This window comes from Aotus nancymaae, unplaced genomic scaffold (assembly GCF_030222135.1).
Source record: "Aotus nancymaae isolate 86718 unplaced genomic scaffold, 86718_ANA_hifiasm-v0.15.2.pri h1tg000019l, whole genome shotgun sequence".
Classification (NCBI taxonomy): domain Eukaryota; kingdom Metazoa; phylum Chordata; class Mammalia; order Primates; family Aotidae; genus Aotus; species Aotus nancymaae.
In genome coordinates, this window is record NW_026988431.1 from 61,099,775 (window position 1) to 61,243,953 (window position 144,179).

The 144,179-nt window shown below is 43.5% G+C and overlaps 1 protein-coding gene across 1 annotated transcript; it reads right to left on the reverse strand.

Moving 5' to 3' along the window:
• Window positions 1–1,534: 1,534 nt before the first annotated feature.
• On the reverse strand, window positions 1,535–116,501 carry SLC7A14 (solute carrier family 7 member 14). Its single transcript, XM_012476629.2, has 8 exons — window positions 116,325–116,501; window positions 58,706–59,161; window positions 41,818–42,054; window positions 39,735–39,952; window positions 27,415–27,561; window positions 24,602–24,810; window positions 21,666–22,543; window positions 1,535–8,963 (listed from the first exon to the last, which is right to left on the reverse strand). Exons 2-8 carry the CDS (start codon window positions 59,007–59,009, stop codon window positions 8,641–8,643), a joined length of 2,316 nt encoding a protein of 771 aa, XP_012332052.2. The 5' UTR covers window positions 59,010–59,161; window positions 116,325–116,501; the 3' UTR covers window positions 1,535–8,640.
• Between the last annotated feature and the right edge of the window lie 27,678 nt (window positions 116,502–144,179).

A 144,179-nucleotide genomic window follows, 5' to 3' on the forward strand; every position in this document is an offset into this window, starting at 1 on the left:
ATGTGGTATTTGTTTTCCTGTTCATGTGTTAATTTATTTAAGATTACGGCCTCCAGCTGTATCCATATTGCCACAAAGGACATGATTTCATTCTTTTTCATGGCTGCATAGTATTCCATGGTATATCTGTACCACAGTTTCTTTATCCAGTCTACCACTGATGGGCACCTGGGTTGATTCCATGTCTGTGCTATTGTGAATAGTGCAGTGATGGGCATACAAGTTCATGTGTTCTTTTGGTAGAAGGTAGAATGATAATTTTCTTTTGGGTATATACCCAGTAATGGGATTGCTGGGTTGAATAGTAGCTCTGTTTTTTTTTTTTTGTTTTTTTTTTGAGATGGAGTCTCGCTCTCTTGCTCAGGCTGGAGTGTAGTGATGTGATCTTGCCTCAATGAAACCTCCACTTCCCAGGCTCAAGTGACTCTCCTGCCTCAGCCTCCCAAGTAACTGGGATTATAGGCGTGCACCACCATGCCCGGCTAATTTTTGTATTTTTAAAGATGGAGTTTCACCACGTTGGCAAGGCTGGTCTCAAACTCCTGACCTCAAGTGATTCACCCTCCTCAGCTTCCCAAAGTGTTGGGATTACTGGTGTGAGCCATGGTGCCTGGCCATGAAACTGCCGTAGTGTTTATATAATACATTATTATATAAAACATATTTAAGGCTTGTTTTTCTTCCCCTACTATCCAGGCAGGTGGAGCTTTGCAAGGGAGATCATTGAGTTACAGGAAATAAAGATATGACAGTTTCTTTGCACCTCATGTGATATGGAAAACGTGTGACCCTGATACACTCTTTTTCTCCAGGTGTTCCACCTATACCATCAACAAGTAAGATAAATTAAGCCACCATCAATGCTATGGTCATTTGGTTTGGGACTGTAGGCAGGTACTGTTCTTCTAATTTGTCTTTAAAATAAATGAAGGGCAATGAGTGGAATATTCTGTATTAGATGTAAGATGGTGCAGAAGGTGTGGGGGCTGTGGCTTGAGTAGGAGTATACCAGGAGTGGGTAATTTTTTTTTTTTTTTGAGGCAAAGTCTCGCTCTGTCGCCCAGGCTGGAGTGCAGTGGTGCGATCTTGGCTCGCTACAACCTCTGCCTCCTGGGTTCAAGCTATTCTCCTGACTCAGCCTCCTGAGTAGCTGGGACTACAGGTGCCCGCCACCACACTCAGCTAATGTTTGTATTTTTAGTAGATACGGGGTTTCACCATGTTGGCCAGGCTGGTCTCGAACTCCTGACCTTGTGATCTGCCTGCCCTGGCCTCCCAGGATGCTGGAATTACAGGAGTGAGCCACCACAGCCGGCCAGGAGTTGGGTAATTAATGAGGAAGTATAGTGAGGAGGGCCCCAGACAGAGCCCTGTGCCCTTGTTAGAAGAACACGGTGAGAGACAGTCCACTTCAGGTTCTCCTGAGAGCTCACTAAAGTGGGACTTTTATGTTCTTCTCATGGAAAGAAAGTAAATTTAAAGCGGTAGGATGGCACTGACTTTCTTCAAATTTAAATTTTATTAGTCGATTAGCTGTGGTTTTAAAAATTTTTTATTCTGAAAATGAAATTTCCACAATAATGCAATTCAAAATGAGCTCATTTATCCGGCTTTTCTACAAAGGACAATTGAAACGCTTAAGGCAAAAGTCACTTATTCGTCTCCATTTAAGAGTGGGAAAAAAGTAACAGACGTCAGGTGCTGGTTAAGGTTAACAAAATATGGGAAGCCTCCTTTTTCTTTTCTTTCTTCTTCTTTTTGGTAGTCTCTTGTGTAAAAGCTTTACATCACTATGGATATTTTATAGTAAGACACTTTTGTTTCTGACTTTCTTTATAAACCCATTTTTAAATTTAAAGGCACACAATAAAGCTTTATGCATTTATTAAAATATACACATTTTGTTAAGTTTAGAATTTTCCCTTAGTATCTTGATATATCAATATATTGTCAACACCACACATTTGAAAATAAAACACATTTCATAATACAGCTGCATATTATTTCTTTCTTCATGATACACTACATTGTACAGCGCATCAATGGGAACTAAAAACCACAAAACGAACAAACTTTAACAAATACAGCAATTTCATACCAAAAAAAAAAAAGCAGAGAACGACACTAGAAATTACCATCTGCAAATGCAAGTTGTACTTCTCAAGGACCAAACAAAAAAGAAACAAGTTAGTAAAATTTACAAGCTGTATTTCTAACTTTGGATATGAATTAAACAGTAACGTTTCTTTTCCACAGTGAGAAAAGCTGGAATGTGAGTCCTGGCATCAGATGGTGTGACTACATGGAATGAGCACTGTAGCTGCTCTCTAAAAGCCTGCGGCCCCTTCTCTCAGCCCAGACAGTTGAGGTATTTATGCACCATCGTAACCTTAACAGTATCTTTGCTTTGGAAAGTGGGGGTTTATGATTTCCAGTGTAAATCCTCGCCTTTGGGAGTGTGAATGAGACAAGTGTATCAGCAACTGCCAAGACCAGTCAATAGATGTGCGTGGAACATTCTCTTCATCCCCAAGTCAGAATGAACACAGTCCTTCAAAGTCAGCACCGCAGGCGAAATTCACATGGCTCACAATTCCCTTGAGCCAGTGTTACCGATGTCGGTGTCAAGAAAACTTAACAGAAAAAAACATAAATAAATAAAGCACAGAGTGAGTCCCTACCATAAATATCCAGGCTGCCCCATTTCCTAGTTCTAATAAGCGTGTACCAACATCTACTAAATGTCCCAAAGAGTAAGAAGTTAGAACTACCTGCTGTCAGAAGCCCTTAAGCCCAACGCTGTCTGTGAAAGTCCTGTAGGGATTTTGTAACTCCCTGTGTGCAGAACACAGTTTAATGATTTGTACACTGTTTTGGTTGACGCTGCAGAACACAATTTCACCTTTGATGGGCTACAAAACTTCCATCATCCCTTGAGGGATCTAAGTCCCCCAAAGAAGAACATTCCATTTTCTTAGAGAAGTAATTTTGGCAAAAGGCGACTGTCTAGGTGTTTCAGAACGATGCATGCATTACTCGAGCAGAGCAAGAGGAAAGCATTTCAAAAAGGAAGTTGCTCCTAAGGATAAAAAAATAAAAAATTAAAACAGCCTTTCTTCTAAAAGTCTTAGAGAAAATAAAAGTAGGACATAGGACCAACAATTATGTACACGAAAGGGGCTTTTTGCGACCCATCCCCATTCCCAGTGAGAAATACAAAGTAAAGTCCTTGGTGAAACTTCAGCTTTCTGGTTCCTGCTTGTGGTGGGGCCTGAGGTTTGCTCACTGTTTAATTTCAAATATTTTTTTATGGCCAGGTCACCACTGGTTACTTGCTGGTGCCTCTCTTTCAGGATCTCCAAAGGTCTTTGCAGACAAATGGGTCCTCAGTTACACAGGGACAGGGGAACAAAGGCTCTGAAAACTTTGGATAGAAACATCTTCCTTGACAAGTCTCGTTCCAAATGGCATGAAAATGGAGCGCTGCCGCACAGCCCTCGTGGGGACCTCTGGGTGTGTTTCCTTTGCTCTCCCCCACAGGAAGTTGGGGCCACCTCTGCATTGCTCAGTGACCTGACGTTTAAACCCCAAGAGTGAACCCTGCCTGCTGCAGAGACTCCATAAGTGGACCCTGCTCTGGCCTCAGACACATTTCGTGATTTCTGACTTTTCCACACAATAAGACGTTCTAATCTGAGATTTATAATTAGGTAAACCTGTGGCTGGCCCTCTGCGGACTTTCCTCTGACATCTTGGGCCCCTGGTAAAACCTAGTGCGAAAGGGGACCCCAATTTTCTCCAGTTTTCTATGTGGATTTTCAAACTGGTATAGCTTCCGTTTAATTTGCAGACAAGCAGTGGTTCCTTGTAAGGCAGACTTCCAACAAATGTTGGATTTGCCTTCTGACAAAAGAAAGAATGTCAGGTTTACCAGCCCTTTTCAGCAGAACAGAGGAGAGAGATTTCTTTGAAGGAGTTTCTGTTTTGTCTTCCAATAATTACTAGTTTTATATTCTGGCTGACCTATAGCTTCTGAAGAAGGATAGATTGTTAAATTAAACAACTCCCTTCCACCCACCATTTATTTAAACAGATTTATCATGACCGTTATGTAGGCATTTGATTAGCTACTAGTTTGTTACTAATAAGTAGAACTGGCACACGCCTGTAATCCCAGCTACTCGAGAGGCTGAGGCAGGAGAATCTCCTGAACCTGGGAAGTGGAGGTTGCAGTGACCCAAGATCGTGCCACTGCACTCCAGCCTGGGCAACAGAGTGAGACTCTGTCTCAAATAAAAAAGCAGCCTTGCGCTCAAGCTCAGTAAAGCCTGGAGCTGAGGTCTTACTGTCTATATTAGATAGATTTGAAACGTTCTTAGGTTTGGTTGTTGAAATCTATTGTTGAAAACTTTAAAGTGGCTGTAAATTGTGTTGCCTGTCCACATATTAAACAACTATATTTCTCATAGGTTAATGATGAATGCATACCCAGGACTCAAAGTACAGATATTTTTCCCTTTGATTTGTTAAATCAACTTGGAGTGTAAATGTGGTTTCTTAGCTCCTTGCATAGACGAGGAAGCCATGTCTCAGCTTTCTTAAAGTTCAGCCTTCCGGATTCACACCTTCATCAGTTCCCCAATTATTTCCCACCCAAGGAGAGCCAGCCAGCTCAGTGTGACATTCAAGTCTGTCTGTGCGTGAGCCCTCACCTGCCTTCCCAGCGTTATTTCTTATGATCGCACGTGTAAGTCATGCATAAATCATGTACTCAGGCAAACTAGCTCCTTGCTTTCCCTTGATGGAGGAACAGCACAGATTCTTAGAGGACAGCAAGCTAGTAGAGGTCTACTCCTGCTGATCCTCTGCTTGGCGTGCTTCTCTCATTGCTACTTGGTAAAATTCTGCCCATTTCACAAGTCCCAACACAAGTGTGACATTCTTTATGGCCTTTCCAGAAGAAGGACTTCTTTGTATTTAAACCCTCACTGCACATTACAACTCCCTCATCTCACCTGACACTTTCACTATTGTTCTTTATTTATATATCCCATTTTCCCCATTTTATTTTTCCTTTTAAGAGACAGGGTATTCTTCTGTTACCCAGGCTGGAGTACAGTGGCGTGATCATAGCTCACTGCAGCCTTGAACTCCTGGGCTCAAGTGATCCTCCTGCCTCAGTCTGTCAAGTGTCTGGGATCACAGGCACATGCCACCAGACCTAGCTCTATTTCTCCTATTTCTTAAGAGCTGGATTTTTTATCTGACTTATTATGGGATCAGTATCTGCCACAGTACATAATAGGCACTCCACAAATAATTGTTGAATAAATATTTCATTTTCCTCCAATTCATTCATTCTTTTAATCATCAGATAGTTCTTGAATACCCACGATCTGCCAGACACATGTAGCTAGCAAAATCTGGGTTTGAAGCTTATCTGTGGATTTTAATGATCTGTGCTGTTTCAAGCCTCTGCCCGCGTGGGGAAAAATTTGTTCTTATCGTGCAGAAGTACATCTTCTTGTCATTACCATAAATTCTATTATTTTTCACGGTGCCCCTCATTGGCAAATTTAGTAAAGCATATCAGAGCTCTGCATTTATGCACTAAATACACATCTAGTTTTGTGTTATCATTTCTGTTTCTATTTGCCCTGAGTTCCTCACTTAATTTTTGTTTTGTAATATATACATTATAATAGCTGCCTCAAATCCTTTTGAAATGAAGCAGAGTACCAATAAACAAGTAGAATAAAATCTGAAAAAATCAAGTAATTGGCTCCAAACCACAAATCCACCCATTGAAATCTCACTCGGAGAGCTTTTTCTATACAGAATTCAGTAAAATGGATTCCATTCAAGGAACGAGGTTTCTAAGATAATTACAAGGTGATCTTACTTTTAATGTAGTCCCACAAATACATCGTTAAGAAACCTGTTAGGAAAATAGTAATACTGTTATTCTAGTGATTGATGGTGTTTGAAAACTGCATTGTGAAATCTGGGGCGGTTTCGCAGAGGCTGGTAAACCTGTGGACACACATGTCTATGTGCCTGAAAAAACCTTTTCTATTATAGTGATTTCTTTTTTTAAACTAAGGTTGTAGGGAGGTGACCTATCAACGTGAGAAAAATAAAGAGAGCTAAGCTTAAAATATACAAATATACTATTTGGGAAGACTGGCTTCTGAAATGAGAGTGGTTCATAGAATCTGCACAAGATCAATACCAACGGTGTTAACCAAAGCATCGTTTCCATTCCCATCCTATAGAAACTGCATACGTCTGCCACCACGTTACTGTTACTTTAATACTTAAACCTCACTAGTAAAAGGAAGCTCTTTCACCTGTGCTAAGATCTTGCTAGTTTGCACTCCTATTTCTCTATTCTCATATTTGATGAGAATAGAGACCTCATCTATCTGTGTATCAAGCTTAACAGATTGTATCTAAACCAAGCAGATTAGCCAGTTCAAAACTTTGTTTTCAAAAGATGACCGATAATTAGTTGATAATTAATCCCCAATGATGTATTTCAAGACTGGGCACTGTCTTTATGGTTAACTCCAGGGAAGAGAAAACACAGCATTGTCAAGCATGACATTAAAATGACAAAATGACCTCAGGAAACCAGAGTTCTAAGCAATTACTACAGAAGAATAAAAAATATCTAGAAAATTGCAGTTATTTTAGTTTAATGGTATACATTGGCTATGATTATGATATGTAATTTATGTAAAGCATATTTTTAAAAAATTAGTTTTAATTGATCTTTATATGTATGTTAAAACCTAGTGCATCAGTCTGGAGACTTGTCAAATTTGTTGTTTTATCTGCATTTACCAGGCTCCAGTGCTGTTCACCCATGGACTGTAGTCCCCAAGGGCAGATGTCATGCTTCTGTTCATTCCCGTCACTTAGCATTTGGTATATTCTCAACCAGTGTTAGTTGAATGAAAAAATGGACTTTTATCTCCTTGCCATAATCCTAAAGCATGCCAAGATGGCATAAGCCTCAGCCTTTAAGAAAGAATAGATTTGAATGTTAGCGAATTATGTTCTGGAAAACTTTTGGCATACTGATACATCCAGGAGAGAAAGGGCAAGGGATTTCTTCTTTTGTCCCTCTTCCAGGAAATTCTCACTAAGATTTTATTAATAGCTTGATTAATTTTAATATAGCTTGGTTAATTTTAGAATAGCTTGATTTGAATTGTGCCTTCACATACATTTGTACACATCTCAGTGCAGCCATGGAATCCTTGTAATCCACAAGTAGAATTTATATTATAGCCCATGTGGTTTTTTTCTTTGCAAATTCTCTCATCTATTCTGTTTCTGAGAAAATTCTTTTAATAACCCCTTTTATGACCCAAATTTACATCTTACCAGGTAGGTATTTCTCTGGGTTTAAGTGAAACTAATCTGGGGAATAACAGGAAAAAAAATACACCTCTGAAAGTGAGCTACCCCCAAGGAACAAGGTTCAGAAGTGAAATGTGATCTCATGGAATGCAACTACCTAAGTCGCTGTACGTCAACATGTTTTGTTTCCAGAGTAGCACTCACCAATCAAATGATTGCATATCTCAAAAAACTGCAGAATTTATAATTTAAGAAGTATGAAAGTGAATTTGCAATGTGATCTCAGTGGCTGGGTCACTTCTCCTTGTGAAGATTTTTATCTGATTATGAAACAAACAACCTACTTCTTCACGGCATATTAGTGCCATGAAATCATGCTCCATCTTTGCCCTCTTTCATCATATCACCAGGAGCTGGAATCTGGTACAAGAGAAGCCATGACAGAGAGTTAATTTCTGCCAATGCCCTTCTGGCCTTCCCTGCAAGAGATGGTTATTTAATTTTCTTCTGGGCATTTAAGTAGAGCTTTGATGGTGCTTCTTACCACATTACTGGGTCTGCATGACTCCTTTATGGTGAATCTGAAACCTTTGGGAAAATGGTCTCAGAGTCCCTGACCTTTGCTGGATCCTAAAATTATAGTTTGGAAGCTGTGAGAATGTTGTTGAATAAAAAAAAAAGCACATGTCTTCTCCATGAATTGATTTTGGGTGAGATTGCAGGATAAAACGTTGCCTGCTCAGGAAGTGCCGATGTCCACCTACCCACCCTGACCTCGGGGAGCGGCGCGCAGGCTGACATGCCAAGAACAGAGCTTTGTCCCCCTGTCTCGGGTGACTGAAATTCTGCCTTGTGCCCGCAGCCTTTGCTTGGGCATATCTCAAGGAGGAGCTGCAGCCTCAGTGGGGTCCAAGAAGTTTGCTCCTTGCTTCTTGGGATCTCAATAAGAAGCAAAAAGATTCAACCAGCAAAGCAAAGGCGTAGGAAACATTTGCTACCACGAGCTCTGATGGTTGCACCTAAGATGAAATTTCATGTAGCCTCTTGTTTAGCAATTTTCTTTTTAACAAGCGTCCAGCTAGGGGCCCAGGTTAAGCCCTTCGACAGAACCACCCTGAAGAGCGAAAGTGGCAAATGACAGGCTATGACTAGGGGTGGAATTTGGGGAAGGTGGATTCGTGAAATGAGAGCCAACAAAGTTTCACCTTCTAGCCCACAGGTTAAGTTACTGAAAATCAGTCATCACCATTTCTACCCGCTTGTGCGTGGCTCCTACTCTGGAGAGTAATCTAACTCATCATTTGCAATCAGGACCTCTGAGTTCTGTTTGTGTTTGCTTTTGCTCTTCGCTTTGCTACTTGTCCGGCCGTTTGCCTTCGCATCTGACATCTGTTGGTAATAGAAGCCTTTGTCTTCCGCGGGCCCGCCCCAGTCCTCCTGGCTCTCGCCCTCTGTGGCGTAGGAGAAGCCCTCCTCCACCGAGAAGGGGTCGTCCACGTCGTAGCGCTGGTAAGTGCTTTGGTGCAGGGCCTCTTCTCGGGCGCTGATTTCCAGGGTGCTGTTCCAGATGCCGTATCCAAAATAAATGAGCAGACCTGTGGGGCGGGGGGTTAGGGTACAGGTGAATAAGCAGTTGCTCTGGGATCCTGGAACTACCAGAGAGATCACCTTCAATATGAAATCAAAGCTGGGGGTTGGGGGGGGTAATGTATTTTCTTTGGTTTGCGTGGTGTTTTGAAAAGACTTGAATTAGATGCCATTTAAAAATTGGGAGATCCTGTGTTAAGTAACCCATATTTACAGATTTTCCTAAAAAGTCAAAAGGTCTAACACTGCATCCACATTTCTACGTGTGACTTTTGGCTGGTGGTGAGAACCAGCTGCCTCTTCAGACAGGATACAGGCTCTCTAGGCCACCTCAGTCCCCACCTCCCCTGCTGACATCCAGCTCATTACACTCATGTAGCTGTCAGCTAGGAATTTGCATTTTCTACCCTGGGTTAAATATTTATGGATCAGTAACAGTATATTCCCAACCTTCTCGTAAGATTTTATTATTCCCTGCCTCCACTTAGGGACTCCGTCTCTTGTTTCACTTAGCAGCATGTGTATATTATCCTGTGATTTACCTTGCCGATTTATACTCACCAAAGGCGTAACATATCACGGCCACTCCAAGCTGCCCGCTTTCTTCTGCGTGCTTTCAGGGTGTCTAGTGCATGCCACTGTTGTGGCCCTTAGAACATCTGTTGTGTGATTATCTGCACAGGGTCGTTTCTATTTTATAGACTCTGCAGAAAATTGGTACTTAATGTTTGTGGAATGAATAACTGAGAACTCCTGATGGGCAGGAAATGTCCAGTGCAACCTCTGTGTTGATGTCATTCCAACCAAAGAAAAGAAACTCGCCTCCCTCGCTACCATGTAGCATTAAGATGAGCTAATGTTTCATTTCTGTGATCAAAAAATACATAAAAGTCATTTATGAGTCTCTGTTTTCTTTCTTTCTTTTTTTTTTTTTTTTGAGACAGGGTCTCACTCTGTTGTCCAGGCTGGAGTGCAGTGGTGTGATCTTGGCTTATTGCAACTTCTGCCTCCTGGGCTCAAGCCCAGGCAGATTCTCCTGCCTTAGCCTCTCGAGTAGCTGTGACCACAGGCGCATGCCACCACACCCAGTTAATTTTTGTATTTTTGTAGAGATGAGGTTTCACCATGTTCCCCAGGCTGGTCTCAAGCTCTTGGACTCAAGTGATCTGCCCGCTTCCACCTCCCAATGTACTGGGATTACAGGCATGAGCTACCACGCCTGGCCTGAGTCCCATTTTCTATCTTGAATAGACTGTGAGGGCTCAGAGCCTGGAAGTCTGAGAACCATAACCGTGGAGTCCATAGAACATGATAAGTAAGAGTTTGGGCTCTGGGTTCAAATCCTTCCTTCATCAGTATTAGCTGTGTAACCCTGGTCCCCATTACTTAGCCTCTCTGTTCCTTAGCAGTCTCTGTAAAACCACGAGAGCCATAGCAACCCTCTTACCATGGGAGTGCTTGAGGATGAAACGAGGTAACTGGTGGTTCTCAGCCCTGGCTGGCTGCACTTGAAAGTCACCTGGGGCGTTTTTTGAACCACTCTGATACCCAAGCCCCATCCCGGAGATTCCAATGTAATTAGTCGTCAGTGTAACCCAAGCATAGGTATGTTTTTAAAGCTCCACAGGCGATTCCAATGATCAGCGTATCCCTGAGATGATGCACTGCGGCTGATGCCTGTGTTCCACTGCCCACTCAGGCCATACGATGCCATACGATGCATACTGGGGTCCACACAGTATGCAGCCTCCTTCCTGGGCCCTCACATCCTCCTCTGAGTAGCGCCAGTCCTTTGACTTAAACCCTGCAGGCACCTGCTGGCTGCTTTGCTTAGAACCACAAATCAAGCCTGCTTTGCTGCTGTGGTGCTTGGGAAATCTTGCTCTCTTTTGAATTTGAAGTGTGTCTTTTTAAGCTTGGATTTCTTCTTCTTTGTCTCAAATGACTTTGTCCCCACCCCTTCACACACTCCCCAGTAAAATCAACTTTTCAGGAGCCAAAGTAAGCAGAGATTTATAGTCCTAATTGGTAATAAATCCTGGAGTTAATTGTTTGCAGATGTAGCTATTAGTTCTCAAACAGTCGTTTCATCTTTTTAAACCATGAGTATTTACTCTTTCTTGTCTGCAGGTGCAGCGTGGCCATGGGGGATCGTTATTATCCTTGTGTAGAACAGGGCATCACATTAAGGACTCTTCTAACAGTGCTAGTGTGCACGTTCTTGGAGAATGTGTCTGTCTGAAGCATGTTTGGGATCTGAGAATGCATTTCAGGTGACCAAGCAGGACCTGAGCCAAGCACACCTCCTTTTGCACAACTTTGCTTTTTTGCCATCTTTTCTTCTAGACATACAGGCAGATGCTAAATATTGCCTCCTGCTCTTGCTTGGTATCTATTATCAATTCTTTCCTTTCCGATGCCCTTCTCTGACTTTACTTGTAGATGAGTCATTTCCCAACTGAACTGAATACCATCTTTTTCTTCCCTTTGCTCCGACCTCTCCTCTGCCACGACACAGGTCATTGCTCGGTCGCTGGTTCTACATCACTCATCACTGGTTTGTTGATTCCAGCAGACCTGTCCCTGCACCCACAGGTATTTGTGTGTCAGGGAATTCTCTAAAAGCTTTGAACCATAGAAATTTAGAGCTGAAAAAGACTCTATACATCACCCACCTATACATTCTAAAACCTTCCGTTTACAGAAGAAGAAACAGAAGCTGGGAAGGAATAAGTGACTTGCTGGATCTGAGAAGGAGCGGAACCAGCTTTTTATATGAAGGGAGAGAAGCCTCTTGCACGTCTGGTCCTTCACAGCTCCCTTCCCCTCCCCCAGGCTGGTTTGTAGATGATGCTTACTGCAGTAAATATGTGGTAAGAGGCCGGGCGCGGTGGCTCACGCCTGTAATCCCAGCACTTTCGGAGGCCGAGGCGGGTGGATCACGAGGTCAAGAGATCGAGACCATCCTGGTCAACAAGGTGAAACCCCGTCTCTACTAAAAAAATACAAAAATTAGCTGGGCGTGGTGGCGCACGCCTGTAATCCCAGCTACTCGGGAGGCTGAGGCAGGAGAATCGCTTGAACCCGGGAGGCAGAGGTTGCAGTGAGCCGAAATCGTGCCATTGTACTCCAGCCTGGGTAGCAAGAGCGAAACTCTGTCTCAAAAAAAAAAAATGTGGTAAGAGGTTAGATTTACATTTATTCTTTGAGAGTGGCCAGGCCTGGAAGGAACACGTGTGTGTGTCTGTGTGCACACGCGTGTGCCCGCTCACACACATTGACTGTGGTTACTTTTTACTTCGTGAAGGAAACCCGTGGAAACTTGCCACATACATATTTATGGGTGTTTTCATGTTTGCCCTGAGCCCCCTGCAGTTTCAAAGGTGTGTCACTCTGTCTTCAAAAACGCATTTCAAATATGAGTACTGTGAAACAAGAGGTGACTGTGTGCGGGCAGCCGGATAGAATAAATAGTAGACACAAAGCCATTCCTCTACGACTTCGCAATCTGTGTGTGTATATTTCTCGCTGGCCCTTGAGTCAATTCAGGAAAAGTGGTGTGAGGCTGAGAAGGATTGGAGAAAAGGGAAAATGGAGGGGGACAAAGAAACACAGGGGGACAGAGGAGGAGAGGGAGGGAGAGAGAGAAGAGAAGAGAAGCGTACTGCCATCTGTCGCACATAAACGAGGGCTTTGTGTCGGAGGGGTAAACAGAGCCGCCCCACGCCTCCTGTGTGGAAGCAAGAAGCAGGGTGTTTTGTTTCTGCTCCTTTTTTCTCAGTTGGCTGAGAGAATGAAGCATGAGGCAGTTTCTGAACAATCTGTGGGGTTTCTGGGAATCCGGAATCATGTAACCTTCACGAAACCCCTCCGTGTGCTGGGTTAGGGTGAGGATACATCATTGATGTTGTACCTTTCTCTCAAGGAGCTCAAAACGCTACACAAACGGTATCTTGTTTTGTTTAGACTCCCTTTAACCTGTCTGGAAGGGGTGTGTGTGTGTGTGTGTGTGTGATTATGTGCACTGCACACTCCATAGACAGGATGACAAGACAGAAAACATAAAGGCAGTCCACAGTCACACAGTGAGCAGCAGCCTGTGAATCCCCCCAGGTCTCCCCATGCCCTAACCCAGACGATTCTCTCTCTCTTACATCTCCCGTCTACCAGGAATCCCATGCACTCATCACCAGCTCCCTCACCTTCCCTCCCCTGGCCCCTTCTCTACAGACTGTTTTGGAACAAATCCCTTTTATCATAGGTTTCATTTGTAAATATTTGAGTATGTATCTCTAAAAACAGTATCATCACACCTAAAATTAATAATAATTTCTTAATTTTATCTGATATCCAGCAGTATTAAAGTTTATCTAAGTCATTACATGTGTCGGGAAAACGCTTCACCTTATGAGGCTCCACACGTATGCCCATGAGGCCGCCATTGCTGGAAGTAGTTGCTGGGAATGGCATCATATTCTTTTGTAAACTCTTACAGATGGCAATCTCATATTTTTTGAGAGTGGATTTGATTTTGCCATAAGCCAGAAGTCATTTGAAACCAAGCCTCAAGAATAAGATGGCAAATTCATAAACAATACTATTTATTCTACTTGGATATTTAATTCTGCTTTTCCTTAAAAGCAGATAACTTAGAGCCATTGCTCTGTAGTTATATATCTTACGTCGGTGAGGAACTAAAGCAGGCGTGATGGTAAACATCAGAAGGCCTCAGCTTTTGTGCTGCAGCAGGGTCCTGGCAGCTCCTCTGCGGGGCTGGAATTATTATTTTTTTAGTTGATGGGTCATGGTGAGGGTGCCTGGCGTGGGTAGGAAAGTGACTAGTTAGCAATGTTTCAATATTCTGGCTGGGCACGGTGGCTCACACCTGTAATCCCAGGACTTTGGGAGGCCGAGGCAGGTAGATCACCTGAGGTCAGGAGTTTGAGACCATCCTGGCCAACATGGCGAAATCCCGTTTCTACTAAAAAAAAACAAAAATTAGCCAGTAGTGGCAGCAGGCACCTGTGATCCCAGCTACCCAGGAGGCTGAGACAGAATTGCTTGAACCCAGGAGGCAGAGGTTGTAGTGAGCTGATATCACGCCATTGCACTCCAGCCTGGGTGACAGTAAGACTCCGTCTCTAAAAAAAAAAAAAAAAAAGTGTTCCAATATTTTAACAACAGACACGGTTGGATTGGGGCACGTGAGTTGCATGCCTGCCCTGGTCAAAGAAATGGTGGTTAGTCCTGTGAAAGTCGGTTTGCAGTGAAGGGAAATATTCAAAGGGAGGCTTTGGCTTCTTTGCCAGACAGAAGTTCCCCTGTGGAAAACGTGCCCATGAGAAGCTCAGGCTAGACAAGATGAAGAATCATGCCTTTAGCAATGGAATGGGCTTTCTCTATGATACTAAACACTTTGTGGTTGTAACGTACTTTATTTTTTTAAAAAAGCACTTTCTCATCCATCATCCCAGGGAAGTTAAGAACTGTGTGATATGTCAGTGATTGAAATAGCCCTGGGACTCATACCTCTTAACTCTAACCTGAGGGCTATTCCTGTCCCACTCAGGTGCCTCCAGGGGAGGGTTGGAAATGCTAAGCCTTTGGGAGGCTGAGGTGGGCAGATCACAAGGTCAGGAGTTTGAGACGAGCCTGATCAACATGGAGAAACCCCATCTCTACTGAAAATACAAAAATTAGCTGGGTGTGGTGGCACACGCCTGTAAGCCCAGCTACTCAGTAGGCTTGAACCCAGGAGTCGGAGGATGCAGTGAGCTGGGATTGCATCCCTGCGTTCACTCTAGCCTGGGCGAAAGAGCAAGACTCCATCTCAAAAAAAAAAAAAAAAAAAAAAAGAAATGCTAAACTTGCCTTCAGGTACTAGGGTGCCTTCGCATCAGCAGCTGACATACCTGCTCACCCACCTGTGCTTATCCATCCTGTGCAAATTAAGCAAATGACCCCAAACCTACAAGTAAGAGGGCTGTGAAAGGGGGGTCTTGATCACACAGGAGAGATCCTAGAACAAAAACTCAACTCTGAAGAGACTGGGTAACGCAGACAATAACAGCATATTTCCGACTCTAAGGGCACACACTTAGGTGGCAGACCAGGTCCCTGATCTCCTGAGTCCTGGGAACGCCCTGTCCTCTCCATGTGGCTCCACGCTCAGGGCCAAGGGAGGGGGCCACCTGACCTCAGGCTGGGTGGAGCTGCCTCTTCCTAGGGTGCACGTTCCAGCAGGAAGCCCTGCCTGCTGCAGATAGCTGAGGCACTTTGTTATGCCCAGAGGGCTTTTTATTTTCACTACTCTGGGGTCAACTTTCCAAAACAGACATTTGCCAATGCAGAAAGGGAGATTGGATGGTATTGAGAAGGTATCCTTCCCACCCACCTCAATCCCCACCAACTCCCACTGCTGCTGATTATTTTTAAAAATACCACCACGAGCCTGTTGACTATAACAGCAGGGCTTGTTTAATATGGTGTGGCCAGGAAGAGCGGGCTCAGGATGCAGTTGTGCGGAGATTCTCTCCGTGATCCTGCAGCTGATCTAACGGGAAGTCATGTACTTTATGTCTCAGTTTCCCATCTGCAAAATGGAGCTGGGGACACTTATTTTATTTGAGGTATATAACAGCCATGAGAAGTAATGCAATCTTGTTAAAGAATATGAAAAAAACCTAGTAGTCTGAGCCAGCAATTCTATTTCTAACTCAGCAGAAACCCGAGAGGTATGTGTCCATGTGTCCACCAAAACGTGTACGAGAATGTTCAGCCAGGCACGGAGGTTCACACCTGTAATCCCAACACTTTGGGAGGCTGAGGCAGGCAGATCATGAGGTTGGGAGTTCGAGACAAGCCTGAGTAATATGGTGAAACCTCATCTTTACTAAAAATACAAAAATTAGCCTGGTGTGGTGACGCCCGCTTGTAATCCCAGCTACTTAGGAGACCGAGGCAGGAGAATCACTTGAACCCAGGAGGTGGAGGTTGCAGTGAGCTGAGATCGCACCACTGCACTCCAGCCTGGGTGACAGAACAAGACTCTCAGAAAAAAAAAAAAAAAGTTCAGAGCAGCTCTGTTTGTAATAGCCTTAAACTAGAAACAACCCAAATGTCCCTGGACACTAGAACCAATAAACTGTGGTATATTAACACAGTGGGAGACTAGACAGCAACAAGAATGAACAAACTAAAACTACAAGCAACAGCGGGCATGGATCTCACAAACATAACGCTGAGGGAAAGAAGGCAAGCATGCCCCCTGTTGTGGCTTGAATTCTGTTCCAGGTAAGCTGCCCATGCCAGCTCCAGTGCCCTGCACCTCTGCAGCTGCCCTTTCCCTCTTCATTGGGTTCACAGGAGGGCCAGGGTCTCAGTTGCCACTGGTTGCGGAGCCCTGGGAGTGCTCTGCCCCCTCTGTGTCCCGCAGGGGACCTCTGCCAGCAGACAGCTTCACGGTTGCATGAGCCCCCTCCACACTCTGCCTCCACACTCCCTCCTTGGAATCCCAGCAGCCCTGATGCCATCCTCATCCTAGCCTTCAGGATTATTCTTGCTCATCTGAGCATGATTTTGACGTTGGAAGAGCCAGTTGTTTTTTCCTCTGCCTCCAAGGAGAATTTCAAGCTTATTTATGGGACACGTCATCAAGAATTTAGTTATCAGGTCCCAACTCATTGCTTTTTCCTTCCCTCCTTTTCTGTTTATCACATGGCTGCTTTGGGTCAATTTCCAGTTGGATTTCAGATATTTGCTCAGGTATAGGCCATAGGGTGTGTCTTCTCTTTGGAACATTTCTGTTTTGAGATAGGATTCATGAGGTCCACTGTCTGTATCACAAGTCCTGTCCTCTAAATCCGTACACCAGAATTTGTTTTCCTCAGAGACTGAAAAAATTCCTGCATGACAACAGGGCGACTCCCACGGTCAGGGCAAGCTACTCTAACAGGCGATTACTTTATAATAAAAACCCACAGGGAACAGCAGGCCTGAGAGATGCCTTGGAAAATACCAGCATGCAGGATTCTCACTGAGCACCTGCTAGTTCCAGGTTCCCTGAGACTCTGCCCAACCCCTTGAGAGCTTTCTGCACAAAACTGCAGCAGCTAAAAGGAAAGTGAAGGCTGCTCTGTGCTCACTTTTTTGGGTTTAATACACATGTGCCGTTTCTATTCCGTTTCTTGACTGAAGGAAAAGAAACATGTGCTGGATAATCTTGCTGGGGCTTGTGCCTCATTTTACTCTCTGAGTTGTGCTCTTCTGAAGGTCAAAAGCTTAGCAAAACATTGTTACAAAAATGCTGTAATTAAGATTCATTTAGAAAAGCTTGGATAAGATGATTATCAAGTTATGACTCAGCCTAATCATGTAAATCTTCAGTTTCATAAGAAGCTCTATTTAAAAATACCTCTACTGTTCTCCCAGGAAAGTTACGCTATGTATAGAGAGATTAAGAAAAATCTGATTTCTTGGAGGCTTAGAAGTTCAGAGGTGAGATATTTGGGTTATAAGACCATTAAGGATTTTATAGCCAATTCGGAGTTGTGGGTTGGATATAGTTTATATATGCAAAAATTGTTTTTGCAAAACAAGTCTTTGTAATTTAAATTATCTGCCCTGACTGATAATTTCTCTCCTCTTCTCCCCTAGAGCAGTGACAAGCATTTGAGTCAGCTGGAGGACTTGTTAAACCCTAAGCTGCTCTCAGAGATTCTGATTCAGTAGACCTGGGATGGAGTCCCTTTTTCCTTTTTTTTTTTTTGAGATGGAGTCTTGCTCTGTTGCCCAGGCTGGAGTGCAGTGGCACGATCTTGGCTTACTGTAACCTCCACCTCCCAGGTTCAAGAGATTCTCCTGCATCGGCCTCCTGAGTAGCTGGGATTACAGGCGCCCGCCACCGTGCCTGGCTAACTTTTGTACTTTTAGTAGAGATAGGGTTTCACCATGTTGGCCAGGCTGGTCTCGAACTCTTGACCTCAGTTGATCCAATCTGCCTTGGTCTTGCAAAGTGCTGGGATTACAGGTGTGAGCCACCATGCTCAGCCTCCAAATTACATTTCTAACTAGTTCCCCGATGACATTAGTGCTGCTGGTCTGGGGTTACAGTTTGAGGACCGTTGATCTAGATCATTGTCAACTTGGCTGCCTGTTACAATTACCTAGGGAACTTAAAAAATTCCTCAACACTTGGCCACCAGACCAATTGAATCAGAAAATCTCTGTTGAGGGAGTCTGGGCTTAGAATGTTTCAGAAGCAACCCAGGGTGATACTGATGTGTAGCTGGAGTCGAGAATCTTTGTTCTGGGTGAAACTAAGTTAAATAGCTGCCTTCAAAAATCATGATCCTAAAGCAGTTAGCAGCAGGTGCCCACAAATGCCAGCAGTCCTTCCCAAATGTGATTTGCAGGCTGTATATTGGAATCACTGGGTGCTTGCTGAACTGCAGACACCTCTGCCCTCTGGCTAGTCAGGCCCACTCTGCAGGGTGGCATTCTTCTGAGTCAGTGAGTAGCAGTTTCTGGAGGGAGTTTGTGCTATCAGCAAGATTACAAAAGACGCTCAGGGAGTTTTTCTCTGCCTGATAGCTGGAAGGGCAGTCTGAGTCACTGAAGGCTCACATCGTGCTTTGGCATGTGATAGCCAGTCTGTCCACACTTGTGGACAATGAATCGTTTTAGATTTTTAAAAGAAAGGCATTAAATATGTGTTTTGCTTTTCCCAACATTTTCTCATTTAAGTCCCAAAGAGTAACCAGGTCAAGGCTGACAGAATTATCTGGATTTTTACAGATGAGTAAACTGAGGCCCAAAGAAGTTAAGTAAATTTCCCAAAGTCACAAGACAAAAGAGGGTGGAGCTGTGATTTGAAGTTGCTGCTGTTTGACTCCAAAGGTGAGGGCGCCTCCCACCTGACTGTTTTTGCAAAATGCCTCTGGTGCTTCAGGAACCATAAATATTCTGCAGAACTGGCGATAGGGTTTTCAACGCAAAATGAAAACACTGGGGCCTCTTGTTCAGACATTATTAAGAATTCAAGAGGGCAGCAGCAGAGCATTAAACCAAGCATGGGACCCTGTGCACAGCCGTGTGCCCATGAAGCCAGTCCTGATGTTGTGTGTTGAGCTCTACCGAATGTTCCAATGAAATGAGTCTGCTCAGAGGCACCGTGGTGGAGGGTGGGAGCCCCACATTCGAGCATGGGTACACCAAATTCTAGTAATAGCTCTTTGAATAACTTCCTGTTGACTCTGAGCATGTGATTTAACTTCTTGGAGGTTCAGTTTAGTCGTCCATAAAATAGAGAGAGGGAGAAGCAGGAGGGAGGTGGACAATAGCAGTGTTTCTCCAGCTCCAGCTACTTATAGACCGCATTTTTAGTATGTAACCATTTAGGCTATAACCATGGCCTCTGGCTCCACACTCCCTGAGTTCTAATCTTGGCTCTTCTATATTCTAGCTATGTGACCACTGGCAAGTGCCTCAGTTTCCTCATCTGCAAAATAGAGACTGTTGTGAGGATTAAATAAGTCAAATAAGCAAAGGCCACAGAATAATGGCTGATATGTGATAAGTTTGCCTAAGTGCTGATTATTACTATTTCTATGAATCATACGGTACCTGTACTATAGAACTAACGTTTTTTTTCTTTAATATGACTCACATTTTAAATGAAAAACATCATCTATAGTCTCTTTGCAAGTATTTGTGAAATCACCAGATTTCATATGTATGTGTGGTTTTCCTAACACAGGTGAAAATGTGTAATAACTATACAATATTTTTAAAAGCTCATTCATATGCTTTCTAATACCAGCTGAGAATATTACCGATGGAATGGGCACCACACTGTGGGTAGCATTGTGCTAGACACTGGAGGCCCTTTTCAGCTCCAACGGTCTATGGATAAATAAGTCTGTGTGTATTTGTGTCTGTCTTCATTAATTTGACAAATATATGACTAAAATAACCCACTTCCATCACTTCTATCCAGAGTCGAGTCTGCACTGGCTAGCTACATGTTCCAGTAGAAAAATGTTTAGAGATAAGAGATTTTATTAAACATTTTTTTTAAATTAAAAATTAAAACACAATTTTTTTTCGAAATTGAGTCTCACTCTGTCTCCCAGGCTGGAGTGTGGTGGTGTGCCCTCAGCTCACTGCAACCTCCACCTCCTGGGTTCAAGCGATTCTCCTGTCTCAGCCTCCCGAGTAGCTGAGATTACAGGCAAGCGCCACCATTCCTGGCTAATTTTTGTATTTTTAGTAGACATAATGTTTTGCCATGTTGGCCAGGCCAGTCTAGAACTCCTAAACTCAGGTGATTGCTTGCCAGGCACTGTGGCTCACGCCTGTAATCCCAGCACTTTGGGAAGCAAAGGCAGGCAGATCATTTGAGGCCAGAAGTTCAAGACCAGTCTGGCCAACATGGTGAAACCCCATCTCTACTAAAAATACAAAAATTAGCTGGGCGTGGTGTTGCTTGCCTGTAGACCCAACTACTCGGGAGGCTGAGGCAGGAGAATTGCTTGAACCCAGGAGGCAGAAGTTGCAGTGAGCCATGATCAAGCCATTGCACCCCAGCCTGGGTGACAGAGCAAGACTCCATCTTGGAAAATAAATGAATGAATGAGTCTCTTTGGCCTTGCTCGGGCTAAATGACTCATGCGTGTTTGTCTTGCCTCTCCTTTAGGCAGGGGTTAATCTTCTGTTCCCCAAAGCTTCTAAGTATCCTCTTTAGAGACCCTAGGGTTACCAAGTTGTACAGGGGACATACAAATAGTGACTAAGGAACTTTAAAATGAGTCTTCCCTTAAACTTCTCAAGTTATTACTACCATCAATCCCTCGCCACCTCATGGACATCAGAGATTGTCCTAGATGATAAACATGTACTACAAATACAACAGAAATGGATCACAAAGTAAAATTAGAAATCTTAGAAAAGGTACGGGACTTCTTGAAGTCCATGAAAGTGAGTTTAGAGAACAATTTGAATTCACACCCAAAATTGTGGACGATTGAGGACCTAGGAGAGTCATATTGGTTACTGACAGCAGGAGAGAGAAAATCAGTAAGGATGGTGGCATGATGGCTACTTCCCAGTGAGTGATCAGGATGTCAGAGGATGAAGAAAGAAAGGACCTTGGGAGAAATGAAAACCTTTTGAATCTTTTACAAAAGTCAGTATGAAGTGAGCGATGTTAAATGATGCCAAAAAATCCACACTTAATTCACATGTTGTTCATTTAAAAATTAGAGCATAACTGCTATTTCAGTTTAATTTTGAGAAATCTAAGATAATTTTTCGTATTTTTTATTTTACAATTCTTAGTTTCTACGATAAAAATTCCGACCAAATGTCCCCACCCCAATTAAACTGTGGTATTTTTGTCCCCTTAAAAATGTGGATTCATTTTAAGTGGACTTTTTCTGGCATTAATTATCCTAATATAGAAAGAATTTTTGGTAATTTAGTAAAGTGAGGGATTAATCACCATCATTTTTCCAGAACCAATGACCAAGACCATTACAGGCAGAAAGGGAACAACTGGCTTTATTGACTCTCATGCAGAACACAAGGGTCCATAGAACCAGCCAGATTTCTCTAGGGATGGAGTTGCTTAGTCCAGCTAGGAGGTAATTTTCGGATACGCATGCCTAGGACCTTCAAAGGGACCTCTCAAGGCTCCAGAGGAAGTTGCTTACCCACAAAGCACCAGACCGCAAACCGGATCCACGTGATGGTGGAGAGCTTCAGCATGAGATAGATGTTCACCAGCATGGCAAAGGCAGGCACAAAGGGCAGGCAAGGAGCCATGTAGGGCAGCTTCTTGGGGTTCTCTGGCTGCTGCAGGATCACAAACACCAGGGTGCTGATCAGCAGCACCATCAGAACAACCAGAAGGATGGCCCACCAGCTCTGCCCTGAGATGTAGTCAGAGCCAAAGATGATGAAGGAGCAGAAGATGAACATGAGGATGAAGAGCAGGAGCACGCAGATGGTCACCGTGTGTCCCGTCGCTGCCGTGGGCCGGTCCATTTTGCCTGGAAGGCCCAGCCGGATTCTTGTGGTGTAATAATGAGGCCCGATCAGCTTCTTTAACTTGATGAGATAAATGTTTTCAGACTCATCAGCTTCTATGCCTGTGGTCATGTCCACGGTGCCGTAATTGGGGTGGCTGACGTTGTAGGTTGACTTGTCTGATTTCCCTATGAGCATCTCATTGTCTCCCAGGGATGGTAAATTCTTGGCCCCACATGTGTTGGTGGCTGGGCCAGAAAACTCATCCCCTTCACTCACAGGAGAACAAGCGTCCTTCTCACAGTCAGCCAGAATGCCCTCCTTCTTCTTGGTGTGCTCTTCAGACAAGAACTTGACAAAACCGTCGATGTCACTCTCGGGTTGGTATCGAAGGAGCAAGACACAGACAGAGACCAAGGTGTAGGCCAGGAGCGTGCCGATGGACATCATTTCTATCAGGTCCCTCAAGCTGACCAACAGCGCGAGCAGCGCTGCCAGGAAGCCCGACACGATGCAGGCTACCACCGGCGTCTCTGTGTAGGAGCTGACGTGAGCCAGGAACCTGCAGGGGCCGTGTGAGCAGAGGGTTAATGGTGGGCTACAGTGACCGATTCCAGGGAGCTGAACTGTCAACAGGCCGGCGGGATCAAGTCCTCCTGGTCTTGCTCCCCTCATTTACTTCTGCATTCGCTTCTTTAAATTCAGCTGCTATTCCCACCCCAGGATTTGGAATATAATTAAAAGAGAATTCACTTTAATTCTTTGATTTTTTTTTTTTTTTGGTGAGATGGAGTCTCACTCTGTTGCCCAGGCTGGAGTGCAGTGGCGTAATCTCAGCTCACTGCAACCTCTGTCTCCCGGGTTCAAGCGATTCTCCTGCCTCAGCTTCCTGAGTAGCTCGGATTACGGGCACACCACCACGCCTAGCTAATTATCGCATTTTTAGTAGAGACAGAGTTTCACCATGCTGGCCAGGCTGGTCTCAAACTCCTGACCTCATGATCGGCCCACCTCAGCCTCCCAAAGTGCTGGGATTACAGGAGTGAGCCACCACGCCCGGCCTAATTCTTTGATTTCAAGGCAAACTTCTTTAGTAAAGTCCTAATCATTATGTAATGGGAACGGTTGATTGAACCTAGGAGGTCTGTCTTTCAGCGATCTAGGTTGAAGCCCAAGCTCCGTGTGAAAAAGTGATGGTTGGAGGAAGTCATGCACGTGCCTGGGGGCCCTCCTGACCTGTCAACTAGCATTTTAGCATCCTAATGGAGCTTGTAAGAAATATATATATTCTCAGGTTTCACCCAAGACCTTTTATACCGGAATCATAGCGGGGTGAGGCCTAGCAAATTGCTTTAAAAGACCTCCAGAGGATTCTTATTTATGCCAAAGCCTGAGACACCACCTATAACGAAAGTTCATGGGTTTAGTTGGCACAATAGCATAGTAATTGAGGAATTGTGCTCACAGGTACCGGCTTAAGTCCAGCTAGTTGCTGCTGAAGAGGAGAACAATAAGAGAGGCTGAATGGCACATGCAGCAGGCTCCCTTTCCCCTCCTCTCTCCTCCTGGTCCCATATTTTTACGATTCACACGACCCGTAATGTGCTTGAAGCCTAAGTATCTTTCCTCTTAGTTTCTTTGACAGCAGAAAAATCTTTTGGATGTGTGAAGCTGCCACACCTCCATCACCCTAGGCCCTTCTTGATCTCTTTAGCAGCCTAAACACATCAGCTCTGACCTGGTGATGGCTTCAGAGGGTATGCAGAGACAGAGTCCCTGAACCAGCCCCCTCTGCACACCTGAGAGCTCCTTGGCCTCCACAGGTCACTCCTTCTCAGCAGGCCCCTCAGGCTGGAAACAGAGAGGAGGCCACATCCCTTTTTTACCATGGGCAGATAGGCCACTTCATGGCCAATGTAGGGGCAAGAACTGCCAATATAATGGTGCGGTTAAAAGTCTGGTTTTTGGAGTCGGATGTTCTGGGATCAAATCGTGACCTGCGGCTCGGTAGCTGAGGGATTTGTGGCACTTTTCTTTTTAACCGCTCTGAGTCCTAGTAGACTTCTTCGTCTGCAAAGTGGAGTTACTGTGAGGACTAAGTGGGATACTGTATACACAGCACCCAGGATACACAAATGTTCAGTTAATGGCAGCTGGTGTTGCTGCCTTTGTTAGGATTCGTTCAGAGGGTCTGAGGTACTCTTTGTTGGTTTTTTTCGATTTCAGAGGGGTTGTGGAGGGAGGGGCAGTTACCAGGTCTCAATGTGAGGGCAGGCCTAAGACATCCCTGGGAGGGGTTCTTCCTGCTGGAGGTCACCCAGTACAGCAGTTTGGCACCCATCATCTTCACAAATCTTCACACAATGTCAACAGGAGGGAGGAGGGAAGTAGGGGGCACTCATCAGCTTGCGCTGGATTAAGGGACCCCAGAGTTAAACTAAGGGGCTGCTTCAGGGCCTGAGCTCTGTCCACTCAGACTTTTCTCCAGGATATATGACAAGGTCCACAGTGCAGGTGAAAGGCACTGACATCAAAATTACAGTCAGGCTGACAGTGTGCAGACATTCTCCCTGGATAGACGTGGCAGAGCAGGACAAATTTCAGGGAGCGTAGCCCTTACCTGAAAAGGAGCCCATCACCAGCCATGGCATAAATGACCCTCGGCATCGGGAAGAGGGAGCCCAGCAAGCTGACTGTCAGTCCTGCAACCGACCCGATGGCCACTACGAATTTTGCAGCATAGAACCCATGAGCCACAAACATCTCCATGAGCGGGGATTCCGTGTCAATGGCATAATATGGCACCATCAGAGTTAAGATCATGCTCACCTGTTAAAACAAAAGAAGACAGGGCTGGAGGTACAGGGGAAGAACAGCATGGATGGAGGCCCCATGGGAGAGGAAAGAGCCCCGCCCTGGAGGCAGAGGCTAGCGTGGCAGTTTGGATCCTCCACTTGCTGGCACGTGCCTTTACTGTAGACCAGTCATCTGGCTTCTAGGCCTTTCTCAGTATCTTCTCCCCACATGTGAATTTAGTGGACTGGGCCAGAAACTCTCTGTCTCTCTGGTCCTTTGATATCTAAGGAGTAAGTCTGCAGGTATTTCAGCCCCATGAAAGCAGAGCTATCTATGCTGACAGTTCAGTGGAGAGCAGGTATTTCCAGAAGGAAGGAGCTGCAGCCAGGACCGGGCAGGGACCAGGGGCACCCTGTCCGCCGGGGCCAGGCTCTCATTTCTCTTATGCTTTCTGGTACTACAGGGTCTTATCTGTGCTCCCTTTCACTGTGAAACACCAGAGATAAAACCTCCAAAGGTGAGCGCTTAAGAGGTCTATGGCCTATTAATGTTGGAACCCAGAGGAGAACTCATGTTTCTATTTCCTTTCTCTAGCTTAGTCCTAGGAGCCAGGCAGGTCAACAAACAAATCACAGCATCAGGACAGAGTCGAGTCCTACTGACTGTATGGCTGTTGGACAATGGTGGCTTTGCTTAATCAGGAGTTATTACTGTGTGTGCTGCAAGGGTCCACCCCTAGGGAGGAGGGAGACACGAGGGAGAAGCAGAAGGGGAAAGAGAGAGCAGAGTGTCTTTGCTGTCCCCTCTATCCCACCGCCCCTCCCTCAACACTCTGCCTATGGGTGGAGAGGACAAAGCCACTGGCACGCGTGTGCCTGGAGGAGTGATAAGCTCTTGACTGGAGGCTCCCAGGATCTGCTCCCTTCACATATTATTGATCTGCCTAACACCCCTGCCTTCAGAACTGGCCATATGCAATGGAGCCACAAGTCATTTGGCCAGATATGGGGCTCCCCCAGGCCTATGAAGGCCACATTGGCATCAAGAAAGGAATTCAAAGCCTGAAGGAAAGAGGGTGGTCACATGTAGGCCATTTCTTTGCCTACTCCTCTGGAGCCAAGATCTTCCAGCAGAGCCAAGGGTCACCGGGGAGGACATGATGTCCCATCACTGCCCAGCAACCTCGTTCTTCTCATGGTGGTGAAGGGGCTGCCTGCTGACCAGTACAAGACCAAACAGCTCCTAGGGAGTGTTGAAGGCCTGTGCAATATGAAAGAGAATGTTTCCCAGTAACATAACCACTTGCAATGTCCCCTTTGGGGATGGGACAGGGTGGGCTGGAGGAGAGTGGGATTGAGGCTCCTAAGTTAGATCAGGATGGGTAAGAAGTTGGTGGATGCATAGAAGTACTCTGTGGTCGATTCTAAGGGAGGCACTGTGATGACTGACTTTACTGTGTGTGTTGTAAGGGCCCCAGCCTGGGAGGAAGGGCAGGAATGAAGGAGGAGTAGAAAGGGAAACAGAGTGTCCTTGCTGTATCTTCCACCCCGTGACGACCTCTTCGACATTCTGCCCACAGGGATCATCAGGGTCTGGACAGGGTGAAGGCACTTGCATGTGTGTGTATAGGGGAGGTGATCATTGAGGCAGCCATAGAACCTCTGGGTAGTCAACTGAATGTCTGTAAACCACGCCCAAGTTTGCTCTGTGTTTTCCTCTGGCTTCTAGAACGATCTTGTTTCGTAGCTTGCCTTAATGATCAATAGATGTGGCTTTCTTAGCTAGTGGCTAAAGATGTCTTTCTGGGAAAGAGAAACAGCAGGGCCGATCAGCGCTGCTGGCTCTTTCCTGATTGTGGTGACCCAAGTGAGGGGCCCCTCAGGACCTGAGAATGTTTGTGGAACCACACGCTCATTGGCCTGGGAGCTGATTCTCTCCTTCTCCATTGCCAGGAGCAGGAGGGGGGTGTTGGATGCAGCTGGGCTATTTCTGTGATAGAAATTCTGGGGTGGGACCTGAGAAAGCAAATTGGAAGTGTGAGGAGTGTCTCGGGGTGTGATCCTGAAGAAGTCAAGGCTGAACTCTTTGTTCTGGGCTTCCCCTAGGTCGGGAAGCCCAAAGGGGAGTTTGAGCTGGTGTGAAAAGCGGCAGCAACAGCCGGAGAGAAATGGCACTTTCCTCCCCAGATTTGAGGGGAGAGAGTCTGTGGAGGACAGTGTGTTCTCTCTCCGCTTTGCTGCCGGGAAGCTCCCAGAAGACAGAAGAGCATTGACGAATGTGCACAGAGGCCCACAATGCCTTTGCTCGCACACCCACCCGTTACTGCCAGCCTATGACCTGAGCTCCTTGGACGGCAGCCCATTCCCTGCACACCAGCCCCTGGGGTGGCAGCAGACACGAAGAGCTTGTGCGGATGGAGGGGTGGGAGTGAAGGCCAAGGCTGAAGTGAAGGTCTGGGGCTTCTCCTCTTCTTCAGTCTGGAGTCCTGATTTTTTTCTTGTCATGGGGAGTGGGGAATGGGGCTATGGCAGCAAAAGACACCAAGAAGACACAGGAAAGGACTCCTTCCTGACAGAGAAGGGAGCTCGGTGCCAGGGTCACATGGTGAGGAGGGTCACACAAGCATTTGGTACTTACAGACACATAGGCTGTCAGGCAGATGACCAGGGAGGCGGTGATGGCGTAAGGGATGGACGTGTTGGGGTTCTTGGCTTCCTCTCCAGTGGTGGCGATGATGTCAAAGCCAATGAAGGCGTAGAAGCACGTTGCTGCTCCTTGCAGTACCTGTGTGGACCATGGCATCTGTCAGACTCAGAAGGTCAGGGCAGCACCAGGGCCTTAAATGTGGAACCTACAATTGCCCAGTGCCCTGGAGACAGGACTGAGTGGCTGATGGAGCAACACGGTGGAACTCGTGCTAAACGCACAAGTTCTGATCTCCTCTGCTTTCTAGCTGTGTAGCTGTGGGCAGTTCTTTTATGATGTGTAGATAGAGATGAGAATTATGCCCAAATCAAAACAGAGTTATTCAACACATTCAAGTCCTTTGTGGAAACGAGGTTATAAGTGAATCGATATATTGGCTATCTTTACGTCTTAGGGAACTCACCTTTCTGTACCTTGTTTTCATCCAGTGTTTTCAACCTTTTGCAATCATAGGCTCTTAGACTACTTTTCGGGAATGTTTGGAAAGGTGGGCAGATACTTTTGACGTCATTGAGACATGGGTGGGTGCTTCTGGCACTTAATATAGGGGATTCAGATACTTCTGCATAAGGAAGAATTATCCTACCCAAACTGCCGTTAGTACCCCGATAGATCAGCTCCGTGATAACTTCCAGATCTGAAATGATGTGAAAGATTTTCAGATCTTCAGATATTCTGTTGTCTTCAGTGGGGAGACAGAGTGAAGACGGTTTATTTTTTGCTCCTTTGGGGCTTGAATGACTTAGTTGGGCACGAGGCAGGAGGTCAGAGTAAAGCTGGGGGGTGGTTTCCAGTTACACCTGCTGACAGCTTGTCTGCCAGGAGCCCACGTGGCTGCAGGAGTGTTTGGGGATTTATTATCTATGTCAAGATGTCAGTGAAAATCTTCCATTGAAGAGTGGCTACTTTCTTTGAAAGAATCTATTGAAGTTTAAGTAGCAGTTTAAGTAGTTTCCCGCCGTGGTATTTTTCATTGTTAGATTTAAGTAAAAAAGTGCCTCTTTGAATGCTTAGGGACGTCCTTTTAGAAGGACGTGTGTATGGGGTGTGTATGGGGTGAGGGTAAAAAATGCAAGCCCTGGCCAGGGGTCCAGGAAGTGAGACCCATCATAGACGGGACCATTTTATTTTTCTTTTCTCCACATTCAGTTTATAAATGATGAAAATCAAATTGTGCCAAGCTGTCCAAATCAACTTGTCCAAAATTTTCACTCTTACTTTCCCCCAGTGACTTCTCAATAAGACAAAATATGAAATACTAGAACCTGTAAGGTACATCACAAAATCAAAGATCTTCTTAAACCTCCAGAAGCAAACTTTGCTCATCTGTAAAATGAGCTGGTGTTCCTACAGTTTCTCTCAGGATTCTAATGTTCCAACCCTCTGTTCTGGGGGTTCTTATCCTGTTCAGGGCATCTGTGAATTTTGCTGGGAAAGAATTACATATGTTTTTTCACTACCTTCTAGTTGAATTAGCATTTCTTTCAGTTATGAATGTAGGTGACAAACTAACAATACCTGTGCCTGTGTCACTAATAGCAATCAGATATTTTCATTTCATATGAGAGTTGTTACAGAGACCTTGAAATATCACTTATGCTTATTACTACTTTAATATGATAGTTGTTAGACATATATATTAACATATAAATCCCTAATAGAGAAGCATATTGTTACTAGATTACAATTTAAAAATATTTATTTCTACATTTCAATATAATTGATTTCCTTTGAATTCCTATGTAATTAGGTTATTCATTTAAAAACACAATTCTCATAAGGGATCCATAGTTTTCATCAGACATCCAAGTGGTCCATGGCACAAGAAAATTTAAGAACTCCTGGTCTGTTCTAATATGTCAGGTAGAAAGAACTTTTCAAACATAAGCGGTTTCATCTCTAGATGGCTACTTTCCAGAAGAGAAGAGAGCTCCTGCTTTCCCTACAGCAAATTTTTTGTACAAGGTATAGAAAATGTCTTTGGCCTCCAGACAAGGAGAAAAAATAGATCTCACTTCATCATACATGGATGTTCAAGGCTTGGGAATGTGCTTGTTTTCACTTATCTAGGAAATATTACTGGTCTTCAAGGATGAACGAATGCTAGACTGCAGGCTCACTAAGTAGTCCTGATCAAGAAAAGCCTCACTTTAAGACAGGTCCTGCCCTTTTGACAAAGGTGCCAAAAACATACACTGGGGAAAAGACAGTCTGTTCAGTAAATGGTGCTGGGAAAACTGGATATCCATATGCAGGGGAGTGAAACTAGACCTGTATCTCTCACTACATATAAAAATCAAACCAAAATGTATTGAAGACTTCAATCTAAGTCTCAAACTATGAAACTACTAAAAGAAAACATTGAGGAAAATCTTCAAGACATTGGTCTGGGCAGGGCCGGGCGCAGTGGCTCAAGCCTGTAATCCCAGCACTTTGGGAGGCCGAGGCGGGTGGATCACAAGGTCAAGAGATCGAGACCATCCTGGTCAACATGGTGAAACCCCGTCTCTACTAAAGATACAAAAAATTAGCTGGGCATGGTGGCGCGTGTCTGTAATCCCAGCTAGTCAGGAGGCTGAGGCAGGAGAATTGCCTGAACCCAGGAGGCGGAGGTTGCGATGAGCCGAGATCGCGCCATTGCACTCCAGCCTGGGTAACAAGAGCGAAACTCCGTCTCAAAAAAAAAAAAAAAAAAAAAAAAAAGACATTGGTCTGGGCAAATATTTCTTGAGCAATACCCCATAAGCATAGGCAACCCAGTGAAAACAGAGTTATTTTACACATTCAAGTCCTTTGTGGAAACAAATGGGGTTATAAGTGAATTGATGTGCTGGCTATCTCTATGACTCAGGGAACTCATTTACCTTTTGGCATTTTGTTTTCGTCCAATGTTTTCAACCGCAATCAGAGGCTGTAAGACTACCCCTAGGGGATGTTTGGAAAGATGTTTGGAAAATCTGCAAAACACTGGTCTGGGCAAAAATTTCTTGAGCAATACCCCACAAGCACAGGCAACCAAAGCAAAAATGGTCACATGGGATCACATTAAGTTAAAAAGCTTCTGCACGGCCAAGGATACAATTAACAAAGTGAAGAGATGATCCACAGAATAGGAGAAAATATTTGTAAACTACCCATCTGACAAGGGATTAATAATCAGAATATACAAGGGGCTCAAACAACTTTCTAGGAAAAAATCTAATAATCTGATCTAAAGTTGGGAAAAGGATTTGAATAGACATTTTTCGAAAGAAGACATACAGATGGCAAACAGTCATATGAAAAGATGCTCAATATCACTGATGATCAGGTAGATGAAAATCAAAACTACAATCAGATATTATCTCCTCTCACTTAAAACGGTTTATATTCAAAAGACAGGCAATAATGATGCTGGAAAGGATGTGGAGAAAAGGGAACCTTTGTACACTGTTCTTGGGAATGAAAATCAGTACAACCTCTATGGAGAACCGTTTAGAGGTTCCTCAAAAAACTAAAAATAGAGCTACCATACGATCCAGCAATCCCACTGCTGGGTATATACCCAAAAGAAAGGAAATCAGTATATTGAAGAGATAGCTGCACTCCTATGTTTGTTGCAGCGCTGTTTACAATAGCTAAGATTTGGAAGCAACCTAGGTGTCCATCAACAGATGAACGATAAAAAAAAATGGGACATATACACAATTGAGTATGGAAAGACAAACATTGCATGTCCTCACTTATTTGTGGGATCTAAAAATAAAAACAAGTGAACTCATGGACACGGAGGCTGGGAAGGATAGTTGGGAGCTGGTGAGGGGAGGTGAGGACGGTTAATGGGTACAAAAAACGTGGAAGGAATGAGTAAGACCTACTATTAGATAACACAACGAGGTGACAATAATAATTGCACGTTTTAAAATAAAGAGTGTAATTGGATTATGTGTAACTCAAAGGATAAGTGCTTGAGGGGATGACACCCCATTCTCCATGATGTGCCTCTTTCCCAGTGCATGCCTGTATCAAAACATCTCATGTATCCCATAAATATATACCTACTAAGTACCCACAAAAATAAAAAGCAAACAGACAGGAAACAGGTCCTGCTTTGTCTTCCTTTAACATCTATTCTCCCTTCTACACACACAGACGCATATCTATATACACACAATCATGCATACACACACACACAGGCATACACACATACACATGCAAACACATATACACACTTACACATGCACACATACACTCCTCTTGTAAATCATTTAGTGACCTGGCACAACAACCAATTTGGGCAAAGCAATCTTAGAAGAAGGTGAGAGATTTGTGAACCATGCCGTGCAAGGAAGAACCGGGGACCTGGGGATGTTTAACTTGAAGAGCAGAAGACACCTTCAAAAATGTGAAGTGCCAGCAGTTGGAGTAGATGCGACGTGCACTGCAGGCTCAGCGGAAACCCTAGAGCCACGCACATGGGTGCGATTGGCTTGGTTTGGAGCATCGACTTTGCAGACTGTCAGGCCTAGGTTGACCCTGCCACATGCTAGCTTGGTGACCTAGAATAAGCTCTTAACCTCTTGGAGCCGAAGTTTCATTCTTACGTACGTGGAGCTAATAATGGCACTTAGCTCATAGTGTTGTTACAAGGATAAAATGAGATAATATAGTAAACTGCAGTCCTAGAATACGGTAGGTACTCAAAAAATATTAGCTCTTACCACCAATATTATTATTACAGTTCTAAGTTTTCCTAGAGCAGCTGACACCCAAGGGGACAAACTCTTCCTCTTTCTTCTTCTCTCCTCCTTCTACTCTCTCCCCGTCCTCCTTTTAGAACTTGACTTGTGTATACTACGTGCTACCATGTGCCAGGCACTGTGCTTGGCGATGGGGACACAGTATGAGCATGAAGTACCCGCCTTGATTTTACGGAGACTGAGCCTAGACTGCAAGATCCCAAATGCAAACTTGACTATGGTGACAAACTGAACAAGATTAATAAGCATCTGTATTATTCACAAAACACAAATGCTACTTTCCTCTAAATGAACGAAAGAAGGGATGGCAGTTACTGCTAATGATTAGCTATCAGAAGGTTGACTATGATCAAGTGGGGAAGAGAGGAAGTACACTTGCAAAGAGGTTGTCTCTTAGCCAGGATTTGCATGTGTAGAACTAGAAAGTCTGTACAGTTGAAGAAAGACTGGATGGATCAAAGGCAGGGCGTGTGGAGGTTCTCCCACATTAGGCAGTTAAGAGAAGTTATTAATCACTCAGACGATTCAAACAAAATAATTTCAGCGCGGGACCATAGGCAGTATTTAGGCAGGGTTAAGAGAGCTGAACGGGGATGTTGAGGCATCAGAGACTAGCGACAGTAAGAAGTTGTCATCCGAGGCCTGAGAGTAGGGGGTGGAATGGTGTCCTGGAGTCTGGTGGGAGCGGGAGGCATGGGGCAGAGATTCCTAGAAGGAGCTGCCTTTGTGGAGGCACAGCCTGTGTGGTGCAAGGCTGGGAGGCAGCAAGGAAGAAGTGCTCTGGCCTTGCTTTCTTCTCACCTTCTGATCTGATAATGTTTTCCATTGGCTAAATTCGACAGGAAGCAACCAGCAAGAAGCAACGTGGAGCAGAAAACAGGGCCTGAAGGGTGGAGAATAGGCCTGGGGAGTGGAGGCAAATCGAGGAAAAAGACCAGCAGACCTACCAAGGTCAAACCGAGCTTGGCCTAACAAGACATAGATGAAATAAACAGGTTATTGAAGATCATAAAATTAGCAAAAAGGGTCATCTTTTCATTTGAATTAGTTTGAATGAGCTTTTCTTCCCTGCAAGCAAATGGTCCCTGATTGGTAAATACAAAGACTCATGAAATGAAACTGTGTCTGGGTGTCTCTACCCAAATAACCACTGAAACTGTTTTCTACATCATCCTGTCCAGATCTCAGATCTGACCACTGGTGTTTATAATTAGGATAGACTTCCATGCATAAAAGCATGTGTGCGTATGGTACCTAGGGGTGAGCATCTGTGTATAAAATTGGTGGGTGAAATGCGTGAATGTGTGTTTGTGTGTATGTGTATTTGTGGGTTTATTGGTATGTTATCCTCTTCGCTTTAATATTTTGCAAAATTAAAAAATAGTATTAAAAAAAATTAGCTGGGTGTGGTTGTGTGCACCTGTAGTTCCAGTTACTTGGGCGGCTGAGGTGGGAAGATTGCTTGAGCCTGGGAGGTTGAGGCTACAGTGAGCTGTGATCGTGCCACTGCACTCCAGCTTGGGTGACAGAGTGAGGCTCTGTCTCAGAAAAAAAATACTGACCTTTTAATTTGATGATATAGCTGAGATTGCCATTCGAAGTAAACCTGGTGTAAAAACTCAGCCAGCTGATCCAGAACAGAGTTCATCCTGCTAGAGTGGCGTTGTGGTGAAGCCGCATGTGCCTTTGTTGCTGGAGGGCTTCTGCTTAATTAGTTGTCAAAAGCAATGCCATTAGTGGCCTGCTACTCAGTGTATGGGGTCCCTAAAAACTGGCCCCCTGCGCTTTGCTGATATTTGAGAGGCATTCAGACGAGGCAGCCTTCACACATTCTGCCTCGGCCAGTCTGCCGGATGCCTGGGAGATAATTAGGCACCTTTATATTATTCACTCTCTAGGCAACAAGACAAAATTCCATCTTTTCATAGCATTTTCTACCACCCTCATGCCCCAGCTCTATTAGCAGCCTGTCCTCAGTGACAGTGGGATGTGCTAATAGGTTCCTACAAATGGATTCAGATGTGGAGAACATGAAAAACAACTTTTCCTTTGTTTGGAGGCTGTCAGAATTCCCCACAAATGATTGCTATGGACCATTTTCCTGAGAGCTATTTGTGCTGGTAGAGTGTCTTATTTACTTAAAGAAAAACCGTAAGATAGTATCAAGAACAAATAACATGAAGGGAACACACATCCAACAATGTTCAAAGGCTGAAGAATTGCAGATGGAAGCAGGGGTTCAGCTGAAGGCCAGAGTTACTTGATATAGGGAAAAATGTTTGTTGTTCTTAAACTCTCAAGACCAAAGAAGCATTTGACCCAGAACGTGTAAGTGAGTAAACCATTCCTTAAGCTATTTTCTTTGGAAGGAAGTGTTTGGAGCAGGGGAAAGAGCAGGTTTATGAGTGGTCCATGGTTAGAGAATGGATTGTTCATTAACTCTTTCAAAGTCCTTGAGAACCGTGTGGAATGTCATGTAATGCTATTCTTATAAATCATCTCCCGCGCAATGGTTTCCCCCATTCCATCCTACCTAAAGCAATTGAAGAATAAAGTGGGTTGGACCTCTGCACTAGTCCCCTAGTCAGGGGTAGAGGTAAGGGCTTTTCTAAGGAGTGGAGAAGTTCATGTGTCTGTCAACCAGGCAACACACTTTTGTAGACAATTGGCAGGTAACAGAGTGAGGAATGTGTGTATTACCTTGATATATGACATGCTCATGAGACAGTGTCAGACCTTAAAAAAAATAGGATCTAAATTCAAAGTGACTTTGCTGGACTTTGGAAAAGTGACCTGAAACTGAAGTTGAGAAATAACAAGTCCAGGTCCATTCCCCAGGAAGGAAATATACTACGTAGAAATCCAAGGCCAGGCAGAGGGCAGAGAGGATGAATCAGCACCATCTTCACATTGGGCTGTTCTTTGTTCTCAGATGATACTTTTAGGCACATTCACTAGGATATACATCATCCCTGAGTTTCCTTTAGGGATAATGGAATTGCAGCAAAACATTCAAAATCCCAGCCAAACTTTTTTCTTGGCCAATGACAAAACTACTCAAGGTAGCAGGCTTGGGCTGAAATGAGGACAGTGAACAGAAGTGCAAAAAAAAGTTAACCAGCTCCATGGCCCCAAACCCAGGAGGCAGTGGGGTAAATAAGTACTTTGGCCCATCCGGGACTGGGATCCAGTTTCAGCTCTATTACTTACCATCTAAATCTGTGACTTTAACTTTTCTAAGCTTCAGTTATTTGCATGTAAAAGTGAAAATCTCTGTACTTATTTTGTAGGGCTGCTGTGAAGATTAAACGTGTACATAAAAGAGTTTGTCACAAAGGAAATGTTGAATGTTAGGAAAAGCATCCTTCATTTCCTTCTTATGCCTGACTTCTGATCTCTTAGGAAAGTTAGTGAGAACCCAGGATATATAAGTGGGGTACCCCAAGGTTGCCTTGACTACCTTCTTCCTTGATGAGGCAGGCTCCTAACTGAAGAAGGCTGTAGTGCCCCTGAGAAGGAAAGGGAGAGCATCAGAAGGATAAAGGATGCTAAAATGTGCTTCCATCTCCTTCAGAATGGATAAAGAACATTTATATACAGGATATTAACTCCTTCCAGTCTTTAAGTGGGGCCTAAACTAGAGTGTATGCCATTTGGGTGAGCTAATAGGAGGATTTTGAAAATTAAATATCGACCAAGTAATTAAGAAGAGTTTTAGAATTGCATTGACAGGATGTCTTCATAAACAATGTGTATTCAGCCTGGGTCAGTTGAAGATAAGAAAAGAGACGACTATCTCTTAATGTTCCTCCAAGATTCTGTGACTTCATGAAAATTTAAAGGAAATATAACATGTGAGATTTATTACCTTACCACTTACTAAAGAAGGCTCAGAGAGAATGATCATAATACACAAGGTACTCTACTGGTAGAAAGGGCTTTGGAGTCACACAGATCTGGGTAGGAACCTCAGCCCTGGAGTTGACTAGCTAACTGAGGTAAGGTCAGATTCCCAGCCTCCATGAGGATTCTCCACTTTTAAGTTAGGGATAACAGCACCTGCTTTAGAGTGAGATGCTATTCGTGGAATTCAATGACTGGCACCCAACAGGTAGTCAGTAAATACTAGCTCCTTCCTCGTGTAGTTTTTTGAGACAGAGTCTCCCTCTATTGCCCAGGCTGGAGTGCAGTGGTGCAATCGTGGCTCACTGCAATCTCCACCTCCTGGGTTCAAGTGATTCTCCTGCCTCAGCCTCCCAAGTAGTTGGGACTACAGGTGCACGCCATCACGCCCAGCTAGTTTTTTGTATTTTTAGTCGAGATGAGGTTTCACCATATTGGCCAGGCTGGTCTTGAACTCCTGACCAGGTGCTCTGTCCACCTCAGCCTCCCAAGGTGCTGGGATTACAGATGTGAGTCACCACACCTGGCCCCTGGTGTAGTTTTAACTATTGCCAACCATAACAAGCTGCACATAAAAACATCCAAGATTTTGCTGTTTTTTGCAAACATGTGTTGCAATTAATTTTGCCACTTAATAGATGGGAAAAACTGAAAGCACAGAAATTAATTGATGGCCAAAGTCTTACAGTAAGTCCCTGACCTAATAATTTCTTATATTGTGAAGAAAATGGTGAGAACATTTTCCTGCCACAATGAAAATACAGCTGAGGACTAAGCAGCAGCTTCTCTGCTTCTTCTGGAATCTCCGGCCGGTTCGGCCTTCCTGCCTCCACTCCCGCCTCCACCGCGTTCATCGGGGTGACCCACCTCCGGCCCCTGGGCCTTCAGCAGCCGCCCGCACACCAGCGGGCCCAGTGCCCGCACCGGTTCCTCCAGCTTCTCCCAGTGGGAAGCAGCAGTTTCCGGGGCGGCCTTCGTCACGGGGCCCAGCTTCACGGGAGGCGTCGCCGCCGTCACGGTCGACCAGAGCCCGCTGGGCCCCCGAACCTGGAGGTGGACCCAGCACCCGGGCGCGTGCACCCAGGACGGGGAGCCGATCACAGCACACGGGTCCTGGAGCAGCAGAGCAGGATGTCCTGGACGGCGGAGGCCAAGCGGAGCCCCCCGCAGCAGGCGGCTCAGAGCCACGCGGGACGTGCTCCGGGGCTGCATCCACGCCCGTCGGCGGCAGCCGGAGACTCGGGGCAGGAGAAGCTGGAGGCGGAGCTCGGCAGGCGCCGGAGGAACGAGCACGAGGATGGGACCCGGAAGCCGCAGACCCGGAGCACGACGCTGTCCTCGTCACGCAGGGTGCGGACGGAGCCGGAGTCCCGCCCGGGGCCGTCGGGCCGGGTCAGCGCCCTCAGGCAGCCGCACGACGCGGGCACCCGGGGGCCGCGGGCCCGGAGCTCAGGCGGTGCCGCCCGGGGACGCGGGGCTCGTGGCCGAGGTGAAGGCGCGGGGCGAGGAGCCGCGGGCGCAGCCAGGAGGCCCGGGGGGGACCCGCGCGCACGACGCCCGAGATCCGCGGGACGGACGCAACGTCCCCGGAGGCCGCCGTGGCAGACGCCGAGCGGCGCGGGGAGCCGGCCGGTAAGGACGCCGACGCCGAGCCGCCCCGGGCCGACAGGAAGCCGCCGGAGGGCGAGGAGGGCCGCCGGGTCCGGGACGCGGAGCGCGAGGAGCCGCACGGAGCCAGCAGCCGCCATGCGGGCGGCCCGAGCGCGGCCCACGGGGCCTCGGCTGCGGCCTGGGCTCCGGCTCCTTCGGTCGCGCCAGCTCCACCGGGGCCGCGGTTGTGCAGAAGTTCGAGGCCCGCGATGGGAGCCCGGTGTCCGGGCCTCTGACGTCCCGCCCGAGGGCACAGCTGCGGCCGCCCCGGAGCCCGGGAGGGAGGGAGGCCGCCGTGCGGGGAGCACAGGGAGCCGGAGACCCGCTGAGGCCCCCGGCGCGGGGGACTTTCCTGCTTGGGGACCCCCTTGCCCATACCTCCAGCTGCAAAACAATTCGATTGCTTTTTTGTTTTCTGTCCAAAATAAAACCTCAGCTCTGAAAAAAAACAAAACAAAAACAAACCAAAAAAAACAATAGAATTACAGGAAAACATTCCTTCTTTTCACTCTTGTGATTTACTGTTTCTCTTATAGGAAAGGAACAGTTTGTATCTTAAGATAATAAAGATTTGGGGATCCGGATTGGGGCCAACGGTGTTTCTTTGTCTCTTCTTTTGGGTTTAAGCAGTTTCGGTATTTATTCATTTCAAAGACGAGGAATGAACTTTGTAGTTCTGTTCAGTTCTTACAGATAAGCAGAAGACTAGGAATCTTGGCTTAAACTGCCTCTTTGCTTATTTCTCTGCATTGAACGGCATAGCATGGTTCAGAACAAACAGAAGCGGTTTTGAGTGTTCTCCAAGAAACATTTCTGATCCCTGGACATGTTGGAGAAAAACCAGTCTAAGCAAATGCTACAAAAGCAAAGTGGGTGGAATTCTGCGCTTGCTTTCTGCCGTCAGTCCCAGGCAGACTTACCTCCCTCCACCTTAGGTTGTTCATCTGTTCAATGAATGGCTAGGACCAGGCAACCTCTAAGGTCGCTGACAGCTCAAAATTCTCTGATTTATGTTCTACCGTGAAAAAAAAGATGGGCTAGTGAATAAGTAAACCCACAACATACGTATTTTTAGTCATCCTAGAGAAAGAACCAGGTACAACTGAGACCCACTTGTCAGTATAAAGAATTTGCCGCTCTGACCTTCCTACTTTTCTCTAGCATAAACCACACTAGCCAGATCATGGAATGAGATCTGAAAATGTCCTTTTGGTCCGGCCCACCCTCTGGCTAACCCCTAGACCACACCAGGTAGCCCCGTCTGTCATGAACTATGCCTTTGGAATGGGATTTATATAGCACAGCCCTCCATGAGTCTCCTCCTAGAGTCAAATGCTTGCATTGGAATTAAAAACTCTTATTTTCCTAGTGTCATCCCCAGGCAAAACTCATCCCTTCCGCACTGTCCCCTTTCCCCGGCCTCCTTTACTGCATTGTCTATTTTGTTCATGTTGCTCTCTCTTAGGAGATTGTAGAGATGATTCTGTAGAACTGAGCTGTTCTTGTACAGACTTTGGAGTCAGGCAGCCCTGGCTGACTGGGTTCTTCCACTGACACCGTGTGTTCAACAGTGAGCCATTTGAACTCTCTGAATGGCAGTATTATTTGTCTTTAAGACCAGAATGTAAATATCTTCCTCACAAGATTATCAGGATAATTAAATGAGATCGTACATGCAAAGCTATTAGCACAATTTTAGGCCATTGCAGGTGGCCGAAACATTGAATCTATTATTGTTATTTGTATAAAATAGGATCTTAAAAAATGCTGGTGAAACAAAAAAATAAGAACCACTTCTTCAGGATATTCCAACTAAATTCAGATCAAAAGGTGGTAAAGAGGGTGCTATGGTAATTATGGGACAGAACAGCATTTTCTTGAAAATATGTCTTAGGCGGGCTGCAGGGTAGAAGGCAGAGTGTATATGACAGGCACACCAGGTATTTGGAACAAACTTACCCCTGACCAGCCGTGGGGCAAGAACTGGCCCTCCGCCCAGTATTTTCCATTGATGAAGAAGAGGCCTGCGATCATGATGAACACCCACACTGCCAGGTTCAGCACGTTGAGGACGTTGTTGAAGCCTATGGAATTCTTCACCCCGAGAGCAACAATGATGGTCACGATGACCGCGATCAACAGAGCCAGAAGGTCTGGGTATGATTCTTCACCTTTCCCTAGAGAGGAAAGACGTGATTTGACATTGTCTAGGGGAAAGAAAGGGCCGGGCAAACTCCTGGTCCTACCCCAGTGCATCCGCACTCAGCTTTAAGAAGGGCAGTAAGTCTGTAAAAGGAAGTGTGTGTGTGTGTGTGTGTGCACGCACCTACACATCCACAAGCAGGTACAAGTGTCTATTTGCAAATGAGCAGTATTTGGTAGACAGGTAAAATGACCTGATATCCTGGACCAAAACTTGGGCTATGTGGTGTGACAATTACAACAGCACCTATGGAACCATGGCACAGAGTATTTGAAGTAGGAACCGTCCTGGGATATTTGGGATGTAGATTTAGGTCTAACATGTTATTTGAAAATTGTTTTTATCTTCATTATGGTTAATTTTACAGTCTGTAAAATTTCCATCTCATTCCCAAACCTTTTGTTTATCAGCAAATTTAAGAATGTGTGTCTTTGAATACGAGGGCAAGAGGGGTTTTCTGTTCTTTTGTGTATATGTGGTTGTAGAGAAAAAAATAACCAGGCCCTGCCTGCTTGGTTTTGCCCAATGGCCAGCAGTGGAGTCCTGCCCTCTATAGACTGGAAAAGGCACTGCCTCAGCTGTCAGGAGTCCTGAATTTCAGCTGCACATTTTCCCGTAGCCAGATGTGTGGCCTTGGGCAAGGTTGCCTCATCTCTCTGGACCTCACTTGTAAAGCAAAGGACATGAATGACCTGATTTTGGAGGACTCTTTTAGACCTAAGATTCTATGCAGTCAGGACACCGACCAGGTTTGTTCTTTCTGTTTTTATCTTGTCATGGTACCTGGTGCTCAGCATTTTCGTCAGTTCTTCTGAGATAGGAACATTGAAGTCAGATGACTTGACACAGCCACAGAATCATCCTCTGAAGCAAGACTCCAGAGCTTCCTCAACTATTGTTTAGCTTTCATTAAATGTGAGTTTTTCAGGCAAGATGGAGAGTGGCCAGGCACGGTGGCTCACGCCTGTAATCTCAGCACTTTAGGAGGTCGAGGTGGGCAGATCACAAGGTCAGGGGTTCAAGACCCGCTTGATCAACACGGTGAAACCCCTTCTCTACTAAAAATACAGAAATTAGCTGGGTATGGTGGTGCACACCTGTAATCTCGGCCACTCAGGAGTCTGAGGCAGGAGAATCGTTTGAACCTGGGAGGTGGAGGTTGCAGTGAGCCAAGAGCTCTGTCTCAAAAAAAAAAAAAAAAGATGGAAACTGGGTGGCAAATGATGGGTAGAGCCTGAGGTCTCATGGTATTTGTTATGTGAGCTTCTGATGGTTTAGCATTCGCTGTTATATTACCCCTTCCTGACCTCTTCTAGGCTGGAATCCATTTTGTTCCTTAATTTTCTTTTTTTCATTTGAAATTTGGAAAAAATCTGATGAAACCACTGGAGAAATTGCTTAAAATTCTTTTTTTCCTGCATTGCTTTTATTTGTATATGGCTATTGATGTGGATGTATGGTTTGTATTCTTCGACATATGATATTACATTAAAACATAATCTATGTTATTACAAGTTTTCCTAATCATCCTTTTAACTGCTAGCTCTATAATATTGGTCTGCAATTTGTTTAGTCCTTTGCCCCATTTTAGAATACTTAGGCTGTCTCTAACTTTTAGTTATTGTAAAGGAGGCTGTGATGAGCATCTTTTTGTATAATGCTTCTATGGACATTAGAATTATTTTTTAAGGATGGATAGAGTCATAGAATTACTTTGCAAAAAAAGAGAGATGTATTCAAGGCTTTTGATACATCTTGTCAAATTGCTTTCTGAAAGGGGAACTCATCTGTGGCTTGGTGAGTTCGCATGTTGAGGGTAGGAGGATGTGGCAGTCTCACCCAGGCCGTTGAGTGTTCCCACGCTGTCTGCCATCCAGTGGCTGATGGTGTGGTTGGCCAGTGAGTCAAACATGCTGCTCAGAGCACTGGCTCCCGCCGCAGTGCCAATCAGGTACTCCAGGATCAGGTTCCAGCCAATGAAAAATGCCACAAATTCCCCGACAGTGACATAGCTGTAGGTGTAGGCAGATCCTGTGGTCTTGGGGACTCGAACTCCAAACTCTGCATAGCAGACCCCTGCAAGGGACAAACATACACAGATGGTGGACATCAGGAGATGAGGTGACATCCTGTGGCTAACAATCTCGGGTAGAACATATTAAGACTCTCTAGGATCTCAGAACAAATACACAAAGTTTTACGTACATGAATAGATTGAAAGCCAACTCCGATCTCTTCCAACCTCACTTCTGAAAAATGTGAACCTGAATGCCTAGCAAGGCAATCAGAACCAATTCTACTGAACTGTTGGAAACTAATCTTTATTTAGAAAAAAGTCCACTTGTGTGTGTCTCTGTCACGTTCCTTAGGTGTCAGATAGCCTGCGTGAACCTGGGCCCAATTCATCATGATCCCCAACCTTGATGGCACGGGGGTTATATTACGCACAGACTTCTTCTCTTTTGGTTTTTACATGTTATAGAAGGTGCTTCTCATTTGAGAGTGATACTTTGAGCAATCTGTGAAAACGCTGTACTATATCTAGGAGATAGATAAAAGCTGCAAATACAAGTAAATTACTAATTACTAACAAGGAAATTTAGCACATGCACAAAAGATAATTTAATAAACACTTTTAGAGACCTGTCATGTGCATGGCAGGGTGCGAAGCACTGAAGATAAAAACACAAATGGCATATGCCCCTGCCCTCAAGGAGAGAGAGGCTCTCAGTGCCCATTGTAGGCTTGGGCACTGTGTAAGCTTGACAAGGTAAACATGTGTAACAGTGGGAGTAGAGATGTGAGGCACGTACTCAGAGGGTTTTGAGGCACATGTAGGGATTAACTGGATGAGGAAGGTGGAACATGAGGCAAAGACTTGGCAGAGAGAGACCGTATAAAGTGTTTGGGTGGAGGGGGAGTGTGCAACGAGGTATTAGAAGGTGACGAGGGTAGCCAAGTAAGCGGAGCCATGTGTTTTCCAAAGTGGGTTTGGGGCCCACTTCCGCCAGAATCATCTATTGAATCTTAATTTGAGGAGATAGGAGCCAGGATGCTGCATTTTAACCAGCTCCCCCGGTAATGCATGTGGTCACTTGTATCTGAAATGCACTGGAATATTGCCTCATTCTTTAACGTAATTAGAGAATAAATTAGAAAGAGGTTGAAAACACACCAAACTTCTGGGAGTTGGGAGAGTTTCCTATTTTGTGCTGGGAATTCTGGGTGTGGGCCAGTGGGTGGGGCAACAAGGTGGAGGACCGTCGGAGGACAGCGGGAGGAGACACACCGGGGGTGGGACGTGGGGGGTGCAGGAGGGCGCTCAGCGTCAACTTTACCTTCAGTCCCAATTTTGTTAAGGGTCAACCCTGAGGTTCTCTCATCACAAACCAGGGAACAATAGTTCACTCTTTTGTGAATAAAGAGAGCAGGTTTCTTCTCCTTTGGAAGGGGGTGAAATGAATGCAAAGAAGCAAAAACAGAGATGTCAAAGCAATGGCACAGCAAAGGATTCCATGAAATGGACCGTCTCTCCTTCCCCTCGGCTGCTTCAGTTGTCAGGATGTCTGCAGGGAAGAAGCACTGGACCAGTTATGCTGGGCTCCTGTTTCTATTCCATCCCTATAGATTCAGCGTCCTTGTTTCTAAAATAAAAGTATTATACCAAAGGCTCTATTAATGATCTCCTAACTCTGACACTCTAGGATTCCATCTGTTACATTGAAGTTTGTAAATTTTTTGCTGCAAAGTCTACTGAGCACAACTTAGCTTTTCTTTTACATCAGTTACTCTATCGTCTGGTATTATGGAGATGCTCTCAGGGAGAGTGAAGCTGTTTGTCTCTACATTAAATGGCCCTGGCTGTTATTTATTTTGAGTTCCTGTATCAGTCCTCCTCCCCACTTTGTAAATACAGCTTTTCATCTCTTTCCTTGAGGTCAGTTGTTACTTCTTGTTGCTGTCCCAGTGCTTACCTGGAGCGGTCAGACCACCTCTTTTCTAAATTGCCGCTTCCAACACCTGCCATTTAAATTGTTAGAGTGAGTCTAAAATTAAGAGGAAATGGTCTTTGAAGAAAGGCCTGAGAGCTCTTCCACAGGGAAAGCATAGAGTGTGCATTAAACACAAGAACCTGATGATATTCTCTCGGGTGCCGTGTGTTTTCAGGGTCCTCGGGAGTTGAGTTTGCACAAACAGATTTGGTTGCTCTTTTAGTGCTGTGTGAGGAGGGAAGTGAGGAGGCAACTCACTTCTCTGCTTTGGTATCAGGTCCACAGCATTATCCAATCATTCCTCTATTCCGTGAGCTTATTCTCATCACCCAACTTACCACCTGATCTTGCACAAGATTTATAAGTAAAATCTTTTTCAAATGATGCTTTTGAAGCAGGCATCGATTTGATTGCAAATTTAATTTGCAGAGATAATATTTTGGAGTTTGTGCAATCAAATATTCTCTCCATAACATTCTATCGGACAAATTAAATTTTGAAATACCCATTTCGACACCAGAATACACTTGCCAAGGGTAATTAGCAAATGGCCAAGTCTTCGTTAGGTCTTGTGAAAGGACTAGTCCATTGCTGTCTGAATCAGAGAAAAAGGCCCTGGCTGCACATTGTATAAGGAGCATTTGGAATCTTAGCCATTTCCCAAGGCCCCGCTGGGGTACTGATGGATATAGTTTGTGGAGAACAGTGGGAAAAATCAATCAGCCACTAACCATATTAGACAATTTCTGGTCCAAGAAATCATTGTTTTGGACACACTGTAAAATATCTTAAAATATTTTTAAATTTTTCTGATTTGTTTGTATGGAAAAATTCAGACTTATGGTGGGCACTAGAGAGCATCTAGCCTGGCATTTAAGCTTATTGGTGAGAATTGAATGTTTACAGCCTGAAATGTCCTGAGAAAAATGTTCTCATTCATTCAACTATTTTGAAATATCTGGTATGTAAGAGAAACAGATTCAAGAGTATTTTTCTAATTTCAATAAGAAATTAAAAGCATGGAAAGGGAATTTTTTTTTTTTTTTTTAAGACAGAGTCTCACTCTGCTGCCCAGGCTGGAGTGCAGTAGTGTGATCTCAGCTCACTGCAACCTCCGCCTCCTGGGTTCAAACCATTCTCCTGCCTCAGCCACCTAAGTAGCTGGGATTACAGGCATGCGCCGCCATGACTGGCTAATTTATGTATTTTTAGTAGAGATGGGATTTCACCATTTGGCCAGGCTGGTCTCGAACTCCTGACCTCAAGTGATCCGCCCGCCTCGGCCTCCCAAAGTGCTGGGATTACAGCGTGAAGCACTGTGCCCGGGGAAACATTGGTTTTTATCCTAGATTATCTAGGGTCCTAGAGTAGTGGGTGTCCAGGGGCAAGTTAGTTACCCCACTGTGGATGTAATGAGGTGGCCAACTAGATGCACTTGAGGGTCCCTCCGGATGCATTATTCTTTGGTTTCACAGCTAAAGCCAACTCTTAGTCATCTAGTTAGTGGGGGAAGCCCTGAAGAAAGTACCATATGAACCAATGGTTCTTCACAGAAGTGGCATTGACTCCTGGGGGAATTTTGGAAATGTGTGGGAGTGTCTGTGGTCCTCACAATGATGTGGGCACTTGTGGCGTTAAGTGGACAGGCGCCTGGGCGATCCGTCATTGTGCAATGTGACTGACTCACAGATTGAAGCTCTGTCTCGTATCACATGTGATTGCTCCTTCTTCATTGCTGAAGGGGCAAGTGGGCTCGAACTGCCTTTTTCTCTCCTCCTCACATTTTTATGTGGGTGGCTTCAGATTATCATCGAAGGCCACCTTGGAAGGAAAAAGTTGCCACAAAAGGGAAAGGCAGAGGCCCATGTTTTCTGGCATCTACCCCTGCTAGGCTCATTGTACGTGGTTCCACATTTGATGCTCAGACAACCTGTGGGAATGCTGACGCCAGCATCAGCAGCCCCTTTTCGTTTTAGGAGAGGGAGTGAGGTGTCATAGAGTTCACACAGCCTCTGGAGAGAGACCCAGAGTGGTTATGACAATGAAGTAAGATGTTGCCCACAGATCACTTTGCCCAGTGCCTGGCACACAGTAGGTGCTTAATAAAGGACAAATAAAATTATTGCTAGCTATGGTCTGGAGCAGGTCGCCCAATTCACTGACCCGGTTTCCCTACCTGGAAAATGGTGCTGGTGATACCTACTATGCAGGTCGTTCTGGGTCATCAGAGGACACGTGTCACAGTTCTTGACATATGGTAGGCCCTCCTTCAGGGGAGCTCGGGCTATTATTCATTGGTGAGGAAAAGGAATCCCAGAGAGCTTTACATAGCAGTAGCCTGTGGAATATTTACACAGGAGCCTTTGCCTCAGAGTGGGATAAAAGAGGTTGGAAGCAAGTATCGTTGGCTGATGGTTTTAGAGTCTCAGAGTTTGTAGGAAGATTAGAAATCATGTTGATTCTAGACCAAGCCCTAGGTGTGCTCAACCCACTTCTAAAACACAACCTGGAGGGAACACAGGGAGGGGAGGAATGGGGCCGGAGACTCCGGATTTAGGAGGCTTGCGGGAGAGAATCTTTCGGTGATGGGGATTTGGTTACAGCGCCTACTTCTAGTTCTCCCCCATCCTGTGATACAAACTTCTAACGCTTTCACCTCCTTCCTTCTCCACGCCCCTTTTCTACTCCCCCACCCCTCAGAACTCTAGGCGGATTTGGCTTTCTGTAGGGTACACGTATACAATTTGCATTTTATGGCGTGAGTGTTGCCACCTGCTGGCCGATGAGGATGGAAGGCTGGCACGCACTGGGTGAACTGGCCACGGTGTCTTCTGTGCACAGCTGACAAAGATGGGGGTTACTGTTCTTCCTAAGAGTCTCACCTACATCATCCTGATAGATTGTTTCCAGCTAAGTAGCCCCTACTGAATGCAACAGCAATGGTGAGTTTCGAGCTAGATTTTGAACAAGAGAACTCCAATGAAGGGAACAGTGACTTTCTTGGGTGCACTGGGGGGCTTCTTGAAAGAGGCTTTCCCGCCAAGGAAAACAGCAAATGTTCTTGGCTGAGCTTATAGCATTCTGCCACGTAAGCACTCTCCTAATTAAAATAGTCTTAGAAGTGTTTTCAAAGGAGCGGGTGTTTGTATCTATGCTTCATATATAAGAGAAATTCATTATACTGGTTTTTTTTTTTAAAGTCTAAGAAATTATAAGCTAGGGCATTTATAAACAACTTTCAAGAGAAATAAATATAGTCAAGGACTATTATGGAATTTATTCCAAGTAGGAAATGTCTAAAGAGTTAGTAAGATCTACAGATATATTTGAGCAAATATGTGTATATGCATATATATGTAAATGTATACATTATATATATGTTTTCAATTACTTTGCAAGGGACTTTTTAGGGCCAGATCTATGAGAGTGACCAGTGGTGAGGAACAGTATATAAAATGTTTGTGGTGCATGTCAGCAAAAGATTGCTTTTCACACACGTGCTCATGACCCTTAATGAAACACAGCGCAGGTTGTGTCCAGGGCAAACGCACTCCGTGGGTTGTTAAATAAAGGATCCATTCTCTTGCTTGCTGTTTATTCTTCTCCACGCGAACGCCACCCTTTGCATTGTGCTGTTTGCCTTCACTACACCCCAGAAATTGCCATCTCGAACCCACAAGCTGTCGACAGAATGGCCTTTTATCAGTGCCCCTGCAGCCCATGATGCAAACACTCATTCCCTTTCTGCTCCCTTGTGTGAGCATCTGTTCTTCCTTTGATCTCACTTTCTTCTGCGCACTCCTTTTCTTTCTCCATCGTTGCTTCTTATTTATCCACCTTCATCTGTGTGTAGTCACTTAACAAAGTTCTCCCTTCAGTTCTTTTCTCTCTTTGCACCCCTTTGCTTTGGTGATCTCACTGCTTGCCAGGGCAAGTGCTAGGAGCTCTTTGGTTCCCTGGGGTGGCCATGGCTCCTTGTCACCAGCCTCTGTGAACTAGCAACATGAGGAGTGGGCCAGAGTGTTCAAAGTAGATGGCCCGGGACATGCAAAGCTCCTGAACTGCTGTGGTCAGCCAGTTAGACTCCACTTAGAAAGTCTGCCTGCGCAGACTCTGAGGGCAAGGGCTGGTGCTTGGCATCACTCCTCTGCATGAGTTTCCATCAACATTCCTGTCTCAGGCGTTTATCCCATGACTGTCGGCAGGTGCCATGCCTCACTTATCTCTACATCTCTAGCATCTACTTCAGTGCACGGAGTTGAGGCTGCTTAAATATACTTCTTCAGAAAAAGTGCTTTGTCATGATACTGTATTTTCCTTTATAGCACTTGTCACTGTTTGTAATTATTATGCATGGTTATTTACTTGTTGTTTTGAGGCACAGCCTTGTTAGAGGAGGCTGTTCCTGTAGAGAAGAGGATTCCTCTTGGGCACACACCTTCAGAGTCAAAAGCGTGCTGTTTGCGCAGGTTCATCTGGAGGACAGTGAGTAGGAGGCAAGTCTATCAGTCTTTTTGCTAGAGGTGGACAGAGGAGCTTCAGCGTTGGAACCAGGACTACTCATTTGCATTAAGAACCTAGCCTTGTTAGGTTGAAAACTGGCCTATAGTCTCGGTAGTGGTGGTAATAACACAAATATTACTGAGCATTTACTATGTGTGTGGGCATATTAAGCACTTTACATATAAAATCTTAATCTTCACACGATGGTTATGATGCAGAAACAATTATAATTTCCATTTGCAGATGATGAATCCAAGATCTCAACAGGTTATCAGGACTCCTCAACCTTTACCACATCACATAACCCCCTTAGAAAATGACACGTGGTCCGGGTGTGGTTGCTCACGTCTGTAACACCAGCACGTGGGGAGGCCAAGGTGGGTGGATCACCTGAGATCAGGAGTTCTAGACCAGCCTGGCCAACATGGCGAAACCCTGTCTCTACTAAAAATATAAAAAGTAGGGTATGGTGGCGGGTGCCTGTAATCCCAGCTACCTGGGAGGCTGAGGCAGGAGTGAGGAACCCGGGAGGCTGGAATCGCTGAACCTGGGAGGCAGAGGCTACAGTGAGCCGAGATCATGCTATTGCACTCCAGCCTGGGCAACAAAAGCAAAACTCTGTCTGAAAAAACAAAAGATATTTATATGTATACAGAAAGGAGGTAATGCATAAAAGGGCGAGACTGCTCACTAGTCTGGGGCCTGTGCCATTTGCCGGGTGTCCTAAGGCTGAAGGATCCATATCTCGGCACATGGCACACCTCTAACTTTCAGCAACCTGTTTGGGAAGCTCTAGGGTTAAGTGTATTTCCCGACTCACGCGAGGAGAAAATGGCAAAGCAGGACTTGAACTGAGGCAGTTCAGCTACAGAAACCAATTGCACCTGGCTCCCAGATGCTAGTTGGGATGGGGATGTGGGGGGAGTTGAGACAATAGGCCCTTCTTTACGAATCTTTCCCCTCCCTGGATTCTTTTTCATGCAAACACATGTGACAGAGAATCCAATTCAAACTCTTCATTTTTCAGAGGAGGAAACCAAGACCTAGATTGGGACGTGTGAATGACTTGCCTGAGGGCTCTGAACTGCTCAGGCTGAGAGATGGAATTAGACCTCAGGTGTCCGGACTTCTGACCGGCATCCCTCAGAATTATCTCATGTGTGTCTTGTTTCTTCATATTGACGTGAAGCCCTTTGTTTCAGAGTTCTTTCCCACGTTCTGCAGCATCTCCTGCTGTGCTGGGGCCAGAGAAGGAGGTCAGTCCCTCCCACAACCATGCTAGGTGCTTGTGGTGTGCGCCATCCATGCTACTCGGTGCTGCAGAAGATGTGAAAGAAGCCCAGGGTTTCCTGGCTTTGCTGGAGGAAACTCATGATCACCATCAGCAGTTTGAGAAGCTTGCAAATTTCTATTAAAACGTGCTCACCTTCTCTGAATTGGTAACTGACATCCTTCCTACAGTGCTGTCAATCAATCCCTATATAGAAGAGCCACATGAACTTTACAATACCTTTCTCCTCACTGCTGACAGGTGACAGAAAGATGCTGAGCTTACAAATCATTCTCATGACCTGGTTTAGAGAAATTTTGGTCTAGAAAAGTGCTCTGCTAATCAGTAGGGTAAGGTACAGGGTCTTTTGAAACCCCAGTAAAAGTGAGGGTTCCTTGATTCATTTGATTCTCTTTGGTGAGTTTTTAAATTTAGGGGTGGGCCGGGCACGGTGGCTCACATTTGTAATCCCAGCACTTTGGGAGGCTGAGACAGAGGGATAACTTGAGGCCAGGAGTTTGAGACCAGAGTGAGTAATATTGCAACACCTGTCTCTACAAAAAAAAAAAAGGAAAGAGAGAGAGAAAGAAGGACAGAAAGAAAGAGAAAGAAAATTAGCTGGGTGTGGTGATGAACACCTATAGTCTCAGCTACTGAGGAGGCTGAGGTGGGAGCATTGCTTGAGCCCAGGAGTTTGAGGCTGCAGTGAGCCATGATCGTGCCACCGCACCCCAGCTTGGAGAACATAGTGAAACCCTATCTCAAACATAAATAAATAAATAATACATTTAGAAGTTTGTGTCTGTATGAAGCAGTTTTGGGGGCCATGGTCTCTAGAATCAGGCTGAATCATATTTAGACCCAGCCTTTGCCACTGATCACCTTGTGGCTCTGGACAAGTCACCTAACCTCTCTGAGCCTCAGTTTTGTCATCTGCAAAATGAGTATAATAATGGCATTTATTTTGTAGGGATTGTTGGGATTGTGCAAATGGTTTTCAGTGAGTGTGAGGCACAGCAAAATTCCTCAAGTTTAGTTTTATGATGAGTCATAAAATGGGGACATTAATATCCATGTGGTAGGAAGATTGAGAGGATTAAATGAGATAATGTATGCACAGTGCCTGGTGCGCAGTATTTGCCTAATAACAATGAAACTTATAGTAATAATAATATGCACTAACATTTATCATGTGCTTGCTAAGTTATATCTTAGAGACTTCATAAGCATCAGGAGTAGCTGCATCGTCATTCTGATTTTGACATGGCTGTGTATTTGGACATTTGCGAGAACTACTCTTCCAGAGGTTTGAGGACTAGCATGCATTTGTTCAGATTTGCATTTCCTTCCCGTCCTCTCAATATTCTGCCTCTTCCACTCCCCGTTGTGGTTAAGAGCAGTTTCCAGAGGTGTTTTGGGGGAACAAACACATGTGAGTTGTGGAATGAATGACTAATCCTAGATCACGGAGGAGTTGCAAAAGACCAGCCCTCCTGTTTCACCTCTCAAGGCTGTCTTCAATTTGAGGAGGGAAAATTGTTTATTGTTCTGAAAGATGATACAAGGGAATTTGTCAGACTATCTGTATAGACTGAGTTTTTAAAGAAATCTCTCTTTGGTCGTGAGAACCAAACCCAAGGTGAACACTGAAATGGGGATGCTACGTTTGGGCTGTGCGAGAAGCAGCCCAGGAGGAGGTTGGGCATCTGCTCAACAGGGCTCTGCTCTCTTACCTTCTCCCCAGGGATTCCATCACCATGAGATTGCCTGATGATGGATCACAAGGTGCCAAAGATCAAATGAGGATGGCAGGAAATACAAATTACAGACCCTAACGCCAAATCATAAACTAAGGGTGTTGAGAAAAACACTGCTCAGTGTGATGACCCTTCATTGCCTTTTAGACCCAATCAGTGGGAACTGATCACAATTTATTAATTCACATCTAATGAGAAAGATTTTCTGGCTTCAAAGATCTCAGAGACAGCCTGCCGAAATGGCAGAGCATGAGCTTTGGCACGGCACTAAACGGTTGTGGGATGCTCAGGAAGTTCCTTTAGCCTCTGGCTCTGGCTCCTCATCTGCAGAGCAGAACTAAAGTCATCCCTCCCTCCGCAGGATTGGTAAGGATGGAAAGGAGGTGCTACACGCAAAGACAGGTTTTAGCCCCCTCGTGATGTTCTGTGGTGGTCTTTTGGCTAGCGTTTTCTGTTTCTACTTTCACTTTCTGTCACCAGAACTGTTGTAAAATCTATTATTTTAATGACATTGTTTCAATAGTTTATTATTTGTCTTTCCTTGGCTAGAAGGAGCCTTTCTTGCTCTCCCTCCTCGTCCTTCATCTACTCATGCCCAAATTCTCTTCCTCCTAAGCTTCCTTTTGACCTTTCAGGGATTAGGGCTTCATTTCTCCTGCAAGTTTTATACAATATGCCCATGACAGCTTCCCCACCTCTACCTTCTTTCCACTGTATTACTAAAGCAAATATCTGGTCATGTCACTGAACTTCTCAGTGTCTCCAGAATGATACCCGACCTTCCCGGCACGGCCCCCCATCCCTCCTCTGAGAATTTTCTTTAGTGAATTATCTCGGTGGATTATTTTGGTTGGAGAAAAATATTCTTTGGAGAATGGTGAGGATGAACTTGGAAGGTGATGAAGAAATAACTGCTTGGTAAGATATGGACAGAGTTTTAGGGCTTGACGACGAGCAGGTAGAAGGTGAGCTTACGGGAGAAGGGCTGCCTATCCATGGGGCTAAAAGCTGGTGTCAAGAACAGAGGATTGTTGGATGTTTTCTAAAGGCAGAGAGAACCGGAGTGTCTTCTATTCAAGTGCGAGCTTGCTGTTTGCCGGCATTGACTGTACTAAATCTCCCATCGCTGGTCCAAACTTTCCACAAAGCCTATGGCACACACAGTCTTGCGTTACTGATGCTTTGGGGAGGTGAGTTGAATAATGATGATAAAGAAAGGGGACAGCAGGTAGGAGGTAAAACGCAAAGTGGACACGGAGACTCTGTAGAAGCAGAGACTTGGAGCCAGAAGAGTGAAGAGAAAATAAGCGTCACAGCTCCCTACATTTACTGACGGGGGCTTTAGATTTTCTCACTGTAAATTGGGAATCAGAACCAGTCTTATTTAAATATTGCAGAACAAATTGACCTCAGCAAACTGGAAGGCTTCAGGGTTTCGCATCCATTATAGATTTGGCAGTGACAGCCAGTTTTTCTTTTCTTTCTTATCAACAGAATTCTGTAATTCTGGGGTTGGCAATATACCCAGTTAGAAGACTATACTTGTCAGCCTCACCGGCTGTGGCCAGATGTCCAAGTTTTGGCCAGTGTCAATGGGAGAAATGGGGAAGGACTTACCAGACAGATTCCTAAAAAGAGGACAGAAAGAGGCTGGGTGCGGCGGCTCACGTCTATAATTCCAACAGTTTGGGAGGCCGAGGTAGGCAGATCACCTGAAGTCAAGAGTTTGAGACCAGCCTGGGCAACATGGCAGAACCCCGTCTCTACTAAAAATACAAAAATTAGCCAGGCATGGTGGCGTGCACCTGTAATCCCAGCTACTTATGAGGCTGAGGCAGGAGAATCGCTTGAACGATTGCAGTGAGCCAAGATCGTGCCACTGCACTCCAGCCTCGGCAACAGAGCGAGACTGTGTCTCATAAACAAAACAGACAAACAGAGGACAGACAGGTAACGAATCACCTGCCTCAACTTCCCATTTCTCTTCCTGCCTCCGGGAACTCAGCCATACTGACTGGAGCTTCAGAAACCATCTTGGGTCTTGAGTCGCCTTGCAATGGAAGACAAATGTCTGACTGGTACAGCAGAAAAATAAAAGGGCCTGTGTCTCCATGTCTGAGAGGCCACAACAGCAGCCTCTCTCCAGGTTTCTCGTACACAGGACAGAAATGAAATTATCTCTTATTTTGGTGTTCTGTTGTCTGCAATTGAATCTAATGTAATCTGCTAATACAGTAGCAGAGAAGCAGAATAATTACCTAGTGAGCTCTGGAGTCAGACTGCTTCTATCCATTCCTTATGCTGTCACCTCTTAAGCAGGAGCCTTAAGGAAATTACCAAACCTTTCAGAATCCTGTGTTTTCTGGTCTGTAATATGCAGTAAAATAATGTGTTGCACTTAGAACTCTTTGGGTACAAAGTGGATATAAATGGTAGTTGCCACTAAGACTATTACATTGTTACAAATATTATTGCCATAGTTACTTATCAGCTTTGGCATTCGTCTCCATCAACAAGCAATGGGACCCAATAGCAATGGGTCCTTTAGAAATAGATGACAGGCAATTTCTTGCCTATTTTTGGTACTGCCCCAGGTCTGGTACATGTGGGGAACCCAACACATTTCTACTGAACCTTATCTAATTAGATTTTTGCCAAACATTTCTTATGAGTAGGTGACAAAAATTCTACGTATTGTGTACCAGGGAAAGGACTGTTGCTGAATCTTTACCAAAAACATTTGAGAAATGAGCTTGAAGGGTTACTATAGAAAGTGTACAAGCTTAGGAGTCATTCAGAGCTATATTCTGTTGGAGGAACAATTTCAATAATGTTGAAAGAGAACTGGACGTAAGTTTAGAAAAAAAGTTAAAGCTGCCTCTCTTCCACTACTCAAGTTCCTAATTCCCTCTTGGGGCTTCGAATGGCCAGATGTCACTGGCATGATGGCTTTGCTTTGTTTCATCCACAGCCAACTACATTAGAGACCTCTGTAAACCATCCTGCCTCCACCCTTCGGTCTCTTCAAAAAGCTGTAGGTGGGAACCGCTAAGAACAAAACCCATTTCCTCCATCTAGTTTGTGCGATCTGCAATACACAAAGGGGTTCTAGGGTTGGCGTAGCTGTGGGTCTGGTCGTGGCTACTGAGCTACTGAAGAGTAGATAAGACCTTTCGGACAAAGCGCAAGCTGCTTCCTCTGATAAGTTTTCTTCCACCTGTGACAGGGCAGTGGGCAATTATAACGTTGGGGCGGGAGTAGGGGGAGGAGCTTGACAAGTTGCTATAACCTCCCAGCTTGACAAATTGGAAAGAAAATAGATGGCTCTCTGAGTCAGATTTGTTTCATGTTATCAGCTGGTTTGCATAGCATGGAGAATGCTGCTACAAGGCCAAAAGACTCTTTTAAAATTGTGCTGTCCAAATAGTTTCTATTATGTTGATGCAAAAGTAATTAGAATTAGAATTCCCTGGGGAACTTTAAAAAATTCCAATCCCTGGGCCAACTGAATTAGAAACTCTGGAGGTGGTGCCTGGGCATCAGTACTTTTAAAAAGAAATAAACAGAATTTGAAAGACAAGCCACAAACTGGAGAAAGTATTTGCAAAAATATATAACGAATATCGGACTTCCTCCAGAATATATAAAGAATGCTTAAAAGTTAATAATAAGAAAATAAAAAAACCTGATTAAAAAATGGGCAAAAGGGCCGGGCGTGGTAGCTTTTATGCCTGTAATCCCAGCACTTTGGGAGACCGAGGTACGCGGATCACGAGGTCAGGAGTTCGGAACGAGCCCAGCCAATATGGCAAAACCCTGTCTCTATGAAAAATACAAAAATTAGCTGGGCATGGTAGCACATGCCTGTAGTCCCAGCTACTTGGGAGGCTGAGGCAGAAGAATTGCTTGAACCCAGGAGGTGGAGGTTGCAGTGAGCCGAGATCACGCTGCTGCACTCCAGCCTGGGTGACAGAGTGAGACTCCATGTCAAAAAAAAAAAAAAAAGAAGGGCAAAAGATTTAATTACTTTACCAAGGACAGCACATGGATGACAAACCAACAGAAAGATGTCCAACGTCGTTAGTAATTAGCGTAATGCAAGTTAAAACCACATTGAAATATTGCTATACACCTTTTAAAATGGCAAACAAACAAAACAACCACAAAAAACAACACTTGACAATTCTGAGTGCTGGCAAGGAACTTTCACGTACACCTGTGCGAGTCAAAAATGATACAGCTACTTTGGAAAAACGCTCGACTGTTTATTGTAAAGCTGAGCATTCACAGACCATACAAACTGACAACTTCACGCCTGAGTATTTACCTGAGAAACCACAACTTGTCTTTATGTGAAAACCTACCTGTAGATATTTACAGTGAGTTTCTTTATACTGGTGACAGACTGGAAACAATCCAGTCGTCCGATTCTACCACTTTTCATGAGTCTTGTGTCTTCACTTCCCTTCGTATTCAGCCTAGATTATGTGAGTCCTTTGAAAATACCCTTAACCCCATTACTTTTTTCTCCCTCTGCTTGGAAAAAGTTAAATCTAAGTTGATCCCAATTTTCTTTTTACCTCATTCTTGCAACTAAGCAGCAATTATTGCTGACGATAAACGCACAGTTGTGGAGACTGGACTCACCCTCAGGTGAGCCAGGTTTTAATTAAGACCAGAAGGAGAAAAGGACCATGTATGAGAAAGGGTGAAGCTAGAGGGGAGTTGCGTTACTGTGGTATGGAGAGGCAGGGGGAAGCTTCGCCAAAGGTGGGGCGATGTGGGGATGATATGAAAGTCAGAAGGCGCTGAAGGGGCACTGCCTTTAGTTTAGTGACCAACAATCATATAGGGAGAGGCCTGCTTGAATAAACTGCTACAAACATGTGAACATTGGCACAAGTCATAATATTTTGGTCCTGGCCCAGGCTAGGGACTCTAGGAGGATTCTAAATGGCCTCAGTGGTTAGATGAGTCAGTCTTAAAGTATAGAGAAGTGTTACGGATGGGCCATATGTGGAGAGGGGGAGTCCTGTTTTGGGGAGGGGTAGGGTTTTTTCTTCTTGTGCTTGGTGCTGTGCTGAAGGCCTCAGTTCCTGGGCAGGACCAGGGTCTTTAGTGGAGGTGGGCTAGTGATGTGGTGGTCTGAACAACAGTAAAAACAACAAACACATAGTCCCACCATAGCTGATTCCACGTTAACAACATGACATCACTGAATGTAAAGCTGGAAACAGGTATGCACAATCAGTGCTCTCGGCAGCTGGTGTGAGCTGCTCCAGCATAAGACAGTCTGGGCCAGTCTCAGGCTCTCCATGTGAGCAGTGGAAAAGTCTAGATTATACCTCGCCCCTGAGCACTGTGGTGGGGGTGGAGGACAGGCTCTGGTTTCCGGATGTAATGTATCCTGTGAAGAATAAGACTCAGGTACTTCATTCACAAAAATCACTTTGGTCTGGGAGACTGGGTCAAAATAGGATGAGATCTTGAGAAAACTGTGTAGTCTTCATTAACCTCGGGCGTCGGCCCTGTGCCTTCTGTGGAACCCTCTGGTTATATGGCTGCATTTTGTTCTACTATTAACATTCTGTTCCACATAACACGTTTAGATCTAGGAACTCACGGTGAGTCAATTTCTTTGACAAAAAAGTTTGGAGATAATTTCTATCACATTAAATGAATTGCAAGTATTCCTGAAGTTCATCCATGTGGAGAATTTATTTTCATCTATAAGACAGAAACCCCCCTATTCTGAAGAAACCTCAACTGTTAGGATGTTCCTGCTTGTAAGAGGGTGACTTAAGGAGAAGGGAATAAATGGTAAAATAACAGGAAAGAGCAGGCATGACAGCAGGTTGATAAACAGCTTATTTTCCTCGTCAGAGTAAAGAGACATTAAATACAATCCTCACTTTCTGATTGTGTGTTTGTAGTCTGTCTTTGTGTGTACATGAAGACTATTTATATGTACGATATTAATGTAGTGCTTTTCTTATCATGGCACGCGTTGGTACACAGAATTCCCAATATAAGTTAGAATTCCTACTTCTCCTGAAATGTTCAAAGAGACCAAGGCATTCCCTGTCAGTACATGGGTGGCCCACATGATCTGCCACCCTCAAACCCAGAAAAGCCTCTTGCTTTTGGAATGCAATCATCAGGAAGCAGGAGGTTTTCCTTTCTCAAGTTGTCCATCAGCCTGCTCCAGAATTCTGGGAAGACACTGGAGATTGCAGCTGAAGGGAAGGGGAAGGAAGAGGAAAGGCAACAGGAGAGCCCTTTTTACAACGTATTGGATGTGAGTCCTGGCACCTTATTTTAAAAAATGAGTTTTATGAGTCTTTCTCAAGGGGAGACAAGGAGCTGCGAGTGGGCCTGTCTCTGCGGAATATAAATCTGTGGAGGTGTTTGTGGCAGATGGCGCATCGTGATTCTCACAAGGGCTTTAAATCTCCTGGCTCGCTCCCTTCTCCTTGGGGGACACGAGGCCAGTTTGAGGTTTATCAGATCCCAATCATGTCAGATTTATTGACTTGTCATTTTGCTGTCCTGCCTATTTTTATTATTTATATCTTAGCTGCATCCTTCCCCTCTTCCCCAAGAGGATTGACCTATCTTCTGGTGAAAAGGAGAGTTAAAATAAAAACAGAGCCATTAGAACATGATGGGGAATGAGAAGCTGGGAGACGTATGAGAACAGAAATAATTCTCTGTATTGAAAAAATAGGCCAGGTGTAGTGGCTCACACCTGTAATCTCAGCACTTTGGGAGGCCGAGGTGGGCGGATCATGAGGTCAGGAGTTCAAGACCAGCCTGGCCAACATGGTGAAACCCCATCTCTATTAAAAATCCAAAATTTAGCCAACTGTGGTGGCAGGTGCCTATAATTCCAGCTACTTGGGAGGCTGAGGCAGAAGAACTGCTTGAATCCAGGAAACAGAGGTTGCAGTGAGCCGAGACTGTGCCACTGCACTCCAGCCTGGGTGACAGAGCAAGACTCCATCTCCAAAAATAAAGAAATAAAGAAAAAGAAAGCTACTATAATTCAGTCAAAGCCTGGTCCTGACCTCCCTGGCAGTTAAGGCAAAGAAGAGCATGATGATCCACTTTCCATCTCACCACTAAATACTCGGAGAAGGGGGAGGAGCAGTGACCAGGCTGGTGAGCACACTTTCCACAGTACTTCCTTGCACGGAGACACTTACCTGATAATATGGATGCCACGGCTGCAATGATGAAGGACACAATGACACCAGGTCCCGCCATCTCCTTGGCCACCAGGCCAGAGACTACATACATGCCAGTGCCCACACAGCTGCCGACACCGAGAGAGATGAGGTCCACTGTGGTGAGCACCTGGGCTAGCTTGGTTCCATGTGCTGTGGTGGTCCCAGTTCCCTCTAGCATGGACTCCACTGGTTTGGTGCGTAGGATTCTGGAGTGCATTGCATACCAGGCAGCCCCCCACTGCACCCGCCGGGGGTCCAGCGAGGCAAGGAAGCCACTCATCTTGAGCGATAGGGGTTGCAGTGAAGGTCAGCTGATGAAGGGGGGCTACAAAGCCTTAGTGGATGGTTCTGGAACTCATCTAGTGAACAGGGATCTCCCTTTTAGGAAAGGTCCAGAGGGACCCAATGCAGCCTTCTCCTGGGCATGAATGTCTGCAGGAAAAACACAAGAAAGCAGAAGATAAGACCGAGTGAGAAACAAACCTGGACTTGGAGGAATGCTTGGAGGTTAGCGTCCTGAACTGGTAGAGTCAGGAGGTTATAGCGTCCTGAACTGGTAGAGTCGGGAGGTTAGCGTCCTGAACTGGTAGAGTCGGGAGGTTATAGCGTCCTGAACTGGTAGAGTCGGGAGGTTAGCGTCCTGAACTGGTAGAGTCGGTATGCCTGTGTGCTCATAACACGGAAGGGTTTCGTGGCTCCTTGCTCTTCTCTCCAGCCCTCAAGGACAGTTGGCACGTGCGCCGTGTTGCGCAGTCATCCTGATGAGGATGGTCTGAGTTAGGGCTCTACCACTTACTGCTCTGCGGTCTTGGGTGAGCCAAGCCTGTGTTTCAGTCTCAACTGTCCAATGGAACAATGAAGTCTCGTTCCTAGTGTCTATGTGAAAATTAGATGAGTGACATCCATCAGGAGTTTAAGACCGTGCCTGGCACATGGAAAGTGCTCATCCAGCTCAACTCTGACTTCCTCTTGATCGTGCCAATACTTGGTCTATGATTCTTGGGCATATTATGAGGGGACATGATATCTACATTTTTTTTTTTCTTGAGACAGAGTTTTGCTCTTGTTGCCCAGGCTGGAGTGCAATGGTGCTATCTTGGCTCATCACAACCTCTGCCTCCCGGGTTCAAGCGATTCTCCTGCCTCAGCCTCCCAAGTAGCTGGGATTACAGGCATGCACCACCACGCCTGGCTAACTTTGTATTTTTAATAGAGACGGGGTTTCTCCATGTTGGTCAGGCTAGTCTTGAACTCCCGACCTCAGGTGATCTGCCTGCCTCAGCCTCCCAAGGTGCTGGGATTACAGGCGTGAGCAACTGTGCCCGGGCTGATATCTACATTTTTTTACATAAGGATGTAAAATTAGATCCATGAGTCTCAAGAGGGGCCATGCCACCTCCTGGGTTATTTTGGCACTTGGCTCTCAAATGAAATAAAAAATGTTTTGGGATTTTTTTTTTACTCTCAAACATTGGAGTGGCAGGAAGTACTCCTGGCATCTGGGGGGCTCTGAGGTGTGAAATGTGTAGAACTTTCAGATGTTTTGCTTGACATTCCTGTAGCTGAAAATGCTGGCGATGATGATCTGAGCCTGGAACCTCACTCTCTTTTACGTATAAACTCATAGGATATTTTGGATTGTCTTAATATTCAAGTAAATTGAATTTTCCAGGAATACAACTGTAGAATAAATCAAAGGAAGATGATAATGTCTTTAATTTGGAACTTAAGAGGAGTTGTTCACCCTTTTGGAAAACCAAGGCCCCATGGGAATCCACTCATGGTATTGCGTTTCTCATGCCACACTCTGGAACAGCCTGCCACCTGGAACTGGCACATTTGTGGTGATTTTTCACATAGTGCAAGCATCTGACATCTGCATTTGGATATGCCTGGGTATTTACACAGTGAAATACATTGTATATAGATAGATTATCAATAATTTCACTTCAGGATACTAAAAGGAGGTGTGACAAAATATTTATTATAAAAAGGGGTGTTGGGTGTTGAGAACTACAGTGTTAGGTAATTTCTAAAGTTTAGTAAATTAGAAAATGCAATTATATGAAGCTACTTTCTTTGGAAGCTAGAAGCTGGAGAAAATTTATAAAAATTGTATAAGATGTATAAAACTCATAAATGTATAGAATTTTTGAAGTATAGCCAGACATGGATTCCCAATACCGTACTGACAAGCTGAGGACATTTGCATAATCAGTAGGTACCTGCCTACCTAATTTACTCATATTATTAATGAATACTAAGCACTTAATGTAGCACTTGTCTGCTTCTAAAGGCTTTTCAAACACTAATTAGAAGAATCAGGTGAAATGTGGCTGTTTGGTTCACAGGGTTGGGTGACAGCCTTTCTGGTTTAATTTTTTCCTGGCTTTGATGGTATTGCTTCATGCTGTGTTTTTATTCTTGACAACACCTTAGATATCACTACAGTTGGATAACATGCCAGAGATGTTTAACAGGCTAGAGTGTCTGCATTGCTCCCTTCCACATCCCCTTCCTCCTCTCCTCTTTCTTCTTCTAAAGATTTTCACATTTGTAAGAAAATATACCGTATGTTTACCAGGAAGGTGGCTAGCTAGAACAACTGCTTTGGTTAAAGCCTTGTGGGGAAATGAATCCACGTATCTATTTACTTCCACTCAGTCAGCATATAAGGAGCACCTGTTATGTGCCAAACATGGTTTGAGGCTTATAGATACCGAGACATGGTCCCTGCTCTCACGGAGCTTGCAGCGTCGGATAAGAGATAACGGATGTTTTTGTTTTTCCCTGAACAGCTTGGCTTTTTAAATTTTTCTTATTACAGAAACATAGCATATCGATTGCCGAAAAGTCAGACGATATAAACAACAAAAAACCACGAGTAAATAAAATATTATCCAGCTAGCTACAACCTTCTAATTTTTCAGACCCCTTTTTATGTAACTACACGCCTATTTGAATGGACATATATATGTGTGTGTGTGTTTTGTAAATGTTATTATACCATTTATTCTGACTTGAAACTTCCTTGTTTTGCTTAACAATACGTAAGAATGTTTTCCCACATCAATAGTTACGGAAGCGTCATTTTTAGTAGCTGAATAGTAGCTTCGCTGTTGTACCTTCAGTGTCCTTATTCAGAAAATTGGCCTGTGGCTTTAGCTTTAATTCATCCATTGAAGAAACGATACAAAGCATCTTCTCTGTGTCAGCCCAGCCTTATGCAGCAGTTCCTGCGGTAAATGAGACAGTCAAGGTCCTGCTCTAACGGAGCTGACGTTTGGTGAGGAGGCAGGAGGCAATAGACAGGTTCACAAATAAAACCAGTCCGTTTCAGAGAGGGATAAAGGCTGTGTTATGGGCTGAATCATGTCCCCCCAAATTAGAATGTTGGAGTCCTGGCTGCCACACCTCAGAATGTGACCTTGTATGGAAATAATGCAATTACAGGTGTAATTAGTTGTGGGGAGGTCCCTTAGTCCATACAACTGGTGTCCTTGTTGAAAGGGGGAAATTTGTGCACAAAAGTCACAGTCACACACACGGGGAGAGCCGAGATAAAGCGATGCCTCCGTAAGTGAAGCGATGCCTCAGATTGCCACGAAACCCCCAGAAGCTCGATACGAGGCAGAAGCCAACCCTGCCGACGCCTTGAGCGTGGATTTCTAGACTCCAGAATGGTGAGACAATACATTTCCATTGCTTTAGCCACCTAGTCTGTGGTATTAGGTTGGTGCAAAAGTAATGGCCGTAAACCAGAAATTGTAAACACTGCAATTACTTTTGCACCGACATAGTACTTTGTTATGACATCCCTAGCAAACTGGTACAGGCTTAGAGGAAACAAAATGGGGTGATGAAGGGGTGAGAAGGTCTCTGTGGACATGACATTGGTTCCTGAGTGGTGCAAAGGAGCCAGTTGTACCAGGTGTCAGGGAAGGGCTCCTCACGTCACGGTTCAAAGGGGTAGAGTGGGTGTTGCATCTGCTGGGATCTAAGTGAGACTGATATGGGGTAAGGGGGAGGATTTGAGTGTCCTGTCGACTAATTTAATCCTCACAACATATCTGTCTTTACGGATGAGGCAAAGGAGGCCAGGAGAGGGGCAGTCACTTGCCCAAAGTCACCAGAGCCAGAGCTGGGCCAGGGGCTCTGTGGGGCTCTCTTGCTTGAGCTGCACAGAGGTCAGACTGCCACGGGTCTGGTCAGCCAAGATAAAGGGTGTGATTTTGATATTCAGCGCAGTGAGAAGCCCCTGGAGGGCTTTATTCAGGTGAGCGATAGGAGAGGACTCACATTTCTCAGAGCTCATTGTAACTGCGGCAGAGTCTTGGGCCCAGGACCCTTTAAGACAACTTGGGATGGATGTGAAAAGGCGAGGGCTGTGGACCTGCCGCAGGGTGAGGCCGACAGGTAAGCGGAGATCTACCAGCCAGTGGGACTCTGCAGCCGGGGCAGTGCCGACGCACAGGACACTGTGTACAGGAAGGGGACAACGGTCAGCCGGCCAGAGGAGAGCCTCCCAAACCCTGTGCTGTTGGAATCAAGGATAGTGGCCCCGTGGCAGGTTGTGGCTGTGGTAAATGCAGGTGGGCTTCGTGCCAGCTGTGGTGAATGGGTTTCCTGTATTGAGACCCCTTGGTGGTGGTATGTTGGCCTCACATTGGAATTCCCCGAGGATCTTTCAGAACTGCTGGGGCCCGTGCCCCACCCCAGAAATTCAACGGTAATTTATCTGAAGTGTGGCCTATCTATAGGCCTATCACAATGACAAGTGCTCCATGTGGAAAACCAGGTATTGCCGTTTTCCACAGGAGGCCACTTGCCTGGCAGGTACTTCCTGTTTCCTTCCCCGGGCAGGTCGTGGGGCCTCTGAACTGCTCTCCTGGGCGGGCATTGACTGTGGATGCGGCACTCTCTATCTGCACGTATCCCCGGGATACTTGTCCTGTGCGGCCTTCATCAGAAACTCACAAGGACACCGAGAAACAAACCAGCCTTGTTACGAAGGTGATGGCTTCTATTTGCACTTTATATTCCTGGTAATCAGAAACTGTACTGAAAATAAGGCTGAGGGTGGCAAGCACCCCCTCCCGGCCTATTCCCCTCACACAATTCCCGAGCGCTTGCTTTATTGATGCCAACGGGGAGTTGGGGGCATTTCCTTTGTTGGCAGGAAATTTACTGGAGAGAACAAAACGTACAAAAGAAAACATGCTTCTAGGTGACTATTGACAATATCCACATTCAGTGCCCCCAGATTATGTTAATCAAAGATAGTTTCGGAAGCTCGTTGCTGTTGTCTTTCCAAGACGAACAATCAATGTGTGTTGTGCTTTCTCTAGCACTTTAATTCAGGTCTCAAAATACTTCACAGCTATAACTAAGGAAGGCTTATTACAGGGCCTCCGGGAGAAGAGAGTCATCACTGGGGTGCTTGCTGGCAGGCTTGAGGGTTCAGTGGACCCCAAGGATAATGATGGGAACAGCGGGTTTGTTTCAGGATGCAAATAATTACAGTTTTGTAGTTCGCCGAATGAGTAGGATTATCAAATCAGGTTAGAGCCTGCCTTTGGAGGTGAGGAGAGGAAGGAAACGAGTTCTCACGAAACAGTAGAGAGTCAAAAAATCGTTCCTGCCTGATTTTGCAAGCACGCTAAGGGACTACAAAGCTCCCCTCGTGACACGCCCGACGAGTAGCTGTCCAGCTTTTCCTGGAGCATCTGGGCGGCAGGGAACATCGGCTGATAGAGGCAGCCCTTTCACAAGGTGGGACAGTTAGGATTGCTACAAAATTTTTAAAATTGATGTCCTCAGGAAAATTGAGGCTGTAGTTACAGTAAACGTTGCCTGGTTTTCTGAGCCCCATCTGGCGACTGTGGGATCTGAGGACCCTGCTGAGGTCTCTGCCCACTCCTGTATCTGGGTCTTGGCCAACGCTCTCACCACCTCCCTGCTTTTCTTCCTCTGGGCTGAGCTCCTGGGTCCGGATTAAGGACACAACTCAGGAGTCAGGTTCCCTGCATTCAAATGCTGGCTCTGCCTTTACTAAGTGACCTTGGGCAAAGCCTCACTATGCATCAGTTTTGCCATCTATAAAATGGGATCACAGTGGGACGTAGCTCACAGGGTTGTGGTGAAGAGTGGAGCTTTTAGTACTGTGCCTGGCATACAGTGCATGCCGTGGGAGTGTTAGCTTGGGATCACCCTGCTATGGCCCCGACCAGGGGTGTCTGTGTGCGTGTGTGTGCGTGTGTGTGTGTGTGTGGTTTTGTTCCCTACTGCTGACACCCTTCCCGCCACCTCCGCCTCCTTAGGCAGCTCTCAGAGGGCCCTTGATTTGATGCCAAGTCCTTAATCAGGACGTTTTTCTGTTGACCCTCCCCTGTGTTTCTCCTGGCTGCAGACTGTACACCCTGGTACTTCCACTCCAAGGGATTCTTGTTTACCTTTCTCAAACTTGTAGAGAATGACTTTCCTCTTCCCTGCTTTCCTTTATCTAAAGGGGCCCCGCAGCAGATTTTCTTAGGCCTTTGGATGCTATACCTTCTCTCATTCTTCTATGCCTTTGACTTTTTCCGCAAGATGCACGCATAGCTTTGGGATGGCTAGAACGTGGTAGGTTCACCTACAGTTACCACCCTATCCCCTTCTGACTTTTATGCCCGTGGCTTACTCTGGCTCACTCAGCTAGCATAAGCGTTGATGGTGGATCCTCTCCTGAAGACCTGGCTTCTGTTGCTCTTCTACTCCTTCCAGGCTCACCGGATATGGCTCTGTGTTTGCACCGCAACTGGGGATGTGCTTGCACGTCCGCCTCTGTGACTTTATACTACGTGGCCAGGTGCAGGCCAGATGCGTCTTAATCTCGGGGTCTGCTCAGCCCACACAGAACACCCTAGTAAACTGAACTCAGATGTATGTCCCAGTAACTCTCTTCTGCTGTCTGCTGTTTTGCTCTCTGTATCTATACAGATTAGAATTAATCTGCTTATAGGATAAGTCTTCGAGTTTTTGACAGCAACTAGCATATATCTTGAAGTCTTATCTTTCCTAGACTAAACATCTTCAATTTCTTCTGTGACCAACAGTGCCTCACATGTTATAGCTTCTAAATCAATCTCATTTTGATTTGTACTGCTTGAATAGGCTGCAGCTTATCATGGTTGACATTTTTGAACCCTGACAGAGTGGTAAGGGAGATGTTTTTGATCCATCTGGCCGTGTGTGTGTGTGTGTGTGTGTGCGCGCGCGCGCGCACGTGTGCATAAACATGTTACTCTTAAATCATGCAATTCTGGTGCCTGACAAATTCACTCAGATGCATGGTTGGCTTTAAAACCAGGGTTCCTGATTTTCAGATTGCTGTTTTTTTCAGTTGTATCTTTGCTAAGTGTTTGATCAAACCCACTTCAAATATTTTTTGATCACCTACCACATTATTTAACAATGTGCTAGCCTGTTCATATTGTATGTGGAGTCCCAGACACAGCCAACTTTGTTTAACTTGGAATGTCTTTAAAGGGGAGTGAGAATCTACACCGACCACATATTTCAGCTATGCAAATGAGGTTGCATCAATTAAGCTTCCTTTTCAAAACTTGTTGGTTTTTTTTTTGTTTCTAAAAAGTTACTGAGTATATTAATCAGCTTTTGCTGTAGTAACAAACACTTCAAATTTTATTTTAATTAATTAATTAATTAATTAATTAATTTTGAGATGGAGTTTCACTCTTCTTGCTCAGGCTGGAGTACAATGGCTCAATCTTGGCTCACTGCAACCACCACCTCCCGGGTTCAAGCGATTCTCCTGCCTCAGCCTCCCAAGTCCGAGCTGGGATTACAGACATGTGCTACCATGCCTGGCTAATTTTGTATTTTTAGTAGAGATGGGGTTTCTCCATGTTGATCAGGCTGGTCTCGAACTCCCGACCTCAGGTGATCCACCCATCTCAGCCTCCCAAAGTGCTGGTATTATAGGCATGAGCCACCATGCACAGCCCCCCAAATTTTAATATATTACAATGGTGATGTTTGTCTCTTGCTGTGGCTCTACTCCAGACAGTAGATCAGCTTCAGATCTTTTCCCCAATCCGGACTGGGGTCTACTTCACACACCTGCTTATGCCAGGATTCAGGCTGAAGGAGCAATCCCTGTCTGATGCATGCTGCTCTTTCATGGCACAGGCCAGGAACAAGGAACTGGTGGAAATGTGAAATGTCTCTACTGCTTTTGCTGGGAACTGGCAGTTCCATTGACTTTCCATTGACAAATGTAAGCCATATGACCAAGCGCAAAGTTAGTGGGGTGAGAAGTGTCCTCCTCCCAAAGAAGGCAGGTGAGTCACACGGCACAGGGTGAAGCTGTGCACCTTCCATAGAAAGGAGGGTGTAAATGGTTTGATGACATAGCACTGATCCCTTACTATGTACTAGGCAAAGCAACTATATTTTTCTTCTGAGGCTGTTTTCTCTGAAATGGGCAGATATCTGCACATCTGAGCTATAAACTTAAAGAGTCTGATGTGTTCATTCCTGCACTTCCACAATTAATTCTTGAAGGTATAAATAATGATTGCCTGTAAATAAACAGGTAGCTGCCAACGCCAAGCAGAGCAAAATAAAGAGAAACTCATTTAATTTTGTTTGTTTGAAATAATTGTTTTTTTTTTAAACCTTATGAAAATACTCAATCTTTACCTGGTCTGGGGCAATATTTCTACCTACAAAAGGTTCCCACTCTGCTCCCCTGTTTGTCAATGCTCCAGGGTTGCAAATACTATCTGTGTATATATTTGTGGGAAACTGTGGTGAAGACACTCTCAAGGGCATCTACTCGGAGAAGCTTGTTCAGAAATCAGTTACTCAGTGTCGAGATACCACGTTTCTCCTTCAATCCCCACATCACCTTCTCCTCTCCTTTCCCATGGACCTCAGGTCTGGGGCCTCCGGTCTCTGCTTGGGGCCAGGCATCCTTGCATGTATGGCCACAGTCTGACGTCACCTTCCACCTTTCTCCCATGGATCAGGGTCTCCCAGGTCAGAGTCTCAGGTCTCTGATTGGTGTTATGTGTTATTCATTGTATATATGATAATATTAACAAAACCAGAGTCCAAAAACTCTTCATTAATCAGATATTGCTGGGAAACCTCTCTGTTAGAAGGGACAAATAATACCAAAACCCAGTTAATCCCTCTACGCCACCATAAAATATTTTAAAATTTGTATTAATCATTGAAAAAGTATTTAATGAGTTCCTAGTGTGTGCTTAGTTCAGTGGTAGCTGTTATGGCCATACAAGCGATGACACGGAGTATCAGGAATTCTGGCACGAGGCAGCTTCAGGGAGTGCGAGTGCCCTCTGCTTCTCCTTCCGGAGCCACCCAGCAGCCCACTGGCTGTGTCCTGGGGAGCTGACAGACTCCCTCCCTCTGGTTGGATTGGTCAGTGGGAGGCACCAGCAGGGGATCAGGAGGATGGAAGAGAGGCAGCCCAGGTGTTTATCCCTAGCTGCCCCTTGCCAGGTCACTGTGGGTTGGCTGTGGCTCCCGCCAGGTGGCCCTCTCTACCTAGCCCTATCTCTGGTTCTGATAACCCGTTTTCTCCCCTGTCATTTCAGGCAGAGGGTGGTACTCATGTTTGTAGCCCTTGGAACTGCGTTTTGCCTCATGATTTCTCTACCCACTGCCCTCATCTTCCCCAAATATATTAGTAGTTCTTTTCATTAACTTTCCTCAAAACACCAGACTTGAGTGTGCCACGTGCTTCCTGCTGGGCTCCTGACTGATACATGGGTATATTCCACGGCTGTGAGAGATTCTGGAAGTCAACCATACCCCCTGTGTCTACAGAGATACTGGGCGTGAAGTCAGAACACTGAGGTCTGGACTTTGACTCTGCTGTGTGACCTTGGGTATGTATCTTAAAATCCCTGAGCAGCAGTTTTATTATCTGAAATACAGGAGAAATAATAGTTACCTTGTAAAGCTGTCATGAGGATTTAATGAGATGATGCTTGTGGATGCAGTCTGGAAACCACAAAGCAACCTATAAGTACAGGCATCGAAAATGTGACCAATGCCCCAGATATCGCTAAGACACCGTAAGAGACTTGGTAATTAGCAGAAGGAGATCAAAAGCTGTTTGCAGTGCTTTGCTTACCAAAGAAGGAGAGTGAACCATTAAAATTTAGAAAACCTTTGAATGGAAGACTGACGTAACAGTTTTTTTTCTGGTTCACATTTGGTTAGCCAGAAAAGTTAATTAGTTAGAACATAATTCCCAAGCCTTCCAGTTACTTGGGGGTTAACTGCACACAAAAGTTACTGGGAAGTATGATGAGCCCACAGGCCCTTTCTAAATACATGCAGATTTTCAAAATTAACACTGTGAAAAGTGAGAGCACGCTATCATACCATGAGCGTAGTGTGAATACTCCTCATGAATCAGGAGACCCGAGGCTTTGTCCCCGTCCTGCAGGACAAGGTATGGGTGAGACCTGAGTGAGCCACAGCTTTCCAAGGTTTTTATTTTGTCATTTAGAAAATGATGATAAGGACTTTCTAAGTGATACTATAGGTTGCAAAGTGTACTCATGAGAGATGTGTAAGGTGGCTTTTTGCACAAAAATTCTGGTTTCCTCACCCCAAATGTGATTGTGGAGGCCATTCTGAAATAATAAAATCATAAAATATTTGTATTTGAGATCATCCAGCCTAGTACCTTCATGCCATGTGTAATCTGAGCCCTTAGAAGACAATCTGCACCCACTCTGGCTGGATGCCCATCTCAGCCTGTCCTTACACCCAGGACAGAACACTAACTGGACCCCTAAGATACTGAAGGGAAAGGAGGCTTTCCTGAAGACTTTTTGACAAAATAGAGAAATGCTATCAGATATCTCACAGAACTCCTTCCTGTATTAGGTTTCTCTGGCTGCTGTAACAAACAGCTACAAATTTAGTGGCCAAAAACAACAGATTTGATATTTTATAGCTCTGAGTTCTGCAGGGCTGTGTGCCTTCTGGAAGTCCCAGAGGACAATCTATTTCCTTGCCTTTTCCAGCTTCTAGAATTTAGAGGTCACCTGCATTCCTTGACTTGTGGTCCTTTTCTTCTTTAAAACCAGAAGCAAAGTATCTTCTGTCCTCTCTGACCCCCTCCTTCCCTCTTATAAAGATCCTTGTAATGGTATCAGGTCTACTCTCTAATCCAGGATAATCTCCTCATCTCAAGATCCGTAACTTAATCACCTCTGCAGAGTCCCCTTCGTCATAGTCACAAATTCTGAAGATTAGAACATGGACATCTCTGGGGAACATCATTCCATCTTCTAAGAGCCAGTGTTATCTTAGACATGTGTCTCTTCGTATTTCTGTACTCTATGGCAAACTGCCATCTCTCTTTTCCTGAAAACACTCAGCTGAGCGTTTATATGCTTTTGCAAAAATTCTGTCCCTAATTAAACAAAAACTTAACCCAAACTCCATGTACTACTGTCTGTCAAGAATGTTCACGGTAGAGTCATTCACCCAGCAGCTTTCAGAGGAGCAGCTTCAGAGCCTGAGCCCTGAAGCGGCTTATCCAAGTCCATACCCGAGTGATGCAGGTCTCCTGGCTTCCAAGCCAGTGCTTCCCCTACTGCTCCACTGAACAAGATGAATGGAGCAGCCTATATTTTCTGCATATAATGTTATCCCAGGCTGGGGATAATCTCCAGAAGAGAATTAGGCGTTTGCCTAGTTGGCTATACGGTTGTGGTCCTTCTAAACGTATTTTTTCCTTGCAGGATCTGAGGGAAGAAAGATGACCTAATCTTGAAAGTCTTCCTAGTGTTGTGGCCTCAATGGGCATTTCCTCAGCCTGACCTGGCGAAGCCCAGTTCTAGCAGGCGTCTCCTAAATGAATTTGTTCACATTAGTATTAATGTGTTGGCTTCCCCAGGCTTGTGCGGGAAAATCTTTAACTGAACGCATCCCTGCAGCTGCTCACTCTGGACATGCTAAATAGCGTTGTCCATATAGAGACATATATAGAGAGAAGTCAATTACTGCAATTCGGATAGCTGACTTTGTGCCCCTGGGTTTGGAGCTCATATTTGAAATGACTTTTGTTTTCTCTGTTCTCTGTATCTTAACCCACAGCCAGGCTTCTCTTGCACTTTAGGTTTTGCTCTTGTGGGGGCTGGCCACCGTTTCTTTGAGATTTATTTCATTGCACCCGAAGAAAATTTCTATTATTGAAAGAATCTGCTATTTAAGTCAGATAATTCCAGCTAGACCCTTGTAAATGTCGAGAACTGCCTTTTCATGTGATACAACAATAAATGGACAAGTAGAACTTCACTTTCATCGATACGGGTTTTTATAAATGCTCCGCGGATTTTCAGTTTTCAGCAAAGCCTGACTCCAGCACACCCAGCCTCGCTCTGCTCTTGGCTTTACTGTTCTCAGTGAATTTCTATAAATATGGGGCACCTAGTTAACGCCTGCACTGTGTGTGCAAAACGCAGAGGTAAAAAGAAGAAAAAGATCGCTCCTGCCCTCCAGGAGCTCTCAGGCTGGCCTGGGAGATGGACAGTGCAACGTGAGGCAAGCAGGTCTCCCCACTGACTATACCGATTCCCACGTCTGAGCTTCTCTTCCTGTTTCCCTCGCCTTTTTCTCTGAAGCTATCCACACTTCCGTGTTCCTTTGGGACTCAGCTATACTCCATCTGTCATTAAATGTGTGTTAATCACGTGAGCCTCCTCCTCTCTGATTTCCCGTAGGACCCTCAACTCAACATGTATTCATCAATTGCCTTGTGCAGCTTGTGAAACACTTGAGAGCTAGGATCTCTTCTTAAAGCCCTCCAGTGATTTTGTATTGCAAAGGAAATGAAATCCAAGGTCGTTACCATGTCCTCCAGGGCCCTACACAATCTGGTATCTATTTCATCTCCAAGTTCATCTCCTACCTCCTCCTCCTTGGTTCTGCCACCGCTGACTTCCTTCCTTTCTTGAAGTACATCAGGCTCTCTGTTGTCACAGGGACTTTGCTTTTGTTTCCTCTGTCTGAAATCTCTTCCCCAGGTCTTTGCATGACTTGCTCTTCATGCTTCCAGTCTCAGCTGAAATGTCATCTCTGCAGGGAGAGGTCCTGCCGGACCACTTGAGCTAAAAGTGGCCCTGGTTTCTCTGTGGTCTCTTGTACTCTTTCCCTCATTATCTGTCTATGTATCTATCTGTGCATCTATCTATGTATCTATCTATTTGTGTATCTATCAGTCATCTATCTATCATCTGTCTACCCATCTACCCATCTATCATCATCTATTATCTCTGTTTATCGTCTACATATCCATTTATCCACTTATTTACTTATTCATCTAGGTTTGAGTAACTTATTTTGATTTGACATTTATTTGTTTATTTTTACGTCTGTCTCTTCCCTGTGGACTGCAGACTCCTTGAAGGTAGGAATTTTGTCTGTCTCATTCTTTGCTGAATCCCCAGTGACTAGAGCAGGTACTTGTGCACAGTAGGTAGTCGACAAATATTTGTAGAATAAATGGTTCCTCTACAATACTTAGAAGAGTCTTGGGCACAAGTGTTTCTTTTTAAAAAGATACCATTTACAATAGTAGTTGGTAATAATTCCTGCTATCTCGAGACATCTATTTAAATGTAAGATGACTTTATTAACTACTCTGTGCATAAAATTACAGAACACAAAACCTTGGACATCATCTGGTCCAAGTCCCAGATTTTGCAAATGGGAAAACTCTCCTTTCATTGCATGTCTCTACAAATTTTTTTGGAAAACTATATTATCTAAAAATAATTATATCTAATTATAGATAAATTATCTCTATTTAAAAACGCTTTTATACTCATTAAGTTAAGGGAAACACAAATTTAAAATCTACAGTAGCATTTAGTATTTCCCCCTTATCTGCAGGGGCTAAATTCCAAGACCCTCAGCAGATGCTTGAAACTGTGTATAGTACTGAATCTTATATATACTGTTTTCTCCTATATGTACGTACCTATGGTAAAGTTTAATTAATAGATTAGGCACAGTAAGAGATTAACAACAATAATAATAAAATAGAATAACTATAACAACATTCCAGCATCACTACTACTGTGCTTTGGAGCAAGTATTAAGTGAAATGAGGGTGACTTGAACACAAGCCCTGTGATACAATGTACAGTCGATCTGATAACTGAGATGGCCACAAGGGACTGAGGGGAACCCTGGACAAAGGAACGATTCATGTCCTGGGTGGGACAGAGTGGGACGGTGTGAGATTTCATCATGCTACTCAGAACAGCATGCAATTTAAAACTTCTGAGTTGTTTGTTTCTGGAATTTTCCATTTCATATTTTTGGACCTCAGATGACTATGCGTAACTGAAACCATGGGAAGCACAATTGTGAATAAGGGGGGCTACCATAAAAAACGATGAGTTCGTCGCGTCCTTTGTAGGGACATGGATGAACCTGGAAACCATCATTCTCAGCAAACTGACACAAGAACAGAAAATCAAGCACCGCATGTTCTCACTCACAGGCGGGTGTTGAACAACGAGAACACATGGACACAGGGAGGGGAGCATCACACACTGGGGTCTGTTGGGGGGAACTAGGAGAGGGACAGCGGGGGGTGGGGAGTTGGGGAGGGATAACATGGGGAGAAATGCCAGATATAGGTGATGGGGAGGAAGGCAGCAAATCACATTGCTATGCATGTACCTATGCAACAATCCTGCATGTTCTTCACATGTACCCCCAAACCTAAAATGCAATAAAATATTAAAAAAATATTAAAATTTAGTTAGACTTAGAGCTATACTTATTGATGTAGAGGGTTCATGTAGCTCCTTGGAGATGTCAGTCTTTTACCCAATCAGAGCAGTGAAAACCTCATAAATCACAGAGGAGGCAACATAAAAGTTATGTTTTTAATTTTTAGTTTGCTGCTTCTTCTTTGTTTTTTGATCTGGAAGGAAAATAATTGAGACCTTTGACAGTCTGGGAAAGTAAAACGTTTTTAGTAAAATAGAGATTTGCATTGCCCAGGAGTGCACTGTCCGTTTCTAGCTTCTGGTGTCTCCTCTGAGGATGGGGCTGCACAGTCCCTCAGGGCACATTTTGGATCCGTGGTCCAGAGAATTCTTCTCCGGAGGCAGGTTCCTTTCCTATCATTATGTCTTTCCGTTAGGAAATCTGAAAGCTAGGAGAACAGTTTTCAATGCTAACAGCCCTTGCTCACAAAAGAATGCCAGATGTCGTTTGGTGACTTTTTAAATGAATTTCCAGCCTGCAAACTATTCAACTGATTAGTGCTTGCTTCTAAACTATTGAGTTAAAATTTTTCCAGACTGCAAGCTCTTAAGTTTGAATGTATTCCTCATAGAGCAAGGTAAGGAACAATTGTTTATGCAAATAAAATATTCAATAATATGTACAAATATATCAATTATCACTAATATTCAAAGAAATGCCAAGAAAAGGAGATATTTTCACTTATTGACATGGGAAGGTTAAAAAATAAAAATAATCATTGCTAATGAGACATCAAAGAAATGATACATCCACACTGTGATAGTGGGACTATGAACTGATATAAATGTTTTTTGAAAGTAGCTACATCATGAGGAAATAATCAGGTGCAGAAAAAGATTGATTTCAAAGGCATTAATTGCAATATTATTTACGGTGGTAAAAAAGTTGGAGATAACCTACATTTCTCAATATGGTGCCACAGTTAAATGAATTATGAGGCATTCAAAGAATAAAATATTAAGCAACTGTTAAAATATTGTTTAAGAAGAATACTTATTGGCCAAATGCAGTGGCTCACGCCTGTAATCCCAGCACTTCGGGAGGCCAAGGTTGGAGGATCACTTGAGGCCAGGAGTTCAAGACCAGCCTGGGCAACACAGTCAGACCCCATCTCTACCAAAAGAAAAAAGCAATAAGGTGGCATGGTGGCTACTTAGAAGACTAAGGCACGAGGGTGGCTTGAGCCCAGGAGTTTGGAGCTGCAGTGAGCTGTGATTTACACCACTGGACTTCAGCCTGGGTGATAGAGCAAGACCCTGTCTCTGAAAAAGTAACATGTAATGACATTAGAAATCACTCAGGATAAATGAAAACAACAACAGCAATAAAGGATATGGTTTAATTTCATTCTCTTTGAAGGCAGTACGGTAAGATGTTAACAGTGGAGACTCTGAGTGGTGGGATTAGGGAGGGTATCTATTACGTTGGTGCATCAGGTTCTGCAATTTTTTCAAATTGACAGTATGAGTCAACATCAAGCTATTCTGATTTTTCTTCTTTTAAAATTGCAAAAAACCACAATTACTCCTGCATCAACCTAATATTTTTATCTTCTCTGTGGTCAGGATGTATTCCTTTAAAATCAGAAAAGAATTATGTAACTAAAAAACAAAAGGAAACACAGACGCTCCCAGAATAACATGCATGCTCCTGTTCCTGACCATGCAGAAATAGCTTCGGTTTTTGTGGTTACATTTCCACGCATCTCCATTATGGCAAACTGTTTTAGGGTCTGTACCCTCCACTGAATTAACATTACTATTAGCTTTCTTTTCACTTTGGAAACACAATTTTCAGGCCTAGTGAAAGCTCCTACTTGGTTGCAGAACTACCTTTAAAACAGCAGAATCAAATCACCAGGAGCCAAGAGGCAAGATTCTCCCAGTTGCTACACAAAGCTCAAGCCAACATCCTTACTTGAAAGATGGAAGCAAAGACCTCAGTTCCGTAACATCGGTTTCTAATAGCTTGGTTTTCTTTCTCTTCTCGTCGACTCTCCTAGAGGCAACTAATTCTGTTAATTTCATGGACTCTCCTAAGAATCCTAATTAGCCTCAACAGGTCCATCTCTTAAAACTAACAAGTAAAAGCATCCACCAGCACCAGGCCACACTATTTTAAATTTAAATTTAATTTTAATTAACTTGAATTTAAATAGTCACATGTGGCCAGTGGCTATTATACCGTATAGCTACTCCCCCCTGGACTGTGTCCACTCTCTCACAGCTTGTCAGCCGTTGGCCTTCCCCATTCTGCCCTTGCCACCACAACTTGCCCTTGCAGGAACATGTCCCTTGCCACCACAACTCCTTTTGCTGAGGTCATCAACAGCTTCCATTTTGCTAAATCCAATGAACACGTTTCAAGCCTTCATCTCTCTCACTTGGCCAATCACAAGCACTCAGCAGCATTGTTCAAGTCCTCCTTCTCAAAGAGATTTGAATTTCATCTCACAGTAGCGAAAGCCGTGGGTTGTGTGTGCATGTCCACATGCAAGGTTGTCTGTGGCCTCGTACCATTCTTTTAGGAGTAAGCTATTCTGATTTTTTCTTCGATTTTAAAAGACCTTCAGGAGGACATCTCCTTCTGAAGATTTCTAATTCTGCTACATTTTCAGTCCTTAATATGGTGTCTATTACTAGATGAAATCACAGAGTGATATTTAGATGTGAGTATACAGAGGACAGCGTGAGTCAACATCAAGAAACCATTTTGCCATGATGCCTGGAATGTCTTTGCTCAAAGAGTGATCTAGAAGCGGAAAAGAGGCTATCAAAATGGCCTTTAGTTCGATCTGAAAAAGAAATGGGAAACGCTGCTTGACAAACCTGAACAAGAATAAAAATATTCCTCAATGTAGGGGTTAGATGCTTTACAAACTTTCAGGTCTATCTGGACTGTTGGGTCATCGTTGTTCTTTGAGTCACGTGTGGGGTGGACCTGTCTGAGACAGTTCCTCTCTCTCAGATCTGAAGCTCAGGTTGATGACATAAAATCCCTGCACCAAGCCAGGCTGCTGGACCTGCTGCCATTCTTTTTTGCCTCCTCCGGAAGAGAGGGCCAAGATGCTTGGTGTCTCGAATCAGCCCAAGGAGAGCCCATTTTACTGTGCTCTGCGTTGAAGAGATCCATGAGGTCATGGCCCCTCTCTCTTTAAGAAGCATAGTCCCGGCTGGGTGTGGTGGCTCACGGCCGTAATCTCAGCACCTGAGGAGGCCGAGGCAGATCACCTGAGATTGGGAGTTCAAGACCAGCCTGACCAACATGGAGAAACCCCATCTCTACTAAAAATACACAATTAGCAAGGCGTGGTGGCGAATGCCTGTAATCCCAGCTACTCGGGAGGCTGAGGCAGGAGAATTGCTTGAACCTGGGAGGCAGAGGTTGCAGTGAGCCGAGATTGTGCCATTGCACTCCAGCCTGGGCAACAAGAAGAAAACTGCTCTTGTTGTAAACTGCATTTTCTATTTTGACGTCTGAAGAGTATTTTAATAAATAAGCCTCCACATTAGAGCCTAGTACTGAGCATGCTTAATTTGTGTTGTGTGTCATAGGCAAGCGTTGGCAAATCCCCCTGCATGTGGATCTAGCCAGAGTCCCCATTCTATTAATTTAGTGAGAAATCTTCAAATAAAAAGAGTGAACTCCTCTTGGGACACATTACAGGACTGAAGCAGCCTCCTTAGTACTCTGAACTCTGGGTATCTTTCTGTTGTACGCAGAAAGGGGGTAAAATAGACACACAGGCACACATACACACAAGAGAAGAGCCTCTTCTGGGAGGCTAAAAACTGAGAGATTAAATGGCTATATGTCTGAAATGCAAATCATAGTGCTTAAAAAAGTCTAGATAATCCTCACCTAAATAACAGTGTCACTTACATATGCTTACTATGTACCTGCCATAATTTTAACCGATTTATATGCAGTTCTTGACGTACGATAGGGTACCTGATAAACCCATTATAAGTTTAAAATAACCCAAGTTGAAAACATGTGACTGGGAGCTGTGGTTCACAGCCACTTCCCAGCATTGAGGGAGGAGTGTGGTTTCTACTGAATGTGTATCATGTCTGTGTCATTAAGTAGAGCCATCGTAAGCTAGGGCTGTCTGTATAGTCTAACAACAGCCCTGTGAGAGGTGCCATTTTTAACCACTCCCAAGGTGAAGATGAGGAAATTGAGGCCCAGAACAGTTAAGACATTTGTCAAAAGTGACTCCATTCCGAGCAGCTCTGGAGACTGGCCTGCTGGGCAGCAGTGCCCAGCAGACTTTCTGTGACGATGAAAATATGTTCTGTGCTGTTTAATACAGTGGCCACTAGCTACATGTGGCTACTGAATACTTCAAATGTGTCTAGTGCAACTGAAGAACTGAATTTTAAATTTAAATTTAATTTTAATTAATTTGAATTTAAATAGTCACATGTGGCTAGTGGCTATTACACTGTACAGCATAGCTGCAGAGTCTGCACTTAACAGTTTTAGAAGCAACACCTGAAAGGGGTGGTATCCTTAACAGAAGACGACATCGGCTTGTCAGGCTAGCTGGGGAATTTATCCAAGGCTCCGAAACTAGCACTGGAAGAGCCAGGATGCCAGCTTCTGTGGCCACATGCTCTGGTCACCAGCAGTGAACGCCTCCCCCAACCCCTCTGCAATCTACTCTTGGCTCTTCATCTTTTTCCAAATAGGATCTGAAAGCCTATCTTTCCTCCTTCACCCTTATCCAGAGTCTTTTTCCCTTCCTCTATTATTAATGTAGCAACAGTAGAACAGTGCTTGGTGATGAACATCGTGCTACGTGTGTGGGTGATGTGGGATGTCCCTGTAGAGTTGAATTGGCCAAACTGGAACAGCTTAAGTTGGTATCAAGTGTGTACTCATTCTTAACTTCCCTAAGGGCTTATCCCAAACCACTCTTTGCTGTCTCTTTCTTCCTGATTATTCTTCCCTCCACCATACCCCAGTTCTCCCATCAGTGGTAGCAAAATACATGCCATATAAACAAAACTGCCTTTGGCTAAAAGTCCTAAAGTTGTAGTCACCTCAATCTTTGCTATTTAATTTGTGAATCTTCTTCTCCTGCCAAGAAAACTTTTCAATTAGGTTCATATTAGCTGATATTATTATTAAAGAAAAGATATATAATTATTTACGGTTTGGGAGACTGTCACTTTTTCCTAAGCAAGGTTTTGAATAAGTCAACTTTACGTTAACTCATAAGAAGCTGAGCACAGTGCATTGTGGCCAGCAGCCTCTGACAACTGTTAACATTTCATGGGGTTGCCTCCGTCTGCCATCCTTTAATGACTTAGGACTTATCTGAGCAGGAAACCCTACTTTAGCCACTGGACATGAACAGAGAAAAACACAACTGTATTTAACCAAAAGCCAAATTGAAATACTGGTCCACCAGGCTGAAAGCACCCAGGCAACCGTTTTTGGCATTAGAAGAGAAGAAATTCTGTTACTTTGTCAGCTAGTAAGCTGCCCATCTAATTACAAACGGCGATCGCGTCTCAGCTGGAGATGAAGACTCACCCAGTTCGCAGATGGAAGCAGACAGAATCTAATGTTACCTGGTGGAGAGGAGGACACCAGGAGTTCCAGTGACCTGGAAAGTAGCAGTCTGTTGGAAAGCAGCTTGAGAAATGACCGAGGGGACATTTTTAGGACGGTGAAGATATGCAGAAAAGGGCATTTTTGTTGGGATCTCCTTGATGCTTCCAATTCCCTGAGACACACCCTGGACTTGGTGGGTCTCAAATGGTGATTGGCCTATGACAGTACAGCCAACCTGCTGGTACTTAAAGAATCCAGAACTTTGACATTGTGTTTCAATTTCCACTGACTTGTTTAGGGGAAACAAGTTCACACGGTGATATGAACAGAGAAGGAGAAAGAGATAAGAGGAAATTTTATAATTTCTCAAGATATGAAACCTAGCATTGTGCTTTTATATGGAAATTCTTCCTGCTCCCAAATAATCAGACCTCCAAGCTGCCTCCTGGAGTAACCCCAACGGCAACCCATGCTGGTTCTCTGTGCTCTGACTTTCAGAGCAATTGAGGGGAGGCCCTTCATGCTGATGAACAGCTTGGCTTAGAAGGTGATTTGATCAGTCTTTCATGCCTCCAGTGGCACCCTGGACAACGTCACGTGCAGGTAGATGAGGGACAGGTGTCCTTGGTCTGTCAGGCCAGTCTCCGAGGGTTCACAGCCTTGATACACATTAGAATCACACAGGGAGCTCTTAGAAATAATGATGCCCAGCCACATTTCCAAGAGATTTATATTGCATTGGTCTGATGGGAACCCGGCATCAGAGACGTCAGAAGCCTTCTTAGGTGATTCTAATGTGCAGCCAGGGCTGGGTCTACCTGGATGGAGGCGTAAGATTGTCAAGACGCCATCCCCCTTCTCCTCTTTCTCTTCCTTTTTCTCCTTCTCTTCACTGTGTCCCACAGATTCTATGAGCCAAATAGAGTAGTTTCCACTTTCTGAAGTGGAGGGTTTTGTTTTCTTTTATGAACATGAAAATATTTTTTATCTCCTATAAGCAAAAAAATACCAATTGTAAATACAGTTGACCCTTGAACAACACTGGGGTCTAGGGGCGCCGACCCCTGCACAGCCTAAAATCTGCACATAATTTAGGACCCCCCAAAAACTTATCTACTGACAGCCCACTGTCGACCAGAAGCCTTGCCGGTACCACAAATGGTCAACACATATTTTGCATATGTGTTATATTCTGTATTCTTACAATAAAATAAGATAGAGAAAATATAATTATGAGGAAAATAATAAGAAGTAGAAAATATATATTCTATTCGGTGGAAGTGGATCATCATAAACATCTTCATCTTCACACTCCTCATGTTGAGTAGGCTGAGGAGGAGGAGGAAGCGGAGGGGTCAGTCTTACTCTTTCAGGGGTGGCAAAGGTGTAAGAGGTGAAGGAGGTGGAAGAAACATTTATCACAAAACTGAGATATTTTTATGACCTTTATGAAACCTAATGAATCAGTGATATGTCATATCCAAGACAGTATATGTCATTGCTGTCATCTTGAAGAGCTGCAGGATTGTTCATTTTATGTACAACAATGGTTTAATTGCCTTTTAATGGAAATTGAAGCTATTTTCAATTTTTTCTCGTAAGCAATGCTACCGTGGACATATATTTTGCAGACATGTCTGTGTAATTCCTTAGGCTAATCTCCTTGGCGGGGAGTTGCCAAGTTAGTGGGCATGCATGTTTTATGTTCTGGTGCCCTTTGCCAGGCTGCCCTCTCCAAAGACTGTGCCAGTTTCCCTGCTCTTCATTAGAATATGTCTTTGCCCATTTCCATATGAAGAAGGATTAATTTTTCATCAGTCTTAGTAATCTCTGGATTTGGCGGTTTCCACAAAATAAAAATGTACGTTTGTGCGATCTGATTTAAACTATGTTTACCAAGTGCCTTATATGTGCTGGGAGCTAAGGATACCAGAACAGATATGCCAGACCTCTTCCTTCAAGGTTCTGTCAATTCTACCCAGTGCTTCTAGGTATTTTAACAGACATCAAAAAAAAAAAAAGTCACTGGAAGTGGAGCCTGCGGCTTAAATAAATAAATAAATAAAACCCACCTGGGAATATTGTGAAAATGCAGTTTCTGCCTCCTTAGGTCAAGAATGGGGCCTGAGATTCTACTAAGAAGCTTCCAGAAGATGCCTCTACCTGTGCTGCAGTTGGTTTGCATCTAGCAGTAAGGGTCTGCCCCACCTCTGGGTCTTCACAGTAGCTGTTTCTTCTGTTCTGTTCTTCACCACTCTTTGCCTAGCTCAGTTGTTCCCATGCCTGGCTACACACGAGAATCACCTGGAAACTTAACGAAATAAAAGCACAGACACAGCTCCTCAGGCTTTTTCATGATGCTTCTGAGTCCACATCTCTGGGAGTGGGATTCAAGAATCAGCATGTTAAAGAAAATCATTAGGCCATATTTTTGCAATTCCTGTGAGGCTGCTCTGACTAACCCCTCAGGTCTCATTCTGAGCATCACTTCTGATCTGTGAATGACTTTAGACCCTATCTCACCACTGTAAACTATTATTATAGCACTCTGCCCTTTTCCTTTGGAGCATGTTATATAATAAATTAATCAATTGTGTCATTATTCATTAGAGTCTGTGTCTCTTGGTCTCTGAGTTCCATGAAGGTAGAGCTGTGTCTGTCGTGGGCACTGTAGTGTCCCTGATACCAAGTCAGGGCCTGATGGTAAGTAGGTGGCACTCGGGACATATAAATGAATAAGTGAATAGACATAAAACACTATAAATATTTTCACATTTGATTATCATGAGTCTGTAAGGCAGGAAATTTAGGCATTAATATCCTCCTCTTACAGATGCAAAAAGAGAAGTTTGGGAAAAAAAGTGACTGGTTCAATGATAACACAGGATGAATCCAGACTGGGACACCAGCCTTTGTTTTTTTTTTTTTTTTTGTGATGGAGTCTTGCTCTGTCACCAGATTGGAGTGCAATGGCATGATCTTGGTTCACTGCAACTTCCGCCTTCTGGGTTCAAGTGATTTCCCTGCCTCAGCCTCCTGTGTAGCTGGGACTACAGGCACGTGACACCACACCCGGCCATTTTTTGTATTTTAGTAGAGACTGGGTTTCACCTTGTTGGTCATCTGCTCGCCTCGGCCTCCCAAAGTGCTGGCATTACATGTGTGAGCCCCCACACCAGGCCGACACCAGCCTTCTGATTGGTGGACCAATTCCCTCTCTGCAATCCAGGCTGCTTGCTCCTCTATATCTCTTACATCAGCCCAAGCTGAGGAAGTTTGTTTAAATGTCCCCAGTGTGACACTTACAACCTCAGAAATTAAAAATGCTAACAGTCAGCCCTACCCGATGCCCTGGGGAGAGACACTTCGCTTGCACAGTGACACGAAGATTGCACCCTTTGAGAATAAACAACCGTTCTCCCAGGTCACCTCCACATTTTAATTTTTTAACCTAAGCGGGGGAGAAAATGTACCTAGATCGATCAGCTAAAAATCACCTCTCAAACCACTGGGAGTCTCTCATGGGGAGACTGAATGACAGCGAAGACGGAAAGCGATTTAAACTCTACAAGAAAATCTTCATAATTCCAGGGGCAGACGTCTGATGGGCGAAGGCTTTAGTCTAGGGAAACGCCAAAAGCTGTGACTGCTGTGGCTTTACCTGCTTGTAATTTTGTGCGTAGAGGGGAAAAGAGGAAGACCCTGAGATATAATTAAATGACGGTTGTGACTGGATGTGTGTGTGTAATGAAGGACTGACCTGAAAATAGGTCAGTGGTCCTCGGTTCTATTAGCCTTAATGCCACCTTTTAATACCACACATTGCATTACAAGTGTGATGGGGCATTCTGCCCATTTCTATGCTGAAATTAAGTTCATAGATAACATAACCAACCCACAAACGTTATTCAAGAAAAACCAATATCGTGCACTCACTATAATATGAAGAAGAACTAGAAGGTAATTAATTTATAGGAAAAAATGCTCTTTAAGCTGTAAATGCTCAAAAGCAATATAATGAAATACTCAAACTTGCATCTGTGCAGAGTCACTGTGATCTCAATAGCCATAAACCATAAAGTGTGAGTGTTGGTTATTCAAATACTACTTGACAGGGTTTGTGGTGAAGTGGTTTTGTGAAACGGTAAACAACTCTCGCAAACTTCCAAATACCATCTTTCCTTGATTTTTTTTTTTTTTTTTTTGGAGACAGAGTTTCTCTCTTGACACCCAGGCTGGAGTGCAATGGTGTGATCTTGGCTCACTGCCACCCCTGCCTCCTGGATTCAAGTGATTCTCCTGCCTCAGCCTCCTGAGTAACTGGGATTACAGGCACCCACCACCATGCCTGGCTAATTTTTGTATTTTTAGTAGAGATGGGGTTCCACCATGTTGGCCAGGCTGGTCTCGAACTCCCAACCTCAGGTGATGCACCCGCCTCGGCCTCCCAAAGTGCTGGGATTACAGGCGTGAGCCACCGCGCCTGACCATCTTTCCTTGATTTGTATAGTGGTTGCCTTTCTGAAAAATTCAGCACATATAATTTTTAAAAGTGAAGTACAATCCACATACTATAAAATTAATCATGTTAAAGTGTATATTTTGGTGTAGTATAGTATAGTATAGTATATTAACAGAATTGTGAAACTATCACACTGATTTAATTTCTGAACATTTAAATTACCCCCCAAAAAATCCCATACCCATGAGCAGCTGCTCCCTGTCGCTCCTCCCCCAACTCCCGGCGAGCATTAATCTACTTTCCTTTTTTTCGTTTTCTTTTTTTTCCCAGAATTAGAAAACCTGACATCCTCATTAATCTACTTTCTTTATGGATTTGCCTATTGTGGACATTTCACATAAAAGCAGTAGTACAATATGTGGCTTTTTGTATCTGGCTTCTCTCACCAATTACAATGTTGTCAAAGTCATGCACGTTGCATCACACATCAGAACTTCATTTCTGTTTCATGACTGAATAATATTCCATTATATGGCTACACCATATTTTCTTCACTCATTCATAGTATTCAACTGATACCATTTGGATTGTTTCCACTTTTTGGATATTATGAGTAATGTTGCTGTGAGCCTTTGTGCACAGATTTTTGTGTGGATGCTCATTTCAAGTCTCTTGGATACATGCTGGGAGTGGAATTGCTGGGTCATATGGCACCTCGGTGTTTAACACTTTCAGGAACTGCCAGACCGTGTTTCAAGACAGCCGCACCACTTCGCATTCCCACCAGCGATGTATGGAGATTCCAATTTCACTGCATCTTCCTCAATATGTGTTATGGTTCATGTTTTCATAATTACAGATCTGTGTATACCTTTGGAGAAATATCTATTCGAATTCTTTGCCCATTAAAAATGGGTTCTTTTTGAGTCATAAGTGTTTTTTTTTTTTAAACATATTCTGGATTCTAAATCCTTCTCAGATATATGCTTTGCAATATAAACCATTCTGTGCTTTTTCTTTTCACTTTCTTGAAGGTTTTACTTGAAATGCAAAAGTTTTTGGTTTCAAAGTAATCTACTTTATCTATTTTTCCTTTTATTGTTTATGCTTTTGATGTCGCATCTAAAAAACTTATTGCCTAATTCAAAATTACAAAGACTTTCGGCTATATTTTCTTCTAGAAATTTTGTTGTTTTAGCGCTTACATTTTTGTCTTTAATCCATTCTGAGTTAATTCTGGAATAAGTTCTGAGGTAAGGGTCCAACTTAATTCTCTTGCCTGTGTGTATCCAGTACACTTAGCACCATTGTGGAAAATATTAATCTTTTCCCATTGAATTGTCTTGACACCAAGAAAAATAAGAGTCTAGAAATATACTCTTACATTAATAAATTTAATAAAATTTAAAATACAATACAATTCAGAGTCCAGAAATACGCCCATACATTTATGGGCATCAAAATCAGTTGCCCAAAAACGTAAGGATGTATTTCTAGACTCTTAATTTTATTCCATTGATTTATATATCAATCTTTATAGCATATATAAAATTTATACATAGTACTTTATGTTTACATGCAAAGTGGAGTTATATTCTGGGCGGCTGAGATAATTATGAACCGGTTTTTGACCTGTATGACTGTCTGGTGGTATATTTGAAAGTCACGCGAGACGAGGGAATTCTTCCGCACGTGTGACTGTGTTGCCCATTGCAGTACATCTAGCATTATTAGCCTCTGACAGACAACTGAATGCCACTGTGTCCCCCAACCGTTTGGACAGTCAGGACATCTCATACATTTCCAGAACACTGCTCAGGAGGCAACACCACCCCCATTGAAAGCCTCTTTTCTAATGTTACCTTTTGCCTATTTTCTTCTCTGCCTTTTCTAGCCCATGTCCCACATGGTTAAAATAGGAATCTGTCCAGGTTATTCCTTGCTTGAAAGCTTTCAATGACTTTTTATGGTCTGGAATATGAAGTTCAAACTTCTCAACATGACTTATCAGCTTGATCACCTTCCAAATCCTTTTCGTGCATGCCACATAGCCTATGGCTGTGAGACCACTGACCTCCACGTGCACTGCCCCCTTCCAGGTGTACCCACAGCTCTTTGAAAATCACATCCATCCTTTGGAGCTAGTGCATCAGCTCCTATGAGAGCCTTGCTGTTCCTTTCTTCAGCTAGTGGTGCCTTGAGCTCCTCAAAGCGTCTTTTGGAGAGTTTCATTCTGGCATTTATTATTCTGAAATGCAAGAGCTGGATTCTCTTTCTGCCACTGGCTGAAAGTGCCCTGTCTTGTTCATCTTGGCATCCCTGGCTCTACCTCAGTCCCAAGCACAGTGCCTAGCATATCACTAAGGTCAGTAAATTTTGGTTGAAAGATTGAATCTTTATTGCCATATGTTCTTACACCTTAGGAAATGAATTGTTCTAGTTCTTTTAAGACATTGATTAGCCTTGAAGCTCATAAAGATGTATTAACATTTGTTTATATGCTACATATGTCCTTATCTGAGATGATAGGCAATCTGTATGTGTAATTTTAGGGAGTAAGGGAAGCTCCAAGTTCAAAACAGTAACATTGTCATTATCATTGCAAAAAATAGAAAACCTGCCAAATAGTAGGAATTCTTTAATCGGGCAAAGCTTTTATGTCTATAAGGAAAGAGGCAGTTTAAAACTCAAATACCCCATGTGAGATATTCAAGGATGGTGGAAATGTCCAGTGGAGGATGAGCTGAGGCACGAACAGATGAAGAAGCCCTAGGATCTAAACGGAGCCATAGTGCAGAGGCCTCTAAAATGAGAACAGGTGGAAGAACAGGTTTGTCTGAGTTGCAGCTGCTATGTTTAAGTGACTTGCTTGCCAACATTGGCACTGGACTCAACCATAAACACCAATGCTCCCGTTGCAGCTCTGGTGCCGCAGCCACTGTTAAAAAACTTTTTTTTTTTTTGCATGGTTTGACATTTTAAAATTACCTTTTTTCTCTTTCCAAAATTTAATACACATTAATTGGAAGAGTCTTAAGAAACATGGCTAAATAGAAAGAAGCAATGCCCATTACCATGAATTCCACTGCCTACAGATGGCACTGTGAATATTTCAATGTACATGTTTCTAGTAGCTTTGTTTCTGTCCATATTTTTAAGCCCTCCTTGGTGTGACTCTGATAGTCAGTTGTTAGGGAAAACTGCCAATTGTAGAGCGAAAAAAGAAAAAAAATGGGCAAGAGCGAGAAGAAGAGGAAAACAATCGATGTTGAGGCATTTGCCAGCTCTGCTTTTCTGTCCGGGAACCGTGCTGCGCATGGCTAGGAGTGATTAGAGTATTGATTCTATTACATCTTCCACTGCACAGCCATGATGTCCGTAATGCAATTCAGAATGCCCGGAATGAAATTTGCCATGAGTCAGATGGCAGCTCCTGGCTTGTTAAGCTAAGGAGAAATAGTTCTTGTAGAAGGTTTATTAATTCACATTTTCTCCTCCATGCCTATGTTTCATTTATTCAGTACAAAGTCGCAGGGGCCATGTTGAAATTGCACACTGTAACTGATGTTCAGCATTTCCTTTTCCCAGCTGGGTGGCTTCTCCTTCATCTCCACAAACAGCCAGCACTAGGCCTTTGCGACGTCTCTGACACAGTCCCTTTCTCTCTTCCCACAGCATTCACCTGCTTCAGCCTTCATGAGACAGCTTCCCTGACCTCTGCTTTCAGTCCCTTCCTCCCATTCTCTGCCCCGTGGCAGATGTTCCCCCTCATTAGCCCAACTGTGGTTGTTATGTCTTTGCTCAGGAGCCTTCAACAATGCCCTGATGCAAAAAGAATGAAGCTTATGTCCTTAGGTTGTTTGCCCTCATCCGTGTTTCCTTACTTACAGTCCCTTACTTGAAGATGGCTCCGGTGGAAAGTAATCTACGAAGAGTTTGCCAAGCAGTTGTAGAAAAATATTGCTTGTTTAGCTAATTATGAAAGTTATACATGCTTTTTGTGAATAATTTGGAAAATACAGGGAGTGTGAAGAAGAAAATAATAATCACCCATATCCCACTGCTTAGAATTGGCCACTGTTAACATTCTGGTTGAAATAGTCTGAAATTATGCTCAAACGGTATATACAATATTGTAGCCTGCTGTTCTCACTTACTATATTAATAACATTTGCTCAGATGGTTAAAGTATTCTCATAAAATATGATTTGAATGGTTGTTCAACGTTCCACTATATCCAGTCATGCATTACTTAATGATGGGGCTACGCTCTGAGAAATACTTCCATAGACAATGTCATCATTGCGCCAACATCATAGAGTGTACTCACACAAACCCAGATGGTACAGCCTCCTATACATCTAGGCTAGCTACAAACCTGTAGAGCACGCGATGGTACTGAATACTGGAAGCAATGGGAACAGAGTGGTAAGTATGTGTGTATCTAAATGTAGAAAACTTATAGTAAAAATAGAGTATTATAATCTTATGGAACCATGGTTGTATATGTAGTTTGTTGACTCCAATGTCATTATACAGCACATGACCATAGTGACATAATTGATGTAATTATCCATGTTGGTATTTTTAAACATTTATGGTTTTTTTGTTTTTTGTTTTGAGACAGTCTCGCTCTGTTGCCCAGGCTGGAGTGCAATGGCACACTCTCGGCTCACCGCAACCTTCGTCTCCCGGGTTCAAGAGATTCTCCTGCCTCAGCCTCCTGAGTAGCTGGGATTACAGGCGCACTGTACCATGCCCGGCTAATTTTTGTATTTTTAGTAGACACGGGGTTTCACCATGTTGGTCAGGCTGGTCTTGAACTCCTGACCTCAGGTGATCTGTCCACCTTGGCCTCCCAAAGTGCTGGGATTACAGATGTGAGCCACTGTGCCTGGCCTAGTCATTTATGTTTCTATCAGATTTTTACTATTATAAATAATACTACAGTAAATTTGTTTGCATATAAATCTGACATCTTTGATGTTTGCTTAGAAGAGATTCCTAGAAGATGGTGGCTTACAACTCTTCTGCTCATTACTTTAATAATTGGCATAGTTTCTTTATCTCCCCTACTAAATGTGCAGACTGTCACAAAGTTCCACCCATAGTGGGTGCACACAAATGTTGACTGTGCTAAAAGATAGTTTACCTTCCTGGGCCTCAGTTTCTTCTTTTGAAAATGAAGGTGCTGAATTATATCACCTGTTTGCAATGAGATGCTGTGATTTTTGTACTTTCAGACCTTAGCTAACATGTATCTAAGGTATGATACTCATAAATAGTTGGAATCACAGCCCATTCCTTATATGGCAAACTTGTTTTCTGTGGGGCTTAGAATGGTCTGCAACTTGGATAAGGACCGCGGTCTCACTGCCTGGAGGCAATATGGCAAAGTGGGAAGTCTTTGGCTTTAGCTTTGACTTTAATTTCCTCTGTGCAAACTTGGGCAAGTACCTTCGCCTTTCTAAATTTCAGATCTTTTGTAAATACCATTCATCATGTCTACTTGCAGGTTTAGTGGGAAGGCTAAATGGGATGATATACGTAGGGGTCCTTGTGATAGCAGCGTTTTCAATGGTCACAGCTATTATTGTAAGGTACATTCAGTAAATCAGGCCTCATGTGCTCTGGATGACAACAAAAAAGTTGGATATTCAGGGTTATTCTTTAAAGAGGGCACTAATACTGTTTTTCAACATCAGCACAGAGAACGCTGAGTTGCTGTAAAAGCCTGTTTTCTGCATGTGTATTTTGTTAGCAGAATCTTGACGCAGGGCCTATTTAGGCATTCCTCAGAAAATCCAGAGGAACAAGGTATTGATTTTCGCCTACCATAGACAGACATACACACACTGAAGAAAGCCACTTCATTGGTGTTTTCAGGTGAATTATTTCGAGATCTGCATTATTCTCACTGACACACGGCCTACTAGGCTCTCCGCCACTCTCATCACAACCTTTGTCACAAAAGTAATAATAAATGGATGAATGGAAGTCTCATCGAAAAAGTGGTGCTCTGCTGGGTGTGGTGGTTCACGCCTGTAATCCCAGCACTTCGGGAGGCCGAGGTGGGCGGATCATGATGTCAGGAGATGGAGACCATCCTGGCTAATATGGTGAAATCCCGTCTCTACTAAAAATACAAAAAATTAGCCGGGCATGGTGGCGTGCGTCTGTAGTCCCAGCTAGATGGGAGGCTGAGACAGCGGAATTGCTTGAACCAATGGAGGCTGCCCTGAGCCAAGACTGTGCCCTTGCATTTCAGCCTAGGCAACAGAGTGAAACTCTGTCTCAGAAAAAAAAAAAAGTGGTGCTCATGAGGCCTTTTTGATCCCTCAACGAATTCCTTTCTCTTGCGCGCATTTCTCAGTCCTAATCAGTCAGAGGGCATCTTTTCCGTGGCTGCCAAGTGGGTCAGGAAGCACAGTTCTCCTACTGAGTGGATTCCGTGGTAGCTCCCTGACTTATTCCTTTATTTTGAGCAGAGCTAGCTGAGGTTTTATTTTGGACCAAAAAAAAAAAAAAAAAAAAAAAAAGCAATCGAATTGTTTTGCAGCTGGACGTATGGGCAAGGGGGTCCCCAAGCAGCAAAGTCCCCCGCGCCGGGGGCCTCAGCGGGTCTCCGGCTCCCTGTGCTCCCCGCACGGCGGCCTCCCTCCCTCCCGGGCTCCGGGGCGGCCGCAGCTGTGCCCTCGGGCGGGACGTCAGAGGCCCGGACACCGGGCTCCCATCGCGGGCCTCGAACTTCTGCACAACCGCGGCCCCGGTGGAGCTGGCGCGGCCGAAGGAGCCGGAGCCCAGGCCGCAGCCGAGGCCCCGTGGGCCGCGCTCGGGCCGCCCGCATGGCGGCTGCTGGCTCCGTGCGGCTCCTCGCGCTCCGCGTCCCGGACCCGGCGGCCCTCCTCGCCCTCCGGCGGCTTCCTGTCGGCCCGGGGCGGCTCGGCGTCGGCGTCCTTACCGGCCGGCTCCCCGCGCCGCTCGGCGTCTGCCACGGCGGCCTCCGGGGACGTTGCGTCCGTCCCGCGGACCTCGGGCGTCGTGCGCGCGGGTCCCCCCCGGGCCTCCCGGCTGCGCCCGCGGCTCCTCGCCCCGCGCCTTCACCTCGGCCACGAGCCCCGCGTCCCCGGGCGGCACCGCCTGAGCTCCGGGCCCGCGGCCCCCGGGTGCCCGCGTCGTGCGGCTGCCTGAGGGCGCTGACCCGGCTCCAGGGAGCGCTGCTCCGAGCCTCGGTATTCTCAGTTTAGAAAACGAAAGGGCGGGGCGGAGGGCGTTAAGTACTCGAACTCTCTTCCGGGTGTGCGACTCTCAAGTTCGAAACCCCACTGTACCTCTGACGTGCTGTGCTCTGTGCACCGGGGTATCTGGGAGAATTGCCTGTTTTATTTTCAGATCACGCGGTGGATGTGACTAGCTCGGTAATAAGACTGTGCGGCTGAAGTTCAAATAGGAAACGCACCTACTTCGTATGAAAAATGTCAAATGACAGAATGAAACACGGTGTTTTTCCTACAGCGTCATTCCGAATGGAGGATTACAAGCTGCATTTGATTTCAATGACTGGGCTCTTTTGCTGGCTATAAATGTGAGGTTATGGTATAAAAATGGCTTAAGCTTCTGCTGACCCCTGAGCAGAAGAGGTGGTTGTTCCTTCTTGTTCTAATAGGGCTTAGTCCTGGTATCAGTAGTGTTTTTGCGTGTGGGCCTGCTTAACCGAAGAATGTAAACTGTTTATTTTCATGCCGGTAACTGCCTGGCCAAGTGACTGTGGTGGGAGGTTTATGTAGGAATCCAACTGCATGAAAACCCACTTCACAAAACCCACCAATACCAGACAGGGCTTTCCAAACTTGTTCCCCACAAAATTATTGCTTAATATGTTCCTGTCAATTGCTAGTATTAAACTGATAGAGGACAAGTTAAACAGCACACTTGTGGTTTCAAAAGGTCGTGTCAACTTTTAGATTTTTTTTCAGGGAACAAAATATAAAACGTAATATTTTCTGTTTCAGAGAGGTGAATTGTTATTAAGTTAAAACTGATTTATTAAGTGATTGCCTTCTAAATATTAGAAAAGATATTTCTCTGTCAGAAGAGCTAATTGATTTCAGAAATATAATGCTACCTGCTTTCCCTAAAGATTTTGTTACTATCAAAGTAATAATTGACTATCATTATAGTGGAAATTTATTAAGTGGGAGAAAGATCTATAATATCACTTTAACACATCTACTATTATATTAGTTTTAAAATATTTTTATGTAAGAGATGATGTAACAGTCACAATGTGATTTTTTGTTTCTTTTTCTCTAGCAAACTTATTTTCACCCTTGAACACTCATTAATTTGTCTTATTCAAGAAAGAGATACTGATTAATCCATGTTCTAATTAAATGCCTTAGTTTTTCTTTTAAAGTTACTAATTCTGATACTTGGATTAAAAAATAACCCAGGCTGGGCGAGGTGGCTCACACCTGTAATCCCAGCACTTTGGGAGGCCAAGGCGGGTGGATCACGAAGTCAGGAGTTTGAGACCGGCCTGGCCAACGTGGTGAAACCCCGTCTCTACTGATAACACAAAAAATAAGCCAGGAGTGGTGGTGCGCACCTAAAGTCCCAGCTACCTGGGAGGCTGAGGCAGGAGAATCGCTTGAACCCGGGAGGCGGAGGTTGCAGTGAGCTGAGATTGCACCACTGCACTCCAGCCTGGGCGACAGAGCGAGACTCCGTTTGTACAAAAAACAAACCAAAACAAAAAACCCAATAGATTCAACTGACATGATACAGTTTATTGGTCACTCTCTTCCTTTCCCTCGTTTTTATCTTTCACTCTCTCTTGAATTTGCGAAGTTACACTGAAGTTGGCTTCAGTACGCGGGACCCCAGTCTCACACAATGAAACTGGGGTCCCGTATACCTGTATTTGGTTATGTAGTTAGCAACCAAATAAAACCACTCTCTGTCCAGCGGGTTTTTGCAGGTGAGGAGGACTGGCTCAGGCTTTGCCACCTCTCTAGCCTGGTTGTCTTTACCAAATGTTTTTGGAAGGACACAGTGTTATAGAATAAAGAAAATCCCATAGCTCTTTTATTTTTGGGAAATGTTTTTCATCAATAATTTTATAAGAAATGAGTGACTTAAAGCATAATCCCAATTAAATTCCCTTTTGAAGCAGACCTTACATTAGGTATCAGGGTGGAGAGAAACAGCACAGGAGGTCTATTGCTCAAGTAATTCTATCATTTTAAATTTAAGTTTCTGAAAACCTGTTTTCATCAGAAAGAAAAATTTCATTTCTCAAGTTTAGAATTCTGTCAGGAGAGTGGTAAGTCTGTTAGTTGTAAATCTCCTTGACACCATTAATAAACTGAACTTAAAAGGTAGAGGGAGGAGAGAAAGAAAGAAAAGCCAGAGACCTAGAGAATAATATTCAAAGCAGATAATCAACAAAAGATTAGTATAAATAATATGTATTTTAAAATTCCTACAGATGTATTAAAAAAGCAAACAATATGGCAGAAAATGGGCAATAGGTAGGAACAAGCAACTCACAGTAAAGGAAATTCATATGTTCAAAAAACACATGAAAAGTCCTCATGAGTCATCAGAGAGATACAAATTAAATCCATTTGAAGCTACTTCAAACTTATTATTTAAGCAGCAATTTTGAAGTCTGATAACATTAGGTGCTAGTGAGGATGTGCAGAAAAAATAAGCATTGCCTCCCTATAGATCTCTTCATAATCTGTATGGAATGGACCAAGGTTTTGGTTCATGGAAAACAACAGTGAGAACAAAATGTGGCCTGGCATTTGCAACTCGTCCCAACAACAGAAGAAAATCCTGAGCATAGTTGGACAGTGTTTTTCATTTCCAATGAAAAATTATCTCCAATTAATTTTTGAGTTATTTTAATTCAGCCTATGAATTGCATTGTTTCAGTCACATATATAACCACTTTCACCACATGTCTGGAACTTATAATAACACAGAGCAGAAAAGACACACCTTCCCCACGTTAGTACCCTTTCCAGCGTCTTATAACTCCTTCTTCCCCTCACCCTGAGTGGCAGCGACCTGCCTCCACTTCTTCCTTCTGACTCTTTCCTCTCTTCATACTCTGGTTCTAAACTGATATGACTACTACTTCTGATAATGCATTTTGTGGCCTGAAGTCCCTTCACAGTCTAGGCCTCACCCACAGTTGTCAGTTCCCTGAGGACAGGACTCATGTTTCGGTCTTTGTCAGGGTTAACATAGAACCTAGCAAGTTTCTTGCAACAAATATTTTTCAATTGATCCACAAACTCCCCAGTCTGGGTAATTGCTGTGTATCTTCGTACAAAATACATATGCGGTTTTCCACTTAGACTGTTTTGGTTGGTAGTGCTTTAAGCCTCAGGTCCTATTGGGGTGTCATGGAGAGAGTACTGGATTAGGAGTCAAAAATCTAGGGTTTTAGACTACTCTGTTGTAGAAAAATTCTGTGTCTTTAGATGTATCATTCTGCCTTTGGGAACCTCAGTTTCTTCATCTACAAAATGAGGCATTATCTGCTCTGCTTACCCCACAGGGTTATGACAAGGATTAAATGAAAAATGCTACATGGAAAAGTGGTAAAAACTTTAAAAAGCTATCCATGGGGTATCGTTGATAATGTGTTGTTTGTAGATCAGGACATGGCTGCACAGTAAACAGACAACCCACAGAGTGGGAGAAAAATCTTCACAATCTATACATCTGGCAAAGGACTAATATCCGTAATCTACAACAAACTCAAACAAATTAGCAAGAAAAAAACAAACTGTCTCTTCAAAAAGTGAGCTAAGGACATGAATAGACAATTCTCAAAAAAAAAAAAAAAATACAAATGGTCAACAGACGTATGAAAAAATGCTCAACATCATTAGTGATCAGGGAAATGCAAATAAACCCCCCACAATGTGATTCCACCTCACTCCTGCAAGAATGGCCATAATCAAAAAATAAAAATATAGTAGATGTTGCCATGGATGCAGTGAAAAGGAAACACTTCTGCATTGCTGGTGGGAATGTAAACTAGTACAGCTACTATGGGAAACAGTGTGGAGATTCCTTAAAGAACTGAAAGTAGATCTACCATTTGATCCAGCAATCCCCTACTGGGTATCTACCCAGAGAAAAATAAGTCATTACATGTAACACATACTTGCACACGCCTGTTTATAGCAGCACAATGTGCCAGTTGCAAAAATGTGGAACCAGCCCAAATGCCCATCAATCAACAAGTGGATAAAGAAACCGTGGTGTGTATATACACAATGGAATACTACTCAGCCATGAAAAAGAATGAGTTCATGGCATTGACAGCAAGCTGGATGGGATTGGAGACAATTTTTTTTTTTTCATCAAATACATTATTTAGTTTCATTTGCTCAAACAGATTTCAACCAAACTGTTTATTAAGAAGTCAGTTACATGCTCAGACAACTAGATAGCCACATGCAAAAAAATGAAATTGGACCTTTACCTCACACATACACCAAAGTTACACGAAAATGAATCCAATACCTAAATATAAGCTGAAACCATAAACCTCTTAGAAGAAAACATAGATGAAAATTTCTGTGACGTTGGACTTGGCAATGGTTTCCTAGATACAACACATAAAGCACGAGTGACCAAAGAAAAAGGAGATAAATTGGACTTCAAAATTAAAAACTTTCGTACTTCAAAAGACACCATAAAGAAAGTGAAAAGGCAACACATAGAATGGGAGGGAGAACTTGGCAAATTGTATACCTAATAAGAATCTAATATCCAGATTGTATCAAGAACTTTTATTATTTTTTTTATTGCATTTTAGGTTTTGGGGTACATGTGAAGAACATGCAAGATTGTTGCATAGGTGCACACGTGGCAGTGTGATTTGCTGCCTTCCTCCCCTTCACCTATATCTGGCTTTTCTCTCCATGCTATCCCTCCCCAACTCCCCACCCCCCGCTGTCCCTCCCCTATTTCCCCCCAACAGACCCCAGTGTGTGATGCTCCCCTCCCTGTGTCCATGTGTTCTCATTGTTCAACACCTTCTGATGAGCGAGAACATGCAGTGTTTTATTTTCTGTTCTTGTGTCAGTTTGCTGAGAATGATGGTTTCCAGGTTCATCCATGTCCCTACAAAGGATGCGAACTCATCGTTTTTGATGGCTGCATAATATTCCATGGTGTATATGTGCCACATTTTCCCTGTCCAGTCTATCATCGATGGGCATTTGGGTTGGTTCCAGGTCTTTGCTATTGTAAACTGTGCTGCAATGAACATTCGTGTGCATGTGTCCTTATAGTAGAACGATTTATAATCCCTTGGGTATATGCCCAGTAATGGGATTACTGGGTCAAATGGAATTTCTATTTCTAGGTCCTTGAGGAATCACCACACTGTCTTCCACAACAGTTGAACTAATTTACACTCCCACCAACAGTGTAAAAGTGTTCCTATTTCTCCACATCCTCTCCAGCATCTGTTGTCTCCAGATTTTTTAATGATCGCCATTCTAACTGGCGTGAGATGGGATCTCAATGTAGTTTTGATTTGCATTTCTCTAATGACCAGTGATGATGAGCATTTTTTCATATGTTTGTTGGCCTCATGTATGTCTTCTTTTGTAAAGTGTCTGTTCATATCCTTCGCCCACTTTTGAATGGACTTGTTTGTTTTTTCTTGTAAATTTGTTTTAGTTCTTTGTAAATTCTGGATGTCAGCCCTTTGTCAGATGGGTAAACTGCAAAAATTTTTTCCCATTCTGTTGGTTGCCGATTCACTCTAATGACTGTTTCTTTTGCCATGCAGAAGCTGTGGAGTTTGATTAGGTCCCATTTGTCTATTTTGGCTTTTGTTGCCAGCGCTTTTGGTGTTTTGGTCATGAAGTCCTTGCCTATGCCTATGTCCTGAAAGGTTTTGCCTATGTTTTCTTCTGGGGTTTTAATGGCGTTAGGTCTTATGTTTAAGTCTTTAATCCATCTGGAGTTAATTTTAGTGTAAGGTGTCAGGAAGGGGTCCAGTTTCTGCTTTCTGCACATGGCTAGCCAGTTTTCCCAACACCATTTATTAAACAGGGAATCCTTTCCCCAAGAACTTTTAAAATTCAACACTGAAGGCCGGGGGTGGGGTGGCTCATGCCTGTAATCTCAGCACTCCAAGAGGCTGAGGTGGGAGGGTTGCTTGAGCCCCGAGAGTTCAACACAAACCTGGGGAACAGTGAGACCTTGTGGAGACAATTATTCTAAGTGAAGTAATTCAGGAATGGAAAATGGAACATCGTATGTTCTCACTCATAAGTGGGAGCTAAGCTACAGGGATGCAAAGGCATAAAAATGATTCCATGGACTTTGGGGACTCAGTGGGGAGGGTGGGAAAAGGGTGAGGGATAAAAGGCTACAAATTGGGTTCAACGTATACTGCTTGGGTGATGGGTGCCCAAAATCTCACAAATCGCCACTAAAGAACTTACTTATGTTCTCAAATACCACCTGTTCCCCAAAAACCTATAGAAATAAAAAATTTAAAAAATATAAATTGGGACATGGTAAACCACAGAGGCAGCAGGTAAACCATTTCTGCAGCCTTGGTATAAGAAATATTATTATTACTTTATTTTTTTGAGACAGAACCTTGCTCTGTCACCCAGGTTGGAATATAGTGGCACGGTATCAGCTCACTGTGACCTCTGCCTCCTGGGTTTAAGCGATTCTCATGCCTCAGCCTCCTGAGTAGCTGGGATTACAGGTGCATGCCACCACACCTGGCTGATTTCTGTATTTTTAGTAGAGATGGGGTTTTGCCATGTTGGCCAGGCTGATCTCAAACTCCTGGCCTCAAGTCAGCTGCCATCCTTGACTTCCCAAATGCTGGAATAACAGGTGTGTGCTACTGTGCCTGGCCAAGAAATATTATTTTTTCGCCTGTAAAGCTCCCTTTAATGGTTAATGTGCTGACCAAAGGCGCCCTATTGATATCCAGATGGCTTCGGTGAAGCTTCCTTTTGGTTAACTTGAAGAATTGCATCAAGTGTCATCGTCTCTTTTATCAACACCCTTCCATTTTTAAAAAAGTCAATACAATATTTGCCACCGTGATGCCTTTCTATGGACACATCTGCTCTCTCACACGTCACCTTCACCTCCCTCGCCCTCTCTTACCGGTGTGCATCCTGCCCATATGCAAAGATTTATATTGCTGGGCCTCCTGCTGCAAAAAAGATGCACTCACATCAGTTCAACAAACACTGGTCTTAAAGGTTGTGTGTAAAGCAAATTTTTGCAGAGTATCCTATTTTCACGTTAAATAATACATGCCCCCTCTTTGGTTTTAATCTGCGTTTTGTTAGCATCGATTCATAGTACATTAGATTTCGTATTTATCTCTCCACCACATTGAGTCTTTGATGAACTGTGAACACACTACTGATAGAAATCCTGGTTACTTCTTTGATTAAATAATCCTTATCAGTAAATAACTCCTGCCTTACTATTATGTTCTAGTGATGGATCTTCATATAAAGAGCTCTGTGTGGGTGTGTAATGTTGATCTTTTCTCCCCATTTCACTTTTGAGTCACTACCCCTTTAAACCCACGTGTGACAAGTATGGAGCACAGATCCTCTCTCCAGAGAGTGTCGTGGGGTGGCTGGGTACCAAACGGCAGTGAATGTCACCTAAGGCAGCCCTGACCACTGGGGAACTGCAGGCATAGAAATTACAGGTTCTCACTGGGGAACAGAAAATAATTCTGTCATTTCCGGAGCCTCTGAAGAGGCGCTTCCTGTTGTTAGAGATCTGTTGTGCTGAGCTTAGCTTGTAGCTGCTGGTCTCTTGCTCGCCGAGGGGGCATGCGGGAACTAGAAAGCACATTCTCCAGTGCTGGAGCTGGAAGAAATAATTGGATCTGACACTCTCATTTCATAGACAAAGAAACTGAAACCCGAGAGATGTGCCCAGGGTCATGCCGTTAGTTAGAGGCAGTGGCACCATAACACAGGGGTCTCCCTCCTGTTTACTGATTCTGGTTTTATTTCATGAAGTTTACGTTTGAGCAGTTTATCCTTTTGCAGAGGCGAGGTAGCTTTCTACAAAGTCTCTGAAGTCAGACAAGTCTGTGTTACAGTCTGTGCCTTACCTGTTACAAGTGTATATTCTTTCTAAGCACTGGTTTCTTCATCTAAAACATGAGGATAATATCCAGCTTGTTGGATTGTTGCCCTAATTTGTGTTAATGTATATGAAGTGCCTGCAGCATACAAATTAAAACAGAGTGCTGTCAGTACTCCAGGTGATGGGGGTGGACCAACTGCTACCTCTAATTTTAATGTAACTTGCACTTTCTTTAGCACTTGTTTGGCAACTAAGTCTTGCCTGTCTTTCCTACTTTGGGCTTTATGTAGATTCAGGCCCTGTGGGCCTATTTTGAGAAGTGAGTGGGTTTTTGTTTTGTTTTGTTTTGTTTTAGGACTTCTAGAAATTAAATAATCTGGTTCTAGCTACAGAAGCCTTGATTGTTAGAAGGCAATCTCTAGTCTCTGTAGGCTTTGAGGACCAGGATAAATAGATTCTGTGTTCTGCCCTGAAAATTTCAAGGCAACTTCAGCTGTTTCACAAGAAAGAGAACCAAGTTGCATAGGAGCGAGACATGCGAGCCCTGAGTGGGAACCCCTGGCCTGGCGGGGTGGGGTAGAGTAGGGTAGCAAGGTGGGGGAGACCCTGCCTGAGCTCTTCTCCAGCTGAGATGAAAAATGCAAGGAGGTGATGGTTCTCAAATGCAGTAGCAGCTAAGGGGACTAGGGCAGAAGTGACAAATCAGGGTCTAGTCGTTTCTTTGGGAGTGGGGCTGCCATGGTCCTGCTGATCTGCTGGATTTGAGCAGGCTGAAGTTAAACAGAGGCAGTTGCAGATAAAAGGCTGGGGACTGCATGTGTTCCTGTGCATGTGTCGACGGTGGTTATTTGCAGGCTAAGCTAGAGCAAGATTTGTGCAAATTGTCTCCCTCTTTGATACTTTTCCTAGGAAGAGGGAGTGACCAGTCACCTTGATGGGCCTGTAGGGAGTGAGGAGGAGAGTTGTCTATGACATCCGGGAGCCTGTAGCTTGGTGAAGAAAAGAATGAAAAAGAAAGTGTCGGGGGAGGCTGAGCTTGACTTCCTCTTCGTGCTGGTGTAGGGTTGAGGGTCACCAGCGGAACAGTGTGGGAAAGCGCTGGCTGGCTGGGCCTTGGTTCCTCCTCATCCTGTGGACAAACAGATGATCTCAGCTTCCTGTCCTATTGAATGGCCCCATCCTTGCTATTACTAGAAAATGGAAAAACAAGTGGAAGAGGGGGAAGTACTGCATTGGAGAGTAATGGAAGAAACAAGAAATGCAAGGTAGAAAAACAGTGAGGAAAGCACGCCCTTAGGATCTTTGGCATTTTATGGAGTGGCTCATACTGGAATTAGATTGAATTGAATATGATCCATGTGATGCATCTTTAAATTAATAATATGCTACTGATATTATAAATTTTCCAGCCTAAAGGAACCATGACAATCATCTGCGATTGCCCTTCTGTCTTATAGAGGAGGAATTTCAGGCCCAGAGCAGGAAAGGGACACAGTGAGGGAGGGCTGGGCTGAAACCACTGCCCCGCTCCATCCCTCCAGGTCCTTCCTCGGCATTGTTTTGGTTCCAGACGTGCAAAACTCGCCTGGTTTCTCTCCGTCTCCGTACCTCTGCTCATGTCTGCCAACCCTTTTATCGTAAGTGGAGGAGTCCTTCCAGCTGAGAGGAAAAGCGGGATGACTGGAGCCAGGTGTAAAGCCGAGGAGGGGAGAGGTCATCTTTCTCCTTAGTGTTTGAAGTTGGAGCTGAGCTCTTCTCCAGCAAGATGTCAGTGACGTGGTTCCACACTCGCCAACAGATAGCAACAATGGGCCCTGATTCTACAGCTATGAAATGTTCTTTTTCTTGCACAATTTTCGGTTTAATCTCCTGACTTGACCCTCTATTTTCAGCTTCTCTCTGTCTGTCTCTCGTTTCTCACCTGCCGCATCCATCCCACTCACTGTTGTCAGAACCTTCCTTCACTGTCCTGGTCACAGCCACCTTTGGTGGCTCCCACTGCTGGTGGCTTTAAGTTGAAACTCTTAGTTCAGCAGTCAAGGTCCAGGAGAGGTGAGTTTCACTCATCTTACAGCCACTGAGCTTATAATAAAATGCTTCTCTAAAGAACTGCAAGCAGCGGAGCCCAAAACAAATTCTGGTGAGGATCACCTTGTAATTCAGTTAAAAAAAAAAAAAGAAAAAACAAACCAAACCCCCAAAGCCAAGACTTTTGCTATAACATTTAAAGCAAAGTTGAAATAGATCACCCTGGGAGATATGATGCAGTCATGCTGCAAGTTACACCTTAAACATTCATTTACAGCTAATAGAGTCCTACATTTAAAATTAGAAATTGGCCCTTGCATACAAGCTGAGATTAGGCTGGTAAATTTATTTTATTTTCTAATGACTCATTTCCTCTTGATTTTTTGGTTTGTCTTTGGTCTTACGGTAGGAAAACCTTGATGTTCCTTGTCTAAAGAGGGGAAAGTCACCTTAAAAGCCCAAATAGTAGGCCAGACACGGTGGCTCACGCCAGCAATTTGGGAGGGAAAGGCAGACGATTGTCTGAGCCTAGGAGTTTGAGACCAGCCTGGGAAACATGGCAAAACCCTGTCTCTACAAAAAAATACAGAAGTTAGCCAGGTGTGGTGGTGCATGCCTATTGTCCCAGCTACTCGGGAGGCTGAGGTGGGAGGATCAGTTGAGCCCCGCTAGGTCAAGGTTGCAGTAACCATAACTGCACCACTGTACTGGGCAACAGAGTGAGACCCTGTCCGCCACCCCCCAAAAAAAGAAGAAAGAGAGAGAGAGAGAGACAGAGAGAGAGAATACAAATAGTTTCCTGTATGTAAGTTAGGTCTCTAGGCTTGGTGCAGTTGGGATCCATTAGTTAATGGCTTCATGATGATATCTCTTGTAAGTGATTTCTGAAAATTGTCAAAAAATTGAATGATTCAAAACAGAGAAAGAGGCAACCATTTATTTATATGTACTTCTCACTTCCAAGCCTGGACACTGGGAAAGTCTTTCATTGTGGGAATGAGATGCATTTTCACTTTGTACTGCTCAGCAAATGCCCCTATGTCTTCTATCTTAACTTTTCCAAGGATAAAAAGTATTTAAAAATGAATGTAATTTCTTTTCTCTTTTTCCCATACTCTTTTTCCAACCCCTCCCCCCAACAATAGCCTTAGGAGTATGAGTGGTTTTGGTTACATGGATAAATTGTGTAGTGGTGAAGTCTGGGCTTTCAGTGCACCCATCACCCAAATAGTGTGCATTGTACCCAAGAGCTGATTTTTTTTATTCCTCACCCCTTCTTTTATTGTTGACTTAATTTTCTCTTTCATTCTCTCACTCAACGTTTCGCTAATATACTCCAGTCCGTCAGCAAGATTAAGCTTTAGAACTCTCTTAAACAGAACAAAACGGCCTTTCAAATTATTTGCCTTGCTTTCAAAATCCCCATTCTGTTTTGTTTAATAAATATCCCTTCTGCCATCAGTTCTTGCATTACAGCTTATTAGTCTTCATGTACTATGTTCTTGCTTTGGGGTAATCAAACAATCTGAGCCTTCACTGAAAGAAATGAGTTCCTGGCACATATAGATACATCTTGAGCTTCTAGAATATTAATTTAAGTCTAGAGAGGTAGGTGGTGTGTATTGCTGACAGTTTAGGGCAAATCTGTCTTTCACAAGTCACTCATAGGAGCCTTGAGGAGCTAGACCTTTGTTTCTGTAAGCAGTAAGTTACATTACGCTGGTCACTGAGGCCTGTAATTTTGTTTCCTTGACAGTTACATGAGACAAATTCAAATCACTTCACTGATGAAAAAAACTAAACCAAAACTACAAATCTTCCAGAAGATCTTCCACATACCCGAGGCGGCTGGGACTTCATGTTGTTTTTATTTGAGCAATAATACTCAGGACAATGGTTCCTATCTGTATTAACTCCTCCTAGTCTGTTTTTCTCCCATTACGGTTTCAGTTTTTAGTATATCTGTTGCATGAATTAATGAGTAAATAAATGAATAAAAAGCTATTATTTCTTTCTTAGATGTAGTGACTGAGTCCTAGAAAAAGTAAGATTGTCCAAAGTCCCATACCAAATCTTTGAACTCCTGGGCCTAATTCTCAGCTAAGGCAATGAAGATAGACCTGCAAAGTCATTCTCCTTATCCATGCACTTGTATAAGGTCCATTAGGACTGGCCAGCTTCTGAGAGAATTTTTAAATTGCAGATGCATCGTATAGATGGTGAGGATCATGGCGTCAGATGGCTTGGTCTTTGAATCTTGACTCTAACCCTCACTGGCTGTGAGAACTTGGACCAGTCATTCAAATTTTATAATTCTCATCTGTAAAATGAGGATAATAATATCTCCTTTATATGATTAAATGAGTAACTGTGAGTGATTACTATTATTATTGTAAGTACTATGATACAGCTATCTAATTATTCTTGAGTTTAAGAAGAACACTCAGTAAGTTGTTATATTGGGGTCATGTGTAAAGAGATGATATCATAGTACTCAAATGACAAGTTTTCTCTAGATTCTTAATGTGCTGTGATGGGATCAGAGTATTTATTTATAACTGTAGGTTGAAATACACTTGGGGGTAGAAAGGAAGAACAGAGGCTATTTAGTAACACAGTATTGAAACAGGGAATTCTTTTTCTGTTTCGATAGTTAGATTCTCTACTGGCATATTTCAGTTGTCTATATTAGGAATTTATTTCTGGCATGCCAGTCTCTACTCATTCAGATATTTCTTCCTCTGCATTGTGATGCTGGAATAGAAAGTGTGTCAAATGTCTTTGTGACTAGGACAGAATCTAAAATGAATCCCAAGCTGTCTGTATAGTTTGTTCCTACTTGGAATCAGGATAATCAGTCAGCTCAAGGGAAAAATAAAAATAGTCAAAATGGTTGTTTGGCCTCTTTTAGAGGTAGCAATGTTGCGTGATTTTTAAAAAAACCTCTTGGGAGTCTATTTCTTCAGTGTTTTGTGGATGAGTCATAGTCACCCCGTGACTGTTTTCTGTAGTGAGAATGACTAACAGATACAGTTTCCAATGTCAGGGTCCACCATGGAGATTACTGACAAGGATATACCAAACTCAGGTACACTCAGAGCAAGGCCAGATCATAGTGCCCTCTGAAATGAAATAAACAGTATTAGCACAAAATACAAGAGATATGTCCCCCTTACAGAAATAACCCAACCACTCAGATGGTTTATTTATTATTGGTGGATAATCAGTGTCATCTACCAGAACTCTCTAAAGAAGACCAATACAAGATAGTCAGTAATAGAAGATTCAAGTGCCATGCCATCTGAGAGGATAATTCTCACCATCTGTATAGTTTATCCACAATTAAAAATTTTTCTTAGAAGCAGACTAATCGTAATGGATCTTATACAAGTACATGGATAATAAGAATGACTTTGCAGGTCTATCTCCATTGCTTTAGCAGAGAATTAGGTCCAGGAGTTCAAAGATTTGGTTAGGAGCTTTGGGCAAGATGTCCCTGATGTAAGTCAGATAGGCTATGAGTTGAGTATTACCACATGCCTAGAGTAACACCCTAAGAGAAGATGGAGACCCCTAAGAGAAGATGGGAGCTGCACAGAGACTAGATGAAGTCTCCAATATTTTTTGTTTGTTTTTCAGATAGAGTTTCACTTTTGTTGCCCAGGCTGGAGTGCAATGGCACAATCCTGGCTCATGGCAATCTCCGCCTCCCAGGTTCAAGCGATTCTCCTGCCTCAGCCTCCTGAGTAGCTGGGATTACAGGCATGCGCCAACAGGCCTGGCTAATTTTTCTGTATTTTATAGTAGAGACGGGGTGTCTCCATGTTGGTCAGGCTGGTCTTGAACTCCTGACCTCAGGTGATCCGCCCACCTTGGTCTCTCAAAGTGCTGGAATTAATAGGCATGAGCCACCATGCCCGGCCTAGTCTCCATCTTTTACCAAAATAATTTGCCAGTTTTTTCACTACTAGGGAAACAGAGGGAACAAGACCCTCTTTTTGAAGGACACAACAATTCTAGTAACCTGTAAATTGTCCTTGGGTGGAATTTGGAAGAATTCTTTTGTCTCTGTTGCAGCCTGAATGGCACATTTCATCAGACTGTCTGTCCAACCCCATTAATCCTGATATTGTGCCCACAGGTTATCTTTGACCACTCATTTGGTTTTCACACTATCCCACTATTAGGAAGAAAATGGCCTGGGCCACACTTAAAAGCGTCTTCTATTGTATGTGGCTATATTGGCATCGAGCTAACAAACCAGTCTCTTGGGACCTGGGGAGCATGGCTAGATTTTTCAGAGCTGGATCACTCTTGATAGAACTGATAAAATCAAGTTTCTGTACCTAATTAGCCTGATCAGCTTGTGAGACAATCGTGACCCTGTAAAGCCCTACATAAGAAACTAGTTCTGGCATTTCTCTCTCCTCTTACTTGCTTCTCTTTTCAATATAATCTTTACTGAAATACCATCTGGTTTTGTCTTAATATGATTCCTGAGAAGTGACATAAATGGAAAATTTTAGTTCACTTGATTTAAGAAATCTTTTATCAATGTGATCTTTGTCTACACTAATGAAATGCATCATGGTGATCAATCCAGGCAAATACCCTGCCCCTGAAGCAGACATGGTTTGGGAGTTGTCTTTTTTCACTTTCTTGGCCACTCCCAATCTTGTTTAAATCCATCTAATTGCCCAACTGCCTGGTCTCTGGGATTATGAATCTAATATCCTGCCACATGCAGTAAGTTTTGGGTGAGCTTTGCCTCATTCTCAAATGATGGGAGTCATGGACCCTGCCCTTTCTTCCTGAGCACACTTCCTGTTACTGAGTAACTTCCTGTTACTCCTGTAGTAACACCCCTCTCCCCCAGGCGACCACTACCTGAGTGGTGGCATAGATCACAAATATCCTCTAGACCAGAAAGTATGTCAGACTCCTTCCTAAGCAGCTTCTTAATATGACTGATGGACAAATAACAGCATGAAGGATAATAAGTTGTGGGCATTCTAAACAAGGTTCTGGAATGAACCTCAGAGCACATGCAGTCAGTCATTTCTATCCATCCTGTGGGGTTGTGCAAGGTGTAAGGGAGCCTGAGAGTGGGAAAATGCCATGTTATTTATCCTTGGAAAATAGCAGTATAGTGCAAAGGCAAAGCCCTGGACTGGGAGTCAGGGAATCTAGTTCTAACTGAGTAAACTTGGGCAAGTGGCTACACCCCTCTGGGTCTCAGTTTCCATTCTCATAAACTGAATGGATTAGCGTAGATGATTTCTATTAAATGCTTATCGAAGGAAGGGTGGAGGAAAAGTGGCCAGAAAGAAAGGGAAGTAAGAAATAATTGATCTCAGAAACCTAAATATACAGAGACTAGATTAACTTGGCTATAAGGTGAAATGTAAGACCATAAGCCTGGATAAATTATTAGGAGCATGTCGATGAGGGAAAAATTCAACCCAGTTACAAAGAGGGCTGAAACTCTGGAGTCTGAAATCCTATCTCTGATGTGCTCTGTGTGCAGGCAGCTTCATCTTTCTGAATCCTCCCTCATCTAGAAAATAGAGAGACTGTCATAATTTATATGCAAGTATGAACAGCATATTATTTACAGAACCACCAGAGATTAAGATGCCTTCTGTTCAGGCTGTGACTCCATAATCTCTGGCAGTTTGAAACGAGGAGGCAGGGGAGGATGTGTGTGGCAGGCAAAGGATGTCATGCTCACGTGTTGGTGTACTATCTGTGTTTCTGAAGAGACTGCTCTCGTGTAGAAGCAGCTCAGGGTCTTATCTGTCACCTGCTTGTAATGAAGGAACAGTGGTATAGCTTCATAGTGAGCAATGGAAAACCTGAGCTTCATGAATATTTAATAGTCACTTTGTGTGTTACATTGGGTTATGCTCACATGACGGCTAAAATTCCCGAAGGCAGCACAGAGCAGGGCAAAATGCTATGAACGGAGAGGAGGGACTAGGCTCTAGCTCTTAAACTGCCACAGATTTGCTAGCTGACTTTGGGCACGTCACTCAACATCTCTGGGTTTTAACTACTTCAACTGTAAAACACCGTAGGGAAAGAGGACGCTAGGGTGATTTCTGAGATTTCCTCTAGTTGTAAGATGGGACTCCATGAGCCCTGAATTCAAATGATATTCCTAAGATACTCATAAAAGTCCTGTTCAAAGGATAAGCCCCTGACTGAATAAATACATCCACTTGCCTGTATTCAAGTTTCCTCAGTCCTTCCAATATGACCTCCCACCCGCCACGTAAGCACATCAGCCTGCACAGATGTCATTTCTGTTCACGCCTCCAGCATTTGCTTATGCTGGTCCCCTTTCTAAAATAGCTTTATCTCTCATTTATCCACCTCAAAAAATATTATATACCGTTCAAGATACTGTCCAACTGTAATTTCCTTGGCGGAGGTGAATAGTTCCCTGATCTCTCCTTGGAGGCTCCCTCATAATATGTTACAGCTTGTGTGATGCTGCACACATAATTAGTGGGGTTTACATCTGTGTGACTTTCAGATTACTGGTGACTTGAGGCGGGGATTATGTGTCATATCCAGTGCCTAGCTAACCATGCTTGTCATAAAACAAGTGCTTATCACAATGTTTCTTCAATAAATTGCAAAGTTGGTGGCTTTAGAATCATGATTTACTGATTTTGTGTCCCTAAATACGCCAACCTTTAGGCTGGGCCCCACATTATAAGCATATTAACCTACGGGGAATCCTTGCCCCTGCAGAGGTTGGAGGGGCTTCTTGTAGAAGCTTCTGAGGGCCAATTTTAAAACCGTTGATCTCTGACCCATTGTTTTAATTATTGGTAAACTTACTGGAAATCTGGTTATGCTTCTGTAGTTCAGAACTATTACAAACCTCACATGAGCATGGCTGGATTTCATCTGAGGGAGGAAATGAAAAGTAAACTTTCTGTCTGAATTACTTGGAGAATTAGGGACCAGGAACAGCACATTACTTTGAACAGTGTGTTTTCGTGGGGGTGAAGTGCTATTGGCATTTTGGGCAGCACGTTTATTTGGCAGCATTGTTCTGTCTAGTGCGGGATATTTCACATTCCAGATCCCAGTCCACCAAAAGCCAGCAGTAACATCCCTCTCCCTCAGAGTCCGTGATGATACAAAACACCTCTTAGTGAGGTGGCACTGCCCCAGGTTGAGAACCACTAATTTAGAAGAAACCAGGAGTCCTCTCCTATCGTAAGTGCCATTTTCTAGATTTACAAATTTAGACCCAAGCTCTTCTTAACTTTAAAGTTGTTGATTTAGCTGTCAACCCTGGTTCAGGATTGGGTATCAACAACTTGAGAGTAATTTCTGGCTGGGAAGGACTAAAAGGATGGAAAATCCATCTCTTTCCTTTGGACAAACTTTATGGTTAACAAGGAGCTTTAACGAATGCCATTTCATTGGCCCTATTTGTAATGTGAGGGGCAACATCTATTACCCCTGTTTTGACGGCAAGGAAATTCAGTCTTAAAGCAGTGAATGGTGCTGTCCCAAGTCTCACAGGTAGCACACTACAAAGCTGAGTCTGGAAACCAGATCCTCTGACTCCTAGGCCATCCCACTCCCCCCAGAGTATCTGGAAAACCACAGAGGAAGAAGTAGAGTTATGCATTCTGTAATTGGCTTTGGTGTTGATGGGCTATGTAGCTAGTTTAATAAGCCAGAAACTAGAGCTAAAGAATAAAGAATAAACATATATATTTGGCTACTGTCAGAGCATTCTCAGCTAGCTAGATATGCCATATTAAGAGCTAAAAGTTCACTTGCATATTTAGTACATGGAAATCCACAGTGAAATAAATGGGTACTGTGGTGTACTGTATTTATGACTGATTTGTTAACATAGGATAAATGAGAAGGAAATAAATTTCGCAACATGATTTTGAGTTTTAGTCTAAACCTTGACCCAATCCTCCCTCCAGGAAATGGCACTCTGGGAGCTCTGCCTCACTACCGTAAATGCTGTCTAGATTGTTACATTGAGTCAAAAACCTAGAGGCAGAAACTAGAAAACACTACTGAGCAGTGAAGACGTGGTGGGCTGACTTTTGTAGCATTAGAAGGTGCTGGGTTGATGGATCCTGCACTAGCACCATCTATTTCTGGTGGTGTGGCTGGCTACGCATCCTGGGAAGAGGCAGCAGAGCGGTCCTCAGCACACGCAGCAGCCTGTGGAGCACCAGCATTCAGCGCTGAACCACATAAACAATCGGTCAATGACATCAACTGCAAAAGCACAAGAGCCATCTTACAGGAAGACAGCATAGATTCCCGTACACAGACCTGAGGTTCTATTCACTGTCTTGATTGCTCTTCTAGTAAAAAACGGAGGTAAAATATCAGTTATCTATATGTCAGATTTGTGGTTTTTATAGAGGCAGTGTAGCATGGTGGCACAAACTTGTTACCTGTGTGAATGTGGGCAGGTAGTTTAACTACTTTAGTATCTGGGTTTCTCATCTGTAAAATGGTGATGACAATATTACCAACCTTATAAGGTCATAGTAATTGTAGATAAATGTTGTCTGTCGTTGTCATTATTGTTACCAGGTAAAGTACCAGCATGAAATTCAGAGCTTCTGGTAAGTAATAATGTAAAAATACGAATCTTGATTTATGTTTAATTTTTTGGGCTTAAGGAGGCAAATAATGGATTATTCAAGCTCTTGGCCATATTTCATTGAACCATAGACTGTTATAGCTTGCAGGATGTTGTACACTATTTAATCTAAATATCTTCTTTTAGGGTTGAGGATTAGATTAAAGAGTTAAATCTTTGCCCAAATTCTTGCAACAAAGACGCTGAGGTTTTGACTCTTTTTCTCTAGCTCATAGTTCCACCCCTGAAATTTCTACCTGCTGACCATCCTTGACCAGTAGTTCTTTCACCTGGAGGTGCAGAGGAAAATAATCTGAACTCCAAGCACATCCTCTTTCCTACTCCTTTTTATCTTTGATAAAAGTTTGGTGAAAGAGGTTAAACTCATCGACTAAACAAGTTTTCATGACTAATGAAATGATACATGATGTTAAAAAAATGCAGAGTACATTCTATAATTGGCTGAGAGAGAGGAGACTCAAGTCATATTCCTCTGACATTAACTCAGGTGACTGTTTCCAGTGTCAATTTCTCTCTAAAGTGAGAGAGTTCAGTTATGTGATTGTTATAAAATATTTGCATAAAAGTATGTTGTGTAATCTATAACAAACAATTACGCCTTTCCATTCTGAAGACATTTTTGTCAACAGAATGTTTAAACACCTGGGTGCAATTGTTTTTTAGTTACTGATTTTTTAAAAAAACATGGAAAAAATTCTAAAAGAGGAGACAGTGAGAACCAGCTTGATTATTTGTTGTTCATTGGGTTGGAATATTTTGCCTTTGGCAAAGAAGAGTCAGTTAATGCTAGGCATTTGCTTATTGACTTGCTAGAATAGAATGAGCTGTTTTTTGTTCATTTTTGTCAGTAATCACCAGTTAAAACTCTTAAAGGGAAGCCTTATTATTCCCAGAAAGTGATAATATTCTGTAAACCATCAGACCGTGATGTCGCTAGTTCTCCTCTAATTAATATATGTGCTTTCATTCTAAGCTAAGCTGCTTCTGAATTTAGGAAAAACAGAAATTGCCTGCCACTATCGTGAAGGCCAACCCAATATTTTCTTAAGGAAATGACAAGTATCTCTTTAAGGTAAAAATGGAAGAGAACTCATAACTCCATTTAAGCTTTGAGTTTCTGAAGTTGCCTCATCACAGTGAAATGCAAGGCCCTTGGGCTGATGTATCCTTTGTTTTCTGGGTGAAGAAGCAAGACACAATTCTCAGGAGTAGTCTGTCTTGGCCATCACTATTTATGCCCTCAAAAGGGCTAGAAGTGTGGCTATTAGGGTAAGATTTGAAATACTGTGTTTGCCTCCCATTTTATTTGCTGAAGGAACATGCCATAGGGAATACTGAATTCTTGGTAGAGAGGGTTGGCTAGATGAGTGTATGGCATGAATCAACCTAGAACAATGTTCTGAATTCAACAAATATTTCTTGAGCATTCATGTGTTCCAAACATTCTTGATCACAGCATTTTTATGTCAATATAGGACATTCTTCAACTATGTTATTGATTAAATGGATGATTCCATGGTATAAGGATGAGTTTCAAAGCTACATTGTCAGTTCTCTTTATCTCTTGGGGTATACAGTGAGAGAAATTCTTTAAGCTACAGCCAGAGAAACACTCTTTTCAGCTCCAAGGTAATGGCATTTTCCCCTTTCCAAAATCCAGGTCCTTCCAAGAAGTAAACAAGTCCAATGACGTGAATAAATCACGATGCCCAGCAAAATATATTTACTGTTAAAGCTAGCATCACCTACTGGGGGCCAGAGTTAACAACTTCTCTTATTTTTCCTTCAGTAATGTAGTTCCACGTGCACAAAGGCTTGAGGACAGCATGCTTGACCAGAAACAGAGGCTAAATGTATGTCTCAACTATTCATCTGGCAGAGCATCTTACAAGGTACCATCTACACCTTTGTTAACTTTTAACAAAGGTAAACTAGATTTCTGGAACTGGAGATAGACTCTAACGCCCTTGGTCATACTCAGCTTGACTCTCAGGTGCTTTGTTAATGAGTGAATGAATAAATAAAGTGATTTCATTGAGTTTTCAAGATGATAACAGCCTAATAAATACAATGAAGAATCATCTGATGGAATACCTCATTTCCAGGCTTATTTTCTACAATATCTGAGCACTGTGTTAATCTTTGTGTTATAAGAGAAAAATATTTAAGTATCAAAATGGTGAGCCATTATAGAAGGTATGGCTGCATCTGAAAAGCACTTTTACTTGAGTCATAAATAGCATACATGGATCGAAGTGCAAGAGTAGATAATAGATGCCAGGTTTGGGAGTAAATGTTAGCTAGATGCATAAGGGTCTCCTAATGACCCCAACAGATTTTAACTTAGAGAATGAATAAAGACTCATTAATTAAGGTTAGAATCCCTAATGCAAACTCAATAATTCAGTCAAGTTAATGACCTTCATTTTTAATTTGGATTAATCAATGCATAAAATAGAATTATTCTTGTTCTGACTGATTTATGAGAACGGATAGAAGCTCATTTCAATTTGTAATTAGTAAGAATATATTTTTAAAATTACCCCTCTCATCCACTCATACTGAGGAATATCTATGATGCTTGCTTTCTTCTTATTTCTAAACTCCTATTACCAGTTAATAGAACCTAGCCAACCAGAAATTTCAATAACCAATCTTTTTCTTCACCATTCCACTTTTCAGTGAAATAAATGACAACAAAGGCAAAAATACAGTCATATCAGGATTGAAATCATTCGGAAATGTATTCAGCCTAAACTACCCTATTTGTACATTGACTGTACCATATCTATATAAAATAATAAACCACTGCAGATTCAGTCATTCTCCTTATAAAGTACTTTCATGTACCTACACTTTGAGTTTCACAACAGTCCTTTGAGATAGTTATGGCGATTCTCCTCAACATTTTACAGATGAAGAAATGGAGCTCTAGAGGGTCTCATAGTGTCACCAAGTAGTAAGTGGCGCCTACGCTACTGACTCCAAGTCTTTTATTATTTCCATGTTTGTCATACTATGATCACTAAGACAAGATAAACACACACTTTCAGATTATATCTAAGTCGAAATTCAGGAAACCAGTAAACCTCATTCATGGAATATTTTACTTTATAGTGCATAGAATTCACATGAAACAAACTCCAGAGGCTGCCAGCTCCTTATGTAAGATGTGCACACTCCTCGGAAGCGTAATTGTCCTAGGTATCTCTGGGCTGCTGGTGATGTATTAGGCATAAGTGGCTTTTTCTGCCTTTCTTGGCAGAGGCTTCAAAGAAGAGCAGGTCCTTACTTCTTCCCAGTTCTTAGTGCCCGGTTGCTGTGAGGGTGTTTTTAGTACTGTCTACAGCAGCATTACAACAGAACTTTCTTAAGTGATAAAAATTTTCTGACATCTGCTCTGTCCAATATAGTAGTCATTAGCCATAGAGAGTTATTGAGCACTGGAAATATGACTAGTGTGACCGAGGGACTAACTTTTTAATTTTTAAGAGGTTAATTAAAATTTAAATATAAATAGCTACATGTGGCTAGGAACTACCATGTTGGACAGAGTAGTTCCAGACAGTTTAAGGTTCTGGTTCACAGGGCCCAGAGCACATCAGCAATAACATTTGTGACAGATCACCTAGTGAAGGTACAATAGAAGTTGTGTATTTAATTACAAATTATACCTTAATTGGCTCTAGAAAAGGTTTGAAGCAGAACGTTGGCATTATCAATAAGAAGGCACATGGGAATTTTTAAATCAGGGATAACAAATGGGGAGAATATGTTTGGTGAATATTAAGAGATGAGAGAGCAAAACAGGGCCATTTGAATTGAATTTGAATTTCTAAATGCTATGTTTTGGAGCAGGATGGAACTATCAATTAAATATCAAAATCTAATTAATGAAGATGAGACTTTACTATGAGCTGGAATGAGAAGAAAGAGGAAATGAACAGAACATGCGGTTCTGTTGTACGTTAAGGTGAACTAGAACTCTAGGACCATCCTTAATGGAGCTACCTACTTGACAGAATTGTGATGATTCAGTAAAATGATTGATGAAATAACTTAGCATAGTGCCTCACATATGGTAAGCATTTCACAGATATTAGCACTTATAATGATCTTTATCTATAAAAAGCTTATGTCTTATTAGGGCCTTTTCCAAGTCCCTGTGAGAACATGGGCAGCTGCTTAGGGTAACCAATTTTGGGAATTTTTTTTTTTTTTTGGAATAGGGCATAGAAGAGGAGATATAGGTAACATAGGGCAAGTAAAGAAATGCCACACCACCATACCCATTTGTCAATTGCTGCTACAGAGAAAACCGTTACTGAGAAAGGTTTGTCATGTCTCCCAGGTATGTTAGGTTAGACAACACTGGAATAGTAGGACCAGAGGGGAAAGAGCTGGGCGACGAAGGAGCTGGAAGAAAGGTAAGAGGAATGCTTGTATGCTAAGTGTTAGTGTTTTTGGTATGTTCTTTAATATAGTTCACTGATGCTGATGTTTTGTCAAAGATAATCAAAGAAGGCGGTATGGAAGAGTATTTCAGACACCATGAAATAGTGGGAAAGGCCCTGGCCCTGGAATCAAGTTAACTGAGTTCTAATTTTTCCAACATGTGATTTAGGCTAATGGTTTTCTTTCTTGTAAAGCAATGGTGCCAAATGATATTCAAAGCTATTCTAGTCCTAAAATTCCATAGTATAATTCTAAATATGAAAGTGCCTGTGAACTCTACTTCTCCAGACTTCCTGAAGCCCTGCTACTCTTTTAGAAAAGCCTGCTGAGTTAGTTCTCTAGCTTGTTTCCATAGTTTTGGAGCTGAAGTTGTGTGAACAGTGGTATCTCAAGCAGCATGCAAAAGCAGTTGGGAGGGTGGGAGTGCGTGACAGTGAGTGGGTAAATGCATTAAAGAGAAAAGGGTTGGAAGAGAGGAGAGTGTGTGAAAGAGAAGAGCAGGCCTCCCTCCTTTGTCATTCTCCTGCTAGAATCCCCAAGAACAGCTATTCAGGGCCAAATACCAAAATGAAGGCATGAAAATGGCTTGGACTTTGAGTTAAACAGATCTGATTTTGAATCCAATCTCTGGAATCAAGTTTCAGTTTCCTTCTCTGTGCGATGCTAATGGTTAGCAGCTATTGTGAAGTTTAAATGAAATATTATTACCCAGCAGATAGAGGTGTTCAGTACAAACTAGGCCTCTTCAAATTTGCTCAATCCTTTCCCCCATCTTACCCATAAAAGACTAGCTACAGAAGCAAACACACAGGGCTACTTAGCGATCTTTATGAGGACGTAAATAACGTGCGGTGGGTTATTTATAATAAGAAGGGTTCTAAGGGTTATAATTAGAAGGGTTCTAAGAAGAGGAAAAAACTATAACCATGAAGCCCCTTCCTTTGTGTAGCCTAGCAATTCTCTGATTCTTGGAGGCCACAGAAATGTTTATTATCAAAAGAGCATCCTTGGCTGCGTTTCAACACTCTACCGACAGGAAGACTCACTGCTCAGGTTATAGGAAGTAGAACGAGGAAGCTCCCAAAGTTAGCAAAGCTGAATCCTGAAGTGACACCCGCTGCCTCCCCTTCCACCCAGAAAAGCCGGGAACCTTTTCCCAAGCGGAGCCCCGGGGAAGCAGAAAGCCGGGAAAGGCAAAGCCCCTTTACTTGTTTTTCTAGGTCGCTTGCTTAGAACCCTTTACGTGGTTCTAACGCAGTTTCTGCTTGCAGGGAATGCGGGCCCCGGCGGTATTAGCAGCCAGCCTCCGAGAACTTTCAGCACCGCGGACAGCGCCATCCCCTGTGCTCGGTCCCAGGCCGAGAGCTCCTACACCCTGTACCTATCGGGAGGCAGGTTGTCATCCTGCGGCCCTTGGGCAACTCGGGCCAGTGACACTCAGGCGAGGATCCCTTCGCCAGAGCCAATTCCTATGAGTCTCTCCGCTCAAAACCTCAAGGAAGGGAGCCTCACACAGGTGGGGGGATGAGGGCTGCCAGGAACAGGCGCGAGCCCTGCTGCTCTAGCCTTTCAGCGTCTCTTCTCAGCCTTTGCTTTGCTCACTCTTCAACCGCAACATAAAATACTCATTTGGGGAGGGGGCGGGGTGACACAGGAGAGAGAAGGAGGATGGGGCTGCATCCCGCGTTACCACGCTGCCCTAGCCTGGCCCTCTAGGATTAGAGGGGAGCCGGTGTGCATGGGGGTGGGGGAAGAGAGGAGACCGAGGGCTGGAGCAGCACAGGAGAGCTCCCCGTACTGGGGCTGCCGGCTCTGGGCGGGGAGCTTCCCTTCCCTGGACACCGCTCCCGTGACGTCCTCCTCGCCGCCCCCGGGCGAGTCACCGCTCTCCGGGGACAGACGCCCCTCGGGGCGCCACCGGCCTGGTCTGGGCGCCGGGCTCGGCGGGAGTCCCTTTGAGGAGTTTGCTCCCAGGTAAAAGGGCAGACGTTGCTCCCGACCTCCCCACGGACTGCAGCCGGAAAAGCGTCTCGGCTTCCTGGGCTCAGTCCGAGGCGGAGAACGGAGCTGCCTGTGCAGGGTGCGCGCCAAGGCGGGGGACAGGACGGGCCCGGCGTCTGCCGAGACCCAGGCTGCCCGGACGCAGCTCGCGGCTCCCCCTCTGCCTCCCGCCCGGCAGCTCCCGCGAGGCAGAGGCCGGTGCCCCCAGACCGCGGGCGGTCGGGGCCTCATTCCGGGCCAGAGCCGGAAAGAGCCTGACCCAGCTCCTCCGTTCTTCCAGGGAACCCCTTCCCGGAGGGCGCCCTCGGCCTCCGCGCCATATTCATGGTCCCCCGCTCCCGGGGACTCCGGCTCCCTGAGTTATCCCGGAAAGGCCACCATCCCAGTTGCGGGGGTCCCACTGGGGCGCGGGGGTCGCGGAGAGAGACAAACTGCGGCGAAGGGGGCCGTTCACTCACCGGGGTGGGGGCTGGAGGCGACCGGCTGGCTGCCGAGGCTGGTGGCTGGCCGTCCGCACTTACAGCGCGGGGCTGTCTCTCCAGCTGGGATGGGAGGTGGCGGCGGCGGCAGAGGAAGGCAGGAGGCAGCCGCTGCTGCTGAACAGCTCCTCAGTTATTCAGATGGCGCCCCCACCCCCCGAACCCCTCCCCGCGCCTGCTTGTCCTCCCTCCAGCTCGCCTGTCTCCGCCTCTTTGGAGTCACGTGGGCTGCCCAACCCCTTACATATTGAGCCCAAGTCTGGCACCAGACCGCTTCCCACACGCCCCCGCTCCGCCCTCCCCTGTGTCTGCCGCTCATAGCTCCTCGCTGGCTTGAGCCTCCAGGTGCGACCTCCAGTGTCTTATCTCAGGCTGCGGGGAGGCTGAGGGGCCGGGAATGGGGACAGTTCTCTGCCCTGGGAAAGCAGGGACTAGCAGGACTCCGCAGTGTCTGTTTGTTGGGAAGGCATCTGCAGCAGCTCCGCCCCTGCTAGACTGGGCTGTCCAGACCTCCTTCCTGCCCTCTGGAAGCTTCCCTCATCCTCTGCGGAGACTTTGTTGCTCTTAAACTTCCACATCCCTCAGCCCTACTGGAAAGAAAAAGAGAGAGGTTGATTTCTCCTCTCCTAAAGAAGACAAGACCCAGCTCCTTCTCCAAAGCTCAAGTAGGCTAAGCTTATCTTTGGGTTCACAACATCTTATGGGTGCAAAGATCATGAACTAGAGGTTTGAAGATCCACTAGAATTCCGCTGTGTGTGACCTTGGAGCTTTTAACTTTCTAGCTTCTCTGTTCTCGTCTGTGAAATAGCCAGCTTGCAGCATCGTCATGAGAATGAGAAATCATCATGTTCTTAGAATTGCCTAGCCTAGTGTTGGACACATATTTGAGGGCTCAGTAAAACAGAATTCTTCTTCCCCCACCTCTGTTAAAATAAATTTCATAAAACAAGAAGGATGTGATGTGTGCGAAAACTGAGAGCATCTTTTTGAACATGGAAGGAGTCATGTATGTGGTCAGGCTAGACAAGTACTAAATGGAGACAAGAGAGAGATAAGGCTTATATTTTATATTGGCTCCGTTAAGATGAGTGTCCCAGAGCCAAGTTATGTCCCAAAAGGATTGGGAATGGATGGGACCAACCCAGGCATGCTTGGCCACATCACTGAATGAATTATTTAACAAGCATTGAGTAGATTGATTTGGATGAAAGTTACCTACCTAAATTCTTGCACTTTGGCCCAAGTCCTCAAAACACATGGGAGGTAACAAAATGTAAGTCCCCTACCCTTGTAAATAAATTCACTGGGCTTGTGTCTGGGGAGAATACTGGCTGACTGACACTCCTGCTCTAGGGTGGAGCAGTTCAAATCTAGCTCTAGGTTGTGGGTCTGCCCTGGGCTCTTCCCAGAAAGTTGACTGATCATTGCCAGGGCAGCCTTGGTTAAGTCCACCTACTTCAAGCCCATTATTGCCTTTGATGAGCGTGTAGGCCTGATAATGTCCCCATATTTTAAGCTTCTGAGTAGTTCTGCAGGATATGTTAGACCTCCTGGGATCACCAAGAAGCTGTGAGACATTGTAGAAAAAGTGTAAAATTAAAAAATCAGAAATCTTAGTGCAGGCGCTGCCAGCTACTTACTATACGATCTTTCCCAAATCACTTAAATTCTCAGATTCTCATCTTCAGAATGGTAAAGGAATGTCTCTCTGCCTTCTATATAAGATAGTTGTGATGTTTACATGGGATAGTGCACGAGAAGTCACTGTAAAAGGTAAAGAGTAAACAAATACGAGCTATTAATATTATGGACTGAGGAAAACCCTGAGTTTATTCTTAGGAGGGTGATAAGATGGGAAGATGGGATTTGTCATGGAATAGGCAGCTACTAGAATGTTGGTATGTTTCTCTAAGTCTGCATGTACGCTTGCAGCTCAGGGGATGTAATTATTGGAGAACTGTGTTCTCTGTTTCACTCTTTTCTGTGATAAATTTTCTCTGGCCTTTTATCTTTAGAACACTAGACACAAGCACAACGGTTATGAATATTTGCTACCTGACAGAAATTTGTGCCTATATTTCAGGACAGCAGGGTTTAGACTTTTCTGCCTTTGCTAGGTAAAATTGACTTGAGTTGGTAATTCAAAATGGCTTTGATTTCAAAGAAAAAATATTCAAATTCTAGGAGCAAATTCCAGACGTTCATCAGCAGCTTGAATAATGATATATGTTTCTAATCCACTGCCACTAAACTTAATGAAATCCTCACACAAATCTGGAACTCCTGGAACCCCCAACCTTAAGCAGATTCCAATCCTATTTCCTGGTGTACTTCCCTTTAATATTCTTTAGAAATTGCCAATCTGGACCTCTTTGTATTTAGGGAGACTAAAAGACCGCCAAGTGTCAATCGTGCTTCTACATATACCACTGAAAAAATTGTCTGGGCTCGGTAAAATGCTGCTTCTGACTCCTACCTACCTCTGTATTGTCATCAAGAAACATGAGAAAGGGAAAACTAAGCAGGAAATCATTTAATTTGGCCATGATGCCTTTATGAGCAGTTACCTGGACAAATATAAATTTCAGAAATTTTGAAATTTTCTGAAAATTAGTGTTAATGTTGAGTCCTAGTACCATCTAAATCAGAAAATTTTGGACAGTTTCACCAGAAATTGCTCTAGGACTCTGAATATATATATATTTTCAAAGCAGTTTTAAATGTCCAAGGAAACTTTACCCAGTGAAGGGCAGAAAAGAAAGCTTAGGAAACAGATCTTGCATAGATTGCAGTAGAAAGTTATACCTTAGCAATGATTTCTCGTAAAGGTTTCCCTTGGGTCCTCCCTTACTTATAAGTTCCCGTCTTTTGGATGATGACTGTTGACTTTATCATAAGCCACTGCAAACGCTTTCCAGCTGTAAGTAGAACATTAATGAACAAAGAAATAGAAATGCAGCAGACAAAAATTTAATTGTTTAGAGCCATGCACGTCAGCAACAACTGGTGAGCATCTCAGTTCCAGAGTTCAGCAGTGATATTACAGAATGACCACTGACGAGATCTCTAAAGTACATACCCTTGTGTTCTTGTTCCAACAATTGGAGTGTTGATTCATTTACTCAACCTATTCTAGACACTTAGAATACAGCCACGAACGATACAGAAGTTGTTCTGCTCTCCTTGAGCTTACAGTCTAGAGCAGGGGTTCAGACCATAAACAAGTAAACAAAGCAGTGGAGATAAGTGTCCTGATGGAAATACAAGAGAGCAATATAATGAGGAGTCAGGGGCAGCACTTCAGTTAAGTGGTAGAGAACTAACATGAGCAAACGTGGGGCCCAGAGACAAAAGCGATCACTCTCTAGGGAAGCAGCAGAGCACTCTTATCTGGGGCCTTTTGCCAAAACAGGGTCATTAAAAGGGTGATCACTAAAATCCCTTATGACTGACCTGCTTGAACAATGGTGGTTAGGCCATCAGGGAGTTGGCCAGATGCCTGAAAAACAGTTCTCCGTTTTTGTCTCATGATTCATGAAAATGAGTACCTGATGCTTTCTTCTGGAAGGACCCCAAGCTCATCAGTGCCCCTGACTCTTGCCTCCAAGCAGAATCGGAAGCTGAGAAACCAAAGACACTGTGACAGCCTGGCTAGAGGCTGGTCTGAAGCTTTCCAAAGGGAGCAGTGCCTTTGAGCAGCAGGAAGACAGAAAACAAGACACACAGCCAGAACCGAGCATGTCATAGGCACACCGTAAAGATCAATTAGACAAACGACCTGCTGCTAGGATCCTACCAATTGGACTGGAAATTTATAAACAAATTATCTATGAGTAAATTTCGGTATTTAAATTTCAAAAGGAAGGAGGATGCTGACCTAAGCATGCTCCTTTTATTCCTAAATTTACAATTGAATATAGCACTTTCCCCACCCCTACCCTATGCAGAGTAAATAAAGTCGCCTATCAGAGAAATTGTGGAGACAAGACACAGGTCAGGATTGTCAAACCAATGGAGTTCCTTGACATGGAAGGAATTGTTAGAGCAAACAGTTCTTCCCATTTATCATGTGTCTCTTTCCTTTAAGTACATTCACTTTTCTAAATTAATTTATTTTAAAGAGGTTTTTTATCACTACTTTCAATAGAAAACTGATATCAGTTGTCATAAATACAAGGCAACCATTTAAACAAACACAATGAAAATAAAACAATGCTGTTACAGTCAAGAAAAATACTTTAGCCTGGCCAGGAACCTAAGACTTGCTTTCTCCTTGTTAAAAGGGAAATTAGCAGCTGTTGGTGAGGTGTTAAAGGCATTGACATCAAACTGAGACTTTCCCCATAAAGTAACCAAAAAGATTGAATGATAAGTGGAAAAGGGCTAACCTTGCCACTATGTGATTACAGGCCACTTAATGTTGAGCCCTAGCACCGTCCAAATCAATATTTCTCTAACTCTAATGTGCATAGAAATCATCTTGTTAAAAATGCATAATGAGATTCAGTAGGACTAGGATGGGACACATTTCCAGCACAATCCCAGTGACATTGATGCTGCTGATTCTTGGACTACCCTTTGAGTAGCAAGTACCTTTGATGATACATTTTCCGTATTTTGGGAGATACTAGCTCTTATTTTAAAGATGAGAAAAGTTGGCACTCAGAGGGTTTGACTAACCTCAGTAAGTTTTCTTGTTCCAACAGTTGGAATGTGGAAGTGTTGATTCATTTATTCAACATATTCTAGACACTTGGGATACGGTCATGAACAATACAGAAATGGTATGTCCTAGAACCGCTTGGTTGGTAGATGAGCCAGAGCTAAAACTCACGGTTCTTTGGGAGGCTGAGGCGGTTCTTTGGGATCTCTTGAGGTCAAGAGATCGAGACCATCCTGGTCAACATGGTGAAACCCCCTCTCTACAGTTCTTTGGGATCCCACAGTTCTTTGGGATCTCTTGAGGTCAAGAGATCGAGACCATCCTGGTCAACATGGTGAAACCCCCTCTCTACTAAAAATACAAAAAATTAGCTGGGCACGGTGGCGCGTGCCTGTAATCCCAGCTACTCAGGAGGCTGAGGCAGGAGAATTGCCTGAACCCAGGAGGCGGAGGTTGCAGTGAGCCGAGATGGCGCCATTGCACTCCAGCCTGGGTAACGAGAGCGAAACTCCGTCTCAAAAAAAAAAAAAAAAAAAAAAAGACTTCACAGTTTACAGATCTGTCTCCCAGTCTGGGTGTTCCTTCCCAGAAGATCTGTAAAATATCTTGCTTACTAGGGCCAAAAACCCACCCCTTTTCAAGGGGCCACAACATGAAAGCCAAAGCTTGGACTGCCTTATTCTATAGGTTATTCTGTGTTGATACAACGTGAAAGCCAGGGCTTGGACTGTGATAGTCAATAGGTTATTCTGTGGTAATGTACACACTCAAACTTTCAGTGGTTTGAAATAACACAAGTTTATTTGCTGTTCATATTACATACCCACTGTCGGTCACTGTGGGCTCCACTTTATGTAGGCACTCAGTACTATTTTATAATGTCTTGTCTCACCATAACACTTCAGAGTTCACCTCGGGGGGCAAAACCAGGGCTGAAGAACCTTGCGCCAGTGACTAAATGCTCTGTGATGGAAATTATGCCCACAACTCACGGTCCAGGACGGCTCACATGACCCCGCTGCAATCACAGGGTAAGAAAAGAGGAATCATACTTTCCTCTACATGAAATGAGAGTAGAATCAGGTAAAGCAAACCGTAAAAGTCTCTACCATATGGATGTTATTTTTTCCCATCACTAATAATCCTTGATTCTGTCATCTCAATTACTCTTCTCTTAATCTTACCTAACTAAGTTTCCCAGGACAATGAACCACCGTTAGTCCATTTTCCTCCCTGAGTTCTCATCACACACAGGGAAAAGGCAGGCAAATGGCAGAGGGAATGCAGAATGTCACTTTGGTGACAGCAGGGGCATCAAAGAGATAGATCAGTCAGGGAATATGGTCAGGGTAATTGCAGGGGAGAGGGGGCAGAGAAAAAGGGAAGGAAAGAAAACTATCATTTCTTGAGGGCCTACTAAGTGTTAGGCCCTGTATTAAGACATTTATATAATTTTGTCCTTATAGTACTCTTGTCAGGTTGTTGTTATCCTGCTTTACATACAAGGAAACAGAGGCTCAGAGGGCTTATATAATGTGTTAAGGTCAAAATAGAAAATAAATCAGGATCAGTGCCAGAGTGCAAATTTAGAATCTCCCAGGAAGTCTAAGAAAGGGAGCAAGGCAGCACTGGCTCCGGAGAAGGGACCACATGTTCACATTGACATTGAAATTCCTGAGATTTGGCTTTGCTGTATTAGACATGTGCAGACAAGTAGCCGAAACATCCGAATTCCATAGTGGCTACTACGTGAGATGCCAGTCTTCCACCGAGGAGAGATGCATACATGAGTTCCCATTATGCTACAAGTTGATTCCACTCCCCATTCCTTTCAGCCGCATGCAAACATCTCTCTCCAGGATTCTGTATACTGACATAAGAGCAATGGCTGAAGTAAGTAGTCGAAGGATATGACAAAGCATGCATTCCAGACCTACAGTGAGCAATCTGTAATAAACATGAGGAAAACTTTGCAGTATATTAAGAGACATGTCTCACAGTATAGAATGGGATAGATGCTTGGAAGGTTACCCTGTCTGGGCCGTGGGAGGATATGATAAGCTAGCATGGGTGTTGGGGAGTCTTTCTCTGGAGCCTGAGAGTGGTGGGGTCTAGAATTGTTCCACATACTGCCGAGATCATGGTGAGAAGGAGCAGGGAGTCCAACTGACTTAGGTTCGTATCTAAACTCAAGTGTGAATTAATGTGTGTTATTTGGCAAATCATTCAGGTTTTCTGAGGCTTGGTGTACTAACCTCTGAGAGGGCGTTATAATTCCTGACTGTAGAATTGTGAAGTTTGGGAACAAGATGCATAAAGTGCCTGGTTATCATTGTTCAATACTGATGACTATTCTTTGTGTTGTCAACGATAAGAAGATGGATATGAAGGGGACCGAAGAGCTCGTATCCAATAAGAAGATACGGCTGAGCCTTTTAGTCCCTTCATATCCATCTTCTTATCGTTGACAACACCAAGAATAGTCATGTCTACTTGAGTGAGCTCAGCCGTGGCAGCTTCCCTGGTTGAGTCCCCATTTATTCTTCACAAAAGTGAGGAAATGGGAACAGGTTTCTTTAAAGAGCTCTTCTATTGACTCAACACTACCAGCCAAGCTTGTGTGGTTTTCCTGGGGCAGGCTAGGGAGTAGTTCTGGTGAGTGGCCATACTCAGTGCAGCAGTGAGAAGAGTGCCAGCTGACCTGAATAGAGGAGTCCTGGGCCCACTGGCGGCATTCCCGAGCCTCAGTTGTAGCAAACTTCATTTTCTGGCCATTGCCATCAGCCAATGACTCATTACAAGAGACAGTGAAGAAATGACCACAGGTCAAGGAGTAGTCTTTTTAGCCAACTTTGCATGTACGAAAGGTCACATTTCTGAGGCGGCACTCACAGCAACAGCTTTGAATACAAAACAAAAATGTCCACAAGCACAGAGAGAATTGGAGGAAAAGAAATGATGCTCCCTCTAATGGGCTCGTGAGCTTGCTCCCGTCTCGGCAGCCTATGTGATTGCCACCGAGTGCATAATGGATTATACTGGTAGTGGGCCAATTATGTCCGCAGCAAATTCCCTTTATGAGATGGGCAAGCAAATCACTACCCTCTGAGTAAGCATCCATCGTGTAAAGCAGTGATTATTTTATTGTCAGGCTTTTAAAGATATGTATTCACCTGCTGGGTATAAGCTTTGTCCTATTTAATTCAATGACTTTTAGAAAATGAGAGTATTTTATTCTACTTACTCATTTCTTAAAGCTCTTAAGAAGACCAAAGACTCTGCAAAGTGTTCCAGTGCATTAGATGAAAATGATGAGACAATTTAGAGACAGGAATTAAGTTCCAGTCTTTAACTCCTGAGGTCCCAGCTGGGGAAGACCTAAATCATCAACCAACGTGTCTCCTTCCAGAATCCCCAGGAAGGGAGAGTTCACAGCTTGGCTGCCCCACTCCCCCTCCTTCCACAAAATGTTATAGTATTTAATTATCCTTGCATTACGGTTTCCTAAGTCTTATTGTTTCAGGTACCAGGAGTGCTTTTAAGATGACTGAAGGTGAAAACCAGTGTGTTCTGCTGTGAGGATTCAGTCATTCCACCTGAGCAGCTGCTCTCTGCAGCTGTCTGTCTTCAGCTTGTCCAATCATTCTGAAATCCGGCCCCAAGCTCTTTGGTCAGCTTGGTCCAGGACATCTTGCCCAGGTGGCTTGGAGGGGTTTCTAGCAAACTCTTGGATTTTGAAACATGACCTGGCCTCTTTGACCAAGTCCTGAACCAGACACCAGCTCACTGTCTTCCAGGTCTGATCCTGCAGATTCCACATTCCGTTACGCAGCCAAGCCCTGTGTTATTGTAGAGGAGACATGCTGAGTTTTTTCTTGATTCAATCTATGTTTATATATTGGTATTCAATGGACGCTTTATCTATTAAAGTGGTGATTAAATAGGAGGCACTTATTTCATGGATTATGCAATTATAAAAAATAAGGATGGCTTCATTTGCTCTTACCATCCCCAGATCATTGCAACGGCTTCATCCAAAGGTCTGTTTCCAGTCTTGTGCTTCTCTGCATGTACTTTGGGATCTCCACCCTCTGATTTGAAGATGTGGTGAGGATAATGACGATGACGGTGCAGTGACAATGTCTGTGGCTTCCTTCTCACTCCCATTCCCTAATCCCCCTACCCTGGCTTTATTGTTCACTATGTTTAATGTTGGGAACATTTGTATCAACTAAGGTATCACTGGAACTACTTTAAGCTATAATGGGAAATGAGGCAAACTTAATCCCATCCCACAACAGCTTAAAGGCTTTCATTGTTTCGTCCAGAAAGGATGCTGACAATGGCTGGTTTAACAAGCAAATGCCCAGCTCCTTTGAGTTCTATAAGTAGATTTGCCATCACTGATTCTTTACTAAATGAACTCTGCATAAAACTTGGGTCACCTCTCACATGCTAATGCTTTCAGCTGGTTGGGAATCCTCATCAAACGAGAAATTGGGTCAGTGTGAAAGAGAGCAATGATAGAATATTTGCCTTACTCAGAAAGGTGACATGACCCCTAGCTTTGAAAAGGCAGTGTGTCTAGTCAAGGGAGTAGCATTGAATATATTTTGAGAATTAGGCCTTTTCCTCATATCTGGTAAGGGAATTATAAGGTAAAGGAATCTCAAATCATATATATTGTGTATATGTTGGTATGGGTTGGAGGATTGATGGCTAAATAATCACCAGTGATGTGAAATATGGAAATAATTGCTGTGGCCGGAGGCCTCCCCTGATTAGGCTAGGGCTAATTTAGGACCTTTGTTGAGGAAATGCTTATGTGGACAAATGGAAAAAGATGCAAATATAAAAGCATTTTTTTAAAAATACATGTTATTTCAGCCTCAATAGGAAAGCTAAAAGACTTAATTTTAAAACAATTTTATTGTGGTAAAATACGTGTAACATAAAGTTTACCTTTTTAATCATGTTTAAGGACACAATTCAGTGGCATTAACTAGAGTCACGTTATCGTGCAAGTGTCACCACTGTCCATCTCTAGAACTTCATCCCAAACTGAAACTCTGTACCTATTGAACAAAAGCTTTCCATACCCTTCCCTCCTAGTCCCTGGTAACTAGCACTTTACTTTCTGCCTCTATGAGTTTGGCTACTTTAGTCACCTCATACAGTGTAATCATACAGTATTTGTCCTTCTGCGATGGGCTCGTTTCACTCAGCATAATGTTGTCAAGGTTCATCCATGTTTGTAGCATGTGTCAGAATTTTCTTCCCTTTAAAATTAAATAATATTCCATTGTGTGCAGATAGCACATTTTGTCAATCCATTTGTCTGTTGTTGGGCACTGGAGTTGCTTTCACACTTCAGCTGTTGTGAATGGTGCTGCTATGCACATGGGGGTACAAATACCTCTTTGAGATCCTGCTTTCAATTCTTTTGGGTATATACCTAAAAGTGGGATGGCTGAATCCCGTGATTATTTCATGGTTAATATTTTGAGAAACTGTCATATTCTTTTCCACACTAGCTCTACCATTTTACAATCCTCCCAGAAATGCCCAAAGGTTCCAGTGTCTGCTCATCATTGCCAACACTTGTTATTTTTTTAAATAGCCATCCTACATGGTATGAAGCCAAAGACTTTAAAAACAAAAATTATATGGCTGACACTTAGTGGGTGCTGACTAGTGGCAGATGCTGTTCAGGAAGGTCATAGATCTCATCCATTTGTTGACTAACTTAGCCAAAATAAAGTCTGAATAGCCAAATTAAAGGTAGAATCTACCTATGCATTCTCCAGAGAGAAATTCTCAGCAGTTGCCTTGTGGCCATTTGTTCAACAGACACCAAACATTTCCTGAGAGCCTACTATGCGTATGTTGGCTAGGCTGAGCCTTTGAGATAAAAGAAAAGAGAGGAGAAGTGTAACTACCTAAAACGTTGAGTTGTTTGATAGAACTGAGAAATTCTTCTGTGGTATAGGCCCTGGGGTTGTGTGTGTGAATGAAGAATGCACACAGCTGTGAGGGCAATTGGTGTCCAGCAGTTTGCCAGTCTTGATGTGGTCTATAATTGAGTGGGCAGCTGGGAGAATGTGGCTGTGACCTGGCCTTTTTAGTCTTCCCTGTGAATGGTACTCTAAATTGGAGGCACGTGTAATGGAAAAGTCAGGGACTTCAGGCACAGCTGGGTCCAGGTGCTGAAAGAAAATGATTTAGGTGTCTGCCTTCATCTCTCAGTTCTTTTTTGTTTCTGAGTTAGCTTCACCCTTAGTCAACGCTCCTCTAAGGTGGCAAATGGCTCTGGACTCTCTTAAGAAAAACAAACAGATTAACACCCCCAGTGGAGGGAGAGTACCTCTTCTCCGACAGTTCTAGCACAAGTTCGGGGCTGCCTCTCGTTGGACTGACTGGGGTCATTTGCCCGTTGCTTAAGGAATCACTAAGCTCAGGGAAATGGAATATGACAATTGTCTGGCTTATGTCCTGTGCCCAGCAAAGCTCTGTGAAGTGGGGTTAGTATCACATAAACCACACGGAGTGGGAGTTCCGCTGGGACATGCTACCAGAAGGAGAAAAAGATCCTAATGAGGTGAAAACACTCTTCAACCTTTATTGACCATGGAATCCTTTTTCTTGAGGTTACCATTCAGTAGAATGCAGTCCTAAGTTGTCCAATCCCCAAATTATTTTGCATAATAATCATGGTCTTGTGCTTAGAGATTCTTACCTGACCCCATTGCAGTTATGTGTAAATAAGGACAGAAATGTATTGCCTGCTTTGGACACCCCTGAGAACTGATAATAACAGTGAGTAAATGTTTTCTTACAGGACCACTCTGCATTTTTCAGTGCTTTACACCTTATCAAGTTTTTCTCCCTCATATCCTCTTAGCTCTTAGATGCTGTCAACCGGAGTCAATTATACAGTAACCTCAGCTGACAGACATCAGTCTTCTTGTCATTAGTTGCCGAAATATCACACCTGATTCCCAACTCCTCTTACTTCAATCTGCCACCTCGCTGGACTATGAAACTCTTATTGATGATGTTAAGTGTCCTAAGTAATTTTGTCTGTGTGAAAATGTTTTTATTTTAGTGGCATAAAAAAAAAAAAAGAAAAAAGAGAAAAAAAAAGTTTCCAGCAAACATCTTCTTCACTCTCTTTGGCCTGGATTAGGTTACATACCCGCTCCTAACGACAACCTCTAACCAGATGTTTGACTTATGCTAATTAATAGTCTACCTACCCCTGAAGGCAGACTTGGGATTAGTTTCCTCTCAAACATACGGATAGTGAGTAAAATGGGTAGTTCCCAAGGACTGGGAGTTGGATATGGGAGAGGCAACTTGAAGCAAAGCCCACCAGAGTAGGCTGGTATCACCGCATTCTCTTCCTTATCTTCTTTGAGATATGATCTATTTATCCTTATTCTACAGAGGATTTCAGGTAGGCATGGTCATCAGTAGGAGGATGTTAGGGATAACAGAAGGATTATTGGATTAGGAATTCCATGTTTAAGACTTGGGTCTGTCTCATCTCTATGACCTTCAGCAAGTTCCACATCTCGTATCTGAGACTCAGTGTCTGTCATCAGATAAATGGAAATAATATTCACCCTATCTACCTCACAAGGTTGTTATGATCAAAGAAAAGATCATGAATTTAGCAACGTTTTCTAGTTTATAATGAAAATGTAAGTTATTTTTTTTTTTTTCATGGCCAGCATCATTTCATGAGGAATAGAGATTTCAGAGCAATCACCCAGAACAGCAGATTTGCTTAGGAAAAAACCTCCAGTTGTAGAAAAAAGCAGCAGCAGTGGCTTTTAGATACGTGGTGCTGAGTACAAGAAACAATGACTTTGGGATAGCTGGAGAAAGACCAGATGGGTGCCTCTGTGATCAAAGGCGTTATTTTTAGAAACATTTTCAGTATCCCAGGACAGTGCCACGTGGGGAGAGATTATGCTCTGCAGTGTAATGCACTGCCCTAGTTATTCCCCTTGGAATATCCAGAGGTAAAAAGTGTGGGCTTTGGAACAGACAGACACCAGTTTGCCGTGCAACCTTGAGCTAATCATTAACCTCTTTCATCCTCAGGTTGCTCAAATGACAAACAGGATAATAACCCTGATCTCATAATATCTGGGGGATGGTTAAATAGGTTGGTGTCTACACAGTGCTCAGTGATGCCTGGCACACGGTATCTGCTTACTAAGTGGTAACTTGCTCGGCTGCTTGTAGTAAGTAGTAAAACAAGTGGACAGTAACAGGAACACCTTATCTTGGAAGCTCTCTTTATGCTTCATACATCCATAAACACTGTGAATAGAGCTCTTTGTATGCTTAAAGATGATTTGGAGATGGCATTAAGATATTTAAAACCAGACAGTGATTTCTGAACCTTTGTAAGTGTCTTAGCATGCTTGTCTTTATGTTTTAAAATTGATTTCTATTACCAGAATAATTTAGATATAAAATACAAACAAGTAGCCATCCATTTAGCTACCAATATGTTAATGTATCAATGTAGTCTTTACCTCGTAAGATTTTATAAGGCCTTTTTAAAGAACTATCGCTATGCTTAATTTTTAAAATAAAAAAAATGAATAATTCTTGGAAATTTGGAAAATCGATTTTGGTCTTTATATGCCAATTTTTGTTTTTATTTGTACTTACCAGTGAGCCCATAAATTAATAGTTCAGTGTTAGCATCTGTAAAGATGATTTTTCAAGGCAGAGCAAGTGTCTCCGAATCATTGGACCTAGGCTGAGTAACGTTCATCTTACGTTCATAAGTAGCTTTAGTACTAAATATATTTTGTTCTATTTAAATTCCTTGAAATCCGTATTCATGGCATAAACTTTATAATTAGACATTTTTGTAGGTTGAAACTGAGAACTTTGTTTCTGGACCTGGAAATATTATAGAAATGTCGATCTACTTGGGAATTCCAAGTAGACTTTGAGCTCTAATAAAAGCTGTAGTTATTGTGCAAATGAATGAAAGTTTACGTTTAATGATGATTTTAATCATTTATAAACAGTGGTGATTACCCAACCCTGTGGTTTAGTATAATGGAAAGATCACAGATCAAGAGTTAGGTGTAGGTTCTAAATGCTAAGTATCTTCATAACCTTGGACAAATCACTTAACCTTCCTGCCTTCAACTTCTTTTTCAGTGAAATAAGGGAGTCGTACTTCATGATTGTTGAGTTGTCATTAGGGTTTAGCATTTTATGTTTCTAGCCTCATATGGAACATGTAGTGTGCGCTTTGAATAAGGCTACAGTTGGAAAACAGAACAGCTTTTAGTAAATTTATTGACATTTACTGCCCAAATGTTATTATTTTTATGCTTAGGTAAGACATTCTACCTTTACAAAAAAAAGGTCATTATTTAAAACTGTTGATTAAGGACAGACTTCAGAGAACAAACTCCGAACATGTAATTTATGATTTTGTCTGAGATTAAAGTTTTACGTAGATAGTTATGACTATAGCAAACTACATTGATAATTGAGATACAAAGAGGATTCATTTTGAATAAATGTGATAATGTTGTTTTCTTTTATAAATATTACATTGAACGCTTTCTTCCTTCTTTACATAAATGAATAACATTAATTACAGACATTACCTATTTATGCATGTTCTGTTACAGCACATGACCGTCAACTGGATAAAATTCTTTAATAATCCCATCAACATTTGTCCATTTGTTGACACAAGTGCTTACATCCTCTAAAGGCCTGTTCTTAACTATCAATCACAAAAATACTTAGCACAGCAGGAAAAAAAAAAAAAAAGCTTTAAAACTTCAATAATGATAAGCATTGGTATCAGCAAATGTTGTTGGATGTGTACACAGCCATCAGTAAAGGCAGCTTGTGTGCAATTCTGAAATCCCAGTCACTGACAGATGTTGACCTGTTGGTGGACTTTGGCCCTGGCATGTTCACTCAGGCTGCTATAGTATTTATGATACAAACTCCTCTCACATGTAACAGCATCAATTTCAACTGATTAGATAGTTTCCATAAACATGCACAAGAAAGTAACAGTTTAAAGAGACAACTGACATGCTGCAGGAGCCAGAGATCAGACACTGTGAGAAACACATTCAGGCTTAAGCAACGGGACGTCAAAACGTGCCTGATCTGTGTCAAGCTGCAAAGCTGACATGATTGTTGAGGTAGAGAAGACATGCTGTGACATTTACTATGATGCCAGGCGCTGGCAGAGAAAGAAAACACGGCTTTTTGTGAAAGCAGAGAAAAAGAGAAAACTTTAATTATAGTTACTACGGTAAATAGTGAAATATGGAAGTATCCTTAAGTTTAGCCTAAATTCAAACAAAAACTTACTGTTACTTTCATGGCCTTTTTAAGGACACTTCCAAGTGCTGTCAGGCCTCAGGATGTTGGTAGTAAGGGTTCCACTACAGAAAGAAGGGGAGGCGACCAGGCAGGAAGCTGTGCCACGTCAGGTGTGTCTGAAAAGCTGACGGCAACAAGAGCCACCAAACCCAAATCATCTTAAAGAACAGGAAGATTTACCCGGAACCCAGAGGGAAGGCGCACCACTGTGTTAGTGTGATCCGTTTCTTAGTTCTCCTCTCCTTCTTGTATGCCATTTACATAGTGATATTGAAGGGTTGCCCTAGAATTAGACCTCATATCTACTACTAAGATAATTGAGGGAGTTAAAATACTGCTTCTGGGGATTTCTTCCCAGAAGATCAAAGAATAACTTCCAGAAGCCATGGAAAACTCCTTCTGTGTCTAACTGACTCATTTGACTTCACGTGACTGGTCTGGAGATCATTATAGCAAGGGAGATGGGATGGCCTTTAAATGAATCAAGACCGCCTCTCAGGGTAGGTGTGTGAATAGCTTTGACTCTGTGTGCAGGAGGAGTGAATACCTGAAGAAAATCAGAGTTCTTTTAGGAGGACAGAAGAGAGAAAGGAATGGTCGCCCATGACACTTGTCTGGAATCTATCCTTACCAGTTGTTTGAGATGGGGCAAGACAGCAACTTTAAGCCTTATTTTCCTTGTCCATATAATGGGAGCTACTCAGGCACTTGATACTAATTTTCTCTTTCCTTAGTAACAACACCTCCTTTTCATTCTGGTTAGAAAAGTGCCAGCTAAAGTCTGCGCTTCTTAGTTTACTTTGCCTCTAGGACTTTTGGGAAATCTCCTAGAAGATGAGCTGACAGCTGTGTGACTTTTTGGTCTTCACCTGTTTCATCTTGAATTTGGATATGATCGTTAGAGCCCAGTCAGCCATTTTGGGTGAGGAGGTGATCTTGGGAATGGAGACTGTGAGCCCAGGGTGGTGGAGCAGAAAGATAGAAGGACTCTGGGTCCTTCATGAGTCCAGGGTTGCCAGTTCAGCCCTGGACTTCTTAGCTGAAGCCTTCCTTTATGTGTGAGAAAAATTAACTTATAAATTCCCTAAGCCACTCATAAGTATGTTTTTCTAGCAGCAGAACACTCAAACGGTCCTCTCTAATCATCAATGTTTATTTGTTAGTAAAGTTGATATTATCATGGTAAGTCATGTCCACTCAGATGGATGACCTGTCAAAGCTTTCATAAGGCCATGCAATAAATTGTTCTCTTTCAATGCAGACTTTTAATGAAATAAAGTAAAAGTTTGATCCGATTAAATTACCATGCTTTTTATTCATTTTACAGATGAGTAGTTGAAAAGTAAGAGCATGCATGAGAAACTGACTTTCCAAAAAATGAGTGAAATTTCTTTTCCATATTGCTTCACTCTGCCACAGTCTGCATCAGAGCTTGTGAACCATCTGATACTCCAACATGAAGTTTTTCCATGGAAAAGTGCATCACTTTGGAACAGAGCACTTCTGTGTTGTCGTAAGACCAAGTGACCAGTTCTTAAAATACCTTAAGTCAGATTAAACTCGAACTGCTGTTAAATTGTGCCTGGAGCCACTCAGTGATAGCAGAAATGACGAGGTGCTTTGATTAGAAATTGCCTGTGTTTATGCTAGGGGTTATTCGTGAATTTTATTCTGGAAAAATTACATTAAGAAAGATTTGTACTCACTTTAAGTATCTTGATATGTGGCATCCGCAAAGGGGGTATGACTTGCTGTCTCCTTCGTGTCTCCACGTTAAGAGACAATGACTTTTACTTCTGCTTGCTCTTGCTTTCATCTTACCCACTTCAAATCTTTACTCTGTGCTCCGACTTCAGTGCCTGCTTGTGGCCCCTATGACTTTGGATGATCTCCTGGCGTTTTTCACTGAGCACTCTTGCATGCTTTGTTTCTTTCTTTGGTTTTTCTTTTGACTTTGGGAGTTGACCTTACCTTGAGTGAGATCATCCCTCCTTAGCTCCCGGCCCATAGAGCTTCCTTTCCCATCTCTCCAGCCATGCTTATCTCTTAGATAATATTTTTGGATGCATCAAATTAGTTTTGTTATTCTTCTTTTGATTTAGAATGGTAACCTGAGTGAACGGAATGGGAGAGGCTTGGAGTTGGTGAGGAAGTCAAGGGAGGAATGAGGCAGTGATGTGTAGAGTTAGCCCTTAATTTTAGTTTTGAAGCTTTATACATCCTCTAGGTTTTTATGTAGACTCATCGTCACCTCCACATGTCACTTATTTAAGCAACCATTTATACAGCATTTATGTGCCCAGTGCCGTGCAAGTTGCTAGAAATAACTAAGTAGAAGTTGCAGTCTCTGCCTTCCAGGAGTGTATTATCTAATGGGGAAGGCAGAGAAGTTATCAAAAAATTACAGTGCATTGGGGTAGGTGCTACCGGAACACTTTAAGAGAATCAGGGATTGCTTAAAACAGCCATTAATGTTAATGGCTTTCATTTCATGAGCTGGCCTGAAAATAGTGCAAGGGTTGGTCAGTTTGGCAGGAATAATCAGACAACATTTGTAAGACCCTTTTATCAGCTGAAGACGTTTTCCTTAAACGTGGCATGGTTCTTATAATGGTATGTTTTCTCACTCATGCAACCAAGAAATGGAGGGTTTTTGTCCTTGGTGCCGAAACAGATGTTTTCGGGTAGGAAGAGTGGATTTAGTAAACAGTTCTGTTTCTAAAATTGGTGATGAGGGGCAGGGGAGAAATTGTTTATCTAGAGGACAGATTGGGAAGAGGGTGAGCAGGATCCATTTTGACAAACGGAGATGGCAATGCTGATGAGCAGTGAGCACAGAGACAGAGCACCAGCCCTTCAGGGTCTAATCCATTTTACAATTGCTTCCAAGGAAGGCTCCCCACAGGAGTGCGGGGGCAGCACAGTGAGTAGTGGTGCTCTCCATCCCCATGTCCTGGTGCAGCAGATGCCATGGCTGTGTGTAGGCAGCAAGGGGTGGGTGTCTGAAAACATGCACTGTAGCAGCTGCTTGTGGTCCCACTTTCCCGGCAGCTGCTGGCAAGGCTGTGGCCAAGACCATCTTCATAAATGCATCAATCATGAGGACAGACTTAAAGAAATATTACTTAAACATGGGCTTCTTTGCATCCCTTAGCCATATGATGTCAGTATTTTTCTGTTGACAAAGAGCTTGTATCTGTTTCTTTTTCTAAGGCCAGTGTGGAGTTAGCAGAGTGTAGAAGGCCAGATAGACCTGGACGCTCAGTTTATTGACTTGCTAGCTGTATGGTTTGGGGGAAATCAATTCACTCTCTGAGCACTGGTTTGCTAATTTATAAAACGGGGTAAGGAACGTAACTTTGAAATTGTAGTGAGGATACACTGGCGGAACACATGTAAAGTGCTGGCACGGTTTCTGACAAACAGTAGGTGCCCCATAAATGGTAGTTATTCAATCCAAATATTACTATTTCCAGTAAGGGTTCTTTTCCTCTTGAGGATGGACGTGTGGGCAGAGAATCTGAAAGCATTATATGTTGATAGGAGCCAGTACAGCTCGTTGCAGGTGAGACCAGTGCTCCTTTGTTTTCTCTCATGCTGCTGGGAGAGAAGCTGACTGACAGATACGCCGTGGAGGCTGAGGCTGTCGGGTAATGAGTTCTTAAGGGCTTTGAAGCCAAGCTTCCTATCCAGGGTAGTCTAGAAATGGATTATTCTCTTTTTAGATTTCCCTTTCTTCTTTTGCACTCTGAGAAACAGAATTAATTTCATCATATCTTCTCCCAAATTCACGTCTCACGATTGTCATTGGTTCGTAGAAAATCTTTCCTTTGTTGATGTTTTATATATTTCATTACTTTCTCTCTTCTTCATTTAATCTCACCAGACTCTCATCGTTCACTCAAAGGCACCCAGTTTTGCTTGCTTTATGAATGCCTATTTCACTATTCTTATGTTCATTCACACATATGTATGTAAGTGAAAGTAGATAATATTTTTGAGTGTATGCTTTAAATGTACAGAAATGGTATTTGGTCAGAAATCTTGCTTTATTACTGTTTTGAAGGTAAGGATTATTTGAGTTTCATTTTCATTGCAGTATGTAGATTTGGTTTATTTCTTAACCAAATATATGCATAAATTTCCATTTTGTGTGTATACTGCATTTTACTTATGAATTCCCCTGGTGGTTACTTCTTACTCTTTACTCTTTCAAATCATGCTCAATTAATATTCATTCACATGTTTCCTTGTGCACTTATGGTTTCTGTGGATCTATATCCAGGAAGGAAATGATAGAGTTCTAGAGTACAAGCTCTGTAGGCTTGATTGCTTTCCAAAAAGGCTGCACTAGCTTGCATTTCTACCAGCAGTGCAAGAATACTTTTGATTTTGCACGTCCTCATTAGCACTTGATATTGTTTGGTTTTCTATTTTTTGCCAGTTGGATGTGTGTAAAGTGGTATCTATTGTTTTATTTGAGTTTCTCTGGTTACTGGTGGTGGTAAACATTTCTTTATGTGGTTATTAACTAATTGTGTTTTCTTTACTCTAAATTGCTTTATTATTATTTCACCACTTTCCTATGTCCTTGCCTTTCTTTCTATTACAGAATTATTTGTACATTTTACATTTTAACTTATTGTCAGTCTTGGAAATGATAAAATATCTGCTAGAAAGTCACTGATCTGTTAATTTTGTCTTTAGTCTTCCTTCCTTCCTTCCTTCCTTCCTTCCTTCCTTTCTTTCTTTCTTTCTTCTTTCTCTCTTTCTCTCTCTCTTTCTCTCTTTCTTTCTTCTTCTCTTTATTTCTTCTTCTTTCTCTCTCTCTCTGTCTCCCTTCCTTGTTGTTGTTTTTGAGACAGGATCTCACTCTGTTGCTCAGGATATAGTGCAGTGACTCACTGCAACCTTGACCTCCCAGGCTTAGACGACTGTCCCACCTTAGCCTCTCGAGTAGCTGGGACTACAGGCGCATGCCACCAAGCCTGGCTAATTTTTGTATTTTTTGCAGAGATAGGTTTTTGCCATGTTGTCCAGGCTGGTCTTGAGCTCCTGGTCTTAAGTGATCTATCTACCGAGGCCTCTCAAAGCTAGGATTACAGGTGTGAGTCACCATGTCTGGCCTAGTGTCTTTTAATGAACAGAAATATTTTGTCTGTCATAGTTGAATTTAGCAAAATTCAGGTTGGATTAATATTGAAATATAGATATATAACTTTGCACAAATTATAAGTCTACAGCCTGATTATTTATCTCAAACCGAGCATGCCTATGTTCTTCTCCACCGAAAAGAAATAGGACATTACAAATGTGTGTCTCTCTTTTGCTCCCTTTTACTAACCCCCATTTCTTCTCTAAGGTTAGCAACTATATAAGTTATCCACGTCTGCGTAACAAATTACCTCAAATGTAGTGACTTAAAATAATAAATATTTATTACCCCACAATTTCTGAGTGTCAGGGATCCAGGCACAGCTTAGCTAGTTGGTCTGAGCTGAGATCTATCATGATATTGCAGTGAAGTTGTTGTCCAGGGCTGTAGCCATCTGAAGGCTTTGTTAAAACTGAAGAATCTGCTTCTAAGAAGTCTTACTCATAGTGCTGTCAGCTGGAATCCTCAGTTCCTCACTCACTATTGTGGAAGGCCTCACGATGTGGGCCTTTCCCTAAGTTCCTCCGATGTGGGCCTTTCCCTAAGTTCCTCTGATGTGGGCCTTTCCCTAAGCCTGCTCACAACATGGTAGCTAACTTCCCCAGGGTGAGGTAGGAGAGGGATAGAGACATAGGTAGATAGGTAGATGGATGGACAGACAGATAGGCACTGTAGTGCCTCTTTATGATCTAGGCTCTGAAGTTGGACTTTCATTCTCTTTATTAGAAGCTATTCATTAAGTATAGTTTACACTCGAGAGGAGGAGAATTAGATGCTACTTCATGAAGAAAGAAATATTTAACAATTTGTGAACATATTTTTAAAATCATCACTGCAACTATTTTTACTTTTAACATCTTTGAATTTTGCTTTGTGAACTTTATACACATAGAATTATGTAATTTGTTCTTCTCTTTTTTAAATATAGTAAGAAGTGGAAAGTCCACTTAATTTTCTCAATAGACTGACTCCCCCCAACCCATATCATTTTCTAGATAGTACATTCTTTCACTATTGATTTGGGTGGTCATTTTGATTATATGCCAAATGAGAAATGATAGTCACTTATATCAATACGGGAGTGATGCATTTGGTAAGAAATGGCCAGATTCTCGGTATTTTTTGAAAGGCCATTTTAAAATTTAATTTTCAATACAGCTCTATGACTTAGGTACAGAAAAGAATGCACATACTCTGAACATTGCATGAGAGTGACAAAGGTTTCTGATTCTTTTGCTTAGCTTAAGAGTGCATCATTTTAATCATAGACAGTCTTTAGAAGGAGGGGCAGCAGTCTGTTATAAGTTTTCCTGGCACTAAGGATCAGGGCAGTGATGGATAGCCTCCTGACATTATCACATGAAGCTGCTCACATGTCGTCAAAGAAGAGTAAAGGAAATGTGTATCTACGCATGTGAGCTGTTCCAAAAGCAAGCTAATTCTCTCTTCTTTTCCTAAACACTTTAAAAAAATCATTAATAGGTGCTGAATTTATTAAATACCTTTTGGATGTCTGCTGAGATACTTATGTGGGTTCTTACATGTAGTGCTATAATGTGGTATAAACACATTATACAATTATGGATTATTTTTATTGTATTTGGGCTCTGGGGTACATGTGCACGTTCTGCATCCTGCAGGATTGTTGCATAGGTACGTACATGCCATGGTGCTTTGCTGTCTCCAAATCCTACTTGAGCATTATAACATTCTGTTTAATACGCTATTTAGTTAGCTGAAGTAGTAGCTGCTTTTGTGTCCTACTCATGCTGACTTGGGGTGGACCATTTCTGAGCATGACAAGCTAACTAACAGCATCTGTGATTCTTGGCCTCAAGAGTTTTCTCTGGTCACGGGGCCTCCCCTGCCTGTGTGCATGTCAGGCTGTAAGTACCAGACAAATAACACTTTTTCTATCTCAGGAGTAGCCACCAATGAATGACTGATATATTGGGAGAATAAAGGACCCAGTTTCTATGTTCTTCAGGAGGAATACCACTGAAGCGTGTGTTCTACACCAGCTTTCAGTTTAACTTAATAGATTTAACTCATGTTCCTCATAGTGGTAACTTGTTTGAAAATTCATTTGCTTCCCTCCTTTCACTCTCTCACTCTTCACTCACTTACTGGTGTTTCTTTGTGTCATCTTCTAAATAAAATCATTGCCCATGAATCCTTATCATAGGATCTGCTTTGAGGGATCTCAAAGTAAGACAGTTAGCATTTTTTTTGGCTTTTGTATTTTTGTTCAAAAGTGAAATTGGCCTGTAAATTTTCAGATCTTATGGTGTCCTTTTCTAGTTTTATGACCAAGACTATACAACTCTAATAAAGCCAGTCAGACAGCTTTTCCCTTTTACTTCTTAGACAACTTATGTCAGAGAGTAATTATCTGTTCTTCAAAGTTTGATAGAACGCATAATATAAAATCATCTGGGTGTGATTGTTTTTGGAGGAAAGAGGGAACTTTGATTGCAATGATAACTTCTTGAATGGTTATTGGCTTTTACAAGTTTTTTTACTTCTTGTGTTGATTTTGTCATTTTAAATATATTGTAAGAAAACTATTCATTTAAACTAGGATTTAAAATTTTGTGGTGTATAGTTGTTTGTAATAGTCATAAAAGTGGTGTGGTGAAGCTAGTTAATATAGCTCATGAGGGCTGGTGATTGTTAAAGCTTTAAGAAATTCATGAGTAGTTGATTCCACGCTGGTAACTTAACACTGGCCATAGCTGGATTATTTACACCGTGGAAAGTTGCAATCTCTACATATCAGGATGTTTTTTCCTGATGAACCGATTGTTATAAAATCACCAGCAAACCCCTGAATTCTTACACTTTGCTAATCCCTCCTCATCTCCTCTGTTGATGTCTCTTCTTTTTCCTAACCTCTTAATATTTCAACGTCCCATTGAACAGTTGTTGATTCTCCTTTCTGTCTACACTGACTCTCCACCCTCAACCCTGGTAATCTAATTTTGTCTCAGGGCTTTAAAAACTATCCCTATGCCTATGAGTTCCCAATTTTTATCTCCAGTCTGAACCTTTCTCCTGAGTGCTACTCACATATCCAGCTACTAACTCGACACCCTTTCCTGGGTGTCTCAAATTTAATAAAAATTTGATAAAAACTGACCTCCTGACATACCTTCTAAAGCCTGCTTCTTTGCAGTCACCCCTACCCACATTATGACCATGTCATATCCCAGTTGCTCAGACTAAAAAATCGTATACATCATGATATCTGTCTTTCTCTCACACCCCATATCCAACCCATTAGAAAACTGCACATTTTAAAAGATATACATTTTAAATATGCATATCTGGCAATTTCTCACTATTCCAGCCTGTTTCCAGAATCTCTTAGCTGAATCATTTCTACAGCCTCCCACTGAGTTTCTTCACATTTGCCCTTGCCTTCCCTAGAGTTTCTGTTCAAGTTTTTCACGTAGTGAGAATGATTTTTTTTTTCTTCGACAGAGACTCACTCTGTCACCTAGGCTGGAGTGCAGGGTTGCGATCACGGCTCACTGCAGCTTTGACATTCTGGGCTCGGGTGATCCTCCTACCTCAGCCTCTCAAGTAGCTGGGACTATGGGCAAGTGCCACTATGCCTGGCCAGCTGTTTCTTTTTTGTTTGCTTTTTTTGTTTTTGTAGAGATGGGATTTTGTCATGTTATGCAGAATGATCTCCAACTCCTGGGTTCAAGTGATCCACATGCTTTGGTCTCCCATAGTGCTGGGATTACAGATGTGAGCCACCACGCCCAGCCGGGTCCTTTCAACTTTTAATTTATTTTTTAATTTTAATTTTTTTTTTTGAAACAATGTCTTGCTCTGTTGCCCAGGCTGAAGTGCATTGGCACGATCTCGGCTCACTACAACCTCTGCCTCCCAGGTTCAAGTGATTCTACTGCCTCAGCGTTCCGAGTAGCTGCAGTTACAGGTGTGCACCACCACACCTGGCTAACTTATGTATTTTTGGTAGAGATGGGGTTTCACCATGTTGTCCAGGCTAATCTTGAACTCCTGACTTCTGGTGATCTGCCCACCTCAGCCTCCCAAAATGCTGGGATTAAGCCAGCAGACCCAGCCCCAAATCCTCTCTAAATATAACTCAGATCATGTTACTCCTTTGCTCAAAACCCTCTGATGGCTCTCAGTTTCATTCAGAGCACAAGCCAGAGTCCTCAATATGAGCCCAACTTACTTCTCTGACCACATTTCCTGCTGCATATCCCTCCACTCAAAATCTGCTCTGGTCACCCTGGAGTCCTCATTGTTCCTCAGAAGATCCAGGCCAGCTCCTGCCTCAGAGCCTCTGTCTGGAATGCTCTTCCCCAAGATAACTGCATGGCCTGCTCCCTCACTTCACTAAAAACACATATGACATTTCCATTGTTGATTCTTTCTCTCCCCCACTACAATGTGAGCTCTACTGGGGTGGAATTTTCTGTTTGTTCACGGATGTATCCCAGCAGTGAAGCAGAGAATGCCTGACATGCTGTGATGTTCAGTATCTGCCAAACAGATAATAAACCAGTGAATAAGTGGCCTTGCCTTCTTGTTAAGATGCAGATCTATAACCACTCCCTCCAGGATAGCCTAAGGTAATGGGACGCATTAGTCCGAGCAGCTGTGGTGCACCTTCTGAAACCTATGCCCGTGTTCTCTTTTCCCCTAATGAGAGGAAGGATACCTAGTTTTCTTAAAAAGTCCCAGTTGGAACCACTCCATTTCCTCTTCACCATCTGTGAGCGTGAAATCCTGCTTGGAATGAGAAGAAACTTTATTCTTCTCTTGGCTGGGAGCCGCATCTTCTTTTGGGGCCCTTTTGGAACAAGGGAGATTGGAAGGCAGAATTAAAGCTTGGTTGGGTTTTACCAGACCATCTTCCCTGAGTGAATGCCCACACTTTAAAGAAAAAACAGCCTGAATTTAACTCCACCCCTGAAATTAGAAAGTTAGTTCTTAGTCAGGAAAATACCTGCAGGTAATGGCTCAGAAATAGGTTTAATAACGCATTGAGGAGATTAAACTCAGTGGAGTATAACAGTTTTATTTTTTCCAATTACCATTTCATGCTATGCTCTGATAAGTCCCCTATTTCCTGTTTCTTAACAGCATATTCCACAACTTTCTTGTCGCCTTTGTTTAATTATGAGTCCAATTCAATTTCTAAGTCTATTAAAACTCACCCCCGACCCTATCCTTGAAGCACAGACCTGAAGCAGAGGAGGATGAAGATGCACACACCCCTATCTCTCCTCCTTTCTAGGTCTCCATCCTCTGGGGTGCTAGGAGTCAGAAAGGAGATAGTGCAGGCCGGGGTCATCTTACATAACTGGCCACATATGTGTGGTAGGGAGAGGTCTCTGGCCAAGCTCTGTTTTGATCTGGTTCTGTTTGATGCTGGTGTCTCAAACAGATGGGGAAGTTGATGGGGTAGTTTTACACAGGTAGTCTTCAAGGTTTCCTCGAGGGTGCTGTCAAATTCTGTTTCCCATCCTGCCACCACCCTTGGTACTGAGGTCCCCTCAGAGAGAGACAATTGGATTTCTTTTTCAGCCTGGCTAGCAATCCTGGTTCTTACCCTTCTCTCCTGATAGGGTATTACCTCACCCGGGTCGTGGCTGCCCGGACAACTTACATCTCCTCTCTCCTGCTACAGCTTCTATGTTCCTTTGCAAGATGCTATCAAAATCACTGAGGTATGTTCCACGCTTTCTGAGAGTCATGGGGGACTGGGATGAGGCTGTCCCAGCCATCATTTTCTTACATGGTATAATATATTATTGATATTTCTCACTCTGCTAGCTCTTCTTTAGAAATATCCAGACAAAAAAGCAAGCACTAGTTTCTTGGTTCAGAAGCATCTCTTCTGCCCCATCAGTGGACATACGTCTAGATATCCTAACAATTCTGTTGCCACTCTCTGCGATTTCACAACAAGGTTGAGATTGTGTGGCTCTGGAAGTATCCATCCAGAGGGGAAGTGGTAGCCTCCACTTCTTGCAGGGACCTTCAGTCTCTACAAGTGATGCCCGTGAAGGCTTCTCTCCATCGCTTGATATTACTAGGTAATGTGGTAGTTGTAGGTAGACATCCACTAGGGTTTGTGCTCTCCCTCCTCCCCATGTCTCTTAGAAAGAGGTTTCCAGTCAGGGCCTGCAATTCCCAGCCCCTTTGACTCCAGGTATGCCCACCTGATTGGTTCTCACCAACGGGTTGTGAGCAGAAGTGAGGTGGGACACTTCCAGGTCAAAGCATTTAGGAGGCAGATGTGCTCACTCCACGCACTCCTGCCATTTCCAACAGCTGGTTGTGGATGATGAGGACCCAGGAACTGATGGCAGAACCACATGATGAAAAAACTCAGAATCCCTGAATCACTTACAGAGGAAAGCCCTTGGTGGAACCAAAACATCTGCTTTGAACTGTTACGTGAGAAATAAACTATTGTGTTTGAGCCATAACGGAGTTTTGGGTTCACTGATTACAGCAGCTAATCTTACACTAAATATTACATGTGGGAAGAAAGTGCCTGTCGTTCCCGCTGGTAAAGAGAGGGAAAGCCTCTCACCATGAACACAGAACTCCCGCAATAGGACACATCACACGGGCTTTCCCAGCTTCCAGCCTTCTTGTGTAAGCTGGGCCGGTGTGAAGCTTGGGAGTAGTATGGATGCTTTTTAGCTCTTAGCGTGCTCTGGGTGCAGTGCATGGCGCCACCGTAGATGGTGCTGTTAGAAAGTAAGGATACCTGGCCACCAATTCTAGGGCAATAGAAAACATTGCAGGAATTTTTGAAAACATGAAAACATGTTTACAGATCCTCAGTCTCATCATCACAAAGCCCCCAGGAGGCAGAAACCCACAGATATGGACCCCCGCTTCTGTTGTTTATAGCTGCCTCTGTTTCCTGCCACTGGCATGATAGTGTTGAGATTTTATGGAGGGAGAGTTGTGAAGACTTCAGTACCTGAAGAAATGTCTTAAGCTTTGAAGCTTGGGCGAACTATTTATGGGATATCAGCCAGGCCTGGCTTTTGTGCTGGTGAGTTCACAGCTCTACAAAATGCCTCTCCCCTTTCTGCTGCTGAGCTATAGTGTGGTTGGTGCTAGGACCAACAGAATATGGTTCACTGAGGCCAACACATCAGTAGGGACATAGAAGGCACCAGCTGGCAACAGGTGGTGGTCCAGATGGGTGGACAGTGGGTATCAGAGAGGTTCTGTGGGAGGCAAAGGGTGAGTGTCCCCACAGGTGGGAAGACTGTGGCTTTGTTTAATTTATGTAAGAAGCTTGTAAAATAAGAAATTGCAGGCTGAGGGTCAGCAGGAGGTCTCTGAATTATAGGAGGTGGGGACCGGTGGGACAGCAAGGCAGGCTTTAGAAGAAACTGGTGCAGGTTCAGGAACCAAGATGCAGACTCAGACATTGGAACCTATAAGAATCACAGGAAAAGACGGCATAAACTATTTTTGAAGTTGTGTTGGGACTGAGTCACCGAGCGACTGTGCTAGGGTTATGTAATCCTTTCTAGTGAGAGAGAGAGAAATAGTGCCAGGCCCTGGCCCAGGGCTGAATCCACACATCAAGGTTAAATGGTCCAAACTGAA

Excerpts from the sequence above, each read along its gene's own strand:
- SLC7A14 (XM_012476629.2), bottom strand. The coding sequence starts at position 59,009 with ATGAGTGGCTTCCTTGCCTCGCTGGACCCCCGGCGGGTGCAGTGGGGG. Across the intron at positions 42,055-58,705 it reads CGTGGCATCCATATTATCAG|GGGTCTGCTATGCAGAGTTT; the intron begins GTAAGTGTCTCC and ends TGTCCCTTGCAG. Across the intron at positions 8,964-21,665 it reads TGCGGTCTGGTGCTTTGTGG|GTCTGCTCATTTATTTTGGA; the intron begins GTAAGCAACTTC and ends CCCGCCCCACAG.